General features: G+C 41.8%; 1 protein-coding gene across 3 annotated transcripts; it reads right to left on the bottom strand.

Moving 5' to 3' along the window:
- Positions 1-50,592: 50,592 nt before the first annotated feature.
- Positions 50,593-124,998, bottom strand: ATP6V1H (ATPase H+ transporting V1 subunit H). 3 transcript variants are annotated; one of them, XM_045006381.1, is made up of 15 exons: positions 124,506-124,998; positions 121,732-121,866; positions 120,939-121,061; positions 109,057-109,159; positions 107,790-107,879; positions 101,971-102,084; positions 100,708-100,812; positions 97,799-97,852; positions 88,045-88,142; positions 86,163-86,355; positions 80,996-81,174; positions 79,613-79,738; positions 74,931-75,032; positions 65,521-65,634; positions 50,593-51,159 (listed from the first exon to the last, which is right to left on the bottom strand). In XM_045006381.1, the coding sequence occupies exons 3-15, from the start codon at positions 121,040-121,042 to the stop codon at positions 51,099-51,101; spliced, it is 1,443 nt and encodes a 480-aa protein (XP_044862316.1). In that variant the 5' UTR covers positions 121,043-121,061; positions 121,732-121,866; positions 124,506-124,998; the 3' UTR covers positions 50,593-51,098. The 3 variants fall into 3 exon arrangements, with proteins under 3 accessions (XP_044862316.1, XP_044862315.1, XP_044862317.1); XM_045006380.1 differs by having other exon boundaries at positions 124,387-124,510; XM_045006382.1 differs by lacking the exon at positions 121,732-121,866 and having other exon boundaries at positions 124,387-124,519.
- Positions 124,999-144,179: the final 19,181 nt, after the last annotated feature.

The following is a 144,179-nucleotide window of genomic DNA, read 5'->3' as shown; positions in this document are numbered from 1 at the left end:
ACCATTTTATTTACAGACACAGAGCTCACCCAACCGGCCGAAACCGGCTGGGCTATCCCCTAATAATCTAACTCAGTTGCCATAGGAACAAAAACCATGACAACCAAATACACAACATATTCCTCCCCCCCCATAAGAACATCCCCTAAATAAAACACACACTAGACTAGAGAAGGAGGATAGACTGCCTCCATTCCCGGCTAAATCCTGGGGATTATTTTGCCCCATAACCATGGGTTCACCCTAGCTAAAGATCCAGCCGATGAGGAGGCCTTCTGTCTCTAGGTGGATTACGGCGAACTTCTGGTGGTGTTGCACCCGAAAGTACCATGGGCTCTGGGTCTGCAGCACGAACAGGTGAGGAGGTGGTATCAGCTCGTGCTGGGCAAAGGGGTATCTCAGCCGCCGGCAGTAATGGAGGAGAACAGTCAGAAACAGGTGATTTTTGATTCGGTGTCTCACCAGAAGTGGTGAAGTCAGACCCCTCAACTGCAGATGTGTCCTGAGGACTGGCATGACCTGGCAACAGCTGATCTACATGTCGCTGCCAGGTAAGATTCTCTGCAGTCCGGACTGTGTAGAAAACAGGTCCTGTTTGAGTGATGATTGTGGCAGGGACCCATTTAGCTCTGGAAGTATAATTCCGAACCAAAACTGGCTGTCCCGGACTAAAGGTTCGCTCTTTTGCTCTGGGTGCTCGTCTGATAACTTGATTTTGCTGCTGATGTTGCACAATTTGTCGGGGTTCAGAAGGTTTCAGCAGATCAAAGCAAGTGCGCAGCTGTCGTCCCATCATTAGAAAGGCCGGAGATGCGTGGGTCGTAGCATGAGGTGTGTTTCTGTAGGAAAGTAAGAAGGTATCCAGACACTTTTAAATGGAGTGTTGTCCCCTTGCTGATTTCAAAGCGTGTTTCATTGTCTGCACAAATCTTTCAGCTAATCCGTTGGTGGACGGATGATATGGTGCTGATGTGATGTGGTGTATCCCGTTTGCCTTCATAAAATTTTGAAACTCCTGAGAGATGAACTGCGGTCCGTTGTCGCTCACAAGTTGTTCTGGCAGACCAAAACGACTAAAGAGTCCTCGTAGTTTTTGGATAGTACTCTCTGCAGTAGTGGACTGCATTATAGAGACTTCTGGCCATTTAGAATGGGCATCTACTGCCACCAAGAACATCCTTCCTTCAAGGGGGCCAGCAAAGTCAACGTGAATACATTGCCATGGGTTTTCAGGCCAGTCCCATGGGTGTAGGGGTGCCCACTGGGGTGCATTCCTCACACCCTGACATGACATACAAGCTTTTGCCTTCTCTTCAATAGCACTGTCCAATCCAGGCCACCAAAAATAGCTTCGTGCAATTTCCTTCATGCGCACTATGCCACAGTGACCGGAATGTAGCTGTTCTAACATCTGCGATCTCAGTGGTGGTGGAATAATGACACGTCTCCCCCACAACAAACAACCAGATTGGACCGATAACTCCGTCCTCCTGGACATGTATGTAACAAGGTCGGGTGAGACCGGAGAGGTTTGTCGAGATTTTCCATGCATCACCAGGTCCATAACTTGGGACAATACTGGGTCAACGCAAGTTGCCTTCTTTATCTGAGTAGCAGTGATGGGTGTATTCTCTACCTGTTCAAAGTAGAAGATTTCCTTTTGGGCACAACCTTGATGTTTGACCGGCAAAGGCAACCTTGAGAGGCCATCTGCATTGCCGTGCAGAGTGGATTTCCGATATTTGATTTCATATGTGTGTGCTGAAAGTAACAATGCCCAACGTTGCATACGACTAGCAGCTAATGGGGGAATGCCTGTGTAGGGTCCAAAAATTGACGTCAGAGGTCGATGGTCTGTGAGAAGAGTAAACTTTCGCCCAAACAGGTACTGATGAAACTTCCGAATTCCAAAAACAATTCCTAATGCCTCACGTTCGATTTGGGCATAGTTGGTTTCTGCTTTGCTTAGAGTGCGTGAAGCAAAAGCAATAGGTCTCTTCTCCCGAAGGCATAATGTGTGACACGACTGCTCCCACTCCATAAGAGGAGACATCGCAGGCCAATTGTAGGGGTAAGGATGGATCAAAGTGCGTTAGAACTTCAGAATTTAGCAATGCATCCTTAGCTTTGTTAAATGCAACATCACAGGCTTCAGTCCACTTCCAGGCCTTGTTCTGCCCAAGGAGCTCATGAAGTGGTTTTAACAGTGTGGCTAACTGTGAGATGAACTTTCCATAATAGTTCAGTAGTCCTAGAAACGAGCACAGCTGGCTTACATTTCGAGGTGGGGGAGCCTCCACAATAGCTTTAACTTTTGCAGGGGCCTTCTGAAGACCTGCAGAATCAATGATGTGTCCCAAATATTCAACAGAGGGCTTGAAGAATTCACACTTGTCTTTGCGAACTCGTAGGCCATACTCTTCCAGTCTTTGTAGGGTAGCCTCTAAATTCTTTAAGTGATCCTCTTCATTTCTTCCAGTGACCAGGATATCATCCAGATAGCACTGAACTCCTGACAAGCCACACAAGATCTGGTCCATAGTCCTCTGGAACAGGGAGGGAGCAGACGTTATTCCGAAGGGTAGGCAACAGTATCGATAAAGCCCCTTATGAGTCACAATAGTCAACAGCTCTTGGGACTTTTCATCGACGTGCATCTGTAAATATGCTTGACTCAGATCAATCTTACTGAACTTTTGTCCCCCAGCCAGGCCTGCGAAGAGGTCATCAATGCGGGGAAGTGGGTATTGCTCTGCACACAACACTGGGTTGACAGTGACTTTAAAGTCACCGCAAATCCGGAGAGAGCCATCTTTCTTCACTATTGGAACGATAGGAGTGGCCCATGAGCTATGGGTAACTGGTATTAGGACTCCATTGGTGACCAGGCGCTCCAGGTCTGCTTCGACTTTCGGCTTGATGGCATATGGCACAGTTCGGGCTTTCAGATATTTTGGTGGACTGTCAGGTTTAATGTTCAATGTCACAGTGATTCCCTTCATACTTCCCAAATCATCTCCAAAAACAGCAGCATATTTCCTTAGTATAGGTGTTAGACTGGTTTCTTCTTTAGTCATCCGGTGCACTTCTGCCCAGTTCAGTTGAATCTTCCCAAGCCAAGACCTACTCATTAAGGCTGGGTAGTTACCTCTCACCACAAACAGTGGCAATTTAGCAGCCTGTCCATTGAGCTCCACCTTAACATCAATAGTGCCCAACATGGGCACAGCTTCTCCCGCATACGTCTTCAGAACAGTTTTTGTTGCCTTAAGCGGAAGATGCTGTAGCTTTTCTTTATACACAGTCTCGGAGACCAGCGAGATGGCTGCACCGGTGTCCAGTTCCATGCGTATAGGTTTGCCCTCCAACAACGGGGTTACCCAGTATTCATGTGAGCCCATTGCCAAAGACAAAACATGCAGTGGCACTTCCTCTTGCGATGAGGTGTCACTTTGATCATCCTGGGTCTGCTCTAGGGTATGCAGCGTTCCTCTTTTTGTCAGCCAGACCACAGGCCTCCTTTTCTTTTGTTTACAGGCACACTCAATGTGTCCCTTTTTGCCACAGTGTCGACACACCAGGTCCTTACACCAGCATTCTGATGCCTGGTGACCCGGCTTACCACAGCGGTAACATTCTTGACTCTGCACAGTTTTGTGGGTCGGTTCTTGTGACACTTTTTGCACCCTAGGGGATGCACTGATGTATTGCGCCTCCCTTGTAGCCACTTCCAAGGAGAGAGCAATATCAACAGCCTTCTGTAAGGTAAGCTGAGCCTCTGTCAGTAGGCGCTTCCGTATAGCTTCACTGTACAGGCCACACACTAACCTGTCACGCAGGGCATCATTTAACATTTCTTTAAATTCACAGTCTTCTGCTAGCTTTTTTAAAATGGCTACAAATTGTACAACTGTTTCATCTTCCTTTTGGTCTCTTTTGTGGAACCTATATCTTTCAGCAATTACCAGTGGTTTTGGGGGAAAATGGGACCCCAGGATTTCCACAATGTTACTGTAAGATTTAGTTGCTGGCTTAACAGGGTGTAGTAAGCTGCGTAGCAGGGAGTAGGTTTTAGCCCCTACAACACTTAAGAATATTGGCACCTTCTTCGCTTCTGTAATGTCATTTGCAATAAAAAAAAGCTCAAAACGCTCAGTATACACATGCCACTGCTCTATATTCTCATCAAAAGGTTCCAGTGGCCTGGTCAGAGTAGCCATGATTTTAGTTTCACTTTCACAGTCAGTGCAAACAAGCAGCTTTTTTGTTTGTTTGTTTTGTACCTTGACTTCTACTTCCTTCTGTTACTGGAGCAGCACCGGAATCTCACCCTCGTCGCCACTTGTTATATCCTTGTGGGGCAGCTGGTTTAGGAAGAAATCACTTGAGGCCAGTCAGCAGACAGCTAACAAAACTACCATTTTATTTACAGACACAGAGCTCACCCAACCGGCCGAAACCGGCTGGGCTATCCCCTAATAATCTAACTCAGTTGCCATAGGAACAAAAACCATGACAACCAAATACACAACACTGTAGCCTCCAGCCTGGACTGCTCACAATCAGCCTCCAGCATGTAAGTTACTCCCAGCTACGTCTGTGTGTATGTTGCAGCCAGCCAGCCACACCTTAACTCTTACCAGATTTCAAGGTTACCACGTGATGGCCCCAACACACTCCCAGTCCCAGATTTTCCTCCAAAAATGTATGTCCTGTACTGCCCAGCCCTCTTCTGGGCAGTACAAAAATATTAAGTCCATTATTCCTTTAAGGGAATAATATGTACACAACTTGTTACCCCCAATGGAGTCACCCAGACACTTCAACCTGAACACACTGGATTAGGTAAAACAATAAGACAATTTTATTAACTACAAAGAGAGAGATTTTAAGTGAGTACAAATACAGTAACTCCTCACTTAACGTTGTAGTTATGTTCCTGAAAAATGCTACTTTAAGTGAAACGATGTTAAGTGAATCCAATTTCCCCATAAGAATGGATGTAAATGGGGGGGTTACGTTCCAGGGAAAACGTTTTTGCCATATAGTACAGTACTATAGTTGGGAGGTGCCCCCGCCTCACCCCACACAGGCACAGCCCACTGGCACTGGAGACAATGAGGCAGGCAAGGAGACTGAAGGTGCTGTAGGCTAGGAGAAGCACCTTGCACAACAGCAGCAGCAGCAGCTTCACCTACTCTGCAAGCCTGCCCATGCCACCCCTTTTCCCAAGCCCCCACCCTTAACCCACCTCTTCTTTTCCACCCCTCTTCCCCCTTTACTCTGCGTGCCGCATCCTTGCTCCCTCCCCTGCCTCCTGCCCGCGGCAATCAGCTGGTTTGCAGTGTTCAGGAGGCAAGAGGGAGGGGGGAGGAGCGAGGACACGGCGTGCAGGCTCCCCCTCCCTCCCCTGCCCCCTGAACACAGCAAGCCAGCTGACTGCCGCAGACAGGAGGCAGAGGAGGGAGAGGGGAGGTGCGCCGCATCCTCGCTCCTCTCCCCTCCCTCCTGCCCGCGGCAATCAGCTGGCTTGTGACGTTCAGGGGACAGGGGAGGGAGGGGGGAGGGGCAAGGACTCAGCACACAGGCTCCCCACTCCCTCCCCTGCCTCCTGCCCATGGCAATCAGCTGGCTTGCGGCATTCGCGAGTCAGGGGAGGGAGGGGGAGCCTGGTGTGCCATGTCCTCGCTCCTCCCCGCTCCCTCCTGAACACTGCAAGCCAGCTGGTTGCCGCTGGCAGGAGGAAGAGGGGGAAGGCGCTGATCTGCGGGATCTGCCGGCAGGTGGGAGGTGCTGTGGTGAGGGGAGTGGGGGAGCTGATGGGGGGCTGCGAGCTGTGGACAAAGCAGGCAGCCAAATGACATTATAATGAAGCATTGCACAACTTTAAATGGAGCATTCTCTGTAATTGAGCAGGGACGTCAGATTGAAACAACATTAAGTGAGAGGATGTTAAGTGGGGAGTTACTGTAATGAGGCATGAAAGTCAGAAATGGTTATAAGAAAAATAAAGTTAAAATGCTTACTGGTGCTTAACTTACACTCTATTAGATTCAAAGCAAAGTTTTCTCATTACATGCATTCAGCAGTCTTGTTGACCAAACTCTTTAGGTCAGGACCTCTTCCCCAGAATCCAACAGCTTCTTCCTTTGTCTCCTCAGGGGCAGTGAATGTAATGGGCAGCGAGAGAGAGGGTGGGTGTCTTGTGGTGTCTTCGTTTTATAGTCCCTCCCCCCACTGAGAAGCATTTCCAGCTGGGAACAAGGCACTAGTCAGTCTGTGTGGAAAGAAACTTCACGCTGTTCCTTTGCTCACATGTAGTTTTTTGTCCCTGTTCCCTTTCCCACCAAAGAATGGCCATTTAGCAGGTAATGGTCCATCAGCCTTCTTTAAACCTGGCTGAGGCATCAGCTTGCCCTTTGTCTATGAGGAACTGGTTTGGGCACTTCCCAGACTTATCTGGGAACATACTTTTAGTCGTGCATTTTACCAGAATATTATTGGTCAGCAAATTATGAGATTTTTAAATGATACCTCACAAGGCAGACCTCGTACAAACATTATTACAACAGACAGTAGAGTGTGAACATAGAGGTATATTCTGTCATAGTTAGATACATACGTAAGTGCATTGCTGAAGAGGGACCTAAGAGGGACTTAAATTGGTGCATATACTTTGTGCCAGTCTCCTCTAAAGGGGTGAATTTCACCTATCTGAATTCCAAGCAGTTATTCTGAAGTCAATGGGACTATTCATTGATTATGGTGCTACTCACACTGAGTAAGAGTATCCAAATCTGGCCCTGAGCAGTCCTGAAGAAGTGTTCTTTTGCAAATGACCAGGTTTGGGGTTTTTTTTGGATAAGCAAATATTTTATTGTCCGCACAAAAGAACTTTCTTTGATTAGTAAATATACTGATAGGAAAAATGATGCAGCAGAGAGTTACAAGTAGCCTTAAAACACAAAATGAACATATCTGCCAGGTCGATAACCTGTGAATTTCACTAAGAAAACACCCTAAATGCTAAATGGTCCTGATGTTTTACATAAACTGGGTGGTGTGTGAAAAATAAATGGATTGGTTGGCAGAAGCTCATTACTGCTAGCTGGAACTATAATTCAAAACATGAGAGAGAAATGTTAGGGAAATAGAAGCCTCAAGAGATATTTAATCCAGCAAATTTATCAATTCGGTATTTCAATGGATTTTAATTCTTCAAACATAGGCTTTGTGTTCCCAGACTGAATAATTTCCTCTAGAAAAGCATAATTTAAAAAAATGCTTTGAAGGGCCAGTATTTGAAATGTCTCTTCAGAAAGGGGTATGCAATTACTGTCACTGAGGTTACAATTGGTAATGAAAATATCCTGTATTAAATACATGAGATTATTTAAAAGGAGTATGTTTAAGAGTGTGGAAAAGAGATCAACATAGAAATAAAGAGGGAAAGGAATGTATTTTGTTCCCATCCACCAGCTGAGAGACATCATTATAATTAATTATTATTACATTGCTATTTAATAAAGTATACTATCACCCGTTCAATGCTGCAATCATCCCCGAGTTGCAAATTTCCCACCACGAAATTTATTTGACTGCAGAAACTGAAAGATGCAATGGGACCCATTTGATTTTATGCCAAAAGGTTCATTAGTATTTTTAGAACCCGCATTTGTTATTTTACCTCGGAATAAATAGTGCTACAACTAAAACAGCCAGCAGCCACCGCTCTCCAGCTGCCCAGCTCTGAAGGCAGCACCGCTGCCAGCAGCAGCACAGAAGTAAGGGTAGCAGTACCACAGCCCCCCCTTACAATAACCTTGTGACTCCCTCAGAACTCCTTTTTGGGTCAGGATCCAAGCAAGGGATTTTTCAAGGGACAAAAATAGAAAAGTCAATTTATTTCAATGTATTTAGTGTAGGTGGAACTTCACCCTATAGAACACACCCCATTCCAGAGCTCTGGGAGCCCTTGACACACATTTTACAATATAATAACACAGCAGTTACAAAATATACGTCACCCAAAACAGCAGCTCTTCTCCTTCCTCCCAGACATCATTCATTCATCAGTCATGTGACCAATACAGCTTTTAACGCCCTACCACCACTCTTCTATCAGACAAAAATCCCATCCTCAGCTGCCTCAGCCAATGCCCAGTCACACAGGTGCATTTTGGAGTATGATTGGAAGGTCATCATATCTGGGCTATTTTAGCCCTTGGTAGTGGGGAGGCCTTCTAAAGGAACAAGGCCTTTCTTGAGAATGTTCTGCCTCAAAGCCCCTCCCTTTTTTAAAGGAGGTTTTATATTGTGCAGAGACTTTACATACTGGGGGACTGATCTTGTTAAATCATTTCAATGTCTGGTATTTACTTCCTGTACTGGAAGGAAATATTCTAATGTGTGTATGTTTTTGCCAAACTTGTGCCACAACAAAATAAGCAGATCCTTTGGATACCGATGAGCTGTCTTTGATTGAGAATCATTCAATGTTATGAAATCTCACTTTTTGCCAGTGCTCTGAAGGTCTATCCGCATAAAAAGAAGAGGCAGATATTATTAGCTTCTGTAATTGGGGTAATAATGAAGAAAAATATTATCAATATTATCACTGATTAGTACTGTGAAAGAGATTTGTTCTATGTTGCCTTGATTTGATACAAACATGTTGTGGTGGAAAGTCTGCCAGATCACAAGCCTACAAACTGTTTCCCTCTCACATGAAACAGACACGAGCTGTTTAGTCAGAAACTCTTGTTAATTTTTAGTTCTTCTGAGCTATAATGTTTAACTCTTGTAAATATGCCAGAAAGTAGCTGCTGCCTACAAACTGAGGCAAACTGTTAGATCAGTTTCAGGATGGATATCTGTATTTTTGTGGGAGTGGAACAGTGAGAGCGGAACAGTGAGAGCAGCCCTGGAGAATGTTTTTTTTTCCTTTGAAGGATTATTCAGATCAGTTAATCTGGAAAATCTTCTATTTCATGCTAGTGAACTATTGAGTTTCTGTCAGCCAACTGACAGAAGTTCAATATTACATAAGTCTTGAAAGTTACAGTAAAAATTGCTAGAAAGGTGTGATATAGAAAATGAGTGTTTTGTTGTGAACTGCTGAAAAATAAAAGGGAAACGCTTTTCCCAGCATGTGACAGATTAGCTGACTCTCATCCCCAAGCTCTTTCCTCTTCAAACTTGCGACCTAATCAGCTCCAGTCCCTAATAGGAGACACAGTGAGTTCACCCAATCCCTCTCTGTACTCACAATGATCTCCCACGCTACCTGTAGAGACCCTAATATTAGAAAAAAAATAACCCTTATGCTCTGATGCATTCCTAGACCTCCTCGGACAGCCCTATATACTATTACTTTGCCCTTAAAAGCACACCCTGTGTTTCCTCTCCCTCTGTAGGAATCCCCAATGTCTCTAGTAACTCTTAGTAGATATCACTGAATCATTCCTTCCACATTGCTTTAAGTCTAAGCGAAACCTTGCCACCTGCAGAGTATGCCTACAACACTTTTTAAAGAAACCCCATTTAGTCCTGTCCCCATTAGAAAGACCTCAACTTAGGCTCCCTTCACCTCAGTCTCAGACAGTACCTCACTATATTGAAGAGCAGGCCTGGAGTAGGTATCTGCCATCCATCCTCTTTGGTACAGACTGGTGCAGAGAAATCATATGGCTTTCCTGCCATCTGCTTATAACTCTCACTCCCTCATGGTCCCTATTCTCCAACAGATTTATATTGCATGCGATTCACTTAGAGAATGTCTGGTTATGTGAGTCTGTCTTTGCTACTTGCTCTTCAGAGTCCCTCTTTGCCCTCCAACTTTCCATCTTGCATTTCTAACTACTATTGTTCACGTTCCTTTCAACTGGTTTCAGTAGGTCTCGCTTTCCATTTTCAGGAGGGTACTGTTGGACTCAACCTTTTGATCTTTGTCATTTGACCATGATGAATTTTTTTCTTCCCTGCTGGTCGGGGGGGGGTGCTTTCTGGGACTCTTTTATGATGTGTGTTTATCTATCCTATATGCTGAGTCTAAGCATTTTGTACATCCTCAATTTTACTTTTAGGGTTTAGGGGGCTTGGCCTAGGTTTCTCTTTTTAAAATAAAAAAAAATCCCCTTTCTAAAATTTAGAGCTACAGTGCTAATTTTTGGTAGATCCCTCCCCTGAGGATACCGAACATAATTGCATTGTGGTCACTACCATTTAGAGGCTCTACCATAGTTAATTTTTGAATATACTCCTGTGTGTTGCACAGGACTTAACTGACTCCCTGCAGCATCTTGGCAATCAAAGGCCAGAAGCACTCAATTATCAAAATGACAATGATGAGCATGGATACAAGTATTCAAGGGTGCAGGAACAATTTGTATAGTGGGGGTGCTGAGAGCCATTGAACCAAACTGCAAGCCCTGCATATGATGGAAACCACTTCAAGCTAGGGAATGCGGCAGCACCCCTAGTTCCAGCACCTATGCAAGTATTTGAAATGTCACAGAACATCTTGCAAAAAATTCCAGCACTGTTTTGATTCTATTAAGTCTGTAACATCAAAAGTAAATTCTTGAGAAGTCTTTGCAACTGTAACTAGTGCCGTTTGTTATTGACTTAAAACGCATACATGCAATTTAAGAAGAGACCCTTTCTCTTACAATTCCCCAACTGTATATCATCTATAAATACAACAATCACTCAAAAATGCATGACAATGCGCTAAGCTGTCATGTGGTAAACCAGGAGCCAACCGTCCTGTCCAGGTGTCTCCAATCATATTTCAGTTATAAAGCTACCTCCTGACCCCTCCCACAAGTTAAAATAATTCTGAGTCTTGCTTAACAATTCTGTTAACAATTCTCACAAGATTAGTCAACACTGAAATGAAAAATGTCAGCAAGTGAGAATTCTAGAAAAGCAGACATATTACAACCACATCAAACAAAGTAGAACTGCCTGTTAAGAAAGGGGAAATGTCACCTGTAAGCACTTCCTGGGAGTCCCCATGAAGTCATACAGCCCCTCTGATGATTAGACCGATGGCTAAGTGCTTCCAGAACATTCAGACAAGATGTATCCTGTAATCTGGGAGCATCTCAGAATGCTGATTAAGGCCATCAACAAAGCCCATCAGCAACACGCTGCAGTGACAAAATTTCTCCCACGCAGAGGCCTCTCTATATGTAAACAAGAGCTAAACTACTCACAGATGGGAAAGTAACTTGCCTAATAGTAACTGGCAGTTCTTCCAGGTGTGTGGTCCCAATGTGTATTCCACTCTGGGTACGCATGTGGTCCATGCTCCTGGACCAGAGATTTTTGAAAGCAAGGTCCATTGGGCTGCACATGCACCCTTGCTCACCTGGTGCCTCCGACCAAGGAGATCAAGAGCAGGGCAGATCAACAGCCTCTGCTGTTCCTTCCCTACTATGAACCAAAAGATCATCCGAAGCAGAAGGGAAGGAGGGCCAGTAGTGGAATAGAAACTGGGACCACACATCTCGAAAAACCTTCTGTTACTGTAAGGTAAGTAACTTTCTCTTCAAGTGCTGGTCCCTATGTGTACGCCACTGTGGGTGATTGTGAAGCAATACTTCAATAGGAGGGGGGTGCGAGGACTCAGATGGCAGAGCTGAACAAAGGTCTGCCGTTCCAAAAGATGCATCAACCAAAGAGTCCTGTACCAAAGCCTAATGTCTCACAAATGTGTGGCTAGAACTCCAATAGCTGCTTTGCAGATATCAAGTAGAAGCACTTCTTGAAACGATGCCTTAGACGTCGCTTGCACTCTTCTGAAATGAGCCCTTACCCCCAAAGGAGGGGGGAAATTAGACAGCTGATAGAAAAGCAAAACACAGCTAGAGATCCATTTTGAGAATCATTGAGAGTTTATAGACTGACCCATGACCCTTTCTGCTATGGAGACAAATAGTCTGAGATACTTCCTGGTTGGCTTTGTTCTTTGCAGGTAAAAGGCTAAGGTTCACTGAACATCCAGGGAATGGAGCCTCCTTTCTTCTGAGGATGCATGTGGTTTTGGGAAGAACACAGTTAACTGGATAGACTGGTTCAGGTAGAGTGACCAGATGTCCTGATTTTATAGGGACAGTCCCAATTTTTGGGTCTTTTTTTTTTTATATGGGCTCCTATTAACCCCCATCCCCATCCCGATTTTTCACATTTGCTGTCTGGTCACCCTAGGTTCAGGAGAAAGTCTGAAAGTACTTTGGGGGTGAATTTAGGATGTAAATGTAATGAAACTTTGTCCTTATGGAATAAGGATTGGCCACCAATGCTCCAAGCTCACCAACACAGTTGGCTGAGGTGATGGCTACCAGGAATGCAACTTTCATGGATAGGATAGACATGGAGCAAGAAGCTAGTGGTTTGAAGAGAGGCTTAGTGAGTACAGAGAGAACAAAGTTCAATTCCCATTGAGGAGTCAGCTTTTTTAGGTGGAAAGATTCTGATTAGGCCTTTCCAGAATTTGCTAATCAGCGGGTGCGCAAAAGGTCAAGTAGCCCTAAGAAGGTGGATAGCATGCATTGATTGCTGCCAGGTGAACCCGAAAGGAGCTGATGGACAAACAGATTCACAAAATCTGGGGATATACATCTTTGAGTCACCCGGTTAGAAAAAAAGTTTCCACTTGGCTAGAAAATATTTTCTATTGGAATCCTTCCTACTATTAGAAAGGATGATCCCTACAGCTTCAGAACATGATCATTCTAAGGAGATGCCCATGCAAAAACCAAGCCCTGTGATAAAGCAGACAGGGCATGGATGCTTGATCTTGCCATTTCCTGGGGTGAGGAGATCAGAAAATGTTGGAATAATGGTGCCCAAGATGACATGCATAGGAGGCTCAGAAACTAAAACTCTCTGGGCCAGTGGGGGGAAATGCAGATGACTAGTGCCCTGTCCCACTGAATCTTTCGTAAGACCCTAAGCAGGAGTGGTAGTGGAAAGAAGGCATAGTTCAGGTGATCTGACAGTGGAAAAAGTAGACCATTGCCCTGCAAATAGCAAAACAGTGCACCTTTGAGCAGTATATGCCACACTTCCTGTTCATTTGGGAGGTGAACAGGTCTCTGGTGGGGGATCTATCATACACCAGAAATACTGTTCACCACAGAGTCGTGTAGCTCTCACTCAGGGTTGACAGCAAAATGTCTGTTGAGAGTGTCCGCTAGCACATTCTGGTTCCATTGGCACTTGGTTTTGATTTGGCAGCAGTAGTGCTTCCAATACCTCCCAAACCCAAACTCTGGAATCTGCAAGCACCGAAAGTCCAATTACCAAAAGCATCGGTTACCTGTGGTATGCATTGTGTCTTCCAGAGCTGGGGCATAGACTCTCTCTACTGCAGCTCTGGTGGAGGACATCTTCTGGTAGAAGACATCTTCGCTTTCCCAGATCAAGTGTCTCCCGTTCCATTGGGTCCCTTCCTCAAGAGTGGTCCTCACCAGAAGAGTTGACTTTTGGAAGGAGTCTGTTTCCTATTCCATCTTCAGGTTATGACTTCCCTCCATTTGCGTTGTCAGTACCACCGTTGGATCCGGAATTGGCTCTATCTTCCTTGGGAGATTCTGTGCCACCCAATGAACCATTATTTCCTCCTTTAAGATATGCCTTCATGGACTGGAGGCCTGGACCAACCTCCATCTTGTCACTTGCTTCAGACCCACTGGTACCCCATGCTATAGGAACCTCAGCAAACCCCATTTGATCTATCCTATTGGCCATACTGGGGACCATGGGATCTGTATCTTCCCTCAGATCTAGTCCAGTCTGCTAGGGAATCATCCCATCCCTCCTCTCCAAGAAGGCAACTGGAGCTGCCTTTTGATCCAGTTGAGGAGGAGGAGTATGAGTAGGATCTGGTGGTTCCTCTGTAACCAACAAGATTGTCTTAATCCCAGCTGAGGTGGTGGCTCCAGTGTTTCCAACAACTTTGAATACAGATCTTTTCCCTCCCACGTGAGAGCCCTAACCATAAGGCTACAGGTGAGGTTCTCTCAATCTCTCCTGTTGAAGTTGTTCCACTTTGTATAAAATACTTAAATAGTCATTGTGTCAGACAAAAAGCAAGACTGATGCTATGGCTCAGTGGTTAGGCCATTAACTTTAGACAGAATACAACCCTGGTTCCAGAACCCCTGCTCCAATATAGATTTAAGTAGTTATACAAAATGGAACAGCTTCAACAGGAGGGATCTAGAAAGACCCTATGCCAGAATGCTTATTGGTTGGTGGTTACCATCATCTTCTCCTCCTCCGGACATTTTGTGAATCTAGCCCTTTAAAATGCTTAAAAACAACTCCAGCTCTAACTGGGAGTCACGAGTCCTGAGTTCCAGACCTGGCTTTGTCACTGACTTGATGTGTGATCCATGCCTCTGTTACCTGTTGTCTGTCTTGTCTACTTAGCTCTTTGACACAGGGGCTGTCTCTTACTCTGTGCTTGTAGTGTGTTTGAATGGGGCCTTGATCTCAGTTGTGACTTTGAGGCACCACAAATGAAAGTCACACTATAAGAAGACAACAATAAATGTTTAGACCTCATAGAACATTTTACATTTGCAGAGCCTTGTAAAATATGAATTAACCTAATTTTCAATTAAAAATGGTCAGAGTGTGCATACACTTATATAAATATCTGTAGATAATCAAGAATACTGTTTATAAACTCAGACTCCTGGCTCTCTGCCCTTGGGCATATTATAAACTGATCCATCAGTCCTTATTTAGGCAAAACTGTTTCGCAGGGTTCTTGCAACCCAAAGCTCTAGGTAACTTTTACTCTGTGTGAGGAGGTGTCAGGAAATAAATCAGGGGAAACACGGCCGTCCGACCAATAGATGACTGGCACAAACAGGATAACACGAGAGTGCTTTCACTTAAAGCTAAACCTTTACTTAGTCTCAAGCACTTACACACGTCCACAACAAGATTAGTAAAACACCCCCAACCCTTGATAATTACCAAAGCTGAGTGTGGCTCTCGAGTGGCACAGTGACAGCCCATCTGCCGGTGAGGAACATCCAGAGGGAGAGACCAGTCTGGAAGAGTCCCCAAACGAGTCCCTCATCTCAAGCTTTTTCCCCTTATTTATACATTAGTAATAGAATGACATGTCCCTTAAAGAAACCTTGTTAAGTAAACATTTCAATGATCAAACAAGAAGTTCCTTCTGATTACTGATAAACCGGGTGTGGGTTTTTCCAGAGTCTGCAGCCTTGAGACCCCAATAGACATTCCTGGGGCATATCAGCAACTTCAACACAATTCTTATCAAGAAGGATGCAGGGTCAAGCTGCCCTTTCTGTGGCACCCCAAAACTCCCTCCCCTCCTGCCTTGGTCAAGCTGAGAGTGCTGAATGGCCAATTTACAGCTTGCTGACTAGGCCACCTTAAACAATAAGCCATAGTGGTTTCAAGCACTTTACTAGTTTGCCAATGTCTCCCCATACAAAACTCTCACTGGACTTCAGAACTAAAGGATCAGGTCTTATAATGATAAACCATCAAGGCTTTGGGTAAAATTTCAAAAGGACTTAAGTCTCATTGACTTTCAAGGTGACTTGGGCTCCTAAATTATTTCTGATACTGGTATTTAGGATCCCAAATCACTTTGATTCTTTTGAAATGCTTACTCTTTATGTCTGTCATTGGATCTTCCATTATAAACTGGACTGCGCTCTGCCCTTTGGTTGTCACGTAGTGGTTTTCAAGGTCACCACAAAGTGGAAAAAATTTAACAGCATGCAAGCATCATTGCTTTTTCAGTTAGCTCACAAAAAAAGTATTTATTGTGACAGGAAATGCGGGGAATCTGGTGAATACCCCAATCTTTCTTCCTACTCATTTCTCCCTTTAAAATTCTGACAAAATAATCACACCTGAGTTTGATGAGATGATTTTAATGCTCAGCAAAATCCATTCACTCTGTTTATCCTGTTATACATTTATTCACCAAATCATCATCTCTTCTTTATTGGGCTTGTAAAGCCACAAGACAATGCATACATCTGCTCAGACTCAGGTTTGTTTAAACAAGAGGAGGAGTCCAACTTTTAGGTGGGATTCCCATTTTAGATAACTCCACATTTCTCTCTGCCATTGCCATGGTATCTTTGGGAATGATGCTACAGTGCAGCAAGACAGTGCCCTCAGAATAGGGTGACAGTAGATTGCAGTAATGACAGCCAGTTGTGTGATGGAAATAAATGAGATAAGCAGCTACCTAAATGAAAATGAAGGTATGTAAAGAACAAAATAGAGACTGCCCATATCAACTGCTTGAAAGTAAAGGTAAGCCTCATGAAAGACATGGGACAGGGAGCACTGGAAATTGAAGTTTTCTGTTTAATTACAGAACAGACACAGTAGGTGCTATAAGAGCATAAGCCTTAATAATAATATATGCCTATCTCAAAGAACTGGAAGGGACCTGGAAAGGTCATTGTGTCCAGCCCCCTGCCTTCACTAAGTGGCTCCCTTAAGGACTGAACCCACAACCCTGAGTTTAGCAGGCAAATGCTCAAACCACTGCGCTATCCCTCCCCCTTCTCACTTGTCTTATTCCTAGGGCATGAGGGAGGCCCAAAAATTCCTTGGTCTCTCAACTCACAACAAAGCTGCAAAGTAATTTTCATTATGCTAGGTTGTGCAGTATGGATATATTTCTATTTGGAATTGAATCTAGACCATGAGCTTATCTCAGCGGCCTCCAAACAGTCATTCAACAGGAATATCTTCACATTAAAAGTACTTCCTACTCTCCTTTTTCTTTCATAAGCCAGTTACATTACTGAATGAGACATTCTGGAAAGACCTAGAAGCCCTAGTTTTCTAAGGCCATGGCTACACTTGAGAGCTTGCAGTGGCACAGCTGTACCGATGCAGCAGCATTGCTGTAAGATCTCTAGAATAGCTGCTCTAAGCCAACGGGAGAGAGCTCTCCCTTCGACTTAATTAACTCACCCCCAACGAGTGGCAGCAGCAGCTATGTCTGTGAGAGAAGCTCCCTCCCACTGACATAGCACTGTCTGCACTGGCACTGAGGTCGGTGTAACTTACGTCGCTCGGGGGGGGGTGGCTTATTCACACCCTGAGTGACATATGTTGGTATAAATTTAAGTGGTAGTGTAGACATAGCCTAAGACATTCTGTGGTTTCTGCTTCAGTCTAAGCCACTCGGCCTTCACAATATTCAACTTTTAAAGATAGCTCAGCTCAGACGAAGCCACTACGAAGAGAGAGATCCACCCTCATCATGTTCAGCCTTACATTAATGGTTCCATTAAACTGAAGTTGCATTACTGCTGTGTGAAAGACAAGTTACAAGCTGCTGATAGCCAACAAATAGCAAATATGAATTTTAAGTCAGCGCTTTATTTGCTCCAAAGGCAGGATAGTTCCTTCTTTCTATCTTCTACTTTTCCCCACCTTTTTCTTTTTTGTCTTTGTGCTTCATTGATGTAAAGTCCTTGCTTGCTCTGCCGGGGGTGTGCCACATCCCTCCGGTTCCTTTGCAGTGGAGGGTCTGCTGCCTAGCAGTGGTGTTTCCAGTCTTTTATGAACACCCAGGAGGAAAACTGGTTACCAAATGTCAAAACACCTGATTCACTGTTGCCCTGGGCAGTGTATAGTCATTTACACTAGTGCCAAGTTGGTGTAAAATGCTACCGATCTGATTGAGCAGCATTTTGCACCCACTTTGCCCACTTATTGTTCTTTTATCAATCACTATCCAAGGTGCAGGACAACAGAGAATCAGGCTTTTTGCATCTGTCCACCAAGGTTACTCTCTGAAGTGGATTGTTCAGAATACAAATGTTGACTCTGTGAATCGAGTGCTGTCATAACCACACTCTGGCTTTGGTTTTTGTGACTTCATGGGAGCAGAGTTCTAACCTTCCAGTAAAGCTGGTGAAAAATGGGGATTAATGTCCACACCAAAAAAACCTGAAAATAATTTTTGTTTCCTTCTAAATATATTGTGGATTTTTCTGATGTTCAATTAAATTATTTGAAATGAAGAGTTTCAAATTATTTTACTGAAAAATAAATCAAAATTAAACATTTTCAAATAGTTCATAAAACCATTTTTCATTTTAAAAGGATTCAGTTAAAAATTTGTGACCAGCTCTACCTTTCAGCCTTCTATAACTCACTCCATCCCTAAAACATGCACATCCCCAATTGTCTATCCCCTATCTAACCTACTACCTATACAGCTACAAATCTTAGACATTATTTTAGGATTCAAGGAGGCATTTGCATTTGTATAAATTAACATATCATTTCACTATTTCCAGGTAATGTAAACATGTCAATGAATTAACTTCATAGCTGTAGAAACATTTTTTCCTCCAATGCCTTTATGGTCCCCTGTTATCCTAGGGAAAACATAATTATCTTGTTCTTTGAATTATTGAAACATTCTGCATGTGCAAATGTATACATATTGATGTTCTGTTGTTACTGGGTGCTTACGTCAAAGAACTTCTAATTAAAATGTTGGACATTTCCCAGATGATGATAATCTGTCCAGTTCATGAGTTCTAACACAATTATTTCTAGTATACCACAAAGCCCAATTTGATTATTTATTAATTATTGAATTTTGATTTAAAGCAGAGGAAAGTTTATAACTTCCTGAAAGAAGCAAAGTTAATATCACTCTGGAAGTGGACTTAACTGAATGTATATTTACAATACTCATCCAGGGACCAGTAAGAAAAGGATACCTCTTGTAGTTGGGTTTAAGTCCTAAAAGTTGCAGCCTATGTGCCACTAGTTTTCAGAAACTTGTTACACTGACACCTAATACTTCCCCACTCACCCGGGAGAATTAACATCAAAATAGCATTCAACTTTGGTGGTTAACCTGCTAAATGCATGGGGAGGGATTCTCCCACCAACAGTGGTCCCTATATGCTTCTTGAGTGGTGTAGAGAGACCATAGGATTCCCCTGGTGCAGGCACTGCTTAGAGTTGCTGCAGAAAGGCTTATATCTGCCCTCTTGCAAGCTTCAGTGTAGGGGCTGTGCTAGGAATGGGGTTGGGCATGGGAGGGGAGTCCCTGTAGTGCATACTGCTGTGGGCATTTGGAGTATCTGTGGGTTGTGAAGCTGCATCTAGGTTGCCCAAGCTGGGCCATTGGAGTTCAGAGCAGCTGCTGCGGCTGCTCTCAATTACACTAGGAGTCATACCAGCCCCTAAACAGTTCAGAATCCAGAATCCTGAAGGTGCAAAGGTGGATTAAACCCCTCCACCTGGCCTGTCCCTGGGTGCGTTGTGCTTCCTGAAGACATAGCATAGTCTCACCCATAGGTTTAGGACATTTCCTTTACCACTTTAGATTCACCCTCCCCTCCATTTCCACCCCTCCACTCCCACAGCTCTAACAACCAATACTGTTATATACTTAACAGCAAGTATCAACCAAGGCCCTACTCCTGAAAATGCAAAAATGCTTAATATTAAGCACATCTCATTGGAGGCAACTGGACTACTAATACGGTTCACATTAAGCACATGTGTTTGCAGGTTTGGAGCCACATGACTGCATTAACTGTTTCAGCAGAGAATCCATAATAATTTAATCACAGTCTTCAGAGTACATAGCCAACAACTAACACCACCACTGGTCTGTTAGCCCAATGATCGCTACTAATTACGAAAGCCCTCAGCATTGAATGAAATCCCATTTTTAAACAAAAACTTGCACTTGTTGTCACTGTGGGGCAGGTGGAGTTTGTGAGGGTGAGTGAATGGCTGACCACTAGCATTTGTTATGACAGGGAGAGCAAAGCATTTCTCTGTATGGTGGCAGCTGCCAACCAGACACAAACCAAGGTTCAAGGGGGTTCAAAGTCTGGTGAAGTCCCTTGTTCCACACATTTTGGTGGCTTGTCCTCCCACATGGCCTAATTACAACTGATTACTTTGAGCCAGAAACATATCTAGATATTCTGAGCAGTTCAGAGCTCAGAAAAGGAAGGACCTTGCAGGAGAACGAGCAATGTGAAAGAAGTGATAGGGAGAAGGAAGTCCTCCTTTAATTCTGAAGGCAGACAACATAAAATCCAGTGCAGTCAAGGACTGCAAGCCAACTCCCAGTGGGAGTTTGGCTAATAAATTCAATGGAGCATGGTATTTGCCCCATCTAGACCCACTTCCAGAAAAGGAGCAGACAATGAACAGGAAGCAGATAATCCTTGTTGGAGCAAGGAAATACAAACAACAAAAGTCTCCAGTTCAGACCTGGAAAGGCTTCAATTTCCTGAACCTTTCCTGAGCAGTACATTTACTTTAAAACAGCTGGTGCTGTTACATATTCTATTGCATATTATGCTCATTGTACAGCCTTGTTGTGCAAGGTGCTATTGCCCTCAACTCCTGTTCATTTTAATAGGAATTAAAGGTGGTCCTCACCTTTCAGCATCAGGGGCTCTGTCATTAAGATCCTTGATGCTGATGAAAGCAGCACACAGGAAGAATCAAAAATAGCTGGAAGCTCAAGCAGGAATGACTGGGTAGTGGGAGGTGTCACAGAGAGGCTGTTTTTTCTAGCCTCGCTACCTCCGTGCCCAGGATTAGTGGAAAAGGAAGCCACAGATCCAGCATTTACCCTTTCTGCGTCCCTTCTGCCAAATCTGAATTTCCTGCTCTCAAATTAAGAGAGGGAGACAGTCAGTCCCTAAACCTTCATCTTTTTGATGATCTAATCCTGCAAGGCAGCGGGCACCACTTGCAGTGGGAGTGGAGGAGGAAGCGGAACATGCTGGAGGAGATACTCAGCATTTTGCAGGATCAAACCTGACACACATTTTCCTTTAATCTAGGAGTAGCGATTGATATAAACTTTGCTGAACATCAGTTGAGCATGTGTTACTGCTTGTTGATTATTAGGGCCCTACCAAATTCACGGCCATGCAAAACATGAACCAGACTGTGAAATTTGGTCTTCCCCAGTGAAATCTGGTCTTTTGTGTGCTTTTACCCTACACTATACAGATTTCATGGTGGAGACCAGCATTTCTCAAATAGGAGGCGCTGACCCAAAAGGGATTTGCATGGGGTTGCTAGATTATTTTAAGCGGGGCCCCGGTATTGCCACCCTTACTTCTGTGCTGCCTTCAGAGGCATGCAGCAGGAAAGTGGCAGCTGTTGACTTAGGGCCCAGCTCTGCAGGCATCAGTGCAGAAGTAAAACTGGCAATACCATACCATACCGTGCCATCCTTACTTCTGCACTGCTGCTGCTGGTGGCTCTGCCTTCAAAGCTGGGCTCCCAGCCAGCAGCCACCGCTCTCCAACTGCCCAGCTCTGAAGGCAGCACCGTCACCAACAGCAGCGCAGAAGTACGGGTAACAGTACCGGAAACCCCACTACGGTAACCTTGTGACTCCCCCACAACTCCTTTTTGGGTCAGGATCCCTACAATTACAACACCGTGAAATTTCAGATTTAAATAGCTGAAATCATTACGTTTATGATTGTTAAAATCCTGTGACCGTGAAATTGACCAAAATGGACCCTGAATTTGGTAAAGCCCTATTGATGATGATGTTTTTATGAACATAAAGAAAGTAGATGCTTTTCAGATCCTCAGACTATCTGGGGTTCTGCTATTTTTGCATTGTCATGTAGAGCCATGTAAACAACCACACTCCTTTTCCTGAGTCTGTGTGTATAAACTCTACTGGCTTTTAACTGTATTGAGAACAGGAAAAATGTAATAAATGCCCTGTATTAAATGCAAGTATAAATCAATCACCATGAAGGAAACAATTTCAGCTTTCTCTTCGTCTGATTTATATTGGCAAATGGGAATGGAAGAGAAAAAAAGCAAAGCAATATAATAGACACAGGATGGATGGACTGGTTTTAAAATTAACGAGCTGAGAGCAAACAATCATTAACTGTAACCACAAATAATCCTCCTCCACTTCTGCTATGAAACCTTGTGTATCAGTCAATTGAAACGTCAAAAGTGTATGCATGAGTTTTCACTCCTAGCAGGGCTAAAAGCCCCTGCGGTGCTCCTAAGTGAAAGTAACAGGTGACTTAAAATCTGTAATCCCTTTCTGGCTTTTGTATTTTACAGTTTGAGATGACAGTAATGTCAGGAGAATTAAATTTTTATTTGACAAATTAATACTAGGTGAATTTTTGGTTTTGGAGTTTAATAGTTCATCCTGTATTTACAAGAGCATATTTCACAAGGAATGTGGACAAGATTCTTTGATAATCCACTGACTAAATATTTTATAAATCTCTCTCTCTCCAGTTACTGTGACATTCTAGAAAACAACTATTTTCAAAAGCAAGAAGTGGGGTTCAACTCTCAGACCTAGGGGAATATATTACAAAGATTTATATGTATGTATTAACTCCGGATGACATGACTATAATTGAAGGCAGAAATGGATCCACTATGTTTAATGCAGTACACATTGCATAGTTCAAAAATCTACGTGCCTGCCTATCATTTTTATCTTGGTATGTCTGCCAGGCGTATTGCAATAGTATCTGAAGCATTGTTTCAGGGCCCCCTGGACTCCTTGACTCCACAGTCACTGAATTTACTGCAAAATTCACTCCTTGCCACAAAATTGTGCTCTAAAACCTCAGCTCTCTCTCTTTTAAATCCACATTTCTAGCTCTCATAGCTGTGAAGAAATTTGGACCATTTCTGACGTGCATGCACATGTCTGTGTGTGTGTGTGAAATCAGGTTGATTTTTAAGGGTTTTTTTAATTTCAATTTGAGGGGTTTTTTATAAGAAAAAAAATTCCTCTACTAAAAATATAGATTTAAATTTTTACATTTCAGCCACAAGATTGTTCGTGGATTCATGCTGAAGAACACCACAATGCCAAACACATGTGCTGTGTGTTTTATTTCAGTGACTATGACCTTTGAAAAAGACACAGGCTGGTTTTCAATTTAATAACATTTCAACAGCAAATATATTTTAATGCACAAAGGACCATTCTCAAAGTTCACAAAATTGTGTTTGGGTAGGTGGAGGAAGGGGCTAACGGTTTATAAAAAAAATAGTTGCATTTTCTTCTCAGAGGCTTCAAATCTTTACTTGGGCTCTCAAGTGTACTCAAAGACCTGACCCTGAAAAATGCTGAGCATCCTCGGCTCCCATTCGGAACCTCTTAACTACAGCTTGATCCACATCCCATTGAAGTCAATGGGAGTCTCTTCACTAAATTAAACAGGATTTGGATCAGAGCCTTAATGTTCACATATTCAGATAGTTTCCTCTGATGGTATAACTGATTTGAAGTACATCTTTAAAAAGTTGTCTCTCCCAGAGTTTTTAGTGTATAAACATATCACCTGTATTACCATCTTGGAATTCTGGAACTATTAATACATGCTAGATTACATCATCGCCAGAGCACAGCAATTTCAATGATGCCACGCCATGCCGGAGTCAAGGGGTATGTTTCAGTGACTCAATGCCAAAATAACACACAAGAAATGCAAGTTGGACCTATCCCATCAATAGCATAGAAGAATATCAGCAGTGACTTGTAACTAAAGTTGATCAACACTTTTGGTGTAAATATTTTCTTGTGAACACAAGAAAAACTTTCACAAAACTATCCTGATTGCTGTGAATTTATTTGTTGTTCTAAACATTCGCTGAATAGTCTGAGTTCATTTTCAGCCTATGGGTTGTTCACAAACTACTTTGTTTATGACCTATTAGTCACTTATGTTGCATGGTATTATTGCTTCTGCCTCACTGGTAACAAAACTTTTAAATAAAATAATGATCAATAAACACTGTAGAATAGACAATGGACAACACACAACCAGTGCACATTTTCAGACAAGCCTTTGGCATTCGTGAAGCTTTCCACTAACATCTGAAGATTATGTAAATATTCATGTATAACATGAAGCCCAATTAAACTTTCTGCTATTCTTTTCCTGTGTCAGTGATTTTCTGGTTTTCCTTAGCATCTATATACGGGTTTAAAATTCATTACTCAATGTATCATCTAGTATTCCAAAATTCCTACCTACCCTTTTAAACAGATGTGTGCATCTTTCCTTACTCTCACATGAGACTTCTTTGAAGGTAAAGCTCCCAATGGATGCCATTAGGGCTCAGCTTCAGAGTAAGGGTCCCTGCTTGCAGTTCTGTTAGTGGGTTTGATTCTAAGCCATGAATTCACTTTTCTGGATCCAGCTGCCAGTGGGAATACTCAAGGTCTGTTTTCAGCAATAAACACATCTCCCTGGCAACTCAAGCTAATGTTGAGTGCAGCAGCTACTTGCTAAGCAATGCACTGTGCAAGAGCACACAACACTGGTGCTTTGGGTTCAGTGTTGGCGGCTGATTGGTGTCCAGGTGATGTTTCAAGCATTGGTTGTAATCTGTGAAAAACCTAAATAACTCAGGACCTTCCCACCCAAGGAACCACATCTCATCTGGCTGCAGTCAGTCTTTGGAGGCAGATGACCCTCCAAATAAGAGTGGGATCTCTTGGGAGGATAGTCTCTATTCCTCAGCTTTGGAATTCACACTTCCCATCATCCCCATTGTCTGAAATGAGCCCAATATATTATTGGGTTCCCAGGTACATAAGATCCAACTTTTTATTCAGCCTTTTGGGGAGGAAGAGCACACTGGGGACTTATATTTACAGATCTGGTGAAGTAGTCTTGATTTGATGTCTCAGGCTGGGCAGGTGCGGTTTCTGTGGAAGTTAATCTTTTTCTGATCGCCTAGTATTTTGCATTATGTCAAAGGCACTCAGGACAGATACTTCTCTCTCTCATATAGATCGAGAGAGAGAGAGAGAGAGAGAGAGAGAGAGAGAGAGATTAGGAAAAACTTTCTAACTCTACAGGTAGTTAAGCATCACAACATGCTTACAAGGGAGGCTGTGGAATCCCAGTCATTAAAGATCCTCCCTCTCTACCACGTCCTTGTGGAAAGCAACTGCAGGGAGGACCCTGCTGGTACAAGTTCACTTCCCTGGGCTATTTATATATATTAAAAGAACAGTAACAAATTCTTTCAAATACCACTTGAAAAGAAAAAAAGTTGTATTGTGATTTCTCCCCATTCACTTCCTTATAAGTGGTTGGCCTTGTCAGTATTCCATACATACAGTCAGTTGTGGCTCCTTCATTAGTTCTTTTCCCTAAAATTCAGTTGCCAATGTTAGCTGAGATCTTTCCTCAAGTTAACCTCAGAGAACTTTAAAATGCACTACTCTGTTCCTTTTTCACTTCTCCAAAGCCTCAGCAACACAAAGCATTTTCCAAGTCACAATCCAACCTGGTTACCTATCTCATAGAACTGGAAGGGACCCTGAAAGGTCACTGAGTCCAGCCCCCTGCCTTCACTAGCAGGACCAAGTACTGATTTTACTGCAGATCCCTAAGTGCTCCCCTCAAGGACTGAACTCACAATGCTGGGTTTAGCAGGCCAATGCTCAAACCACTGTGCTAATCCTCCCCACAAAAATGGTTGACAAAATGGGTCTGATTCTTATTTATCATAAGACTCCTTTATTATTTTCTGGCAGTGTAAAAGGGCCTTAAAGTGAATGTAAGTGTAATATAAGTCCCTTTTACACAGCCAGAGTGATGTAAAGGGCTTTAATGTAAATAAGAACCAGGCCTACAGTCTCCTTATGAAACCCTGGCTTCATCAATCACAGTTTTGCCACTGACCCTCTTTCTCATCTCTTTTGGTTCTCTCATGAGTTACGAGTCAAGGATTTGCCCTTCTGTATTTTCCAGGGCCCAGTACAAGCAGCTGATGTTCCTGCTTTGGGGAATGATATGTTCAAAGCTTTGCACAAGAGCTGCCTCTCAATCAGCAACAAATACAGCTAGGGCTTTCATTTATTCCTAGAATAGGTGTTTCTTTAATAGAAAAATGTATGCATCTTTGTATTCTCATGAATTAGGGCAGCAATAGCCAGAGCACAGATGCTTTCCAACCAGTAACACTGACAGATCAAAGATAAAACAGAAAAGTCATGCATTTGAAAAGCTGGATCGTAAGACCATTGCATGATGCAAAAGTGTGGAGTGTAACGTTTTGTCTCCAGGTCATGTATTTATTTATATTGTAGATATCTGCAGGCAGCAGCTCTGCACCTAAAAAATGCATCAATCCTACAGAGACTAAACAAACTTCACTGGCAAAATGCTATACTTCCAAGAAGAAAGGTATCACAGCAGACAATAGGCATTTCACCAAGATCTAATACAGATGCATTCAGATTAAAAAAACCATCTATACTAGCACCATCTACCTTTTGTCCGCTGCATCTCCAGCCAGTGGGAGCAGCCACACGCCTTTAGGGTCTTTACAACATATACTCTTTATAATAATGGATCCCCTTCCTCTGTCCACCAGACATGCTCAGGCTGCCACCTTCCACAATAGCATATATAGGACTAGCACACGGGCACCCTCCTCAGTGCACAGGGTATGTGAGGGACATTTGCCCCAGGCTTTCCATCACTACCTCCCCCCAGTGTCAAGGGTGTAGAGACCCACACATTGGCACTCTGCACCAGGATCAGTTTCACCAAATGTTCTGTCACACACCAGCGTGTAATTTGTTTGACAGCCATCTTTTTGATGATGTCACTTCCCTACGGATATGTTGGGAGCTGAGCAACCCTTCTCCTTTCTTGCTCTGCTTCTAACTAAATACATATAACTTGAATATTCTTCCTGTGCATTAGACACTTTACATATTTGTATGGGAGAAACTGACAGCGATAATGACAAGTGCAACCTCTTGATGGCAGTCTGAGTGCTTCAAATAATTATTAGTTATAATTATTCATCTCAGCCGTTTAGCAGAGGAATTGCAGTCACTTGGGAGAGCATAAATAGAAGTGAGAGAGGTCTCCAGTACAAGCCTCACGAACACTAAATTATTATCTATACATATAGGGATAATTACCAGATTGATCCTTGTGGAAAAGATCTTGCCATCCACAATTTTTTGTCTGCTTAAACACACATGGCTGAAAATATGTTTTCACCCTGTTCAATAAGAAGTTTGTGTTTTCTCTTAAATGATTAAATAGCCACTTATTCTTGTTGTATGGAATGAAAACTAAGTCAAATGTGTATAAACACACTCTTGCTCACTCTCACACACACACTCACTCTCTCTCTCCATGTAGTATATTTGGGGTAGTTCCCCAGCTGATTTAAAATGTCATCACTCACTTGATGTCAATGAAGCTATCACAATTTACACCAGCCAAGGATCAGTCTCAATATTTGCAACACACAACTTTGTTACAGTTGCTCAAATACTTCAAATTCTGCTTTACGTTTTAAATCATCCATAATAGTAGTTTATAGTACAAATGCTTCCATATCATGGATCCTTGATGATTTGTGGTGACCTGTAGCTGTTCCCACTTAAATTTAGACATCATACTAATTTTGGATCATCGCAATATTGGTTGTATAGAAAGAATTTTAAGGTAACTTCCTTACTTGTAAATCTCTCATTATTTGTATTATCACATTGCCTTGGAAGCCCAATCATGGACCAAGACTTCATTGCGCTAGACACTATCTTTTTTAACTAACGGATAACTAGCCCAGTTGTTTATTCTGTGATAAAATGGGCTGGAAAGTAAAATCCCAACCATAACTATCTGTCCTACTAGTCTGTTACTGAACATAAATTAAGCTGAAATATCTTTGTTATCGTAATTTATCTATTGTTTTAATTCTCACTTTTTATTTATACGCCTTGCTAAACAAATGACTATTCAATTCATGATCATACCTAGGAAAAATAAAGTCTTGTTGCATTGAACTTCCCCTCTAACGTACTTGTGATAAACAGGCAGGGAGTTGCTCATAGAATATCCTTTTTGAAGTGTCATTGTTCTGCTGTGATAAAAACATGTATTGAATTGACCTTGTTGAATAGATGCTGTAGTTTTCACTTAGTCTGCAATTTGCATTTAATTTAATATCCAAGAAAACAAGGAAACTGAAAATGTTAAAAATTGCAATACATACAATGCTTACATAGACACACAATCGTTCAGGCAGTTTTCAGTAGGGCAGACCAGAAAACAACAATTCCATTTCACTGAAGTTTCAAAAAATTCCTGTCCAGCTCTAGCTTTCAATCCACGTGATGGTATTCCCTTTCAGACCAATTTCAACTAATTTTGATATTAAGATCAAGAGTCACTGTTACTAAATTCTCTCCAAAATCTAAGTGCCATATTTTCCACTTCAGATACTCATTTAATCTCTCTCTCTCTCTCTCTCTCTCTCTCAAAAAAAAAGGCCACATCACACACAGAGCAGGCAAAATCTGTTCTTTAAAAACTCCACATTGCATATTCACCATGGTTCCTTTATCCTCCAGATCTCTCAGCATATTTCCTCTTAGCATTCTTCTACTACTTTACTCCACCACTTTAGGTCACAAAGTTGACTTTACAAGGAGGTAATTGCCACCATCACTCTTCTTTCTTTCATTTGAAGATCAATTCTACAATTAGTTTTCACCAAACTTCTGGTGCCTAGCCAGACTTTTCAAAGACAAATAAATTATAGTGAAGTTTTCTGATTTCCTCAGTATCCTAAATGCACATAATCCAGACTGGCTCTATTTAAACTACTGTGCCTATTAGTTCTTACAAAGATTAAACCATGGGAAACCCAGATTGATTCAAGAAATATACAAATTGAAGAGTCTATGTGAACCAGTTCTTACTGTAAAATTCATTATCCTTTTTGAATGCCAGTTAAATAACTGATCCACTTTCTGCTCTTATTTCAACCGATCTCCATAACCATATATGTATTTTAATCTTCACAGAACTCACTTTTCTTTTGACAAAGGATATGAGGAAAGCAGATTTGCTGTGGGTTTTGTTTGGTTTTTTTTTTTCCAACACAGACATTGCTGGAACAGTAGGAAGCTGCAGTGCAGAATCACCTCCATGGCAAACAAAAGGCTACGTGTTCTTAGACCTCTGATGATGCAGCCCGGTGGAAGGAGTATTTTTGGAAAGAGCATTTTCCCCTATCCACATGAAAGTGTGTCATGAAATGCCATCTGCAAAGTTGGTATTAAAAATGCAATAGGTAGCAATTAAATATTAAGACAACATAGAAGGTTGAGGGGTGAGTTATTTTTTTAGCAGCTTAAACTGAGTTTCTATAAGACTCTGCACTTGTGGATTCTTTAAGGTGAAGAAGTGTTTAGTGATTGTGGTTTTAGTCTCAGTCCATCCTCCCTCAGTTTGCATTGTCTTGTCTTTTTCAAGATTCCCTGAAAAGTTACACAGTCTGGCATAGTAGTTCTCCTATTAGAAACTAAATAAAAATCACATTCAGAATAAGGCCATGATACAGGGATGTCATTCCCTATGTTATTTTGTAGTTCAGCAGCTACAGACTCCTACATGCTGGAGAATTTGCATCTCCAGTCCTTTCACTGAAGTAATGTTTGAACTATTTTTGAACAACTTCTTCATGAAATTACTGTCAGCCATTCACAAAGAAAAGGGTGTACCTGCCAGGTAAATGGCAGAAAACTTTCAAACTTGCACTTGGTTGTTAGGCTATACACTTCTGATGAAGAGTTCAGTATGTTTATCAATTTTGCTTTTCAGATCAGCCTCTCTCTATCTGGTTTTATTTTCAGTTGGATCTTACAACCCTTCACACAGTGATTGCTTGCTCTTTTCAGTTTTATTGAGTGAGTAACGTTTGCCCATCAGGATAAAGTCAGTGCCGATAATATACAGTCTGCCAGTCAGAAAAAAAAATTAATTACATACTTGATTCCCCAGGTAAGCTTCTCCATGGTGATCTTTGTTCATTATTTTTTGTTATGATCACTATTTAAAGGAGGCCTGGCAACCGTCTTTAAATATGGACACACAATGCGCTTGGCATTGTGCAAAACATAACAAGGATAATCTATGCTCAAAAAAGGATGAATTCTATTATTTATTTGTATTACTGTCGCATCTAGGAGCCCTAATCACAGATCACACCTTACTGAGCTAGGCGTTGCACAAACACTATGATCTTTTAGTGTAATGAATTAAATCAAAGTAGTGTGTTTTTGTGGATAGGTGAATGAATTTCAATCTCATGCGTTAGAAATTAAGGTCTAAATTCAACAAGGTACTTAACCATGTGCCTGAATTGGGGCCTAATTTTTCTGGACTGCCATTTCACTTTGCATTCTGCAGTGGTATGCAAGGTATATCCTGACTGCCAAGGCATGTATTACTTCCATTCATTATATTATGGCTTGCGTTTAGATACAAAATATTTGCAAAGAAGCTTACTCCGTCTTAAGCATTTGAAGGACAAACAAGTTTTTCACCTTTAAAAGGGAAACAGGTGTTAGAAGTAACCAATATCTTCTGTAAAACATTTTCCCAAACATACATAGAATCATAGAACTGGAAGGGACCTCGAGAGGTCATCTGGTCCAGTCCCCTGCACTCAAGGCAGGACTAAGTATTGTGTTCATGTACATGTTCTCCTTAATGTTTGTTTATAAAAGAAATCCGTTTCAATAAGGATATTTCTAGAATCCTTTATAGGAGTTTAAAACTAAACATCTTTGCAAAGAAGAGGGTGATATAGCTCTGATAGCACATCCTCAGCATCATGCCTTTTTAGAATATCCTGAATAAACAACATCTTCACCTTTTTGTACACAACTCGGTCTCTTTCTTAAACAAGTAACCTAGAAGTTTGTTTCCTTGAGATAAAAACCCACGTCTATACCAAGCTGATGAATTGTACAAGCAGGATGCATCCTGTTCTTTGAGAAGACGCTGCTGCTGTTCATTTGTGTTGTGTTTACAGCATAAAACAGAGAAGTTAGATAAAAACCAAATACTCTTTCTGGAAGTTTTCAACAATAAAGGTTTCTCCTTCATTTCCTTTAATCCAGTATCTTAACACAAGAATCAAAAACACACAGAGAGAAAGCAGGGTGTTCCTTGAGGCAGAGGGGCTCAACTCAGTCCGCCCGTCTCATTGCAGACAGACCGCACCAGACCCAACTTGTATGCTTCCCTACAGAGAACCTAGGGTATGTCTACACAGCCCACAGCAGCGAGCCTCCTAGGCTGGTTGACAGATTTAGGAATAGTGGGGCTCACGCTAGCACTCTAAAAACAGCAGTTTAGACAGTGCTTTGAAGTTGCAACTCAGGGTGGAGCTCAAGCTCTGAAGCCTAGGAAGCGGGGCAGGCTTCAGAGCCTGAACTTCAACTGACCTGCAACTAGGGTGACCAGATGTCCTGATTTTATAGGGACAGTCCCAATATTTGGGACTTTGTCTTATGTAGGTGCCTATTGCCTCCCTGCCCCCTGTCCTGATATTTCACACTTGCTGTCTGGTCACCCTACCTGCAACTTCAAAGCAGGATCTCCCACTAGCTGAGTCTCTCAAACACCATAACCCAAACTGGCAATATCAGCCACTCATCTTCAACTGGTTGTGATGAAGCAGTAAATAATAATACAAGAGGTAGTGGAAAAAATTAAAACAAATATGTTTGACAAAAATCACAATTTGCAGGCTTTTCATGAGCCAAACTGGGCTAACCTGATCCAGTAAATTATTCTCTGCAAATTACTCACTCAACTCCACGTATGTCCAAGCTAACTTGAATTGAAGTTGTAAGTAATATTTCAAGAGAAATTATATAAAATGCTTCACTAAAATCAAGATGCATTATATCTTTTGTTCCTTCTATGTATGTTTGCATCTGCATCCTATTTCTCCCGGGGGAATTCTGTGCCACTGTGTAATGCAGAATTTTGCAGAAACAGATTCCAAAGAGAGACTGCTGAACTCGAATTAATATGCAAATTAGATACAATTAACTTAGGTTTAAACAGAGACTGGGAATGGTTGGGTCATTACACTAATTGATTCTATTTCCCTATGTTAAGTTCTCCTCACACCTTCTGTGGGTCATCTCAATTATCACTTCAAAGGCTTTTTTTCTCCTGCTGACGATAGCTCATCTCAATTGATTGGACTCTTCCAGTTGGTATGCATACTTCCACCTTTTCATGTTCTCTGTATGTATAAATATCTCCTGTCTGTGTGTTCCATTCTATGCATCTGAAGAAGTGAGCTGTAGCCCACGAAAGCTTATGCTGAAATAAATTTGTTAGTCTCTAAGGTGCCACAAGTATGCCTGTTCTTTTTGCGGATACAGACTAACACGGCTGCTACTCTGAAACTTTGCAGAAATTAATGTTCTGCATGCAGAATTTCCTTTCCCCCACAGAAATAGGTTGCAGTGCTGCTAGCCACCACTAGGGGTCACTGGACCTGGCAGAGCCCAGTTAGGACACTGCCACCGGGAGAGGGAGGAGGAGCTGGAGGGTTCCCGGCAGCTGCAGTTCCCCACAAGCCCTGAGGGAAGGAGAGGGTGGCACGCAGGAAACTCCCTGCAAGCCTGGGACCAAGCATCAGGCTGTTTCTCCCTCTGGATCCCTGGACTCTGAGGGGTGGGGGGTGGATGTCTGGGCTCTGGGGGGGAGAAGGAGTTCATAGAATCATAGAATCTCAGGGTTGGGAGGGACCTCAGGAGGTCATCTAGTCCAACCCCCTGCTCAAAGCAGGACCAAGGAGAGCCCCTTGTCTGGGCTCTGGGCTGGGGGGAGGACCCACACAGCTAGGCTTGAGGGGGGAGGAGTGTGGGTATCTGGGATGGAGGGACATGGCTGGGCTCTGGGGGAGAGGGCTTGTGGGTGTCTGGGCCCCCAGCAGGGCTCTGCAGGAAAGAGGGGGAAGAGAAACAGGAACTGGGTTGTCATAGGGGTTTTAACTCTCTACTTCTGGGGGGGGAAATTGTTTGTGTGTCTGTATTGTTACAGATGTACTTGCTGACAGGTATTTTGAAATAAATTACCAAAATAATAGAAACTGGCATGATTATGTAGTGTTATTCTGACAAAAATTACAGAATTTTGCCATATTTTTAAATACTGTACACAGAATTTTTAATTTTTTTAGCGTAGAATTCCCCCAGGAGTATTGTATGTAGTCTGTAAAGTGTACAGAAATTTGCCTGTCTGGATTTAGTTTTCAGCCTGCTTATCATTCATGGGTCCATTAGCATTTACAAGTACAATTTTCAAAGGCAAAGTGATTTAGGAGCCTAAATCACATTGAAAGTCAATAGGACTTTAGCTCTGAAGTCACTTAGGATCAGATTTTTGAAGGTATTTAGGTATCTAGCTCCTGGAACCTAAATATATTCTAAAACCTGGCCTCTAGCCTCTAAGCATGTAGGTAACATTTTTTAAAGTATCTATCAGTATTTGCAGCAAAGAGTCCTGTGGCACCTTATAGACTAACAGACGTATTGGAGCATGAGCTTTCGTGGGTGAATACCCACCCAGGCTTTTTCAAGTCATTGGGAGTGAACTCAAAAGCTGAGTGGCCCTGAGGAAAATGTCCTTTCACAGCTGCCTTTCTAATACATTAAAGGGGCTCCTCAGACACCTCTACTATTGCAACTGTAGCAGAACCACATAGAGACCACCTCTCTCCCTGATTTAGGCAGGTCCCAAACCACAGAGCCTTAAGGGTCTTTTATGTTGGATAAGAACTTGGACTTTGTAGATGGCAATTGTCACTGAAAGATCAACCCATTTCCAGTCCTCTGATTCATTCCCCATGAATCTTCAAAAATAATCATCAGTTGAGTGGATTATCAGACCATTAAGAAATATCTTATCCACTACCTGTGTTTACAGAGTACATAGATAGGAATTCTGAAATAACTTCCTTTCAATATCCATGGGTATGCATCATTAGGCCCTGATGACTTGTATACTGTATGTTGCCGCAAATACTGTGTAGTCACTGTTACCACTTACTTGGTTGACATGAGAGTTCTACAAACATGGTCTGAGTGTTTTATGGGACAGTTGTACATGCTACCCAAGTGGACAGCAGTCATTTCACTTTATTCACAGCCAGCTGCCCTAAACCTTACAAATATTTAAAAATCACAAAAAAACCTCTTTGGCTGAAGACAGACCTTCAGTCTGGAGTTTACCAAATAGTTGTGTGAGCGCAAATTAAGTCTGCATTGCAAGAAGTTATTTCAGTATCTACATATTCTGCAAACACAAGCAGTGGGTAAGATATTTCTTATTGGCTCAATAACTACGGAATGCATAGAAGCTGGCAAAGCCCATCCTTTCTGCTGGTGAAATTGGCAAAACAAACTATCAATCACTAGATCCAACCTTAAATTCAATATTCAGTAATTTTCCCAGAGGCCTTACGGCTTTTCCAGATAAACATTCCAGTCATCTTCATCAATAACACAGCTGATGTTCACTTGCAGCAGTCTGAAATTAAATTAAGCTGGTTTGTGTTTGGATGTAATGGCCATTACAAATCAAATGCAGTTCGCACAAGGCACAGAATGGTCTGTTAACAGTTGATCAATTGAAAACAGAGTATCTGGATCTCAAAAACTGTGGCTTGTAATGAAATTCATGGCTTTAATCCTTGAATCGACATTTCCATCCAAAATGAGAAAATGAAAGGAAAAATGGGACTGACTTCATGGACTGTATAATTAACCAAAAAATGTGGCATGGCAATGTCAAACTCTTTCTGAATCAAGGCCACATTATTGCCACAGGGGAGGAATGAGACTTTGATCAACGCATTGAGTTCCAAGTATCCCCTAATATCCTTCTGTTGATACAAGTCAAAATAAATCACTATAGCACTGTAGGGGGATCATTGGAACTCAGGGTATTGTGCACAATTGGATGTGGCAGGAAACTATAGCAGTTATTGTGACTCTGGGAAACCAAGTGCCAGCTCTTGCCAAGGTTGCAGGCATTCGCTAAGAACTGAAACTCAGAGCTGGAGACCAGACCAGTTCACTTATATGTTAGTGTTGCTCAAAATAGGTTCTTGTCTTATTAAAAAGGCATTTGGTGTTTAGACTCTACAGAATGTTTATAAGTTGCTGAATTTGTTAATCCTTATTTGTTACATCTGCAGTCTATGCTATAAAGGAAATATACACATTTTGCTTAATAACTTAAAAAAATGTTTGCTCTAAACTTGTGAACTCAGACGGGAAGAACTATCAAAGACAGATGAGCTATCAAGCAACATCGCAATACAAAGGACTGGTGAATGGTCCTATTGTATCTTGGAAATGCTACATGCAGGCAAGCTCATCTATGGACTTGGAGGCTGAATGAAGGAAATAAAACAGACACGAGAAAATTTTCCGTCTCTTGGTTGTTTGAACTCTTGCAGGGCCAGAGTCACTAAAATGAAGCCAGAAGTACCCCTGGGTCACCCTGAAAGACATTTTGAATTGACAGAGCTCTACAAACATCATTCATAGGATTTAGATTGTACTGCATTTGTGTGTATATGTTGCTTGCTTTAACCTGTCAATAACTCTCATTTATTCTTCTTTCTGGTTAATAAACCTTTAGTTAGTTTATTACAGGATTGGCTACAGGATCAGAAAGGTCTGGATCATATTCTGGTTCTGAAAGAACTCAAATGTGAAATTGCAAAACTATTAACAATGGTTTGTAACTTGTCCTTTAAATCAGTTTCTGTACCCAATGACTGGAAGATAGCTAACGTAACACCAATATTTAAAAAGGTCTCTAGAAGTGATCCCGGCAATTACAGACCAGTAAATCTAATGTCAGTACCGAGCAAATTAGTTGAAACAATAGTAAAGAATAAAATTGTCAGACAGAGAAAAACATAAATTGCTGGGCAAAAGTCAACATGGTTTCTCTAAGGGGAAATCATGTCTTACTAATCTATAAGTTCTTTGAGGGGGTCAATAAACATATGGACAAGGGGGATCCAGTGGACATAGTGTACTTAGATTTCCAGAACGTCTTTGACAAGGTCCCTCACCAAAGGCTCTTACGTAAATTAAGTTGTCATGGGATAAGAGGGAAGGTCCTTTCATGGATTGAGAACTGGTTAAAAGACAGGGAACAAGGGGTAGGAATAAATGGTAAATTTTCAGAATGGAGAGGAGTAACTTGTGGTGATCCCCAAGGGTCAGTCCTAGGACCAATCCTATTCAACTTATTCATAAATCATCTGGAGAAAGGGGTAAACAGTGAGGTGGCAAAGTTTGCAGATGATACTAAACTGCTCAAGATAGTTTAAGACCAAAGCGGACTGTGAAGAACTTCAAAAAGATCTCACAAAATGAAGTGATTGGGCAACAAAATGGCAAATGAAATTTAATGTGGATAAATGTAAAGTAATGCACATTGGAAAAAATAACCCCAACTATATATAAAATATGATGGGGGCTAATGTAGCTACAACTAATCAGGAAAGAGATCTTGGAGTCATCATGGATAGTTCTCTGAAGACGTCCACCCAGTGTGCAGCAGCAGTCAAAAAAGCAAACAGGATGTTCGGAATCATTAAAAATGTGATAGAGAATAAGATGGAGAATATCTTATTGCACTTATATAAATCCATGGTACACCCACATCTTGAATACTGCATACAGATGTGGTCTCATGTCAAAAAAAATATACTGGCATTGGAAAAGGTTCAGAGAAGGGCAACTAAAATGATTAGGGGTTTCAGGTCCCATATGAGGAGAGATTAGAGGCTATGACTTTTCAGCTTGGAAAAGAGGAGACTAAGGGGGGGGACATGATAGAGTATATAAAATCATGAGAGGTGTGGAGAAAGTGAATAAAGAAAAGTTATTTACTTGTTCTCATAATATAAGAACTAGGGGCCACCAAATGAAATTAATGGGCAGCAGGTTTAAAACAAAAGGAAGTTCTTCACAGAGCGCATAGTCAACCTGTGGAACTCCTTGCCTAAGGAGTTTGTGAAGGCTAGGACTATAAAAGGGTTTAAAAGAGCACTAGATAAATTCATGGAAGTTAAGTCCATTAATGGCTATTAGCCAGGATGGGTAAGGAATGGTGTCCCTAGCCTCTGTTTGTCAGAGGGTGGAGATGGATCGCAGGAGAGAGATCACTCCCTCTGGGGCACCTGGCATTGGCCACTGTCGGTAGACAGGATACTGGGCTGGATGGATCTTTGGTCTGACCCAGTATGGCCATTCTTATGTTCTTATGGTAAGTGATTAAACCCTATGCTCTCTGTCCCCTAAGTCTTTGACTGCCAGATGCTGGGACTGAATGGCAGGGGATGGATCACTTGATAATTGCCCTGATCTGTTCATTCCCTTTGAAGCACCTGGCACTGGGCTAGATGGACCATTGGTCTGACACAATATGGCCATTCTTGTGTTCAATAAAGAGAGATTCTATCCGCACTTAAAATGCTATAGTGGCACAGCTGTAGCACTTCAGTGTTGACACTTGCCACAGCAACAGAAAGGGGTTCCTCGGTCACTGCAGTTAATCCACCTCCCCGAGAGGCAGATGCTAGATTGATAGAAGAATTCCTCCATCGATCTAGCACTGTCTACACCAGTCATTAGGTCGGTTTAACTGTTTGTATTCCAGGGGTGGAATACATAAAACATTCCTTTACTTCTAGCAACACTTCTGAACTTCTATGCATTTCTGTTAATTTAGTTTTTTTGCTCATATTGTACACTGTAACGAGACTGCTCAATTTCATATTCTGGTTCTCCTTTACTAGTCCTATACCACTCAAGCTGGTATTCCTGCAACTCTGCTGGAAAATGCTTAAATTTCGTTTTTAAAACTTTCATTGAAAATATGCATGAGGCTGTCAGTGATGTTGTTCCGTACCTTCACATCCTAAGGGGAATTCATCGGAACCTTATCGTATGTCCATTACTAATACAGTATCAATCTATAGCTTCCTCTGGAGATAGTCATCAATATATCAAATTTTTCCATACTTGACTTATTTAATATTTCATTGCAAATGATAGAGAACAATATTGCTTAATACAAACAAGGTTTAAATCCCTCCTGCCCCCACCTTGATTCATCTTGGCAAATACAAATTAGTCAGCAAAAATTATGTTGAAATTCGTATTTACACATATTAGGGCACAAACTGCATAACTATGTCCAGTCACATTTCTGAGAGCCAAGAGAACATAAATATTTTAGTGATTGATCAAGCAAAAATATTTTTAGAATCCAGATTGGTTCCAACAAATGCAACAGTTGGATAAGAATCTGCTTCTAGGAAAAGGAGACTGCAGAATCCATTTAACCAGATCTTTTTCTTAATAGTTTGGTTTTGATAAGGTTTTACATGTATTCCATCTGTGAAACTAAATGTCATAGGTTGATTGTTTTCAGGAAAGAGATTCTTTTTCTTTGAGTAATTTTTCTGTCATCTCTCCATGAACAGAAATATGTATGTAAAGAATTAATCTGTATACATACTGTATTTATATTCCTAGACACACAATTATGCAAAACTAAAGTTCATAATATTCTGCCAGTGGTTTTTATTTCTAATTGTCTGAAAAACAAGCATCATAAACATTGGAATTAAGGTTAGCAATCCAAACCTTTTAGGGTATGTCTACACTCAAATGAAAAACCTGCGGCTGGCCGGTGCCAACTGACTTGGGCTTGGGCTGGAGGTGGGAGGTCCCAGAGCTCAGGCTGCAGCCTGAGCCAAGAAGTCTCCACTGCAGTGAAACAGCTCTGCAGCCCGAGTCTCATGAGCATGAGTCAGCTGGCATGGACCAGTTGCGGGTATCTAACTGCAGTGTAGACACCCTATCATACGTTCAAACTTGGAAATAATGGATTCTTGTTTGTGCAAAGTTACTGAAGAAGTTATTGCCAATATTCATAAATAAAGTAAAACCAGTATAGCAATGCAAAATAGTGTGTTCACTTTTGCACAGGAAAGTAGGCAAAATATTAAAAGTTTACTTGGCTCTAGTTCAAATACCTGCCCTAAAACACAAACACACAAAAAACCTGAAGAAGTGACTGGAAATACAGTGCTCTGACTATTGTGTTTTGAGCAGATGGAAAATACTTCCTCATTCAGTTCTTTCTGCAATGGGAGTTGGGTACACATTATTCATGATGGTGGCAAGGCTATAACCTAAAGTTAGTGCACTGGTTTAGTGCACTTACAATACTGAGCGTTGTACGCAGACTTGATAAATCGTGACTTGATATCAGCTAAATAGGACAGTCTATAGTAAGGATATTCCTAAATCATAAGGCACAGGAAATAAAACATTTAAAAATCAAGCCATATCTATTGCTGTGTTGTGCAGTGTATATAGAATACTACATAAACTCTAGCTCCTGCAATATCAGCAGAGTAATATCTGAAATGTAATCAGTTAACTTGGATTTCTCTCTTTTTGAAGGGGACTTGAGGCAGTATTTGTAATATCTCAAATTAAAATCCATTTAAAATGGAGACGTCTTGTATGTAGGTAATTTATTCAAGTCAGTTCTCATTTATTCAACAGAGTCAAATATAGCTAAGTGTTTGCTGCATAAATTAATGTTAAAGCCATTTTTTTTGTAAGATAGCTAAGCAGGTACCCTGTTTGTGATTTGATTAATATCTGTGCTTGTTTATCTTAATTAAAAACAACCCTTCAAATTGTACACTTAGCTAATACATGCAGCCTTGTGTTGCATCCAACTGTTGACCCCGTCCCAGTTCTACACTTTCTTGTTGCATCTCCATATAGAGATTGAGAGAGCCTGGAGATAGGGACTGTAATTTATGTTGTGTCTACAGTGTCTGTCATTACAACGCCCTGATCCTGAATCGGGCATTTGGGTGCTACAAATCATATCTTGCTTAGGGTGACTTCCAATAAGTGGATTCTAGAAACATGCCCCAGAGGCATTTAACAAAGAAAGGATGAATTAAGAATGCCTCAGTTTTAGAGTCACCCGTCAGTGAGGCCTTGTGTATGTTGTAAAGAAACCGTGCCTGTGGCTTCTGTTCTTTATGTAAACAGAAGATAGAGGGCCTCTCCAGCTACCTTTTTGAAAACCTCAGGGGCCCTAGTTGATCTTAGTTTAAATGGAGTTTTACTGAAATGTTTTTGTGGCAGCTGCCTTGCTAGTCTACTGAATGCTACGGTACCACCCTACTTTTTAAATACAAATACTGTTGCCTGCGGTGGTGGAGGGATGACAGTTTGTTCCACTTTGTCCTGCCAAGTCCTAGTTTTTAGGCGAGGGTCGAGGAATTGGATGCCCTGCTTCCCTACTTTGTAATGACACCACTTTCTTAATTTGGTTCCTGCTGGAGTGGTTACTGCCGCTTCATTCACTTCTCCTTTCCCATTGTTGTGGTTGCAGAAAAAATGTTCTAAGGCATAAATAGCAGCTAAGCCCCAGAGAGCATGGGTGAGTCTGAATGGAGCTGTGGGGCAGGGCCCGGCTCAGGTAATATTGTATCCTGCTGCCAAGACATGGACAACCCCTCTCCACCCACCTACTCTGAGAGCTGGAAGTCATTTATTCCCCCACACAAGAATTTCTCTTCTCCAAGCCTGTTTCTTCACCTTGATTTTTTTTCTCCCATATTTCATGAAATGGTTAGAAATGGCAGGTAAAATCTCCCTCCTGGGTCTGCAAAGGACAATAGAGGAAACAAGAGGTGGGCAATACCTCATCCTCCAGGACCTGGGGAGAGGATTAAACAAAATCAGACCCAAAACAAAACAGCACTTGCGGGGATTGGATGGCTCAGGGGGATGATGACAGATTCCGGGCCTTCTGTCTCTAGGCTCAAGGGTAAGCTAGGTCTGCACGGAAACTGGCGTTATCACGAGTAGAGCCTTTGTGGATATGTCTACACTGCAATTAAAAAACCACGGATGGCCTGTGCCAGCTGACTCAGGCTTGTGGGGCTTGGACTAAGAGGCTGTTTAATTGCAGTGTAGATGTTCAGGCTGGGGCTGGAGCCTGGGATCTAGGGCCCTGTAAGGTGGGAGGGTCTCAGAGCTCAGATTGTAGCCAGGGCTCAAATGTCTACAAAGCAATTAAACAGACTGAGCCCCATAAGCCTGAGGCAGCTGGCATGGGTCAGCCATGGGTGTCTAATTGCAGGGTAGACATACCCTGTGAAATGAGTCAGTTGTGTTTGAAAGTGGACAGGGGTCCCCATAACTAATACACACCCTTGCTGGCATTCTCAGCGGAGAGGTCCATGGCTGAATGGGAATGGGGCGTAAACTGCTTCCTCAGCTCCTGGGCTTGAGGTTGAGTCTCAGTGGCATGGCAGGGAAGTTTATATAGCCACTGCAGCTGCCTGTGCTTTCTGCCTGGATTTCTGTCTTCTGATCTCAGTCCATCACGTTTCATAAGCACAAAATTCACGTAACATGTAGTACAAAATGGAGTCCTGGTATCATAGCAGCATGTTCAACCCTAATTAAACTGGCCTTCTGATTTTGTGTGCCTCAAACAATAGACCTGTCTTAATAACCTGCTTTGTTCCTGGAGGAGGAGCTGTTCAAAGCACTCATCAATGGCCGAAAGTCAAAGGTAAGATTCCCCGTGCACTTTGTAATAGCAGAGTTAAGCCAATGCTGAGTGCTTTTGAAAATGCCATTCTAAAATCTTTTATCCACACAGCCAGCTGCACCAGCTAATATTCCCTAGATGTGTTCTAGTGCACAGTTTTGGCGATAGCATTCTGAACACAGACAGAGGCTCTTGTCCTTTTATAAGCTTTACCTTTGTCTGTTGACATGAGGAGTTGTGTGTGCATTTAATATGTCTACATAAATGTTAGAGACTTGTTTAACATGGTGCATTAACTTAAATGGCTAAACATTTCTGAAAAAAAAAAAAGCCAAGCCAAACCAAGTATTCATTCTTTTTCCCAATGCTTTTCAAAGTGGCAGCATGGAAAATAGTACCTCTGATTATGTTACTGACCAAAACACAAGAACATAAGAATGGCCATACCGAGTTAGACCAAAGGTCCATCTAGCCCAGTATCCTGTCTTCCGCCAGTGACCAATGCCAGATGCCCCAGAGGGAATGAACAGAACAGGTAATCATCAAGTGATTCATCCCGTCACCCACTTTGTTGTTGTTTTTTTTTACTATAGTTTCAACCAGTTTGCCCGGTACTGAAGTCAGGGTTACCAGTCTGTAATTGCCGGGATCACCTCTGGAATCCTTTTTTAAAATTAGCGTCACATTAGCTATCCTCCAGTCATTTGGTACAGAAGCTGATTTAAATGATAGGTTACAGACTACAGTTAGTAATTTCACATCTGAGTTCCTTCAGAACTCCTGGGTGAATACCATCTGGTCCTGGTGACTTATTACTGTTGAGTTTATCAGTTTGTTCCAAAACCATCTCTAATGACACCTCAATCTGGGACAGTCCCTTAGATTTGTCACCTAAAAAGAATGGCTCAGGTTTGAGAAATTCGCTCACATCCTCAGCCATGAAGACCGATGCAAAGAATTCATTTAGTTTCTCCGCAATGGCCTTATCGTCCTTGAGTGCTTCTGTAGCATCTTGATCATCCAATGGCCCCACTGGTGGTTTAGCAGACTTTCTGCTTCTGATGTACTAAAAAAATTGTAAGCAGTTTTTGAGTCTTTGAATATCGGTTCTTCAAATTCTTTTTTGGCCTTCCTAATTATATTTTTTACACTTAATTCAGTTTATGCTCCTTTCTATTTTCTTCACTAGGATTTAACGTCCACTTTTTAAAGGATGCCCTTTTGCCTCTCACTGCTTCTTTTACTTGGTTGTTTAGCCACGGTGCCACTTTTTTTGGTTCTTTTACTATGTTTTTTTAATTTGGGGTATACATTTAAGTTGAGCCTCCATTATGGTGTCTTTAAAAGTTTTCCATGCAAAGCGGAAGATGGATAGTATTTTTTCCTACACCATTAGCAGTAAAGGAGGAAAAAGTAATGGCTGCAACATTACTAGGAACTGCTACACTTATCCAACTGTAATAACTGTCTCTCTGGCACTGTGTTTAACTAGATCAGTGGCTGAAAAATAATACTCAATCATCACTGTTACAGCACAGAATGCATAAGTAGTGAGGGACACTAAACATAACATGTTGTGAAGGCCAAGACTATAACAGAATTCAAAAAAGAATTCATGGAGGATAGGTTCATCAATGTCTATTAGCCAGGGTAGGCAGGGATGGTGCCCTTGGCCTCTGTTTGCCAAAAGCTGGGAATGGACGTCAGGGGATGGATCACTTGATGATTACCTGTTCTGTTCATTCCCTGTGGAGCACCTGGCATTGGCCTCTGTCAGAAGGCAGGATACTGGCTTAGATGGAACTTTGGTCTCACCCAGTTTGGCCATTCTTATATTCTTATGTTTTACGTTATAAGCCGTTGCATCATGGAAACAGATTTTCATCTTTTTAAACAACAAACAGAAATACTCCATCCAGAAAAGAGCAAATTCTATAGAGCCTGCCAGAGGTACTATGTCCCCTTTTCAGAGGTGCAGGATGAAGAAATGATACTTTTCACTATATAAAAAGGTTTTTCATGAGTTGGGTTCAGTCTTCTAACAGAGTCAATGAGTAGTGCATCAGGTTGCTTGGTAACGCCATATCTGCTAGACCGCTATGTCAGTGTAAGCGGATTGCAGAGAGAAACCATAGTTTAGATTCACTGCAGTAATGGGCTATACGGAACACCCACTACATAAGAGAGATGAAATGAAGAACTCATACACAACGATCCAGCAACCTTACCTCCATAGGCAGGCTCTTGTGGAGCCCACTGACTTAATGGGGGCTTTGTGAGGGGTAAATGCTTCTGCCTACACATCGATCAGATTGCTGGCGCAGGGCCTTACTTAGGAATTATTACAGTTAATGGAGAAAAATTGCATACAGGTAGGGATATGCTTGAGGAAGGGATCTAAAGCAGAAACAGAATAGGAAATTAGGGCCTGATCCTCCTGGGTCGCTCCTGTGAAGGAAAGACTGAACTCCAGTGGACTTTGGGAATCTAGAGCTCTCAGATCTTTGAAGAAATGTTCAGCATGTTGTAGGGGCATAAATGAAAAGTGGAGCTGAGGTGTTGTGAATATTTCCAAGTTCTGGGATAGAGTAATGCTAATGGAGCCCTGGGTCCTTTAAATCGCCGCCCAAGCCCCGCTGCCAGAGTCCCGGGGTTGTGGTGGCAGCCGGGACCCCCGGGGTTCCGCTGCGGTACTGGTGGCTGAGAGCTCCTGGTCCTTTAAATCGCCGCCGGAGCCCCTGGCTGCCGCTGCTACCCCGGGGCTCCAGCAGCAGGGCTCAGGCAGCGATTTAAAGGGCCTGGGGCTCCGCTGTGGTAGTGGCGGCTGGAGCACCGGGACCTTTAAATGGCTCCCGAGCCCTGGGGCTCCAAGCTGCCTCTGCAGCTGGTAGCTCTGGCAGTGATTTAAAGGGTCCTGGGCTCCTAGCCACCACTACTGCAGCTGGAGCCCAGGGCCCTAAGGCCACATCCCTTCCGGTTGAGGCCCCGCCCTCTGCTCAGGACTCCAGAGTACCGGTAAGTCCTTTATGTTACTTTCACCCCGACTGTAACAGTCTTACCATGGAGTCACAGACAGTCCCCATTTATCTTGCTGTGGAGTCACAGACAGTCTACCATTTATCTTGCCACCTAGGCAAGGTGGACTTAGTGATAAATGGTCACTTACACAAAGAATCACAACATATTCTGGTTGCTTCCAGTCCCAAGAGACCAGTCATTTTCCCAACTCCTTTCTGGTCCAAACCTACGGTATATCACATTCTGTCTTTCATTCCTTTCCTCCACAGTCTGATCCAAAACCACATGCTGACTGGGTGGCTAATGGCTGTGCCAACCTCAGTCATCACAATTTTTGATTCATTAGAGCCCAGCTGCCGGGGCTTGTTTTGTGGGTAAATTTATCTAACACTTCCTGTGCTATTGCACTCACCATATCAACCTCTGTCATAAGCTCTGCAGTTTGTGCCAATGTAGGCAGCGAATAATATTACGCTGAACACACCAATTGTCAAAACTGCCCAAACAAATCCATGCAATAGTTGTATTGCATTATTCCCCCTCCGTATTATAATTTAACTAATACCCCTCCCCTTCAGACCATCTTCCCTAAACTTGTAATCGCTAATTCAAACACTCCTTTGGGCTCCTTCTGTAGAGTGATAAGGAAAATCTAGACTCCATGTGCTGGCTATGTTATTTATGTAACTACAGGTCAACAGGTGTCTGGTGCGGCTTTGCCGCGGTTCGTCTCTCAGCGGGGCCGTGGGGCATCCCACTGCCTCGCTCTAGTCCAGCGGCTGTCGGCTCTGCGGTCGGGGGGAATAACGCACGCTCGGTTAGGGGCTCAGGCCCTTGGAGCGGGGGGGGCTGAGTAAAATAGTCAAATGGCAGCCCAGGCCCTAGGTCAGGGCGGGGCAGCAGTCACACAGTCAGGGACCCAGGCCCTTAAGCAGGGGCTGAGTCAGCAGTTCAGTAGCAACGTGCAGCCCAGGCCCTAGGTCAGGGCGGGGCAGCAAACGAACAGTCAGGGACTCAGGCCCTCAGGCAGGGGCTGAGTCAGCAGTTACATAACAGGAGGTCCTAGCCTCTCCAGGCCAGGGAAAAGGGGAGTCTGCCACCCAAGGAATGGGTGGCAGGGGGGACACAGGCCCTCCCACTCCACTGCGTCCCAGCCCGGGGCCCTAGAAGCGGCAGAAACTTGCTGCTGTCAGTGGGGATCCTGGCCGCAACACACTGACATAGGCTCTGGCGTCGGCTGCCCCCGGGCTACTTCCGCACTCCCCCTCGTAAGGTACCTGAGTCGTCGTAGCGTCGCCACCAGTCTCAAACACCATCGGTTCCTCTGGGTAAGTAGCGGATGGTAGGCTCGGCTCCTCCTCGGGGTAGCTGGCGAGGAGGCAGGCTCAGCCAGTCCTCAGGGTAGCTGGCAAGCGGCAGGCTCAGCCAGTCCTCAGGGTAGCTGGAGCAGGGTAGGCTTGGCCAGTCCTCCTCTGGGTAACGAGCGAGGGGTAGGCTCGGCCAGCCCAGGGCAACCTCAGGCCGGCCGCAGCCGTCTGCTGTCTCCCCCGAGGGAGCTCGGCCGCAGACGTCTGGTCTCTGCGGCGGCTGGGTCTCAACTGAGCTCTGCAGGTGAGCTTTTATACTTCCGGGTCTGCGCCGTGACCTCTGAGGGGGGGGGCGCAGGACCCAGTGGCTCCGCCCATGTTGGTGTCAGGGGAGGTTCGTCTCTCAGCGGGGCTGTGGGGTATCCCACCGCCTCGCTACAAGGTGGAAGTTTGCATGGGTCCCAATCCTCCCATTTAAGTCAACTGCAAGACTGTCAATTTCCATAAGCCATTTTACAGCCCTCCGTTTGCACCTACTTTAATTCTTGTCTAGCCCAGCTTTCAGCAGGCGGACAGAATGAATGTAGTGAATATCATCAGCGCAGGAATATCCATGGTTATGTGTCTTTATATTAACATCAGTTTAACGCTACCCCCAAATTTTCAACATGCCACACAGTTCTAAATAGACAACACATAACTGCTCTGTAGAAACTGCCAATAGGCAAGCTAGAGGTTTTGCAAGCTGGGTAGAGGTCAGGTACTAGTGTCCCGTCATGTAGTCTTTTTCTGATTTCCAATTGAACTGATATACCATCACATTTCTCATAGAGAACGTTGGCCTATCAGTCCTGAACCGCAACAGGCCTGATCCTTCCAAGTCACTGACAGTCACCATTTGTTCAACCAGGCATGCAAATTACACTTTTGCAATTTTCATGAGCTGTTAAGAAAGATCAACATTGCCAGACTCCAACATTGCTAAAATCTTGGCAGTAGTGACATTTCACATATTGTAACAGGGACACATTCAAATTGAAAAAGTTTAACTTCTCATTCCGCTAGATAAACCTCTTTCTTTTTTGCATTTGGAACTTAAACACTCAGGTAAAAGAGCTCACTACCTACAGGTCAGCAAGGTATTTTATTCTGAGATTTATGTTGGTTGCATTCATTCCATAATTAAAGGTAGACTTTTAAGGTGCACTGATCACTCTATGAAAAGCCACACAATACACAAATGTTCAAAATAATATGATTCAGCCTCACTTGAGCTAGTGCTTTTCTGGGTTAGGCCTCAACTTAATTGTTTGAATTAAGGTATCACTTTGAGTGTCCAGTCATGAATCAGGGCCTCTTTGTGCTAGGCAGCAAACAAAGACATTCCTACCCCTGAAGATCTTGTAATCCAAGTAGACTTCAATGAGCTAGATGGACCTTTGGTCTGAACCAGGATGGCCGTTCTTATGCACTTTGCTGGATCAGAGCTTCAGTTGCTAACATTGCACAGTTTTCTTCCTACATTCAAATGTGTCTGTTTTCAGTGTCTTCACTTCCCTTTCTACTCCCTTTAATTCTAGTTTAAACTCTCTACATACATTCATTGTGAATTCAAAATCTGCTCAGAGGTGTTTCCATTTAATTTTCAGAGACTGGTTATTTAAGAAGTAGTATTATAAAAGCAGAAGTTATCCTCAAATGATGGGACTGTGCAGTGTGCTGATAAAGATTTTAAAAATTCATTATAGGGTAATTAAACCGCATTTATCTTGACACAAGTTTAATGAAAAACAAAATTGTGATAAACTACAAAATTTTGCCAACAGGAAATTTCTGGTGTTAATATGGATTGAGACAATTATAATTCCTTCCGTCAAACCATGTTTCAGAAGCCAGTTAGACACCCCCAGTGTCAGTTTTCAGTAATCTTTAAACCCTTACTTATCAGCATGCAAGAAGGAAGCTGCTAGCATACGCTTTCACTTATAGAAATTTCAACTTTTCCCACGTCCCTCTGTCACAGTATACTGAAGTGTTCAATCTGCTTGACATTTCATCTGTCTGTTTTCTATTTACTTGATGTAATGAGAATGCAATGTGACTACCTTAGATGAGCTTCAAATACAGCTGGGTATATACTGAAAAAGCAGTAACTCAGGATCATTGTATTCAAGACCTTTTATTCGTTATAGTAATCAGATAGCTTTTGTTGGCAAGACAACTCAAGCAACTACGTATTTGCAAGATTATTGGCACCAGAAGGTGCAAATTGATGCAGACATCTGAACGCCACCTGTGACTTGAAGCTCTTTCTTCTGTTTCTGAAAGTTCCACTCATCAAATGGGGGAAGCAAAATCAATACCATGCAACTTCAGAGAACAGAGCAGACTGAATTAAGAATAGCAGGTCCACAAGAAACAGTGGCTTGAGCACCTGAGACTAGAATTTGTTGGCATAACACATTTGAACAAAAATAAATTCATAAAAAAGTGAAGACCGCTCCAAATGCAGAAGGGGGCTAAATTCAAAAAAGTACTGTGCTGCCGACAGGTAAGTCAGTTCTAGTTTAAAATAGACTGCAGTTGTTCCTCCTATAGACAGTCACTGCCCCCCTCACCCGTTGGCTTTCACAACTAAGTCCCAATTCTGCCTCCTTCCTAACCCATCTCCAGCATATTCATTAGACAGGGAAGTATGAGGAGCAGTCACTAGCCATCTGTTTATCCCCTCAAGGTTCCATCTACAGTTCCCTCCTCTTTGGAGTGAACCTGCCAAATAGTTTCTCCCCCTACTGTGCACAGATGTGATCACAGGACCTACCTGTAGATTTTGTGGTATGTCTTAGAAGGATTCTTGGCATCCCACCAAATCTTCAGACCAGCCTCCACTGCTTCAGGAGAAGTAGAGCCCACAATGAGTCCATCTGGCTGACTTCTGCTCCTGCTCCAACTCTGCACAGGCCCAAGCATCTGCCCACATGGAGCCCGTTCAAGTGTTGGGACCTTAGTCTACATGCTAAGTGGAGCAATGCAAGATATTTACAGTAAACTCAAGCTTGGGTAACATGTCAGACTTTTTAGAGACTTTGAGAAAATTTAGAATGATTTCATCTCTCCAAGACGGAATTTTAGCCCCAAATTAAAAGGAAAGAATTGAGGAAAGAAAGTTTCTCCATATCCATTTCCATTGATGGTAAATTATTCTGGGTTAAAATAGCATCTGCAGGACTTTTCAAAGTATGAGCTGATCATTGGCTGGGGCTAGGAATAATTCTGCCACTATATCTCCCAGGTTTTAGTATGACATGGTGGGGCGGGGGAGAACAGGGGAAGAAAACAAGTTGCACCTAGCTCATTAGCATATCATACTGGCAACTCTTAGGAATCTTGATTCCCAGCCCCTTGTGTAGGGACTATGAATATTCTTGTGTGTCAATCTTGACATTCATTGCTATCCATACTGGGCTTAAATTTTTAATAGTAATAATTATTAACATTTTAAAATGGAAATAAGGTTTTTATAGCAAGTAATTTAGTTAAACTTTGCAAGCCAAATGCAGTAGGTTACAGAATGGCATCAGAACTCTATTAATGAGAGTCAACACTCATGTCTGTAATACCAGAGAGCACATATTTTAGTTTTTAGTAACCAGGAAAAAGACACTGCAATGAAATTCACTTCATGGCACTTCTTGTACTTGGTAGGTCAAAATTACTTGGATGCTTTAACACAAAGCCTACGATACGCTCTTAATGCCTGGCCTTCCTATAATCAGTTAATATTGTAGCGACAGGAGGCGCTTACTGCTTTATATCTTGCCAGACCAGCCTCTTTTTTTTTTTTTTTTTTAAAAGACTAATTTCTGAATGTTTCATCTTAGGAGAGCAAAGCCCTTTACTGAAAAAAACAAAATCATGTTTGTAAATAAAAAGTAAACATGTGTTGTCAGATGCTACCAGTGTGGTGCTCTGCTCTTGTTCAATAATGATAACAGTCGGCTGCATGTGTGCGTGTTCCCTCTGTGCGCTGCCCCAGCTCTGCAGATCGCTGGCACAGCAGAACCCCGAGAGAACCCCCAGTGACCACAGACTCTAATAAGGTATGAAGGAACCCGGGCCAGGTTTATTGTCAAACGAAGCACAGTAATAGTTTCCTATAAACTCTACAGGACTTACTACGAATTTGTGCCCTGACAATGGACACAGCTCAGTCAGTGGCGGGACTTTCCACTGCCCCCTAGGCCGGATGAAGACGTCCACTCAGGGATCCATTCTTATACACTTTTGCTAACAGATTACTCATCACTCCTGACGCATTGAGGTACAGCCCCTCTATTAGGGAGTTGCCTTCTCCTGGCACAGGCTGGTTCGAACAAAACTATCCATCATACTATCCATCGTATTGTCTTTTCATATCATATTGTCTCCACCGTATTGTCCTTTCATATTGTCTATCCATCATATTGTTCTTTTATACTGTCTTTAGGCTAGGTCTACCTGTTCCTTGTTATCTGTGTGGGATATGTTCATACCCAGCTGTTCTGGTGCCGTCTTGGCACATGTTCATTTTATTAGTGACTTCTAGCAGCCCTCTTCTTGCCAACTTCTGTGAGTGGGACCTGCCTCTGGCTCACAGCCCAGCTTTGCTTAACAATGTCTTGACTATTACTCTAGTTCAGGCCTCATACCAGGCCCTGATACCAAGGGTTTGTGTCTCATGGACTCGTCTTATTACAAAATGGTAATATTGTTTTAAATAAGACTTTATTGAAACTGATCAGCAATGTTTTCCAGATTACTGAATTTCATACAGCACAATGCCTTAGAAGACAATTTTATGAATTACTCTGTACATAGAAACAGGAATTTATTCCTGTTTTCAGAAATGGACAATAACACTGAAAGAAAATATCAAGGGAGTCAAGGTAGTGCCCTGGAATGAATATCCTTTAATAAGGTTCTTGTTATGAGACAACAATAAATACATAAAATAAAGGCAGTATACATCAGCCATGTTTCTTCAGATACGTTGGTAATATAGCAGGATGTCAACTGGCAGATTCGTCAGAAGTAGTTGAACAAACACTAACTTTTACTAGGCGACAGCACCAGAGGAAAACAGGAAAGAAATCGACACATTAGCAGGAAGCAAATATTGCAACCAAGAATGTTTGCTTATTATCAATTTAAGATATATATATACTCCAGCTATACCCAGGAAGGAAGAGTTGTAACATACAGTTTGAAATGTTTAGCTTCGTGCCGTGACTGTTGGAGGTTGTTCTGACTGTAACTGCTTCCCAAGATATTCCCTGAAAGACATAACATAAGAAAGGTTGTGAAAAATTCCCCTGCAGAATGTCTCAAGCAGAGTAAAAAGAGAGGGGAACAATGCTCTTATATTTAAACCTTTTTATAGAAGAACAGTGACTAGCAATGTTGGGTGCCCAACTTAAGATACCTTGAAGGGCCAGAGCTTCATTTTCAGAGGATGGTTGCTCAGCAATTCTTGAAGCTCCAGAGAGAGGTTTCAATTGGAGCATCTCTTCCCCCCACCCCCCATCCCAAAAAAGTAATCCAAAGTCACTAGTCACTTTTGAAAATCTTGACCAGTGTTCTAGCTCATCCATAACTACTGTAACTTTGCCGACTGACAACTGTCACATGTGCTGCTGGTAAAATATTTAAAGGATTATTCATCCTATAGTGTACATGTATAACTCCTGATAATGTTAGCATACATACAGACTTCTCAGTTAGCAAAACCTCATACAAAATTACAGATGGAAAAGACCTATAAGATCCAATGAGGTTCATTCCCTACCTCTTTTATATTAAGAATGCTTTCTCCAGGCCAGTGTAAAAATGTATTCACTTTTTTTTCCTTTTTAAAAACACACCAGTCCTATCTAAACCTCAAACTAAATTAATACCCAGAATCTTCAGTGTTCCCAAGATTTTTGAATCTTTGGTAGATTCGATCCTTCACACAACTAATGAAGTATTTATCTGTTACAAAATTCCTCTAGCAAATTAATCAAAATTTCTAAGACGTTTTCAGGTCATCGCTGCAATGCAATGCCATGCCAATAAAAGATGAGTGTAAACTGTACAAAAATGACAACAAGGGCCTAATCCTACAAGGCGCTGCTAAGTGCTCTCATGTCCCATTGGTTTTCATGGGAAGTTGAGGGAGCTCAGTACCTCACAGGATCAGGTCAGAAAGAGTGTGGGAAGAAAGACTTTTAAAAGCAGCCTGTTGCATGCTATTGAAAATATGCCAGCACAATTCTTTCAATTCATCAGTTGGAGCAGGAAGTATCAAAAGTTGTGAAGTAGAGGAGCACCATTTCCCCCACTTATGGCACAGTTACGACGACACTGTCATCTTTGCATTTGCATTTTGACTACAGAAGCACAATAGTCTACATTAGTTGGACAAAGGCATCTAGCCACAGCAAGCCACCTTGGGAAAAGACACAAAACCAAGTTAATGTGACACATTTCAGATTACAAGTTTACCTGCAGTATTTGAGATCACCATTGACAGCTCATTTTATTACCTACCTCTCTGGCCTAACTTCACAAGTGCTGAAGAAAAATGATTTTCAAAATCTTCAAAAACGAAGTTAAAAAGGGAAGTGAGAAACTTGCATTTTTTCAATATTACAAGACATCCTGTTAAATGTGAGTATGAAAACATTACGTAACTGTCTTATAGTATGGATCTCCTGTTTAACTGGCACAAAATCTCCAAAAGGAAGACCAGTGACCAATCTCCTATACCCCATGTTATGAATAAAATTCCGTTTAATTCTAGCATCTTAGAGAGAACGATATTCAGCTTCACATGCCCTCATTTTCTATAGCATAGATAAGCTCAGCACCAATGCTGCATTCCACTCATAACTGAGTACTTTCCCACACCTAAAGTGTTACAAAATGTAATTTTAAGCCTTGCACTCCGCTAGCAGTAAAAACTTAATCTTTAATATAATTTGAATGCTTTAAAAATGTAACACCCTATATTCCTGCATATTAACTTTCCTGTGTAGTTAAATGGTTACCTGTATGTGTTTAAAAAAAAAAAAAAAAAACACCTAGAGGAACCTAGAACCTGAAGAAACAATTGTAAAATGTTGCCATAGGATCGTAGTACCTTAGTGCATACTCTAAACAGATACCAGCCCTGAGACCTGCTAACATTAGGTAGCTCCTCTCTTCAAGATACTAACTGCACTGGTCCTGGGAATGAAATTAAACAGAGCCTCTGATGGTACAGGGGTGTGTGCCACAAAGTCATGTAGGCTCTACACTGCCATGCTGTTGAACTAGGAGAAATCCCTTCTTCTGCAGGGACTTGGAATAAGACAAGCAACTTGCTGGAGTGCAGCAGGAGCATTAATTCTCCTCTAACCTACTCCTTAGGTCTGGTTGGGATGACACTTACAGGCTCTGGAAGGAGCTATACCAGGCTACAGGACAGTGGGCTAATGATGCTGGTAGGTTAAACTGCATAAAAGTTTATGTGGTTAAGCAAATCTTCTCTCAACATGCAAGTTTCATGTGAAAACTGTTCACTGCTGCTAAGAGGAGAGAGACCGGATTATCGGGTTATTCTGAGAGGCTTTATATATTTAATCAGTTCTTCTCACCTCCTCCCCACAAGATTATGAAAGCAGCTCTTTTAATAGACAGAGTACAGTCGGGTACTAATTCTTAATGTACACGTTAAAGGATGATGAGATGAGTAAGTTTTTATATGATGGCACTTCAGCATGTTGGAGATAAATAGCAACTGTGAACAGTTATGACGGTCTTCACAAGCACAGGAAGATATTATTGCTATGCCTTACTAACTTCTGCAAATGAAAGGTTCTTGGGTTAGGCAGCAGACTTTAGTGTGACTCTTTCAAGTCAACATTTTAGACATGCTGCTTGCCCTACGTAATTAATGCTGTGTTGAAAAAGAAAGCAAGCACTCAACACACAGTATTGCTGGAGTTTTGGATGGAGGGAGGGGGCAGGAAGTAAGGCTAGTAAAGTGGAGAACCACCAAGCTTTTTTTGGGAGAGTGCGGGGGGGGGAGGGACACCACACAGCTCTCTCAGCAAAGTACATTTATTTATTTTAAGGACAAAAAAAGCAGAGAAAACATGTGAAAACCAATAAAAAGTTCCTATAAGCATGCGAGAACCTTGCCAGAGGAGGTCACCTAGCAGTATTATGGGGCCCTAGTAAGCCAAAATCTTTCCAACCCTTCCACAAGAGTTGGGACACCCCTTAGATGTTACTGTTCATTTGCTGGATCAAAACAAAGGCCCTGTGTCAGTTCAAGCTCAGGTTCTTATACCAAAAGCCTCTTCTCTGTTGAGGTCTCTGGAAAACCCAGTTTGGACCCAGTATATGCAAACATCCTAAGGGATGATGCATCTCCGGAGTTGTTTATGGTCCCCCAGGGTAATACACACACACACACACACGTGTACACGTACGTACGTATACATACACACACATACACTTTTTAGTTCCTGGAGGAGCTGTGGTAACCCTCCACCATGGAAAACACAATCATACATAAACCATTCATAAATTTTAGACAATGATCTCCAAAGATACTGCATGGGATTACAATATCTGTCACACTATTTATGACCATATACAATAAAACCAAGTAAATCATGTCAGAGGACTATCGTGATGGAAATATTTTTTCACATAGGAAAAATACAAATAGGTAGCAAGCCAAAGTGTTTAGTGATATCACCTTCAAAAAGGATCCTGCAATGTTTCCTTTCACTATTTAAATGGGGGTGGGGAGGATGAATTCCTGCAAGCCAGAGCTCTGATATCACGGAATGTGTCTGCATGAAGTGCTTCATTGAATAACAGAAAATGTAAGGCAGCAAGTTGTGCTAGAAGCACACATGGTAGACTGAACTCCTGAGAGGCCTACAAGCTTCCAAATATCTGCTTTAACATCGTTTTCTTAGGGTACGTCTTCACTACCCGCCGGATCGGCGGGTAGCAATCGATTTCTCGGAGTTTGATATATCGCGTCTCATCTAGACGCGATATATCGAACCCCGAACGCGCTCCCGTTGACTCCGGAACTCCACTGGAGCGAGTGGCAGTAGCGGAGTCGACGGGGGAGCCGCGGACATCGATCCCGCGCCATGAGGACGGGTAAGTAATTCGAGCTAAGGTACTTCGACTTCAGCTATGCTATTCACGTAGCTGAAGTTGCGTACCTTAGATCGACCCCCCCAACTAGTGTAGACCAGGCCTTAATGTTGCAATTTCAATGCCTAGCCTATATTGGACTTGTAAAGCTAAGCACTTTATATGGTTAGTAGTCTAACTAGCTCTAAAACATCACTGGTGATAACTCTAGACGTTGACATGAGATTTACAGTACAAAGGCCCAGCTAGGGTCAAAGCGTAATTTTAGTTCTTTTGAGATTGGGAGACTGATTTAACGGTGGCAAAATCCATCTACCTTTGAACTCTGAATTAGGAGTTGGATTCCAGAGGCTGAGGAGAAAAGATGGTAGAGAGTTTAATAGGGTAGGCTTAGGCTTTTACCCTAAAAACCCAAACCCACTTTAGTCAGTTTTGTCTCTCCACAAGGAATCAGAAAGATAATTTCAGTCCGGATGCTGTTTAAGCTTTTGGTTGGTTGGTTGGTTGGGTTCCCCCCCCCCGTATATACTGTGTGTCTAAATGTCAATGTGTTGACTTTAAAGATTATCTATGTAGAGCTTTTTCAAATAGTATCCAAAAAACACTCAAGTATGAAAATTTTTGACACAGACATAATGGGTAATTCCTAACATTTTAGAAGACTGGGGTTTTGTTAGAGTAAAAGGCAGAGCTGTTTCCTTTGACAGAAAGCACTATGAAATGAAGATAGATTGATGTTTTTGTACTTGACTGTGTGTCTAATGAGTAAATCCAATCCAAAGTTTGATCTTGCTAGAGAAGTAAGAGTATGAATTTGAAAAGTTGGTTCAAACGCAACTCTTCATGTTCTGAACAAATAAAGTCTGATCCCAGGAATACACAACACAAGTAACTACAAAAGATAAGTAACCACTAGGTGACCTTTAAAAAGATAAGAAATCAGAAAGGTTAGCAGGAAGCACATTTTGAAGGTTATTACTGGATATACATCAGTTCATTTGACTCATCCTACTAATTTAAAAAGTTGTTGCTAGTTACAATGCAAAATTAATTTTATTAAATGTACTCAAAAATATAACACATAGCTGTGGTTGTATCAGCAGTTTAACTACATCGAACAATCTCTAGACAGCCGATAAGGGCTGAATTGCAGAAGAATAATTGTATGGCCGTAAATGAATCTCTAGAATGTTCTGAACAACAGTCATCAACTTCAGCAAAGTAAAAGTTAGAAAAACAGTTCAGTAAAGTAGGAAAGAAAAAACATGCTCAGATCAATTACAGCTACACTAGATGTCTCAGATGCTTTTCTTGGCCATGGGAACATAATGTTTATGCTACAATATGTGCTTAGAAGCTATCCCATTGAATACACACCATATTGCATACATTGCAATTTACAAAATCAGGCAATATAACACTGCTGTTGTTAAATGGGAATAAACAAAAAAAGGAAGAGACATCTTTGCTTGAGCGCCAGGACTGAAAGGAAGAATGGTCCCGCGGTTAGGACACAAGACTGCCAGTTGAGAGAGCCAGGTTCCATTCCATGCTCTGCCACAGGCCTCCTGTATGACCCTGGGCACGTCACTCAGCATACATCTATACTGCATATATCCACACTGCAATCAGGAGGTGTGATTGCAGCATGAGTAGACATACTCAAGATAGCTTTGATCCAATAGCAATGAAGTTGCAGCAGCACAGGAAGCTGCATGAGCTAGTCCTGCCCACCCAAGACCCTGGGTACATACTCAAGTTACTGCCACCCATGCTGCCACAGCTTCACTGATATTATTACTCAAGCTAGCATCTGCAATCACACCTCCTGACTGCAGTGTAGACTTATCCTTAGTCTGTGCCTCAATTCCCCATGTCACCTCAGAGTTATTTGCAAGGAAAAACACACTGAGGCATTCATATATTACAATAAGGGGGGCCATTTGAGTACCTAAGATAGATACGACTGACAAACAAAAGTGGCAGTGAATCTTTGCAAGAGAAACAAAACTGGAATGCACTTACAATTAGATGATGTATCCTAAAAGATACAAAGCTGCAGATGAACCTGGACTGAGTTATAAAAAATAAACACCAAACAAGACTGAATTGTTAATCGTAACACTACTTATACCATTTTGCACCTTTGAAGTAAGTGACAATCAAGAAACAGGACATATCTCACCATACTTTATGTACATAAGAAGAAACATAGTAGTGGATGGCTGATTAAATGGGATGCATGCCAGAGCAAAGAGGACAAAACTCTAGGTCAAAAGTTACTTGTTCAAATGCACTTTAAGTATTAAATTAATATTTGTCTTTGGCTGCACCCAATAGCATTAAGCAGGCAATCTACAGATTTATAGAATCATAGAATATCAGGGTTGGAAGGGACCTCAGGAGGTCATCTAGTCCAACCCCCTGCTCAAAGCAGGACCAATCCCCAGACAGATTTTTGCCCCAGACCCCTAAATGGTCCCCTCAAGGATTGAACTCACAACCCTGGGTTTAGCAGCTCAATGATCAAACCACTGCTGAGTGATTAAAAAAAATCATTGGTGGTATGGACTGTGTTCTTTATCACTTTGTAACATGCAAGCTGCATGCTGAATCCAATAATTTGCTTTTTAGAACACTATAATACAAGCTATTAAGTACATGGTGGGAAACCTCACTTTTCACTAATAATTTTCCATTAAGGACACATTGTCTAAGGTAGCCTTTTCTTCAACAGATACATTTTATGACACTTTTAAAATTAGATTTTCCACAAAAACCTCCACAAATTAGGTTTTGATCTAACCACATGACTGTTTAGTAAGAACAGAGCAATATCAGCACAAGTCATTTTTCACTTGTTTCTATAATGTATTGTGACTGCTGAAGTTTATAAATACATTAAGGATAAAGTCTCAGAGTTAGTATTCATCTAAACTGATTCATGTCTTCCCAGTAATTTAAAAATTCAACTTTAAACTTCATTAAAATCAGGCAATTTAGTTTACATTTGTGCTTTACAGATCAAGAAGCCTTTATTTACGATGCTGAATAGAACGGAAAATACTTCCAACATTTAAAAGCTTTAAGTTTATACAGATGACAGAATAATTCAGGAAGGTTGAAATAAATTAGGTCTGACTGACAATTTTAATCAGACCTCTTAACATCAAGGAAAGCTTTAATTTAAAGTGCCACTTATCAGAAGTGAAATTTCATCAGAAAAACGCTACTTTGCTGTCAGCCAGCAAATGGCTTTTTGCAATTACTGTGCATGGAGCTTTAAAATGAGACATTATTTTGAAAAATAAAAATGTAAAATTAAACATGATATGGAACACACGCTGCAAATGAGGAATGCAAACTAGACCGCCAGAAACATAAAAATGTGTTGTACAAGAAGTCTAGCTTTCAAGAAAGAAAATATGATCATGCACTGTGAAATCCTGGGGAACACATGCAGAATACAAATTCCAGTCACCCAAATATACAAAATGCAGCCTTGTAAAATACACATTTATGTCCAAACAACAAAATGGAGACCTTAAGCATTAGTTAGTGCGCAGCAAGTATCCTGGTAATCAATTATTTCTTTGCTTAATTTGTCACCTATCTAGATGTATGCTCTTTAAACAAATTTTATTAATTTTATCAAAGATAGCTATTGATCATCTTGAACTTTTCAATTAGAAACACACTGTTAACTACATATTTTATGTTTTCTATTACTGAGAAATAGGACAGCATTCAAAATGAAAATTGTGTGAATCTGGCTAAATTAATATAGTTAAATTTTTCTTAATATGTAAGGTTGCATTATTATTCACTGAAGCAGCATTTACTAGAATTAAGCCTATAGTTTCTGGCAGCTTTAAATGATTAAGCTGTTCACTATCACAAACAGATGCAAGCCAGCATAAGGGATAATTTCTATATGGCTGGCTAACAATATAAGATCCTGCAGTTCATATTACAAAAAGCAAGCAAGATACAGAATATCTTAGGTGGGTGGGATTTGAAGGACAAAATTCATAATGGGGTAGTGACTAAAATACTGTATAATGCCATTAACTCTACAAAACAGCAGTTTATTATGTAGCATATTGCAAATTCTAAGAACAGAGTTTCAGGTCTATCAATATTTCGATGAATAGACTGATATTTTAAAAGGTGGCAGGCAAGAAATTTTTACCTGAGTGTTCATGAAGAAAACTAAGGGAGCCATTTCCACTTTCAACAGAAGTGAGGGGGATTTTCCACCCTCCACTTATCTCTTTGGGACATATGAAGAAAAAAAGTAAGCGGAGCCAGGAGGCTAACTGAGCTTGCATGATTCAACCACCCTCAGAACTACAGATTAGCTTCCAGGAAAATTCAGAGTTAATGCTACCTCAAGAAACACCAGCTGTTGGGTGCTCTGTGACTCCTTTCTGCAGAACCAAAGACCACAGCTGGGAACACTGATGCTGGCTGCATAGATGGGAAGTGTTGGAAAGTTCCTTTACAGAGCAACTTGACATCTGCGGGATTGGGTGCTGTGATTCCTGAGAATCCCTGGTCTCTGCTGCTTTTTTTGAAGCTTAGGCCATTAGCACTTCTGATGACACATTCTCTACCATCACTCAGAGTCAACTCCACAGTGACAATGAAGTCTCTGATCTGGGTGTGAGTTGCATTCCTTCTGCACACCTGAGAAGGCGGCAAGCATTTGAGCTGTACTTTGGCTAAGACATTTCATTGTGGGTGACTGATGGGAATATGGAGCATGTATTCCAAGCATAACATTTAGAACAGAGTCTTCATTCCATGCAAGGAACAGAATGATAGTGATAGCTCAGTAAGTTAGTTAATGGGAAGCTACTTTCACAGATTCCAAGACCAGAAGGGACCAGGGTGACCTCCCGTACAACACAGGCCCAAAATAATTCCTACAGCACATTTTATAAAAACTCCCAATCTTTATTTAAAAATTGCAAGTAATGGAGAATCCATCACAAATCTTGGTAAATTGTTCCAATGGTTAATTACCCTCTCAGTTAAAAATTTACACCTTATTTGAAGTCTGAATTTGTCTAGCTTCAACTTCCAGCCATTGGATCACGTTATATCTTCCTCTGCTAGATTGAAGAGCCCAAATCAAATATTTGTTCCCCATGTAGCTACTTATATACTAATCAAGTCATCCCTTAACCTTCTCTTTCTTAAGCTAAATAGATTGAGCTCCTTGAGTCTAACACTATATGGCATGTTTTCTAAAACTTTACTTATTCTCATGGCTCTTCTCTGAACCCTCTCCAATTTAGCAACATCTTCCTTGAATTATGGACACCAGAACTGGATACAATATTCCAGCACATAGTGAGTGTTCTATTCCTGCTCAAGAGATTCCCTTTTTATGCGTCCAAGAATTGCATTAGTCTTTTTAGCCACAGCATTGCAATGTTTTCAACTCTTCTGAATATTGATTCCCTAATAAGGATCATCTGTCTTCCTTGGACAGTTGGAGAACTCTTTGTGGGCAAGCTTGATTTTCTTACATGTTGGGTCAAGCTGCCATCCACAGGTGCGTCCCATACATGTGTCTATTCCTTTCGATCTTGACACACATTTCCACAGTTTCCACATCAAGTACCTGGCATCGATTGGAAACTTCTAGCAATTCTTCCTGATCCTCTTCTCTGTCATGGCCACAGCCTGCCTATCCTCATCTGTCTCCAGCCACATAGAATGCGGCTGTAACCTTTTGCCTCTGATGGTTACAAACTACCAAGCCTCTTTTCTTACCTCCTCTCTGTCTATCAAACTCCTTGGACTTGCTTGTCTGTAGTCTCCTTATACTTCATAGATCTTAATGTATGGTATTATGCCTTGAGGTACAGGAAAGGCATGCTGTTGCATCAAGCAAACGAACATGCTTACTGGTTCTTTTTGAGCTAGTATCTGAAAATTGCTGTAATTTAGGAAGTTAATACTCTGAATTTTTTTAAAATACAAGTCTACATCATAAAAACACTGTTGCAACTGACAGATTCCTGGTGCTAGTCCTTGGCCTCAATAAATGGACAGAGTATCCTGCCAGAACACAGGCACAGAAATAGGCAAAAAGAGATGGGTCCCTCTCTAGAGCATAGTTAAGGCATAGAGTGAAAGGGCAATATGGAAAAATATGCACTGTCACTTCCCGTGCTACACTTTTTTTTCCCTGAGGACGGCAGACTTCCATCTCCAGTACTGTGAGCCTGGCACCTTTCACGAACACTAATTCATTTTTAAAAAAAAAACAAAACTCAGCTCATCCTTGCTTTCATCTGTCATTTTACACATATTAAATGATGCTAAGATTAGAATTCTAAAGAGATAAGTTGGCTATCTGCTACATCACTGCACGATTCTTTTAAAATGCAAATTCAACTCAAAACTATTTCACTAACATGAATCGTCTGAAAAATGACAGCAAGTAGCCACTTCTGACCAAGACTAACTTTTGTTTTTCTTTAACTAGAACACCTGTGAGTTCCCGTGCTTCCCTTAAAATCCTTTAGTAACCAAAAAATAACCAAGTTGTAAATAAGCTATTCAATTGTTTAGAAATTAACTGAATTTGAAGAGTGATTATTTAGAAGTTTTATACAGGAAATACAACTTTATTTTAAGCAGGAAGTCAACTCCTACTATACCTCTTCCTCATTAAAATTCCTTCTTCAGTGATAGTAACCTGTCCTACCAGATCACCTAAAATACAGTCAGAACCTTGTAACACTCAGGTAGGTAACTCACTTGAGTAATTCCAAAAAGCATTTCACCTACTACTCTGATTTACTAGTCTTCTGCATATTGGACATTTTGTAAGCATTAGCACCAAGCTTCAGCCCAGGGCTGCAAACCTCTTTCCTGTTGTAACATCCCAAGATTTGGAAGGGGACCAGATTGGTGCTGCCATGCAGAGATCACAAACAGATTAAATAAATTTAACAGGAGACTGTAGTCTAAATGAGGAAAGTGCATTTCCCAAGAGAAATTACTGGAATTCCATTACATAAGGGAGGGAGGGGAGGCTAAAAGCATGACTGGACTGTTTTCTCAGTCAGAGCAGAACAAGAGACTAGAGGAATGAGGCCTGAAGACGATTGCTCATGTTTACTGAGTTATTTATGTGTTGGCAAAATTGAGCTTGAACCTCCAAAACAAACCAACCAACCACCAGTTATCAAACTGTACTCAACATTTGTTTTTTAAATTAAAGCTTCCAGGGGAGCACTCAGTCCTTCCTCTCATGTTCCCCTTACAAGATAAGTTAGAAGCAATAGGGATAGAATTGACACTTAATGGTCCAATCTGTGAGAGTCTCTTCTTCATGATTTGACGTCAAGAAGCTAACTGTAAATCCTACTGTTAATTGAATTGTCTCGTTAGACTGACCTCACACTAGTAAGGCAACTCCCATCTTTTCATGTGCTGTGTATTTATACCTGCTACTGTATTTTTCACTCCGTGCATCTGATGAAGTGGGTGCTAGCCCACGAAAGCTTATGCCCAAATAAATTTGTAAGTCTCTAAGGTGCCACAAGGACTCCTCGTTGTTTTTGTAAATCCTGTGCACAAACTATGGGGCAGATCCTCAGCCCTAGCTAAGTCCCCTATGTGCTTCTCCACTTCTATACCATCTCTCTCCTTCCCCGTTTATGGGGCAATATTGGTCTAGCAATCCTGGGTTTCTAGGGGCCTATTCCAGCTAGTATAAACTAGAACAGCTTCCTTATTGCAGAAAGCAGAAAGGTAGTTTAGAGACACATTTAGCACCCCACTGTGCCCAGCATGAGCATGCTAATCCCATTCATTTAAGTGGGAGTTCTGCACACATTTAAAGGTAAAAGTAGGCCTTAAGAGTGCAATTTGGCTAAGTGGTAATATGCAATACATTCAATTTGGTTAAGTGGTAACAATTTATACAAAACACTGAGGGGGGTAAACACCAACAACAGAGGGGAAATAGCTAAAGGGATGTTGCTGACAGAAGTGAGCTGAACTTAAAATGGGAAAAGTTAGGCTATATATCTGGGAAAACTTTTCCTGACAATGAGAGCTATTTGTCTGTGGAACAGTCTACAAAGAACAGTGATGGAAACCCCATTGTTTCGAATATTTGTAATCAGATTTGACAAGGCACCAGCAAATGTACAAAATGAAACTGTCTCCTTTTATGAGAGATGGACTGGATGACCTAATGAGTCTTTCCATCTCTAACTTGTACACAGTGATAGCCTAGTTATGAACCCCAAATAAATTTGCCATGAACCAGAATGGCACATCCCCAATCAGTATGTGAGAAGTACAGATTGACATTTACTACCATTAAACTGTGAAGTGCATAGACAACATAAAAATATACTCATGACCCGAAAACCGTGAGACCACTTTTTAGTCTCCACCTACATGTGCTCAGAAATCAATGTTCCTTTACTCAAGTCCTCCTTATACGGTGAATATTCCTTCTGATTTGTACAGTATGTTGCTTACATTTATAATCTCTCTGTAGAGATAAAGAATTAGTGTGAGATGAAGGGAAGAGGAAGGAGGATTATAATAAAACAATGCTTGAGGGCTAAAAAGAATGAACTAGGGGAAAATTGCTTTGTATGGTTAATTACGCATTATTGATTTTTTAATACACGTGTTATTACCCTGTCACTACAGCAATGCACAGTTAACTTGAAAATCTCTTCCTAGTATCTCTGTATGTTGTTACTAACACCCTCCCTCCACCTCCAAACTACTATAATCATCAGTGCTTAACTTTTTAAATTGCATTACATCTGTCTCAAAACCCCATGCACAATCATAAGCAATTCCAAAGCATGGAGTGCTCAAAATAGACTGAATTTAAATATTCAGTTTAAAGTCATAATAAAATAGGTGTGTGTTTCACAATACTTCTTTTCTATTATACTGCTGAGCCATAGCATCCCAGATTCTACTTTTATTGCACTTTATCCAAACCACTTGTGAGTAATCTAGTCTAGTAGTCAACATTTCAGCATGCTGACATGTACTAGCCAGTCTGGAATACATTTATTCAGACACTGCTCTCTATCTGTTCTACAATACCATTTTAGATTTGAATTTTCAGAACTGCTAAGACAAAGTGAAAAAATGACGTCTTATGAAAGATCTAATTTCTTCGTCATGAAAACTAGTAGTTATTTCAAATGGGAAGAATTCCATAAGAAAAATGCAGTTATATAGGAATTTAAAGTTTTCCATCCAGTTTAACAAGTTACAGATTGATTATTGTCTCTGGCAAGCATAAACTGCATAAGAAAGTGAAAAATCACATTTTTCTATAAGAACATTTGATTAGAGTTTATAGTGTACGTAGCTGATTTGAATTAACATGAAAAGGTAGCAAATGTTTTTAAAATCTTGCCACTTCTAGAGGTTGTCTGAAACAGATTAAATCCTTCATCCATAGGACATACATTGCTTCTCCCGCTATAAAGAGGAAGGAAACTTCTCCCATACTTTTTCTACAGCAGCAGCAGGTTCCCAGTACTTGGGAAGGATTGTCAGGCCTTGTTCACAATCATCAGCCAGACAGAGCACAGCACTGAATGGTATTCTCTTCAAATGCCATTTCTTAAATATTTCAGGAAAAAAGGCATTAGTGAGTGACTCTGAACATTAACACCACAGAACTTTCAGCTCGTAATAGTCAGGCCTTGGAACTAAAGCCAAGTCTCTCAAATGGCAGTGCGGAGTAATACTGATTTATGGTTAAAGTTTTAGAACTTAACCGCCTATGTCCTCTCATCCCCTTGTTTACAACTCCACCTTGGAATCTTGAATCAAAAACTTACTTTAAAAAAAAAATTTCGTCCATCATTCAGACACACTTGTCAATGTAGGTTTGTTTATGAACATTACACTGCAAACCTTGACTTAGAATGAGAGAGCAATGAAGGAACATCATTCCAGAAGAAAAAACATAGTGCTTTCACTTTGTAAGACATCTAAACATTAAACAAGTGTTGGGACTATCAATTTCCAGACGATAGCTAAGTGAAATTGTAAACACCACAATATGAAACTCAATAGAGAGCCAGTGAAATCCATTCTGATTTACACAGAAGACATTTTGCAAACTGTGATTACACTGCATCAATTATAGAATATGACCATCATGAAACATTTAAATTCTAGTGTTTAAGCATAATTGAGTGATGTGTGTTCCACTGAACTCTTGAAAGTCTGATTACTTAATTCAATTAGCAGAAACGCAGGAAGGAAATAGAAGCCAAAGTGTTCATTTTTCATGTCAGCACAATTTCTTGTAGAATTTTAAACACTGGGTTCATCAGCATTATTATTTCGTCATCACATTACAGAGAAATATTTCAGCTAAAGGTGCTCAGTTATTTAAAAAAAAAAATCTGTAATCTGGATTCTATATAATTTCTCACCGATAATATTAACTAAAGTAAGTTTTCACATACCAGTTGTGAACCATCAGCTTCTGTACAGCCAGTAGGGCATTATAGCGAACTTGCTGGTCTTCGTGATGCATGTGGTTCATTACTAGCTGTTTACCACCAAGCTGCTCAATCACTCTGAAAAAGACACACATTTTAGAATATCTTGCAATTACTTCAACCTCTGCCTGCTAATGATCAGATAATCCTAACTGCTTAGTACAAGGGATTCCAATAGCAGGTTTATGAGTCACAAAGTGAATGGTAAATGCCATCAGTTTTCTAGGGGATCCATCTTATTTCATATTCACTGCATATGTGATGATTCCCTGTATTTCTAAGCATGCATGTATACCCAGTCATTGCTGCTGCTTCTTAAATAAGAAAGTACTACTACTACTACAAAAATCCCAAACACCAGGGGAAAAAAGCAAAACTAATCCTAAACTGACCTCGAAAGGGATACCGCTGAGTACTAGAACAAAGCTACAAGCTCTCACCACAACCCGAGTCTATAACCAATTTTATCCCAACCCCCAGCAATTACCAACCAAAAAGGAGGCTCCCAACACAAAAAAGAGTGTACAAACTCCCAGGAGCCTCTCACACACGTAAGCTCTAATTCCTTAGCATTCCCTGTTCAGACTTAATATCCTGTCCATGATACCCCATCATCAAAATGGAGATGGACATAATTCCCCCAGCCCACATGAGGAGAATCCTGACTCCCTTCAGTTTTATGGGATTCATTCTCATACATCTCACATGCCAACCAAACCTGAAAAACCCCTCCTGCATGAGGGATCCATCTAACTCCCCAAAGAAGGAATGCCATCCATCCTTTCCCTCCCCACCGACTGCTGCTCAGTCCCAGAGACTCAAGCAGCGTGGCCAAGAGAATGAAATGAGGCAAACTCCTTGCTGATCTTGTGGGGCCTCACTGAAAGTCAATATCGCAATGAAATGCCATGCCAAAAATTCTCCATAAATGAATCTCAAACCCACAACCCCCGCCCCGCCCCCAGTTTCCACAAATCCAAAACCATTCCCCTCTAATCCCCACAGCAACATGCTTGTCACAAGAGTGGCCCTCTCCCTATTAACCTTCCATCTGAAAGCATGCCACTACTTCTAATCACAAGTGGGCAGGGAAGTCCCATCATAAAAAAGAAGGAGGGGAAGTCACAGCCTCTCAGACAAAGTCCCTGGCTGGTGGTTCAGTTTTTCCCCCGATGCCTCCTCAAGAGGCCATTTTACATACTGCAGCAACAGCTTTAAAGATCAAAAATAAAATACACCAGTTTCAGAGGAGTACAGTTTTTTATTTGATCTTCTATTGCTTTAAAACACAAAGGTCTGAGCTACACTAGCGGGGGGGTTCGAACTAAGATACGCAATTTCAGCTACGCTATTCGCGTAGCTGAAGTTGCGTATCTTAGTTCGACTTACCTGGCCGTCCTCAGGGCAGCGAGTCAACTGCCATGGCTCCCCCGTCGACTCCGCTTACTCCTCCTGCCGAGGTGGAGTACGTGTGTCGATTAGTGGATCGATTTATCGCGTCCAGACAAGACGCGATAAATCGATCACCGATACGGCAGGTAGTACAGACGTACCCAAACATACCTATTATGGTGTCAAAATTATGATTACTTTGGTACAATAGCCTATGCTGTTAGGACAGCCAGCATCTGGGAACTATGCAATAAATACCAATCTAGGTGGCCTCTTACATTGTATGAAGTATTTCTGAACTTACAGTAAATAACTGCAGCATTCCTAGCACTTTCACTGAAGTTAATACTGCTAAAGTCTTTGGCGGTTCTTGAATATAAGAAAAGCTAGGAGGGTTTGCCAAGGGGCTGACAGAGCCTTCTACTGCAGATTCTCTGAATGATGCTAAAGACATTATGGTTTCTCATCTTGCCCTTCTTTGCTCTAGATGATGTACATGTAAAGTGATAATGCACAAGGTGGGTGAGGAAATCTCTTTTATTGAACCAACTTCTTTCTGTTGGTGAGTGACAAGCTTTCAAGCTTACACAGAGCTCTTCTTTAGGTCTTGGTTTGAAGAAGAGCTCCGTGTAAGCTAAAAAATTTGTCTCTCCACCAACAGAAGTTGGTCCAATAAAAGATATTACCTCACCCAACCTTGTCTCTAATATTCTGGGACCAACCCACCTACAACAACACTGCATACAAAAGAGTCCCAGGTATTCGAGAGATCATTAGTGGACTTTGCTAGAAATCATGGCAGTGCTTTGTGCAGATAAAATATAAGAAAAAATTATATATCAAATCTGAGAGTTCAGCAATACCAATTTCTGCTGGAATGTATCAACTGTATTGCTTATTTCCATGGATTCACAGATTCAAGGCGCTTAAGCCTCCAGACCATTTATTTTTGACAAGTCTTATGGGACAAATTTTGAAAATCTGTTTATCATGAAATCTCATTACTTTTCCTATATCTCTGAGAGACTAAGGGTGTGTGTATTTAAATAACAGACAAAATGGAGCAGACCCTTTAGGGTATTTTCCATTTGAAAAATGTAAACAGTGTTCTATTTCTTAATGCTGCCAGTTTTCATTTACCATGATATTTTGCTATAGCATTTTAACTCTGCACTAATCTTTGGAAACAGCAACAAAAACTTGTTCAAAAATCAGTGATCCTAAATCAACAAAATTTGTCATGTGCCATCATTTTATATGTGGATAATTAAGCTGGTATTGGTCACTGCACAAGACTTCTAGTTGAAAATGATCTCGAAAATGTTACAGCTGCATATTGTAGTTTAATATTTCTTTAATGTACTTTAAAACTGTGTAATGAACAACAAGTAATTGTATTAGCCACAGATGGTGTACTGTAATTATCTAATGTTTTAAAGTAGTCTGCATTGCTTTAGACCTCTGGCAAGAGGGATCTGGCAGGGCATCGTCTTGTCCAATATTCACGGGAGCGAACTGTTTGAAGAAACAAGGTCTCTCACATGTTGATGATACCCAACTCACTGTCTCCCTTTCATCATTATTTGTATGACAACAGTAGCACTCTGTATGTCCACACTGTAATCAAACATCCACAGGTGACCTGAGTCAGCTGACTTGGGCACAGGGGCCATAAAACTGCTGTTTGGAAACTCAGGCTCGGGCTGGAGCCTGAGCTCTTGGCCTATCCGTCCTCGTGGGGTTTGAGAGCCTGGGCTCTAGCCCAAGCCCAAACATCTACACTGCAATTTTACTGGCCCATAGCACAACCTCCATGAGCCAAGTCAGCTGACACAAGTCAGCTGCAGGTTTCTGACTGCAGTGTAGACATATCAGGCCCCAATCAGAGCCCCATTGAATCACATGGTGTACAAACACATAGCAAGAGAGTCTCTTCTCCCCAGCAAATTTAAAAACCATTCAGATTTAGTAACTCTGAATGTGTGACACAGAATGTCATATAGAAAGAAAAACTGGACATGACATTTAACTCAAATAAGATAAAAATATTTCCTGAACTTTAACATCTACTAAAGGCATGCACCTCACTTGCTCCAAAATGGTTTGTTGCACCTTCCAAGTCCTATTGGATCCATAAACTATGTGCTTGTACACAACAGAAGTAGCGAGTAGCACCCATCATCTGCAGCGCGCGGAGACTAATGTCATTCCTCTCTATTACACACTTCACAAATGTCATCCACCCCTCTGTCACTTCTATACTAATTTCTGTGCAAACATTCTAGTTTTATGCCAGTACAGCCTGGTACTTGCCAGTCCTCATGCTATTATATGCAAACACATACAGCTATGTACACTTTTTCCAAGCCACATTCCAAAGCCTTGATACTATAAGCTTCTCTGTGCAGGTAATAATCACTGAAGTCAATGGGACTCCTCACAGGTGTAAGAATTGCCTATGTGGAGCAGCTAGTAGTATTGGGGCTTCAGAAAGCAAATTTCTACAGCTGCTGTATATTCACAGATGTGGACTTAAGGGTGTAAATATATAAAGTCACTTAAGTATGCATATTTCATGCTCATATCTCATTCTGTCTCTCAACCAATCAGCATTTTCTTCACCAAATCCAGGAATTCAGTCTAGCTTTCCCCGACCCAATTTCCTCTCCCAATCCTCTTGTATAATCCCAATATCTCTACCCTCCACTGAACTCCTGTGCCCCATTTCCCTTCCACACCAGCCCACAAAACCATTCCCCTAACAATCAGATTCACTGGCTTGCAAAATGATAGTAGCTACTCTCAACTAACCCACACTCCTAACAAGTGTTCCAATCAAACCAACAGGAACCTCTCTTCCTGGACATTCCAATATCTCAAAATTAAATCATGTATTCCCCCTTCTCTCCCCATGCCTCATTCTCTCTGCCAAGCCTCACAAAAACAATGAAGGAACGGAAATATCTATTCATACTATACACTGGAGAGGTAGAGTCTAGATAGTTATTTAAAATTCACCACTGTTGTCTATCAATTGTTCCTCCTGAAATCTCCTCAGTAGATTAGCATAGAATGTGAATGGCCAGTTTATTAATGAGGTACATTTATATTTTTATTGCACATTGCTCTCACATGCCTTAGAAAAGCAATTAAGAGCAATATCCTGTGAAAAGATTAGTGATGCACTCATATCTTTTGCATATTAACTTGTAGCACGCTACTGTACCTCTCACAAGTACTCTGTACTACTGTGACTACCCTATTTATACTTGAATAACAATAACTGTTTACAGGTTTCAGAGTAGCAGCCGCGTTAGTCTGTATCCACAAAAAGAACAGGAGTACTTGTGGCACCTTAGAGACTAACAAATTTATTTGAGCATAAACTGTAGCCCACAAAAGCTTATGCTCACATAAATTTGTTAGTCTCTAAGGTGCCACAAGTATGCCTGTTCTTTTAATAACTGTTGAATAATTTGTAATTGATGAGCAGCACATTATTTTTAAGTTAAGCAACAACAAAATATGGCATTACTGTGGGACTTCATCACCTTCACCCACATTACACTTTCTAACTTGGCCATAACAGTACATGAAACTCCAAGGAACATTATGCAAAATGTTACACAATTTTAAGATACTTTGTACAATGTAAATGCTTTCCAAGACATACCACTGTTATATGTCAAAGTCCTCAACATGAATACTAAAAATTCTCAATAGCACAGGAGGTTCCTAAAAGCTTTATTCCTGCTTAAGGCCTCCTCCTACCTTCCCAAGAGAAAAAACAATACATAAAACAATGTTGTGAAATACAACCAATAGCTTGTTCACATTCTAGGGCTTTGACTTTTATAATATATTGAATAGCGAAAAAGTGGTGAAAAAAGGATGGTAAGCTCAAATGCAAACCCTCTCCCAGGTCAAAAAGAAAAATTAAAATTCTCTCATCGCAAGTAATGCTGAGTATTCCAGGTGACAAACATTGCAGTGGAGCAACATTAGAGCTGAGAATTTGAAGTCCAGAAATCCAGTATTATCGTTCCTAAATCAAGTATTACTTGGCCTACTTGTACATATGCAATATTTTTATTACTATGCCTGGTGTATGCCTTAATACAGAAGTTCAAGCTCTAAAAGCAACAGCTACAGTAGGCAACCCAACTTCAAATAGTTTCCTTCTCAAATCTATGACCACCTCACGTGCTTGTTTTAATCTCCCCTCTTCTTCTTCTTCTTTCTCCCTCAAAGCCGGATAAAGGAAACCAACTAGCTGACAAGTCACAAGCACCCTGTACTGGTCGTGAATGACTTTCACTGTGAAATAAGGAGCTGAGTAGTAGCGTGAGCAAAGAGAAAGAAGCCTGAATTCATGCAATCCATTGTTAGTTGAAAAGCAAGGAGTTGGCATAAGTTAAGTGGAATTCAGCAGTGGAGCAAGAAGATTATACCAGCAGAAGGCATTAACATGTACCACACTGCATGTACAAGACCAGGCTAAGGTCAGAGAGCTGTTCCTCAAGACGTTCCCTAATCTTAGGAGTTAAAGAAGAGGGTGCTCCATGTGTTGTTCGTTCTATAATAACCACGTTGACAGATCTCAGCTGAGTCACAAGTGTATACCTTATAAAGAAATCACTGTGAGTGTTATCGTAAACACCCAAAGGGTTGGGGACCTCTTCCCAGCTGAGACCTGCCTCTTCCTTCTCTTGCCAGAGGAAGGTGTGCAGGAGAATATGTGGTTCCCTCTGATCCCCCCTGACAGATAAACACTGAGCATGCCTTTGTATTAGACTGACTATAGAAATGCTAATAAGTTGGGTTACACGCAAATACTTATAAATATATGGTCATATCCTTTGGTGGTATAAATCAGCATAGTTCCATTGATTTTAAGGGAGCTACACCACTTATACCAACTGAGGAGCTGGTCCATAATTTCTAAATGGTAAATATCTTGAACTTTCCTTAAACTGACAGTGTTATGAAATAGCCTAACCAAAAGAATAAAAACAGATGTTTGGTCTAATGAACATTGCTCTTAGAGAAACAAGAGAAGGGATTATCAATAGCTAGGATGGTAATTCTAGCACTCTGCTGAATGCAACTAATATCTGAAGAACTTTTAGCTTTTACATATTTAAGCTCTATCCTCTTTACAGGCTTCAAGTTCTAAGGACAAAAGTTTTAAACAACTAAAATTTTTGCAAACAATGGAATTCTTCTATTTTTCTGAACCAGTGAACAGCCTTCAATGTCACAGGATTCACTGAAAATGAAAATTGCCAATATGATTCCCACATCTAGATGCAAATTTGATAACGTCATACTGAAATCCAAGTGTAACATGGAAGGAAATGGACTATTAAGTGTAACTGAAACATTGCTTTAAAGATTGTGAGACTTGGAGATAATGTACTGAAGTCATATTGAATAAGGATTTCATTGGTGATCGCATATGTGCCTTACAAGGAACAAGCTGTTATTCCCGTTTTAAAATCTGAGCAAGGCATGACTTTGTAGTTCGTATTTTGTAAGAGAGTTGGTCTGTTTAGATTTTTGTACTTAGAAGACATGACTGTACTTGTAGTATTCATAAGTTAACATGTAAGAAAAAATATTCTATTATTAATGTGATTTTTTTTTTGAACTAGCTGGAATGACAGAATTATTTTCCTGCACCCTCTCACTTTAAAGTTTGAAGCTCTGCTGCAAAAGTCAAAGGACACAGCTATGGTAAGCAAGGTGTGGTGGCAACAACGTGGAGTGCTCCTGTAATATTTCAGCAGTGGATTTGTGCACACAATTTGGTTTTGGATTATGGAAAAAGTTTAGTAATGTATTTCTGTTTTAAACCTCAGCCTAGGACTATAACATATTGACCACACCCTCTTGTCTATTTTCAGGCAACATTATGGAATGTCATCTCTTCCTGAACTATCTACAGAAAGTCTAAATTTCTTTCAGCTCACAAGTAAGCTAATCAACAAACTTCAGTATTGCTCAATATATATGATCTGCTGGCCACATCTGAACAACATACTTGATTTGTTCTTATACTTTAAGAACATCTGCAGTTCCAGTAGGTAAGGTAAGATTACAGAGGCTGTCAATCTTCCATACTTCATAAATTTCCTTCCCACAAGTACACAGTGAAATCAGTTACTAAAGTTTTAATGAGGCTTTCTACACTGTCAGTCAGGGACAGTGCACCAATCTAACTGCGCCAGTAGTCTGTGCCAAGAATCATCTCTTACAAGACTAGAAAAAATTCCATTTTTCTCATTTAAGCCTCATCAGGAAACCAGTAACAGCTCATCATTTCTTCACAGGGGAAATTTTTTTTTTAAAAATGACTTGTATAGCTAAGTATGACTGGAAGAGATGAGAGCTGCAAAAACCCATCAAGGTCTCTGAGACAGAGGCCACAAGTGCCTCAGATCAGGATAAGCAGAAGTGACTAAATGGTGACTAAACCAATATTACATGAACAGAGCTATAATATGGTGTGACAGGATGGACAAGGCCCTGCCACACCCCATCCAAGAGAGCAGCAGAAGAGAAGTCCGCCAAGGAGCCTAGAGAGGCTGTGAGGAAGCAGCCAAATGAGAGAGGCTGCAGGGAGCAGCCAATCAGGGTCACATAAAAGGAGCCGCAGAACACAGCAGTAGTCAGTTGCTGCCTAGAGCTAGAAGAGAGAGGACAGTTACTGGCTGGCTGAAAGAACAGCAGGACCAAGGAGAGCTCAGTGTGGGCAGGGACTGGGAGAGCAAAGAAGGAGCTCCTGGTTGGCTGCTGAGACTGATCCTAAGACAGTTGCTGGCAGGGACTGGGGGAAACAAAGAAGGAGCTCCTGGCTGGTGTCTGGGACTGAGTAAGAACTGAGCCCAAGGAGGACCACAAGACGACAATGTCTCCAGAGAAGAAGCCCTCGGGATATGGCCCACACCAGGGCCGGACCAAGTTAAAATCTGCATACCCAGGAAGGGGTTTGTTCTCTTTCACATATAGACACTGTGTGAGACTTAGCCAGAAGGCTGAGTTACTGAAAAACTGCCTGAGAAGCCACTGAAAGGGGTCACCATAAACTGAAAGATTGCAGACACACCTGACCAGAAAGCAGACCAGAAGGGTGTGCTCGCAAAAGGTGGGTGCCACGACCCCTTACATATGATCTTTTTAAAAAAGCTTCTCTGACAGTACATACTTTGTAACCCTTGGGATATCTAAATCTCACCTACCAAGAGATTGCAATATTCTGAACCCGACCCTGCAGAAATGTCTCACTTTTCAAGTGACAGGGTTGTAGCTTTCATAGAATTCGTTGCTGACAGACCATTGTAACATTTTTATTTGTTTGCCTAATATACAGAACAACAGTTTGTCTGCCTTCATACTATGTCAAGGATATTATGTGTTTCAGGTAAGTTATCTAGTATTTCTGCATATTTAAATTTCTATGTATTTTCTATTGGTACTTTTTACACGAAGTATGGTATCAGAACACAGTAGTTTCATTTATCACAGAAAACCACCAGCAATATTTTATGAGAAACAAATCTTAGCTCAAAAGGAACAAAATGGTTTTATCACAAGAAGCTGCAGGATTTTTTACTAAAGATTCTCCATGACTACTGCAAGACCAATACTCTGGTGTTTATAACGAAATTCTGATAAACACTTTAAATATACAGCAAGTCTATGACTGAAGTGATTATAATAGCTACTACATGCCTGAACAATTTTCAAGAGTCCTTCAGATATATTTTCTTCACTAATTAAAAGCCCCAGAAAGTGAATTAGTTTATTGCTGACAGGATCAAACAGCTATTTAATATTCCCAATAACCTATTTCATAATTATGTTGGGGCAAGTCACAGCACTTGTTGTACAATTATAGTGTTTATCAGGTTAAGTGGATACTCCACCATCTTGCCACTAAACATTATGAGAGACAAAGGCAAAGAAAGCTTTTTGCTTACCGCTTCCCTCGAGGATAGTGTCGTACATATTCTCCCACATCATGAGCAGCTACAGCTAAGACTTGCGGGTCGTCAGAAACCTCCAGAAGCTTCGTCAGGATTCTACAATAGTATTTAAAACAAACAATCAGATGCTAATTACTCTACAAAGTGCTAATTTAAAGTAACTCAATTGCAGAGACCATAAATACATCATGCATCACCTGTACTGTAAAACTGGGATTATAACGCAAACAAAAAAATACCTCCCAAGCAACAAATTGGAATTAAATAGCAAAGACCCTATCTACTCTAGGCAAAAGGACATTGCAACCAGTGCCTTGAGCTTGCAGCATCTGTACACAACAGCTGTCTCAAGCATTTTATACAAAATGTTGCTTGCATCACTAGACTGCAGCACCTGCAGTGAGAACTTGAGCTCAAGTCCAGCTGTACCAGTCATGCTTATGAAATTCAACAGTGTGGAGAAGAAACCACAGAAGTTGCAGGTTCATAAGCGCTGCTGCTGCTGCTGCTAACTCCATTCCATGATGAAGTGTCTTCTGTAGGCAAGCTACCCCGAGAAACAGTTTTTGGTATTACAGGACACATGATTCAGAAGTCCCAGAATACATCATGGCTATTCCGCTTGCTGTCTGTAACATGCCAAAACGGTTCTATCAGAACTGTTGTGTGGCTGCACTTAACTGCTGTCAACCAACTTTCATGCTCTATCCCCCACAATGGTTTCCTTGTTTACTAGAGGATACCCCAGTGAAAAAAACAGGCAGAATTTTAAAACAGAACAGGATGACAATCATTACCCATTATTGCAAAGAGTTGAAGTGCATTCCAAGAGTGGAGAATTAGACATGTTAATGAAGATGGAGAGTTATAGCATTTTTAAAACTTTCCGGTTCTGATTTTCTAGTTTCAAAGACACCATTAATAGCAAAGAAATGTGCATCCTTTCCCGTACTTATCTACTGTACTTCAGCAAGTAACTCTGGTTCTCTTCAAAAACCAAGATTATGAATAAGATACCACATCAGAATCTATTAGGATGCGTGTTACGTATTTCCTTAACATGACAAGAGAGACAATTCTGTACATTTCATAAAGAAGAAGAAGGAGTTACTCAAACTTCAACTCAGTATGCAAAATAAAGATAATTTATTTGAAGGCAATTCAACAAGAAAATTGTTTACAAACCAATAATAAAAATAGAATTTGACACACACAATGATATGGAGGTCAGAGATACGGAGGTCTATGCTTCAAAGGTACATATAGAAAATTTCAGATTGACCCAATATCAACTGTTTTAATCCCTAACCCTTCAGTTTCAATCTATCCTCCTTTCCTTCCCCTCCTCCACCCCCCAAAAAAATAAAAATAAAGAAGTCTGGGAAACAGACAGACTTCGCAGTATACATTCAACGTCAGCAGACTTGAGCTCTGTTGAACCAAAGGGTGTGGCAAAAATCCAGAACCAAGGATCCATACTGAGAATTCCCTGCCCTCATGTCCCAGCACATATAAATAAGGTCAGTAAACTCACATAAGACAGACAAAATGGATGTGTCAAGAATAAATCATGCCAAACCAATCTAATTTCCTTCTTTGAAAGAATTACTGATAAACTAGTGGATGGGTGGGAAGCATATATCTCGATTTTAGTAAAGCTTTTGATAGTATCCCCACATGACATTCTCATAAGCAACCAATAGAAATGCTGTTTAGATGAAATTACTGTAAGGTGTGTGCATCCCTGATTGAAAAACAATAATCAAAGGAGTAGTTATCAATAGTTCGATGTCAAACTGGGAGGGCATCTAATGGGATCCTGCAAGGGTTTGTCCTGGGTCTCGTGCTATTCAATGTTTTCAATAATGACTCGGATAATGGAATGGAGAGTATGCTTATAAAATCTGTAGTGATACCAAGCTAAGAGGGGTTGCAAGCACTTTGGAGGATAGAAGTAGAATACAAAGTGACCCTGATAAATTGGAGAACTGGTCTGAAGTTAACAAGCTGAAATTCAATGAAGATAAGTAAGTAGGAAGGAAAAATCAAGTGCACAAATACAAAATGGGGACCCAACTGGCTAGGCAGCAGTACTACAGAAAAGAATGTGGGGGTTAGAGTGGTCATAAATTGACTGTGCGCCAACAGCATGATACACTTGCAAAAAAGGTAAACAAACATTCTGGGGTGTATTAACAAGAGTGACATAAGTTCAGCAGCAACTAGCTGTTCCACTCTACTCTGTCCTGGTGAGCCCTCGCTGCAGTATTGTGTCCAGTTTTGGATAGCACACTTTAAGAAAGATGTGGAAAAACTGGAGAGTCCAGAAAAAAGCAATAAAAAATGATGAAAGGTTAAAAACACAGGCATGTTAATATCCTGAGAAAAGAAGACTACTAATGGTCTTCAAATATGTTAAGTGTTGTGTTAAAGGAGGGTGGGATCAATTGTTCTCCATGTCCGCTGGAGGTAGGACCAGAAGTACTTGGCTTAACCTGCAGCAAGGGAGATTTAAGTTAGATATTAGGAAAAACTTTAAATTATAAAGGATAGTTAAATACTGGAATAGGTTACAAAGGGAGGTTGTGGAATCCCAGCATTGGAGTTTTAAAGAACATGTTAGACAAATACCTGTCAGGGAGGGTCTGTCTTCTCTTGCATCAGTGCAGGGAGATTGACTAGATTACTTTAAAGTCCCTTCCAGCCCTACATTTCTATGATCACATGAAACCCTACATCTTTAATTACACCCAGAAATGAACTGAAAACCAGTCCACCCTGTGAAGGATAGGGGCAGTGTACCCTGTATGAAGCACCACTAAAAGCAGGCTTTTGTACATCATAATGTGCCACCAACATTTCAAAGTGGTCTTCAGGTGTAGCCTACATCCAAAAGAAATAGCCACAGCTTTTTAGCCTATAGCATACTGAGTAAAATAGCCACTGCTGCTATTGGACATCCAGAAATAACACTTTAGTATCATAGTAATGAGCGTGGCATGAAAAAGCCAAATAGAGCCATGAGGACAAATTAGCGTAATTCTGGTTTGCAATCCTGAGCAACAGAAAGGTAGGCAAAAATCTCCCATCTCCTCAGTGTCCTTCTCCCATACTTCTATCATATATAGGTTCCATGTTGGCTTACTAGCTCCTATCCAGACCACAATCTCAAGTAGTGACCAAGACAGCAGATCAACTGGACTGTGCAGTGAATGGAAGATGTAAAGTTGGAAGTCTTCTACACAATAAAGGCACCACAGGCCACACCATCTGGCTAGCACCCCCACAACAGACTGACATGGAGATTGAACAGGGTTTTTTTGTTTGTTTGTTGAGATACTGGGGTCTTTCCTCTGGAAAAGATATGCCCTGAAAAAGCCTCCAAAAAAAGAGGAACTCAAGGTTTTGCTGGCCATCATTTGAAAGAAACATTGGTTTAAATTATTGAGCATAGCCCAAGGCACTCCCTGAGCACCACCAGAACCTCAGGGAGAGATTTTTTGCAACTCCAGCAGATGACTCCTAGTTACTATTCTGCTTCCTCGAAGATTGCTCAGAATCAGACTAGAGTGTCAATCTTACCCAAAGCAGAGTGAAAATTTGCCCTGGCATGAAACACTGGTTTCTGTAAGTGAGTCAAGACACTCCAGACACCAATCTACCTACCACTGGAAACAGTTCTGCTGATTAAGACTTTGCCTCCAGCACAGGATCTACGAAGAAATGACTGCTTGCACAGCCATTGTTAGATCTCAACTTGGCCAGGCTCACACCATGCCTTCTATTTTAGCATCATGTACTCCAGTCATCTCCCTGCTTTAAATGTTGCAATCCAGATTTATACAACATTGACAGAGGAACAAATTAGAAGAAGGGGCACTTTGACACCACTCTGTCAATGGTAAAGGACACACAATCAAAATGACTAACTAGGCAACTAACAGAGCATTCACAGCCATCTAAAAATCCAACTTTCTTGATTGGCTTCTGAAAGCCAGCCAATAAAATGATAGGCCCTTAGCTCCATCAGTAAAGGTGGGCTCCAACATCAAAATAGTGCAAGTCCTTGTCACATACAGACAAGGACAAGTAGCTGCACTATTCAATCCCACCTCAGAAACTAGATCAAGAGTGTGGAGTGTAACATATTGAGCCAGAGGTCACACAGAATAATCCCACAGCTGTAATGATATCCTCAACCTCATCACCAAAAAAAGGCATTTAGAAGAGAGTGATGGAATGCCTGACAAAATTTTAACTAAGGTAAGGTGAAGTCAGACTTTTGGACTGTATTAGCTGGGATTTCTTTAAGTGTATTTAACTGAAATAGTTTAAAAGCCACCATTTGTGACACTGCAACTGAGTTAAGATGGGTTTTGAATACTTTCTCTATTACATAATCAACATAAGTACCTGGCTCAGTTAATGAAATACAAGCAATTCAACTTCTGAGCAGATGATTCCCACTGCCAAAAAGCCACACCACTTTAAACAGTAATATGCTCTGACCTTCTCTTCTCCCTAGGTAACGTTTCTACAAAATTAAATTACAGTACTTAATGCTCATGTTGAAATAAATACCATAGTACACTTGGTTTAAATTTGAACACTGAAAATATACTTTAAAGAACAGTATGAAGAGAGAATCAGAAGTTTATGAAAATTGAAGAACTTACTTCAATAGCTCGTAATTCTTTTCATTTAATCTCACAGCATTCTCTCGCCAAAATTTCTCAGATTTGTGTACAGGACTCCATTCTAATCTTCCTGACTTGAGCTCAGAACTGTACTCATCAAATGAACTAGAGTGCAAAAAACACAGGGTGAAATACTAGTTTCCCATGAATGGGCCTTTAACAGTACATCAGAAGCTCTACTCCTTGAGAGAGAGTAGGATTTGTAAAGAATCACAGTTCTTTACAAATCTGTATCAAAATTCTGATTTGGATAAATTGTTTAAAAATACTGGTGGAACATCCTTAAGAAACATGAAAGTGAGCACAGGTTGAGGGGAGGGGAAGAATATCTTTGTTTGAAGTCCTCTCACTCGGCCCACTTCAGAAACTTAAGGTTTAGGCCTGATCTACACTAGAAAATTAGGCAGGCACAACTACATTGCTCTGAAGTGTGAAAAAAATCCATACCCAAGTGGCATAGTTAAACTGACTTAAGTCCTTGTGTAGGCAGCACTAGTCAACAAAAGAATTCCTCCATTGACCTAGCTACTGCCTCTTGGGGAGGTGGATTACCTATGCGGATGGAAGAACCCCTCCCATCAATGTAGGTAGTGTTCACACTGAAGCGCCGCAGCAGTGCACTGTGCCATTGTAATGTTTTAAGTGTTCACAAGCACTTAGTTGCAGGGTTAAAAAACAAAAAGGCACTCTGCCCATACCTCTACTTTACTTTTACACAGAACATAATCTTAAATTTACTGATCTGAAATATAAAATGTTTTTACAAACTCTCTAGCAATCCCATTTTGTTCGTAAGTCAACTATTCTCCGAAATATGGGATTCCAGATCCCAAGAAAAAAATCTGTTAACAGTACACGTTTAGAGAAAGCTAAACTGCTTTGTGCATTTGTTAGTGGTTACTAAAGTCTAAAAAGGAATTCCTCTGACCAGGGATCATGGACCCAATTTAAGAGATACAAGTTATAGTCTAAATTATACATCCAGCATAAATTGGGATAAATGACTCACTAGTGTATTCGTGTTCATTTGGCATTCTATGGGTCTACACTAAGTTTCATATTTTGAAAGTACCAAATTCGACTCCAGTGCAAGCAGATGCAACTCTTGTTGAAAATCCTGCCTATTAAAAACTGTCAGTTAAGAAGCACATGTGCATAAGCATAGTAGATTTTTCTAGTCAAATATATGACAGACATCCAATTAGAAATTGGATCTTTCATATACTGTTGGGAAGATATGGTATACCAGAACACCACCACCAGCGTATCTACTATTTTCTGTTTTTAAAACATAATTAAAATCAATAAGTTTGCTAGTATTTCAAGTGACACAGGTTTAAAATCTCATACTATAAAATATACCTAAGATCCTGGACACTCTCACCAAGTTTTTCCAGTAGAAACTTAATATCCTCACTTATGTCTTCATCATCATATTTCTGCTGATCCAAGTTCTCTAGTTGCTTCAGAATTTTGCACTGGATCATAGCGAGAGCATACTCTTGGCGAGTTTCTCTTTCAATAGATTTTTCTAAAAGATTCTGGCAAAAAAAAAAAAGGTAAAAGTTGAATATAAATTTTACAGTTTAATAAATATTTACTACAGATTTATCTTTCTGCAAATATCCTCTAAGACTAATCTGAATTATGCAAGAAGGTCTGTAGTTTCATCAACAGTTATTAATAATTTATTAAAAGGCTTGCTTGAGAGGGCAATATTATGAGCTGACAAGGATTCCAACATATTTTGGCCCTAATTTTCAGTTAGGTTAGTACAATTACATGCTCAAGAGTGCCTTTCCAACAGCATGAAAGTGACCAGTTTATATTAGTTCCTATATCACTTTCTATATAAAGAGTAATGTAACTGGGAAACACAGTACGGGGAGGAGGTGACCAGACCTCTGTGGAGAAAGAAGTGGTTCAGGACTATTTAGAAAAGCTGGACGAGCACAAGGGGCCAAAAGCACTGCATCTGAGGGTGCTAAAGAAGTTGGTGGATGTGATTGCAGAGCCATTGGCCACTATCTCTGAAAACTCACGGTGATCGGGGGAAGTCCTGGATGACTGGAAAAAGGCTAATGTAGTGCCCATCTTTTAAAAAGGGAAGGAGGAGGATCCAGGGAACTACAGACCAGTCAGCCTCACCTCTGTCCCTGGAAAAATCATGGAACAGGCCCTCAAGGAATCAATTCTGAAGCACTTCGAGGAGAGGAAACTGTTCAGGAACAGTCAGCATGAATTCATGATGAGCAAGTCAGGCCTAACCTAACTGCCTTCTATGACAAGATAACTGGCTCTGTGGATGAGGGGAAAGCAGTGGATGTGTTATTCCTTGACTTTAGCAAAGCTTTTGATATGGTCTCCCACAGTATTCTTGCCAGTAAGTTAAAGAAGTATGGTCTGGATGAATGGACTATAAGGTGAATAGAAAGCTAGCTAGATCATCGGGCTCTACGGGGTAGTTATCAATGGCTCCATGTCTAGTTGGCAGCCCCCAGAAAGCAGAGTGCCCCAAAGGTAGTTCCTGGGGCCGGTTTTGTTCAATATCTTCATTAATGATCTGGAGGATGGCCTGGACTGCACCCTCAGCAAGTTTGCAGATGACACTAAACTGGGAGGAGTGGTAGATACGCTGGAGGATAGAGATAGGATACAGAGGGACCTAGACAAATTGGAGGATTGGGCCAAAATAAATATGATGAGGTTCAACAAGGACAAGTGCAGAGTCCTGCACTTAGGACGGAAGAATCCCATGCACTGCTACAGACTAGGGACCGAGTGGCTAGGCAGCAGTTCTGCAGAAAAGGACCTAGGGGTTATAGTGGACAAGAAGCTGGATATGAATCGACAGTGTGCCCTTGTTGCCAAGAAGGCTAACGGCATTTTGGGCTGTATAAGTAGGAGCATTGCCAGCAGATCGAGGGACGTGATCATTCCCCTCTATTCAGCATTGGTGAGGCCTCATCTGGAGTACTGTGTCCAGTTTTGGGCCCTCCACTACAAGAAGGATGTGGTAAAATTGGAAAGAGTCCAGCAGAGGGCAACAAAAATTATTAGGGGGCTGGAGCACATGATTTATGAGGAGAGGCTGAGGGAACTGGGATTGTTTAGTATGCAGAAGAGAAGAATGAGGGGGGATTTGATAGCTGCTTTCAACTGCCTGAAAGGGGGTTCCAAAGAGGATGGATCTAGACTGTTCTCTCTGGTACCAGATGACAGAACAAGGAGTAATGGTCTCAAGTTGCAGTGGGGGAGGTTTAGGTTGGATATTAGGAAAAACTTTCACTATAAGGGTGGAGAAGCACTGGAATGGGTTACCTAGGGAGGTGGTGGAATCTCCTTCCTTAGAAGGTTTTTAAGTTCAGGCTTGACAAAGCCCTGGCTGGGATGATTTAGTTGGGAATTGGTCCTGCTTTGAGAAGGGGGTTGGACTGGATGACCTCCTGAGGTCTCTTCCAACTCTGATATTCTATGATTCTATGATAACATTTTAGAAAACTAAAGACAGCCCTTGCAATGCATAATTCACATCTTCAACTTCCTCAAACTCTGGGCATATTCAGATCAGGGATTTTAGTTCAAGCCCATCTCTATTAGTAAGAAGAGTGCTGGCATAAGCACACAGTGCAGAAAGCAGTAATTTCACTGACTCCAACTATCAGTTCATTAACTTTCACTCAATTTAATCAGGTTCAAATTATGCTATTCAATCAAAGCAAGTCCCTTTTTTACTATGATAATGCACATTATCAATATAAAAAAAGCCTCAGTGAGCAAAAGCCATGTTCATATGAATAGGCCATAATATCTTTCAGGAGCAAGGGAAGTAAGTACCTGGGGGGGAGGGGGAAGAGGGAGAGAAAACTAACTGGACCACTAATTTAATGTATGCAGTGTTTTAGGTGTGCAGATCCCAGGGCATTAGAGAGACAAAGTGGATGAGGTAATATCTTTTATTGGACCTGAAGAAAAGCTCTGTGTAAACTCAAAAACTTCTCTCTCACCAACAGATGTCAGTCCAGTAATTTAGTGACATTTCTACTATAATGTTTCTCAATACCCTGCTTAAAGATAACCATGTCAGATTTATATTTAGGGTTCTTCAAACTTCCTAGACACGTAGTACAGTAAAACATGATCAATGAGTAATATTCCCTTTAAATACAAACATCGATTTTTTTTTTTAATTACTCTCAGGTTCTATTGCTGCCTTCAACAGCCAAGCACAACTGAACTGGCTGAAATGGGGGAGAAGGTACTCCCACACCCTCCAATTTCACAATCTGTCATCCTTTACATACAGACAGCTGAAGGAATGTCTAGGCACAGGTGGACAATGCAATTCAATATGAATTTATTTCTGATACTTTCTTCCCCAACTTCTACAAACCCCAGGCTTCAGGTTATATGTGATACTTTACTGCTCTCCAAGTTGGAAAAGCTCAATTTTGCAATCAGAAATACCTAAACTGCTAAAGACATGCAATGAATTATGGTCAAGAGGTAATATTTAATTTATGCAGCCCTAGAATTGTCAGCAGGGTCCAGGTTTGCAAGAAGACACGGTCTGTATCTCCTGATAAGACAGCGTTTGATATATGAGGACTGGGTGACTGTATATTTCAATTATTAAAAGAGAAGATTTAGATTTAAACATGTTTAAAAAAAGTAAAATTTTGTACCTTTTTGCTTGAGCCTGAGAAAGGATTATAGCAGCTAAAGAAGAGTTTATTTCTGCAGGTCAATAGCATGGATTAGTCTAAGAAAGTCAGAAACAAGAGCTCCTTTTCTGGTATATTAACCGTTCAAGGATAAAGAAACTCAGTGGGTCAGTGGACTGCACTGCTTCTGGAGTACCCCCTCCCCAGCCAGTACATTATTCTAAGAAAGGGGGGAGTAAATCCCACCAAAAAGGTGGGGAAAACATTTTATAGTAGCAAAAATCTAGCAAATAACCACAACAAAAGCAGGTTGCTGTGGAACTGGTGACGCAGAAGTTTTCATGTGCATAGTGGTCAACTAACATTGCCACAGGAATCTTAATGTACTTTTTTGTACTTTATTTCCTAGAGCTCTTTAAGGAAGATTCACAAAAACTCCAAAAAATGCACTTCCTGGAGACAAAGGTATGTTATTGGACAATCCTAAAAACAAAAAGTTGTGTTACCAGACAGCTAGCATAGACTGAACATCCTTCTCCCATCCAGACCTAGAGACTGAGGTGGAGAGAATCTGAGGTGAACCCTCTCTGCAACAACAACAACAAAAATGGAGGATTCTGGAAATACCTAGCTGCCACAAAGCAAACTATGACCAGAAAGCAGATTCCCATATTTTGAGTTTCTCTGCCCAGTGGCCCCAGGGCATTCTGGGGTTCAAGGTCCAACAAGTTTCAATTTGGGTGTGCAACCTAGAGACCAGACATTCACACACAATTGCGGTAGGGAGAAAATAATTTGGTGGGTGGGTGGGTTTTCTGGGATGGTTACGAAGACCAGAAGGTTGCCTTTTAAGTTCCATACTCCACAAGTTTTAAATTCTTATAGCTTTGTTGAACCAAAAATAAATTTTAAAAAAAACAAAACAAAACACCACACACATTAGGAAGGCTGAAACTCATAATGAAGATTACAACCTTGTCAGGTTTCAAGTTTCCAAATACAGTAATTACGTTGGAGCCCAGCCAAAAATATGTACAACTGTAGTTCTTTCCATAAAAAGGAAGTTTCCCGTGTCCCCACCATCCTCCCTCAACTAGCCATTTTAATTCCCTATACTATACAATACACATGATCACATTTGAAAGGTGTGCACATAAAACATCCAATGCGTGGGTGCAAGAAGGGATGACACATACAAACCAGAGTATGTTTGTGCATGTGTGCGTGCACACACAAAGATTCAGGAGGCTACAATGCTTTGGTATTATAAAACATCTTGATAGGATCAGCCATTTTCAGATTTACTGATATAATATTGCAGCAGAAGTCAACTACTCAGTGCTCTTACGTGGATATCTCATCCCAACATACATTACACTATCTATGCTTATGCCAGTCTTGCAAAGTTTCTCCTCAAAAAGCTTTGTTTTGGACGCAAACATAAAATCATTTTCTGTCAATCACACTAAAAGGTTGGTGAGTAGATTTTCTGCCTGAGCTGGTACATTTTTATGAAATATCTGCAAGGCCAGTTTACCTATTTACTAAGTGTTAAAAGAGTGTCATTCTTGTGTTCTAACACCAATTTCTGTATCAGCTTTTTTTTAATACATTCTGTAAATAGGATTTTTTAAACAGAATATAGAGCAACAACAATATGGGATCTGCCAGTTCAAGAAGGCACAGAAAGCTGCATCCCTTTTACCCTACAAAGAATCCACATATTAACTCTGACTCTGAAAGGAAAGTCAGAGTTAATGTAGACTACGCATCCAACCCAGCATGCCAGGAAATAATCTATGGAAACACTTGGGTAAGAGACAAAACCATGTAAATCCACTACAATTACAGTCAACTTCACTTACCCGAAATGCTGCAAGGATAATTCTAGTTACTTTCTCTTTGACAGATTCTTGGAGAATGTCAGACAGAACTGGAACAATATTATATCGACGCAGATATTCACACATTTGAGGACTGAATGCCAAGAGCCATATGGAGAAAATCATCTGATACTGGAGCTGGAAGCCACATTTGTTACTCAGGACTCCCATGATACTGAAAGACATAATTAACATAGGCAGTAGTGTAAATGTTTCACAATGGGCAAGTGGACTGTGTATATGACCCTGAACATGTAAGATTTTCTTTAAATTAATGTTAGCCAGAGAGCTCACTGGCAAAAGCTAAGAGTTTTAGGTACAAAACTAAGGATTGGATGAAATCAGTAGTTCATGATCCCCAGCGCTTGCACTTATGTGAGCAGCCTAATCACTTTATTCAGTGAAGTGTTCATGTTTAACAGGTTACATTTCCAAGCCTTATGGTTGCAAAAAATGTTTTCCAAATATGACCTAATGCAGTACTGTCTGTTTTCAGATTAACAGCCAATATATGATTAGAGTAATCTAGTGAATGTTAATGTAATTAACATACTTCATTGTTATTTTAGGAGAAACCTGCATCTACTCTGGGATTGCATTATGGAGCTGGAGAGTGGGCAGAGAGCACAAGCAAAGACAGACCATTTTCTTCCGATGTCCCCAGTCTCCTCTTGGGCTGTAATAATTTAAATACAATGTATGCAAAACGCAAACTAATGAACACACTATTCATGATGAGTCTTCTAACCGCAGCCTGTACTCAGAGTCATGCCAGGTCATGAAAGTCACAAATACATATCACCAAGCATTAGACGGGACTATGACAACAGTAATATAGCTGCTGAACAGAGCTTTCGTGTGTGTGTAAAACAACAGATAGAGCTGGTCAAAAGTTTTTAAATAGAGTTTTTTGATGGAAAACGCTAATTTGATTAAAACAATGTGTTTTGTTGGAATATTTTGATTTTGTCAAAATTTTACAAAAAAATTATCAAAGTGCTTCATTTCAGCAAAGTCAAAGCACTTTGTTTCAACTTTATTATTTTGGCTTTGAAATTTTATTATAGTTTATTACTATATACTATTTGAAAGACACATGTCCTTTTAATAAGGTAATTGTGCAGCATGTTGATATTTCCAAAACAAAGTTTTTCAGAATTTTCATTTCACTGGAAATTGACTTTTTGATCCCCTTCAAGGCAAAAGGAAATTTTGAAGTGTCAGAATTTCCAACAGAATGAAAATTTTGAATTTCAATCAGCTCTAATAACAAGTCACTTACAATACAGAGGTTTACATAGTGATCTTTTCCAAGTAAGGCCAGTGATAAGTTTCTGAACTCATGCACCATTTATTCCTCTTTGAAAGAAATTGACAGGGTTTGGGTAGAAAGTGATCTACTAAAAACATTACATAATAAAATGGAGCTATAATTCCAGAAAGTATAACTCTTCACCAATACTTGCAGTAATCTTTAATGTAAGTTTCTACTGGACCTTTAATTTTTATTTAATCTGTTTTCAATAACCTGCAGTATCTCAGTCTCATATATAACAAACCCCCAGCATGGTGCTCTAACCTTTAAGACAAATAGCTATGATCACCTTTAAGTTATTAATAGAACACTTTATGAAGACCTAAAAATAGTTATGTGGCCTCAATGAGTACCCACATTTTTCAGCTCATTTGTTTGCATGCAAGCGTTACTATATGAGCACAAATAAGAATTTCATGGCTACAAGTAAGAAAGTTTTTTGAAAATTAAGCCTAAAGAGTTCAATTGCAAAGAAGGTCATTTGGGGAATAGCCTATTGTGCATGTTTGAAATGTAGCTATTCCTGCATAGAGTAAGAAAGATACTCACCAGTTCACCCCATCTGCTTCTACCCATGCAAAACGATATTCATTGACCCTGAGCATCAGCTGCAGGCATCCAGCAACACACTGTACATATTGGGAACTCTAAAGAGGAAACAAGACCACCGCCTTTATTTTTATGATTAAGGAACTAAATAGTCTTGAAATTTTGTAAAAATTTCAGTAGGCCAGAGATGTTCCTGTTCTGGACACTAGCTTTCATAATAGCTATAAAGGCTCTGGTTTAGTCTCCAAACACCAGTGTTTCCTGAACCGTTCAACACAATCTTTATAAGGGAGTACAGAAAAAAAATTACTACAAATGTGAATTTTTGGAAGAAAGCATCAAATTGAAAGCCATTTTTCTAAAAAATTGATATAACATATGTCCTGCAATGGTGTGTCCATAATTCAGTCTAAACTAGTCCAGGAGATGAATCTATGCAACTGGCTGCTAGTAGAAGCTCTAGCAAAATATTATTAAATCTGTACTTATAACTGTGACCAGATTTGCTTTATGGAAGTGTTCAAGTACCATTAAAAAAGGGAGGCAAGTACTCAGGCACGCAGGAACATGCTTCACTGTTTCATACACCTCCAAATTTTTCTGCTAAGAAAATGCTTGGAAACCTGTGCAAGTCCTTTGAAAGGTTATTGAATTTCTGACTTTATTAATTGCAGCTTGAGAATGTTACCTTCACCACCAGCTTTTCTCACAATGAAGTGGGATGGCTCTCAGGAGGTGAAGTGCTACCTAGCCTCTTCATATTAAGAAATTAAGATTTTTGTGACCAATCATTAATACCTCTTGGGTAATACATTAATACTATACCTCTACTCGATATAATGCGGTCCTTGGGAGACAAAAAAAAAAAATCTCACTGTGCTATAGGTGAGACCGTGTTATATCAAACTTGCTTTGGCTCTTCCGTTCCTTGTTCCCTGACCACCCTCTCCAGAGACCCCTGTCCCTAATCACCCCCAGGAACCCATCCCTTACCCAACCACCCTGCTCCCTGTCCCCTGACTGCTACAACTCCTATCCACCACCCCCTTCCTACACCCTGACAGGCCCTCACTGGCAGCGGCGGGATGCGGAGCACCAGCCTGCTCCACTCCACCACCTCCCAGGCGCAGCGCTCCACTTCCAACCACTGGTGAATGCGGGGAGGTTGGGGGAAAGGAAGCTCTGTGGCCCCAGCTATGTCACTGGGGGAGGGGGTTGGGGAAAGGTCCGGCAATCACCTGTGGCAGGAAGTGGAGTGCAGTGGCGAGCTGGCAGAGTGGAGCGGGCTGGGGACAGGAGGGATCCCTTCCCCCAAGCCCCCCCCCCAAGCGACACAGCTGGGGCAGGGGTGAGGGAAGCAGAGCGGGCTGCTCCTGGCCCCCCGCTATTCCCTCGAACCACTCTGGGACTACAGGGCCCCCAAAATTGCCCTGCCCCCCCAGCTCCTGCCTCCCCCCAAGACCCTCTGCCTCTTATCCAACCCCTCGGCCCCGGCCCAGCCCAGGACCCTTAACACGCTGCTCAGAACAGCGTGTCAGAGCTTTACCGCGCTGTATGTGAACCCGTGTTATATCAGGTTGCGTTATATCGGGGTAGAGGTGTACTTTGCTGGTATTTAGAAAAGGTTGACACTTGATTCCATGGTGGAAAATGAATATTCTGTCAATGCAAACAAGGTAGAAACATTCATTGGAAAGCTTGAAAATTGGTCTTCCAGAGTACAGAGAGGAAATATGGAGTTCCCTTTTTCTCCCCAGCATGATGGGAACTGCGGTGTCAGTCAGGAACAATTCAGCGTTTGAGCAACTTCAGATTTAGCTGCAGAACTATTATTCAAAGCTTGCATTTAAAAAAAAAAAAAAAAAAGGAGGTGGCTCACTAACCACCTTCCATTCAACAGACCACTGAGTCTGCAGCACCAGCAAGTCATTGAGAGACAAAAGTCTAGAAGTTGCTCTCTAGCAAGGATCTGAGAAAACGGTCTAAAGGAATATCACCTTGCCTTTATTGAAGTTCTCATCTTCTTACCTTTGTGATTTACAAGTGTTATTAGAAGTTCCTTCATTTGATGAAGACCTAGAACATAAATCCCTATACTTCAGAAAATCTAAGCAGTAATCAAACCAAGATGGTGGAATACGGAATATTGCCACAGATTTGGCAACTAACAGGATTTCTTACAAGAGGCAGATTTCCTGGAAAAATCAAGAACTCTAACTGTAATCTTAGCTCTGTCACAGAACCCCTCTATGGCATTGGATATAAATTCAGAATCCCCAGGGCAGAGATTAGAGTGAGAAAAGAACACAAGGTGATGGTCAGTCATGCATCTTGAGCAGATAGAAGGATTAGGGGAGAGCAAGAGTCACACCGTACAGGGCTATGAAGCCAGCAACAATATTTGCCCACTGGAGGCAATTGTTGCAAAAATTAGATAAATGCATGTTAAATAAGTATTAGTGTCTACAGGCTCCAAAAAAAGAATAGGATATACAAAAAGAACACCGCATATGGTAAGAGACAGTCCCAGTCCCCAAAACCCAACAATTTAAATAGAGAAGGGAAGAGCTGTGGAAAGAATTTACGCATGCATCATGTTTCACTGCGGCTGCTGTGGCCATTTTATAACACACATCTGGTTTCTGTGCACATGAAACCAAAGTCCTTTGTTTGCTTATATAAGTATAGAGCAGTTCCTCGCACTACATTATGGTAATTCTTTGCCTTGTTTAGCAGTTCGTAAATGGCCTCGCTGTCTAAAGCATCTCAGCTAGATTTATGCATAAAAATACCACCAGAAAAATAATATGTATTGTTCCCCAAAATTCACCTCCACATTTTAAAAGGTGTATTTTTAAAATTTCTAAACATTTTATTTTATTGTGTTAACAAAAGAGCATGTAAGCTATATACCAAGAAGAGTTCCCCAGAAGTGAAGTCTGCTATAGTGTGGAATAATCTCCTAAAAAGAGGTGGAAAGCCCAATCATTTGCTATGATATGTTCATTAAAACATACACCAATACTCTTTTATGAACAGTCAATGAGTTTAATGGATTAAAAGGTTTTCCCTCCCATATCTCAATCTCAACAGCTCCATGATTGCAAGATACATACATAGTGTTGACTGAAATTTAAAGTGTGATTTGGTCTGCATATTGTACTTCTCATAGCAGCAGCAGCAAAGTTCTCAAAATGTGATGAGAATGGTACTTTACTCTGATTTCTCTCAGATTCTCAAACATCTTGACTAATTTATCGGAACATACTTAGACATGTTTTCCTACAAGCCTGTATTTTCTCCAAGTGCCTCTAAAACAGGGGTCGGCAACCTCTGGCACGCGGCCTGTCATGGTAAAGCCTCTGGCATGCAGCCTGTCAGGGTAAAGCCACTGGTAGGCCAGGCTAGTTTGTCTAGCTGGTGCATCCGCAGACACTGAGCCCCGCAGCTCCCACTGGCCACGGTTCACCATTCCCAGCCAATAGGAGCTGCAGGAAGAGGTGGCTAGCACTTCCCTAGGCCCGCGCCGCTTCCCACAGCTCCCACTGGCCAGTAACGGCGAACCGCAGCCAGTGGGAGCTGCGGGGTTCCGTGCCTGCGGATGCACCAGATAAACAAACCAGCCTGGCCCGTTAGTGACTTTACCCAGATGGGCCGTTGCCAAAGGTTGCCGACCCCTTCTCTAAAACATCATGGTAGATCAGCAACACTGTAGAAGGTCAAGAATTTCAAAACACTTAAAGGAGGAAAGAAATTTCAAGCAAGTCCTGGATGAAATGAAAAGGTAAGAGACAATAAGAGATGCTTATGCTGTTCCACAAGAACTGCAAATGAATTCGTTCCCCCCTCCGGCCCCCAATTCTACCTTTATATAACCAGAAGCTGAAGAAGACCACACACTGATAATTAACAAGGACATTTATTTCAATCAATAGTATTGGCTTTCATAAATCTTGCAAGTAGAAGGTAACAGATTCATAGAAATCACAGAATATCAGGGTTGGGAGGGACCTCAGGTCGTCATCTACCCCCTGCTCAAAGTAGGACTAATCCCCAACTAAATCATCCCAGCCAGGGCTTTGTCAAGCCTGACCTTAACATGGATGGAAGCATCTGCTGTACAAACCAAAACTACTAGCTCTTGAAACAAATTAACTGTATAAATCTAAAAAAATTTAGTCATTTATCTGCAACATAGAAAGTATCTCTATTACTGAAACTAAGAATTGCCAGATCTTTAAGACACAATCATAAAAGTTATCTCCCAATACTGCTTTCAATGAAAATAAAAAAAACCCTCATTTTTCATTAGGATGAGCCATAATTTCCTCATGTCTGCATAAGAGGCTGTCATTGCATCCTAAACTCAACCTCAGTTTACATACTGAAGGATATGTGGAAGTAAGCTTACTCACTGTTCTAAGGCCCTATGACAAGGGCCATCTGCATAATGGAGACTTGAAACAGCAGTATTGCAAAGGAGTGTCTGAGAATGTTTCAATCTCCACTTTTAGGCCTTGTCTTCTCTAGGAAAAAATTAAGGGGGTATTTTTAACCCACTTTAATCTAACCTGCATTAAAACTTTAGTGAAGAAAAGGTAAATTGCAGTTTTAACCCACATTAGCAGGTAACAGTGACCAGTTAACATGGGTTAAAACGACAACATACTTTGTTTTCACGAACCCAAATTAACACCCTAGTGAATGCAAGTTAAAAATACATCTTTTTCCTTAGTGAAGATACTGTTTTACATTTAAAGGAGATGCAGCAACTCCAGGTGTATACTTATAAATCTCCTAAAAAGCCATTCATGCCTTTAATTTTAACACATTCTTTGGACCCTAAAAATCATCAAGTGTCAAACTGTTTATCCTGCCACCGCTTTTGCAAGAGTAGTGGAGTGAAATTTCTTCACTATGCCACAACAATATAGAAAATTGAAGTTATGAGGTTCACTTTCACCTACTACGTTGCCAAATTGCATTCTGAACTGCACTGCCTATATTACACAGAGGAACTGAGTCTAACCTTCCATTATAAGCCAGTACACACTGCTGTTTCCCAGTGTCCAAGGCCGAGGAGACAAAGTGTGGAATTCCGCTCTCCTCCTCAGAACTCAGTTTACTCAAGTAAAAAGGCTTGATAATGCCTAAGAAAGCACTAAACTTTCAAGGTACGTTTTTGTAGCTGCATATTGTAGAGGTTTATCTGGGGGGATTTTATATGTAATATTTTCTGCAGTATTTACAATAGGATACCTTAAGGAGACAGAAGCAACTTACCCTCTGAATTTCCTTTGCTGCCAGTCAGAGTTTGATACTGAACAGCTAGTGTTCAGTTTTTAGTATTTAATTGCCCCTTCCTTTCCCCATCTCATAACTGGAATGATGCTACCACTGCCAGCTCAATGCAGATGTAATTGTAATATCCTGACTCAATGTGAATTGATAAGCAGAAGCACTAGTGTCCCACACATTTCATTATCAAATACCATTATGCAGCACATGTTTTAGATCAGGGGTCGGCAACCTTTCAGGAGTGATGTGCCGACTCTTCATTTATTCACTCTAATTTAAGGTTTTGCGTGCCAATAATACATTTTAACATTTTTAGAAGGTCTCTTTCTGTAAGTCTATAATATATAACTAAACTATTGTTGTATGTAAAGTAAATAAGGTTTTAAAAATGTTTAGGAAGCTTCATTTAAAATAAATTAAAATGCAGAGCCCCCCGGACCAGTGGCCAGGACCCGGGCAGTGAGTGCCACTGAAAATCACCTCGCGTGCTGCCTTCGGCACCCGTGCCATAGGTTGCCCTCCCCTGTTTTAGATAAATACTTTTGTTTCTTGGTGCCATCAAGTGGCAAAATTGTGTAGTACAGCTTGAAATCAAACTGCTTTCTATACTTGCCATCACAAAGACTCTGCAGTCAGAACATCTTAACTGTTCATCCATATGAAATTAAACAGTTAAACTATCTACTGCCCAAGTAGGTTTCATTTTGTTAAAAAAAAAGTAATATGGATTTTAAAGTATTTAATATATCCTTAAGTTCACACAAGCGCATTTGTTTTCTGCAGAAGTATATTTTTATAGTTCAAGAATTTTGATTCAACAGGTACAACATTTTGAACACAGAACAACAAACAAAAAGCTAAACTATTTCACTGTATTCTAGAAGGTCTACAAGACATGACATGTTTCAAGCCAATACAATTTCGAAGAGTGGCTAATAAGCCCTTGGAAAAAGTCAAAGTTCAGAATTGAAATGTTGACTGTTCTTAATCAGATCACCAAAAAAGAGACACTAACAAAGCAAAACTGGATTATTTTGCATTCAGATGTCCCTATTTGTTTTATCTAGACTTATGCTTCACTCATTAAGATTTCTGTTTTCATAGAATATCAGGGTTGGAAGGGACCTCAGGTGGTCATGTAGTCCAACCCCCTGCTCAAAGCAGGATCAATACCCAACTAAATCATCCCAGCCAGGGCTTTGTCAGGCCGGACCCTAAAAACCTCTAAGGAAGGAGATTCCACCACCTCCCAAGCAACCCATTCCAGTTCTTCACCACCCTACTAGTGAAAAAGTTTTTCCTAATATCCAACCTAAACCTCTCCAACTGCAACTTGAGACCATTACTCCTCCTTCTGTCATTTGGTACCACTGAGAACAGTCTAGATTCATCCTCTTTGGAACCCCCTTTCAGGTAGTTGAAAGCAGCTATCAAATCCCCTCTCGTTCTTCTCTTCTGTAGACTAAATAAATCCCAGTTCCCTCAGCCTCTTCTCATAAATCATGTGTTCCAACCCCTTAATCATTTGTGTTGCCCTCTGCTGGACTCTTTCCAATTTTTCCACATCCTTCTTGTAGCATGGGGCCCAAAACTGGACACAGTACTCCAGATGAGGCCTCACCAATGTTGAATAGAGCGGAACGATCACGTCCCTCGATCTGCTGGCAATGCCCCTACTTATACAGCCCAAAATGCCGTTAGCCTTCTTGGCAACAAGGGCACACTGTCGACTCATATCCAGCTTCTCGTCCACTGTAACCCCTAGGTCCTTTTCTGCAGAACGGCTGCCTAGCCACTTGATCCCTACTCTGTAGCAGTGCATGGGATTCTTCTGTCTTAACTGCAGGACTCTGCACTTGTCCTTGTCGAATCTCAACAGATTTCTTTTGGCCTAATCCTCTAATTTGTCTAGGTCCCTCTGTATTGTATCCCTACACTCCAGCGTATCTACCACTCCGCCCAATTTAGTGTCATCTGCACGTTTGCTGAGGGTGCCGTCCACGCCATCCTCCAGATCATTAATGAAGATATTGAACAAAATGAGCCCCAGGACCGACCCTTGGGGCACTTCACTTGATACCAGCTGCCAACTAGACATGGAGCCATTGGTCACTACCCTGTTGAGCCTGACCATCTAGCCAGCTTTCTGACCACCTTTTAGTCCATTCATCCAGCCCATATTTCTTTAACTTACCAGCAAGAATACTGTTGGAGACCGTATCAAAAGCTTTGCTAAAGTCAAGGAATAACACGTCCACTGCTTTCCCCTCATACACAGAGCCAGTTATCTTGTCAAAGAGGGCAATTAGGTAAGTCAGGCATGACTTGTCCTTGGTGAATCCATGCTGACTGTTCCTGATCACTTTCCTCTCCTCTAAGTGCTTCAAAATTGACTCCTTGAGGACCTGCTCCATGATTTTTCCTGGGACTGAGGTGAGGCTGACTGGCCTGTAGTTCCCCAAATCCTCCTTCCCTTTTTAAAAGATAGGCACTACATTAGCGTTCTTCCAGTCACCTCCCCCAATCGACATGAGTTTTCAAAGATAATGGTCAATGGCTCTGCAATCATATCTGCCAACTCCTTTAGCACCCTCAGATGCAGCGCATCCAGCCCGATGGACTTGTGCTCGTCCAGCTTTTCTAAATAGTTCTGAACCACTTCTTTCTCCCCAGAGGGCTGGTCACCTCCTCCCCATGCTGTGCTGCCCAGTGCATCTGACCTTGTTCGTGAAGACAGAGGCAAAAAAAGCATTGAGTACATTAGCTTTTTCCACATCCTGTGTCACTAGGTTGCCTCCCTCATTCAGTAAGAGGTCCACACTTTCCTAGATTTTCTTGTTGTTGCTAACATACCTTAAGAAACCTTGCTAGTTACAACTCCAAGTGTGATTTGGCCTTCCTGACTTCACTCCTGCATGCCTGAGCAATATTTTTATATACCTCCCTGGTCATTTGTCCAATCTTCCACTACTTGTAAGCTTCTTTTTTGTGTTTAAGATCAGCAGGCATTTCACTGTTAAGCCAAGCTGGTTGCCTGCCATATTTACTATTTTTACTACACATCAGGATGGTTTGTCCCTGCAACCTCAAAAGGATTCTTTAAAATACAGCCAGCTCTCCTGGACTCCTTTCCCCCTCATGTTATTCTCCCAGGGGATCCTGCCCATCAGTTCCTTGAAGGGGTCAAAGTCTGCTTTTCAGAAGTCCAGGGTCCATATTCTGCTGCTCTCCTTTCTTTCTTGTGTCAGGATCCTGAACTAGACCATCTCATGGTCACTGCCTCCCAGGTTCTCATCCACTTTTGCTTCCCCTACTAATTCTTCCTGGTTTGTAAGCAGCAGGCCAAGAAGAGCTCTGCTCCTAGTTGGTTCCTCCAGCACTTGCACCAGGAAATTGTCCCCTACACTTTCCAAAAACTTCCTGGATTGTCTGTGTACCACTGTATTGCTCTCCCAGCAGATATCAGGGTGATTGAAGTCTCCCATGAGAACCAGGGCCTGTGATCTAGTAACTTCTGCCAGTTGCTGGAATAAAGCCTCGTCCATTTGCAGTTTCATACCGGAGCTCTGAGCAGTCACACTGCTCTCTTACATACAGTGCAACTCCCCCACCTTTTCTGCCCTGCCTGGCCTTCCTGAACAGTTTATATCCATCCATGACAGTACTCCAGTCATGTGAGTTATCCCACCAAGTCTCCGTTATTCCAATCACATCATAGTTCCTTGACTGTGCCAGGACTTCCAGTTCTCCCTGCTTGTTTCCCAGGCTTCTTGCATTTGTGTATAGGCACTTAAGATAACTCGCTGATCGTCCCGCTTTCTCAGTATGAGATAGGATCAGAAGATCTAATAATCCAGTTTCCTCATCAATTAGAGAAATAAATTATGTTTACACCTATATTTAACAGGTATATACACATTTTTAAAAGCCATCACCACTAAGACTATCAATAATGGGGAAGCTGGTTGTAATTCTGCTCTCATAAGTCAGTAGTATTCCAACAGAGTCCTTGGTCTTAGCTTCCTAGCACAAGACTGGTGGAGGTTCCACAGCTCTTAGATTTGACTCCCAGGAGTCATTAGAACCTGGCAGATTCCAAGTCAGGCCACTCATCACAGAGTCTGAATATCCCACTCTGCATGTTCCCACTCATTCCCTTGAGTGCACATGAGGCAGAGGTCTCGAAGTAAACCCATACAAGAAGAAAACAGTATAAAAATAAGCCCCAAGGGGGGAGAAAAATAAATTTAAAGGTGTAAACATAGGAACACCTTTAAAATGAATTCTCCCTTGTCCCAACTTCTCCCTTTCCCCCACCCCATGTAGCTTTTAGGATTGGTTATAGTCTGAGCCTCTTTTTAAATTGATACAGTCAGGGTTAAAGTTTGGTGAATAATAGAGACTGTTTAATGTTTTAGGAGGCCACTACATTAACAAGTTACAAAGAGATACTCACATCACTGGTTGAGACTGTTCCTGTTTCAATAACACCCATGGTACCACGAAGTTTCTAGTGCAAAAACAAAAATTGTTAGCTTTTCTTGTTAAGTCAACTATATTGCTATTACAATAAATTTATGAAAATCAGGATTGTCCCTTAGCCCTACAGAACAATTTCCACTATTTTATCCAGGCCAGTTGAGTGTCCCAAATGTCACTGTCCTCCACTACTTTCATTCAGAGACTATTCTACAGCCAGGGCCGGCTCTAGACCCCAGCGCGCCAAGCAGGCGCGTGGGGCGGCCCTTTCCCTGGGGGGCGGCATTTGGCTCCGGTGGACCTGCCGCAGGCATGCCTGCGGGAGGTCCACCGGAGCCCGGGACGAGCGGACCTGCCGCAGGCATGACTGCGGCGGGTCCCCTCTTCCCGTGGCTCCAGTTGAGCTCCCGCAGGCATGCCTGCGGGAGCTCAGCCGGAGCCGCGCGAAGAGGGGACCGGCCGCGGGACCGGGGAAGGGGCGGCGCTGCGCACGGCTGCTTGGGGCAGCCTATTTTCTACAGCTGACCAGATCTGTTGGAAAGTCCTTTCACATATGACAAAACTGTATCTAGCTAAGTCAATTTCTAATGAGGAAAAAAAAAATCACACTGATTCTACTCTCACAAATCAAGGCTACAATAACTGGCAAATAGCGAAGCATCCTCTCACAATCCAATGTTTTGGATTATCCCTGTTTACACAAAGGTGGCAACAACAACAACAGAACAATAATACCCAAGTGGTCCAGGACAGTGTAATGAGATACACTGAAGCACATTTTCTCCTTTAAGTTCTTGTACATAACACCTATTAGAGTTAGCCTCAGAATGGTGTAAGCAGAAAAAGACTATAATCCTGCCTTGGATAATATCAATAAATGACAGTGAAACTGGTTGAAACTTCAGGAAGCAAACGCAAAACTAAGTGTAACTCACACACCTTCTGGGTGTGGTGTCCTGTCCCAGCTAGTGGCACCAAAACCACTTAGAGACAGTTAAATGCGTCTGCTCTACAGCCTTAGCTAAGAGCCAGTTGGCTTTTAGCTCATGCAATAGAAGCTTATGCACTAAGCTCCAGAGGTCCCAAGCTCAATCCCGCCTCAACTGGGAAGTTTCTGAAACTCAGGATGCGCTTCCTCAGCTAGAGGAAGTATGTAACCCACGCATCTCCTGGGTGTGATGTTCTGTCCCATCGGGGGGGAGGGGGAGAGAGAGATTAATAAGTTTGCTCTACAGCCTTAGCTAACAGCCAGTTAGCTTTTGGCTCACACACTAAGCTCCAGAGGTCCCAGGTTCGATCCCACCTGCCAACAACCGGGGTCTGTTGGCATTACATAAGCAGTCCAAAAGAATCCAATGTGAAGCTATATATTGGCCAATGGCACTGAAGTATAATTTTGACATCATTCAAAGTAATTTCCCTGCCTAGAAGAGAGTCAGAATTACTTCCAGACATCACAAAATACATTTCAAAATTTTAAAAGGTGTATTTATAACAATGTTCTTTATATTTCAAACTCAACTGCAAGTGATCTAAAAACACTTGAATCAATTTGAAGATATCAAGGCACAGCTCTGAGTTTTTAAAAATAAAGTCACGCTTTTAAGATTCTTGCTTTTATAGAAACCATATGGTCGTCTTCTTCTAAAGGTCTTTAATTTCCAAAAATATTTCTGAGTAAAGTTCGGTCAGAAAGCCTACTGAACTGTATGACACAATTTATTAGAATTCAGTTTCACTCCAACACACCCTTATTAGAGAATGACAAACTGTTTGTTTTTGTAAACAACCTTACACAAAAGTAACACCACCCATATGAAACAGCAAAGAAACATGGTTTTGCTTCTGAAGAACAAGTCATTCTTACTATACTGGAGCTATTGTCACATGCCAATATTGCTCAAACATTTATGCATTTTTAGGTGGCTTCACAGTTTCAGATGTTTCAACAGTTCAAAGAGGAACAACTTTTTTTTTTTAAATGGACTCTTCAATCTAGCAGAGAAAGGTATAGCACACTCCAGTGGCTGGAACCTGAAGTCAGATTAAGTCCAACTGGAAATAAGGCATACATTTTCAACGGAGAAGGTAATTAACCACTGGAACAATTTACCAACAGTTGTGGTGGGTTTTCTATCACTGGCAATTTTTAAATCAAGATGGGCTATTTTTCTAAAAGATCTGCTCTAGGAATTATTTTTGGGAAGTTCCATGGCCTGTGTTTTACAGGAGATCAGATTAAATATTCACAATGATCCCTTCTGGCCTTGGAATCTGCCTAAGAGTGCAGTTACACTCCAGAAAGCAACAAGAAAAGGAGTTCTGTATTCATTTGCTATAGATGATTTCCAAAACTGTTCAGCATACAAGTCAAGACATGATTTTTTCGCCAAGTGCAAGCCCTCCAAAACAAAAAATATGGGATCTGAAATAAAAGGATTATGTTCTCTCTCACTCAGTCACCAGGAATCAGCATCTTTGTTATTAAACATAAAAAGCAAAATGGAGTGCAGTTTGCTCTCTCATAGCTGTGCAGACTCTGTGGAGATGGCACTTTTCAATCAATCACGAAAATAGATATGCTGAATGAGAATGTGCTTGTTTCCCCTCCCTCCCCAAAAATCCTCCTTTTCTTACTCTAGCTGGAATTGAATATACTTTCGAATACTGTATATGTGAAGTTATAATATTTCTTACTTTAGAAAGCAAGTCTAAGGATTTGAGATTTAATTGTAACTGGTAATTACTGAAGTCTAAAGCTCTTTTTAAACAAATAACACATTTTGTTAATATAGTTGCACATTTACACTTTGCAGGGAGGTTTAAAAATGTAAGCCTTTTGAGAATGCATTCTAATTTTTTGTTTAACTTTAGTTTTTTTTTTACCTGTGAACTAAGTTGAGTTTTAATCCAGTTGAAATAATAATTCAGATCACTGCCTTCCATCAGCTCTTTTCCCCAGGCAGCCAATTTGGCAATAATTCTTGCTGCCTGAAAAAGAATTTGGTAAATAGTGATCAAAGATTGAATGGAGAAAAAAATACTGCTGTATGCTTTGGAAACCAATTTTGGGAAAAATATTGCTACTTACACAAATGCTGCTGCTTTATTCATTTTTCAAAGCAAAGCCTTATGGTCTGATTTATTTATACCTAATATTTGTCCTTCAGCTTTTTCTGTTGGCTCGGCCCCATTAGTATGCAGAAGCAGTGTACACAGATCAGAGGTTATAAAATAAAAGAAAAATCTAAGACAGCATTGTTGCAGTCTAGGGCTTGGTCCTGCAACTGGCTCCTTTCGGAGGCAGGTGTCCGCCAACACAAAGCCAGTTGCAGGATCTGGTCCTAATTGGGTATTTAACATTCATTAATGTAAATTTGCTTAATTTTAAATATTTAATGCTCATAAATATCAATACACAAAGAAACTTTAAATAAGTACATGAATCTTCTGAGGAGGAAATGGTACAACATAGAAAACAGGTTTTCATAAGTAGTTCTTCACAATGCCTATGACATGTGAGAAACATACAAACTGGATCAGTTTTCTATGCCTACAGTCTTCCCAAGACAATTTATATGCATTCAAAGAATTTTTTGAGGAAAACTGTCAAATTATGCAGCAGGACTTGTACATCCTGCAGTACTCCAATGCAGCAGACAAGAGAACCTATAATAACCTCAACTTTTACAAATAATATATGAAAGTGAATAAAAAAATTACTGCGCTTAAGGTTTGAAAAGGTGCTACAAAATTTTATACTAAAACACAATTACAGAGGGATCATTGGGTGGCGGCTATTTTCTAGTAACTAAACAGATTTCTTTAAAGAAAACTGTTTTTAACACAGATATTCCCTGATCAATGAGATGGGAATGATAATTCAGAACAAAGAACCATAGTTCCACATAACACTATTTTGATTCCCAGGAAAAACAGCATGTATTTTGTAACAAATGGGCATGCAAAATTTGTTGTGTGATAAAACTGGTTTGCCTGACTTGTAAAAGAAAAGCCTTTTACTACAAAAGGAACTTAAGTTTTTTTTTTGTTTTTTTTTTAAGTTTTATGAATCTGTGAAGTCCAAAAAGAAAATAGGTTTATATTTTCACCACAGCATCTTTGGAGACAGACGCATTTAAAGCTTACCATGTGCACAGTGAAGAGATCTTGGCGGTTCAACATAGGCAGAAAGTAGGACCATGCAGTGCTCTTACCACGTTTTGCATAGTCAAAGAAAATACTAACACGCTGATGATTTTCCTGCAAAGAGAGGGGGAAGAGAAGGAGAAGCTCGTCAGTATTTCAGTCACAATTTTATGTTATTTTTTCATTACATTGTCTTATATTCTCACGAAGTACATTATGAGAGATACATTTCCTGTGTCAATCCCTCTCATTTTAACTACTACCACATACCATTGTTGGATAGCCAAAGTGTTGAAACCCAGACTTTAACTGCTATTCCATGCTGGTTCCCCATCAACCCCTAAGAAATCGATTCCTCTCTCAGGCCTGGTCTACAATACGAGTTTATATCGAATTTAGCACCATTAAATCGCATTAACCCTGCACCCGTTCACACAACTAAGCCGTTTATATCAATATAAAGGGCTCGTAATATCGATATCCGTACTCCTCCCCAACGAGGGGAGTAGCGCTGAAATCGATATTGCCATTTCGGATTAGGGTTAGTGTGGCCGCAATTCGACGGTATTGGCCTCTGGGCACTATCCCACAGTGCACCATTATGGCCGCTCTGGACAGCAATCTCAACTCGGATGCACTGGCCAGGTAGACAGGAAAAGCCCCGCAAACTTTTGAATTTCATTTCCTGTTTGCCCAGCGTGGAGCACCAATCAACACAGGTGACTATGCAGTCCCAGAATCAAAAAAGAACTCCAGCATGGACCATACAGAAGATACTGAAGCTGATCTCTGTATGGGGAGATGAATCTGTTCTATCAGAACTCCATTCCAAAAGACGAAATGCGAAAGCATTTGAAAAAATCTCCAAGGCTATGATAGACAGAGGCCACAAAAGGGACTCAACACAGTGCTGCGTGAAACTTAAGGAGCTGAGACAAGCGTAACGGAAAGCCAAAGAATCAAATGGACGCTCACGGAGGGAGGGAGGGGGGACTGAGGACTCTAGCTATCCCACAGTTCCCGCACTCTCTGAAAACCATTTGCATTCTTGGATGAGCTCCCAATGCCTGAAGAGTCAAAAACATTGTCGCAGGTGATTCAGGTTATATGTCGTTAGCTTCCCCCCCCCCCCAAAGAAAAGGGAAAAAATCATTTCTCAACTTTTTTCAATGTCACCATGTCTACTGGATGCTGCTGGCAGACGCGGTGCTGCAGCGCTACACAGCAGCATCCCATTGCCTTCCCTTCCTGATGGCAGACGGTACAATATGACTGGTATCTGTCATCATCATCCCATGAGTGCTCCTAGCTGGCCTCGGTGAGGTCGGCCGGGGGCGCCTGGGAAAAAATGGGAATGACTCCCGGTCATTCCCTTCTTTAAGCTTTGTGTCCTGGAGATTCAGTCTTGCCTGGAATATCATAGCAGCTGGAGACTGCCTCCCCCCCGTTTTCATCTCTGATTGCAGACGCAATAAAGTTAGTGTTGTTTCTTATTCATGCATTCTTTAGTACTTCATCACACAGATGGGGGGATAACTGCCACGGTAGCCCAGGAGGGGTGGGGGAGGAGGGAAGCAACAAGTGGCGTTGTTGCAGGGGCACCCCCTAGAATGGCATGCAGCTCATCATTTCTGCAGGATGTCTGGGGCTCTGACCTGGAGCGGCTGTTTGCCTCTCTGGTTCTTTAGTAGACTTGCCTGATATTCTAGGCAGGACTGACTCTACCTTTAGACAAAACTTAAAGAAGGGAATGACCTGGGGAGTCATTTCCATTTTTGTTTATGTGCTCCCAGCCAACCTCACCAAAGCCAGCCAGGAGCACCCATGACAGCAGCAGATGGTACAATATGACTGGTAACCGTCTCTGTTAACTTGCAAAGGCAAGAGGATACTGCTGTGTAGCACTGCAGTACCGCGTCTGTCAGCAGCATCCAGTAGACATACGGTGACAGTGAAAAAATGCTGAACGGGCTCCATGGTTGCCGTGCTATGGTGTCTGCCAGGGCAATCCAGGGAAAAGGGCGCGAAATGATTGTCTGCCGTTGCTTTCACGGAGGGAGGACTGACTGACGACATTTACCCAGAATCACCCGCGACACTGTTTTTGCCCCATCATGCATTGTGATCTCAACCCAGAATTCCAATGGGCGGGGGAGACTGCGGGAACTATGGGATAGCTACCCACAGTGCAATGCTCCGGAAATCGACGCTAGCCTCGGTACATGGACGCACCCTGCCGAATTAATGTGCTTAGTGTGGCCGCGTGGACTCGACTTTATACAATCTGTTTCCAAATACCAGTTTCTGTAAAATCGGAATAAACCCATAGGGTAGATATACCCTCATACTCCCAGTTATACTGCAGTTTATGCAGTGTCTGCTTAATGGAAAAACATGCTTCTTTCTGGCTCAGACATTCAGACTGAAAGATTACATAGCTACTGTGAAGGGCCACATTTTCAGAAGGTTGCAACTCTACCTCCATTTCAGCTTAATAAACTCTGGGCATTAACTTTTTTCCACATTATTTCTTTCACACACAAATGACAATTTGTGTGCGCATATTTGCACACTGTTTTGCACTTTCAAGTGTCTGTGCATGCACAGGAATGTTCCACATGGCCTTGAAAATCTATCCTGAAGACTACAGTTGGTGCTTATCTCCAAATGCAAGCTCCCATAAGAGGAATTGGAGTCGTACAACAACACTAGCCACAGTTTTGTTTTTTTCTGATTTGTTTTTAATGCTAGTTTCAAAAGGAGGATACCAGCATGATTTATATGGAACTAAAGTTTGAGAACCGTACACCATAGTCCCCAAATAATCTCAACATTTTCATCTAACTTTCTTAAATCAAATCATTCAGATTGGGATACATTATGTACAGTATAAATACAAAATAGTATATAATGTCATGGAATTTCTACTTTCACTTCCTACCAATGTGTAGCTTAGGAACATGAAATACACAAGGTACACAAAAACATTAGCTGTTACTGCTTCTCAAGATAGCTTTCTATGAAAGAAGCTCCCCAGTTTAAAGAGATCATGAGAAGTTGTGCATTTTGTTTTCCTCCACTCCAATGAGTTAGCATCCAAAGAAATATCCTTGACAGATGCAAAGATTTCAACACCATTGTGTAAACGCTGTGCTGCCATCTTTAACAGCTAACATGAGCCTGCATTGCTCACTAATGTTTGCCTTATTCCCCTTCTCCCTCCCCCTAGACCCACTCCAGATAGTTGTTAACCAAGTCTTTTTGCATTTCTTTTCAAGTCTTCAGACTGATAGAGGCAGCACAGCTGAATCGGGTGATCAGCATTTCTTCCCTTGGCATCAATATCATGTTCTACTTCAAGAACTAGATTTCAAAGAATGTGTTTAACAACAGTTATTGACAGCAGAGGTGTAAAACAGTGATAGCAAATTGTTCCCCGCTCTCTACAATAGAGCACCAATAAGGATGCAACAATGCTCCTTCAGGATGTGGGTAGCAAAAGAACAAAGAAAAAAAGAATCCAAAGAACATCTTACAGTCAAGGAATTAAAGGAATAAAATTGGAGCTGCTGATGAGCTGAAGAGACAAGATGAGGTATACGAAAGCTAAAATATCAGAAGAGCAGTGGAAAACCTCTCTATTTTAAAATTACAAGCCCACCAGGAAAGAGAATCACTCTTAGCACCTACAAAATGAATACTGTAAGTTATAGAATCAGACTATCATACTCCCAGAGACTATACCAAAGTTAAAAATCCAGCTCTGATAGCTTTGCACTCCCTCCAGAAACCTCTGGCCCTCCAAGTGTTCTTGCACTCTAGACCAGAAGAAGTTAACAGACAGAACTGTTTGGGCTTAAAAAAAAAAAAATTACCTATACTGAGTAAAGAACTTGTCAGAAGCCAGATAGAGAAACAGGAAAAAGGGAATATAATTTGTTACAAGTTTCTTAACAGACCTTAATCCTACCGCTTCAGGAAAGAGTAGAAATTTTAGTAAGCTACAGCAGTACACTTAAGCTGGAGATGGAAGCCTCAGTTTGATATCCATCAAAACGAAGAATATCATGTTGTGATCAAACATTTGGAGATTAAAAATAAAGACAGGCATTTACAAGCTTCAAAAATATTAAAAAGGAGAAAAACAGGACTAAACACATTTGAAATTCCATTGCACTTTTCATAAATTGTCATACTTGGGTATTTAATTTGATTTAACACAAAAACCCGTAGCCAAGATATTTTAACACCACTTTATTTCTTAACATCAACATGATGGCTCAATAATAGAACCAATTAGAAAACTGGTTTCCCTCCCATTCCAGAAAATGTTGCCCCTCCCTTCAAAAAAAATCATTTTCAAAGTTTTCAATGGAAATTTTTTATTTTTATCAAAAAGCAAATTTTTAGATGAAAAAATTGAGTTTTTGATCAAAAGCCAAAATGTTCTGCGAAAAGCATAAACTTCACAACATTCTTTATTTCATCACAAACCCAATTTTACATCAAAAAGTAATTCCAACAGAAACTTTTTGACCCACCCCACTCAACTATACAGCTTCTTAATTCTCTTAAACAATTCAAATGAACACACAGTAAAAGGGATGATTCCCAGACTGTTACACATATTTAGGCTACAGAACAGGTTTTAATGCAGAGTTACTCTACCGTATAGCTCAGAGGCCATTTAATATGTTGGAATAGTAAGTGTATTGTTTCGCTTTCCTACAATGCATTTGCTAAAAAATGCTTTGCTTTAAAAAAGAATGGATACTTTCATTCATAATGACTATGTGGAAAGCACTCGGATACTATAGCAATAGGGTTTCAGATTGGCATCTGAAATAAATACTATGATTAATATATTAGAGGTAGACTGGTACAATATGCTTATAAATAAGTTAGGTGCTTGAAAAGCAATACCATATGACTCCCCAAGTCAGCAATACTGTACATTATTTTCTGTGGTTCTCACCCAAACCCTATCTACTGATGGACAGGCAATATCTTAGTGTTCATATGCTTGGAATATTTCTACTGCTCTGGTTAACATTCATGCTGTTATGAGGGCATTGTGGATTGAGTCTGAATTTACTTCCAGCTTGTTCATACATTTTGATCCTGGCTAGCTGTATAGGCTGAGTGCTACTGACGTTTAACTCAGAATTAACAAAAAAAATTTGAAGCTACTATACCACATTGCCAAGACAACAAACTGTATTTTAATGACACAGTTTCATTATGCATATTGTCCTTTATGTCACTTGATATGAATTTTACTGTTCCAAAGTGAAAAGTGAATAAAATTCCAAAGACCACGACATACAGTGTTTCAATGTTTATATTGTCAGCCCGACTAAGATGGATCATGCACCTGCTTGCAAACTGTGGCCAAACTTAGGCCTTGTCTAAAAAGAAAACTGCACAAATGTAAACTAAATTCATTACAGGTTTGCAGGGATGGTGTACGGTAAATAAGGTTGGAGCCACTAATTGAATGAGGAGGATAAAGATCTTCAACAGCTGCCTCATTCCCGGAGCAGCATCCATTCTGTGTACTAAGTGTAGCCGGGTCTAATGTGATCATGTACTTAAAGACTCAAAGTATCATAATGCATCAACACGAAGGGGCCAAGCTAAGATTGCCTGTGAAATCTTAATTCTGGCATTTCCCAACTTTTGAGTGCTTGACTTTGCAATCTAAATATACATTCTTTGAATACAGCATTACATACATACACAAAGAGATCAAAATTAGATCAAGAGACATCCAAGCATCAAAGAGGAAGACTTAAATATGAAATAGGTTATTGACCTACTTGCAGCATATCATCAATCATAGTTAGGATGTACTGAACTGTCTGCTCCTTGGAGATATGAGTCATCAAGTTTATGAATGTTTTAGCACACTACAAAATAAAATACATTAAAATTAATATTAGCAATTGTTTTATAATATGCAGTAGAATCTCAATAATTCACATTCTGGCTTTATGTAAATTTTAAGCCTCCTAATGGCTTATTCATCTACAATATAATATGAATACATTTGACATTACAATGAAATATTTTTTCCATGCTGTTCATTACCTTTTACAAATTGTTCTATGGCATTCAACGGAAACAGTGAAAAGTAACTAGCAGGAGTTAGCACGGTTCCTCAAGGTCATTTGTCAAAAGATTAATGAATCAGAATTAGAATCTCACCTTCAATGTTTCTTTTAAGAAAAAAAAAATTTACAAGACATGGGCAAATTTAGTGACAGATGCTGAAGGGTTTGCAAGTTTCTCTCGATCAGTGGTGCAGGACCAGCACTTGGAAAGCTTATCTGGCCTGCCCATATGTTTCTGACTGGAAGATAGATACAAGTTGGACCTTAAGAGTTATTCCAGCTGCTTTCCTCCCCCTGGCACAATTTAATCATGATATGTTTTCAGCAGCAGATTTCATGAACTGCTAGAGTTAGAGATTCATGCTTTATCTTACTTGAAAAGAAAATGAGAGCAAGCATCTGGAGGGTATGGGGAAAGGTGTTGAGGAGAAGCTAGAAAGAGTCACAAAAACTTACCACTATTCTTTACATTCTATGTAACTTTTAGGCTACTTTATTTCAGACTATGCTATGTCATCAGTTTAATGTACCATCTTGGATAGCTATACTATCACTATACAAACAATGCATGTTATATGTAGCTATTTAAACAGTGTATGCATTAGTTACATCTTAAAAGGCAAATTCCATTTGAGTTTAAGAAGTTGTACCAAAATGCACCCAACCATATCAGAAAAAAAAAATACCTAAAAAGTGTTATCCAAGAGCACAATAAATGTGTGTGAAGCTTCCCAGCTTCTTTTGATCTCATCCCAGCTGAACACATTTAAAAATTAAGAGGTCTGTTAAAATAATGGCCAAGTTCCACCTCACAAAAATTCATTTACAATGTAACTGTCTGAAGCCCTGCTAAAACTTGCTAAATAGCATCACAGCAAAACACATACTTCCAACATTTAATTAGAGTTAGTATCACAAGAGCAACCCCTCCCCCCCCCCCCCCCAATAAAAATAAAAAAGGAAGCTGGGTTACCTGACTGCCTTCTGCTTGCAGCAATTCTTGTTTTCCTTCTGGGCTCCTCTTCTGCTCAAATCTTTGAATAAATTCACAGTCTTCACCTGAAATCATCTGTCCTCTGAAAAACAAAATACAAAGCCATAGGAACTTTTTGTATGTGTGTTATTTCAGTCCTTATTTCTTTCAAATATGCTATTTGACATGAGAGGCACTCTTCCTTTAATAAAGTTATAATAAACTTAGTCCTATCATGAGTGCGTGAGGCACTCCTATTCTGCTGAGAGCCTCATGTGCAAAGGAATGAATAATTTAATAGGGAATAATTTAAACATGCAATTCTGTCTCTTGACTACTCAACAACATCACCTCAATCATCCTTGGACTGCCTCCAACTCTTGGAAGCACATTAGGAATCATTAAAAGAGATGCAGTACTGACTATATATACATATCTCGACTACATGCTGAAAACAAGATCTGCAACACAACTATAATCCAGTTGAAAAAACATGTGCAAATACAAAACTTGTTAGTCTTATTTTATGAAATAAGACGTTTTAGTGCCAAAAATGAAGTGTGAGGGAATAGGAAATTTTTTGGAAATAAAGTTCTGGTTTCTGGGTTAGATTTTTACTTTTTCAAAACTGTTAACACACTTGTGGTTTTAATCAGTTGATCTGTGGTATTTAGAAGATGGTGACTGTACCAATCTGACTCGACTTCTAACTAGGTTTGTGGGGTTGAGAAGGAATTTCCCCTCAGATCAGATTGGCAGTTTTTCACCTTCCTCTACAGCCTGTGGATGCAGGTCACTTGCCAGGATTAGCTAAGTAGATTTTACTCATCATGTCCCTGCCATTTCAGGGGCCTTGGGCACTGGTGCATCTTGTTTCCTTGTAATCTCTGCCAATGGCACATAGTAGTTAGTGTCCTCTGAGCTATAATACTTTGTCTCCTATCAGTTGGTTAACATGTGGGTGCTGGGCCACCACAGAAGGTCAGAACAGATGACGTAGTGGTCCCTTCTAGCCTTAAACTATGACCCAACAGACAGGTAAAGGATGGAAGTTGGGGAAGGACCTGAGCTAGTGTGTTCCACAGCTACTTCCTTTATCCATCCAAATCTGTAGTTGAAAGTCTGTTGTAGCTAAACATTAGCAACTGTAAAGAACATTAAGATAATTAAAGAGCCACCATTAATGACATTTCCATTTATCAAACTGAGCTACAGGACTGGCAGAATCGTCTACTTATTACAATGCAAAAGTTATTCCCACACCTGATAATGGGCAGGACAAGGCAGCAGAAACAACACTTACTGTCTAGGTATAGTAAGGAAAATGATGTAATCAAAGGAAGATGAAAATTCACAGGATTAATACTTGTCAAATATTACAGGTTAACACACAAAGGGACCAAGTTACAGAGGCTGAAGCTCTTCAGAGAAGTGGAGAATTGAGCATAAAGCCATGCAAAGTCAAAATTACACAGGCTGGAAGTATAACATATTACTATTCCATGTTTCAGTTTTTCCAGCATTTTTAACTCTTCTTACATTTCCACTGAGTCAAAGGCCTTTTCCACCTACCAAAGCCACACCGAACAAGTTCTTCTAGTCAGCCTTTTCCACAATCTGAGTCACTGCCTGCAGGTGGTCCATGATTAAAAATTGAGTAAAAACTCTGCCAGTTCTCAGGGCAGATTAAAGTTCAGTAATCCCTGTAGCATGTTCATCAGGATTAGTGAAGTTTAGAAAATGGAAGGAGATCTGTAATACAACATATTTATGTTTTTCCCTCTTCTGAATTAAATACCACTGTTACTTGGCCCATTCCAAGGTGTATCTGTCACAGGTATCTCTGTCAAAGGGGTGACTGGCCCCTTTAAGGAGAGATGGGGCCAGCCACACTTGTGCCATAATTGGATAGCTGCTTCCTGGTGGGAGAGGGTGGGACTAAGGAGGGCCAAGCTTAATGGACACCTGGGGCCTTATAAAATGATAGAGTGAGATCAGTCTGCAGTAGCACCACAGGGAATGGAGCAGGCTGTAGTGGAAGGCCCTGGCGCAAGGGTCTGTAGGACATTGGGCATTTCTGGCTAATCAGTCCAAGGGTCCAGTGCTTTATACCACAGCAGGGAAGGAGTCAAGAAGCAAAGCTCAGAAGGGGCTGAGAACGATACAGGAGGGAAACTAGCCTGGGAGATGAGTGTTCTATCCCAGAGCCAGAAAGACTCACACAGATAGTGAGGGAGGGGCTGGGAACAGGGACAGAGGATGGGGCTGAAGTTAATTCACCAAAAGGCAGAAAAACCTTTTTATCTGCTGGGACTGTGGTTGGACTTTTGCTACCCCGGAAGAGGTTGTGTTTGTGACTTGGGCGGTGGGCTAAGCCACATCATGACAGACTGGCATGGGGAGAGCTGAGGAGACCCACCTCAGGACAGGAAACTCAGGAAGGGACACTATATGCAGGGCACTACCAAATTCAGTCATAGGATTTTAAAAATCCTAAATTTCATGATTTCAGCTATTTAAATCTGAAATTTCATGGTGTTGTAACTGTAGGGGTTCTGACCCAAAAGTGGGTAGTGAGGGTGTCACAAGATTATTGAAGGAGTGTCATGGTACTGCCACCCCTACTTCTGAGCTGCTGTTGGCAGCAGTGCTGCCTTCAGAGCTGGGCAGCTGGAGAGTGGCAGCTGTTGGCCAGGAACCCAGCTCTGAAGGCAGCACCACCGCCAGCAGCAGCGCAGAAGTAAGGTTGGCATGATATGGTATTGCCACCCTTACTTCTGTGCTGTTGCCTTCAGAACTGGGCCGTCAGCTAGCAGCCACCACTCACGGTCACCCAGCTCTGAAGGCAGTGCACAAGGGTGGCAATACCACAACTACAATAACTTTGCAACCTCCTTTTGGGTCAGGACCCCCAGGTCTCTCCTGTGAAATCTGTAGGGTAAAAGTACACAAAAGGCCAGATTTCACAGTCTGTGATGCGTTTTTCACGGCTGTGAATTTGGTAGGGCCCTAGCTATATGATAGTACTTAACTGTCAAAACATTACCTCAAGGACTGTATCAAATCATATTTTTGACAATCTAGCCAGGCTTCCCTAATTTTAGAAAAATTTTCTAAGAACTCACTAGTCGAGGAGTCTTAAGGTTTATATTCAAATTAGGTTGCTAGAGATCTGCAATGAAATACAGCTTCTGTATTCTTAAAAAGATCACTGATCAACCAGTCATGGCTTAAAAAATAATGTTCTAAAAATATGGAGCTGCATTCCAAAGGGTCCAATGCAGCTTAGTGGTGTATGATTTTTGTCCTTCCTTCCCTCCCTCTCTAACTAATAAAGTTGGATCCAGAAGACCCAAACAGTGTTTGTATTTAGTACTAAGCATCAATGTAAACCTGTGTATATGCATGCCAAGATGGACTATGGGGGAAAATGAAGGAGACTAAATTACCACTTCTCCCCCACAGTAGGAGGAACATCACAATGATGTTCTCCTGATCTCTTCTCTTTCCTAATCTGTGGGTGGGGAGCATTCCCCTACACATAAGTGTACTGCTGACATCAACAATGGAAAAAACGCCAAGATTTCATTTTTATTTCAAGAGATAATTTTGGATTTTTAATATAACCAGATTTTCCAGGAACAGGAATACAGAATGAAGCCCTTTTTGTATTTTGTATTCTATTTTTGTATGCTTTGACATGTGAAGATTGTTGTTCAACATTTTGTTCCTAACGCTGCCTCATAACAAGCCATTTCTCAGCATGCGTAGGGGCCAATTCACCGCTACCAAAAAGATTTATAAAGCCAAGTCTCATTGGTCCCTTAAGACAGTGGCTTCTAGCAAGATGGAGGTAATTTTTATAACACAGCCCATGGAGACTGTGAAGCCCCCAGGGATTAACAAACCTGTACAGTTTTAGTCAGCCAAGAAATTGGCATGAGAGAACAATAATCAATCAGCATTGGTCAAACTAGAAAATTCCATACAACGTAAAAAGTAATCAGAAAATATCCACTTCATTGTTTTTAAAACACTTCACACTAACATAGCACTTGTCATCTTCAAAGAACATTACAAATGTTAAATAAGATTTAAGAAAAGCCCTTGATTACAACTTGAGAGTTTGAGAAAGCAGTGCAAAAATAAGGCATGTGAGTTTATTTAAAAAAAAATCGGTAGAAGTTTATCAACTGTCAAAGAAAAAGCTTTCAAACAAATAAAGCTCTCTACTTTGATCTAACATTAAAGCTCAAGGAAATCAAAGGTGGAGGAAGACATTGCCTGGAACAAAGGAAGAATTGAGATTTAATATTTGTTTATTTATAAGTGCCAGTCTGAGCAGACATTTGCAGCACAGGGTTGTATAAAAAAAGTTTGACAGTTTTGTAAACAATTCATTAATATTTCATCAGGGACTTTGGGAATCTGAATAATGCCTTACCAATGTCAAAAATGCCACTTCGGAATCACTTCATTTTAAAATTAAAGTGACTAGTTATCTAATAACCCCGAGGAGTCTCATGAATACCAATGTAAAAGCCATACAATCATGGCAGAAAAACCCAATCCTCCCCTTTGGTGCCAGCAGTCATGATTTTTCCCCATTACTAATATGCTGAGGTTTACCAATTCTTTACAATTAAAGGTTTAAGGTAACCACAGTCTCCCCACTTCATTTTAAAACACTCCTTTTTCCTCACCACAGAACTATTCAATTGTACTGTTACTAAGACACAGTCAATAAAGCATTGACCTGCAACCAAGAATGCAGGACAATGAGCTAGAGTGAATTTTGTTCAAGAAGTGCCAGATCTCACATATGCCAAGTCACCATGTACCTTTTCCAGCGATAGTCAGCAAGTCAAATTCTTCACATTCAAAAAAGGAAATAGTTTCACCAAATAGATTCAGATAATTCATAGATTCTCAATTCTAAGGCCAAAAGACCATTGTGATTATCTGATACACTTGTAAAGTTTACGTTGGTAAATCATCTGATTGTTAAATAGTTTTCCCCATGTGATGTTACAGACTAATGTTATGTTCCCTTTAAGTATGAGCCACTCACTCTGCCACTTATCCCATGGAACAAATTTATTTTTAAAAGTCTCAAAACAAAGTCAATGCTTCATTTGCACCCTGGATACGAGGTAGGCATTAGTAACTGCTATTATAGGACTGAAGAAGGCAGATGATGTTGGTTAAGAATTATATGGAACAATAACCAACAAGTGCTTGTAAAAGATCATTTCTAAAAAGCTCTTGGTCAGTGTAGTTGATACAGACACTTGTGATTAGTTTGGTTTTTTCATCATGCATTCCTCATGATAACTGTAGTTCCTGTTTTGTTCACATGACACAGCAAAGTGAAACCTAACTTTCTGTTTTAAAGACATCTGCCAGGTTTCACAGCTAAATATTAGACACTTCTATTAATTACTATTGGTTCCACTCCATTCTCACCTTATCAGCATGTCAAGATGCAAAGTTTTTACCCAAGTGCCCTTGGCACGTGATGCTTTATGACAGTATTAGAGGATACTCATATGATCTGATTATTAAACTAGTCAAGCAATCATATTCAAGTTTATATAGAGGGAATGGCTTCTGTGCAATTGTACCAGCACAAACTGCACCAAGCAGAAAAAAATCTCTCTAAAAATTATTTAAAGGCAAGAAATTATAAAAACATTGTGACATACTATTTGATTTTAGTCTATTTCACAAAATGGAAGCTTACAGTATCTCTTTACAAATAAAATCCACAACCACCAAGAACGTAAATCCTCTTTTTAACACACTTGGCGATCCTCAGAAGGCAAAGTGTGAACTATTATGCTTCACACAACTCACTCAAACATCAAGTGTTCTTATATGTTTGCATCCTACAGTACAGTACTGTAGTTTTCTAAATGCAAGAACATGGATTCTGAGAAGGGTATCTACTGTTACAGTAGAGCAGCAGTTCTCAAACTATGGGTTGAGAACCCAAATTGGGTAATGACACCATTTTAGTGGGGTCGCCAGGGCTGGCTTAAACTTGCTGGGGCCCGGGGCTGAAGCCCGAGCCCCACTGCCTGGAGCTGAAGACGAAGCCGGAGGGCTTCAGCCCTGGGCAGCGGGGCTCAGGTTACAGATCCCCTGCCTTGGGCTGAAGCCCTTGGGCTATAGCTTCCCCACCCCCACCCACAGTGGTAGAGCACAGGCTTTGGCCCTCCCACCCAGGGCAGTGAGGCTCAGGCGGGCTCAAGCTTCAGTCTCCCCTTCTGGGGTCATATTGTAATTTTTGCTGTCAGAAGGGGGTAATGGTGCAATGAAGTCTGAGAACCCCTGCAGTAGAAGACTATTTCACTGTTTTTGAAAGTCCCCTTCAGGAAAGGGAAACCTGGCTTCCCTCAAGTGAAATATTCTGATTTTACAGTGCAGCAGCAGCACAAAGACAATATTTTCTACAGTCTATACACAAAATTAAGTGTAAACTACTACACAAAGGCAGTTAAGTTTTTTGTTTTGTTAAGACTACTGACCCTAGTTAGAATTACACCCAAAACTAGGTAAACAGAATTTTCGGTATTAAAATAATGAATTCTCAATTAAATTAGTTTGCAAAACTGACAATATAGCCAATGACAAATGCAGAAAATATTTTCAGTTATTATGATACTACCTAAATATTTTAAGTTCTTGCAGACATGCTACACACTCTGAAATCAAACACTGCCAGTAAACACTGCTACATGTTTTGTGTAACCTGACTTTCTGTTTACATGCATAACATTCAGAGGCAGGATAAACAATACACTAGTTAGACTTAGACTAAACTGACCCTGTACTAGAGAACTCAGGACCTAGATGCTGGCATATACTAGAATTTGAGCAACTATGAGCAAGCAACTTTATTCCAGTCCTGCAGTGCAGAATGGGCAGAGGTGAATTTGGGAAGACACCTCTCCTGTGTGCTTTAAAACCAGTGTTTTAATGTAATTTTAAAACAGCTCATAAAATATAACTAACAGCATATACACCACTTATAAAAATCACAAAAAAATAAAATGGCACCTTGAGAAAACTGAATATAAAGTCTTATCCCAATCTAGGGCAAAAAACCAGAAGACCTGATTTGAGACAGGCCTCCATTTTTGAGGGCACATTAAATGTGTTAACAGTTTTCTGTGGACTGTCAGCACAGCATCTCAGATAATCTTAACTCTCAGAGTGGAGCATGAAAGAGGCTCTCTAAAATAATCAGGACCAACCCATATAGGTCAATCACCACTTTGAACTGCATCAAGAAATAAATCAAATGCAAATGTTACTGTATTATCATAGCAGACAGGAGCCCCAGTCATGAACCAGGACTTCACTGTGCAAAGCGCAGTACAATCCCCAACACGTGTTGTCGACCCAGCACTAGTGCACTATGCTTCATTCTAGAAACATCACTAAGTAAATGGGAAGTTGCATTCTGTGCTAGCGAACATTCCCAAATGGTCCAAAAGTATAGCTCCATCTTGACTGAACATGATGCAGTAATCTAATATGGAAATAGCGGAGGCATGGCAAGGGCCATCCACATCAGGAAAAGTCACAAATTTTCATTCCTCCAGGAGCTGCCAAGGATAACAAGGCTCGGCATCTTGAGAACAAAAGGCAGGCATATTCTCTCAATAAAGGGACCATACCACCATTCTGCCAGCTTCTCATAATGGTCTCCCATCGTTCTAGCATCACAGAAACTTAGAAATGGAAGGGACCTCGTGGTCATAGTCCCATCCCCCCAATGCTGACACAGTACCAACCATACCTAGACCTTTGCTGGAAGGTGTTCGTCTAACCTGTTCTTAAAAACCTCCAATGACAGGGATTCCACCACCTCCCTTGGAAGCCTATTCCAGAGCTTAATAGCCTTATAGTTAGAAAGGTTTTCCTAACATCTAGCCTAAATCTCTCTTGTACAGATTAAGTTGATTACTTCTTGTCCTAGCTTCAATGGACATGGGGAATAATTCATCACTGTCCTCACTATACCAGCCCTTTTGAAGACTATTATTAGGTCCACCCTCAGTCTTCTTTTCTCAAGACTAAGCATGCCTAGTTTGTTCAACTTTTCCTCATATAAAAGGTTTAGAAAACCTGACCTCTTTTTTGCTGCTCTACTCTGGGTTCTCCTCAGTTTGCCCACATCTTTCTCACCACTGGACCAAGTAGAGTGGAACAATTACCTCTTGTATCTAACAAACAACACTCAAGTTAATACACCCCAGACCCTTTTCTGCTGTACTACCGCCTAGCCAATTAGTCCCCATTTTGTAATTGTGCATTTGACCTTTTCCTTCCTAACTGCAATACTTTGCACTTGTCTTTACTGAATTTCAGATCAATTCTCCAACTTGTAAGGTCCTTCTGATTTCTAATCATGTCCTCCAAAGTGCTTGCAAGCATTCCCAGCTAAGTGTCACCTGCAAATTTTATAAGCATACTCTCCTCTCCATTATCAAAGTCTTTAAGGAAAATATTTAATTGTATTGGACACAAAACAGACCCTATATACACCCTCCCAATTTGACAGTGAACCATTGAAAAGTACTTTTTATGTTGGGTTTTTCAACCAATTATGCACCCACCTTATAGTAATTTCATCTAGACCACATTCCCCTAGTTTATTTATGAGACTATCATGTGGAAGACTGTCAAAAGCTTTACTAAAAATCAAGATAAATCACAGACTGCTTCCCTCCATCCACTGGGGCAGTAACCCTGTCAAAGAACGAAATTAGGTTGGTTTGGCATGGATTTGGCTATTGATTATCACCCTCTTATCCTCTAGTTGTTTTCAAATTGATTGTTTAATAATTTGTTCCAGTATCTTCCCAGGTATAAAAGTTTGTCTGACTGGTCTATAATTCCTTGGGTCCTCTTTTTAAAGATAGATACGTTTGCCCTTCTTCACTCCTCTGGAACATCACCCATTGTCCAGAAATTCTCAAAGATAATTGCTAATGGTTCCAACATCACGTCAGCTAAATCCCTACGTACTCAAGGGTGAATTTTGTCAGGCCCTGCCAACTTAAATACATCTATATTATCTAAATATTCTTTAACCTGTTCTGGCTTGTGTTCCTTCCTTCTTGTTAATATTAATTGCGTTAAGCATCTGGGTGTGTGTGTGTGTGTGTGTGTGTAGAAGTCTAGTATAGTTAAGCCTGATTGGACACTTCTTATGAAATAAGAGTGCCTTTGTTCAGTTTAGCTTACACCCCTTCCAAAGCAACATAAGCTAAACCTAACAAAGCCATTCTTATTCCATAGTAAAAGTGTCCAGACAAGCAGTTATACCAGTATAACTATACAAGTTTAAATTCACTACTTTCCCAGGTAGACAAACCCTCAGGCATAGAGAGATGAAGTGTCCACACTCTCACTTCAATTAGATTAATTAGACATTAAGGCCTAATGGGCTGGGAGCTGCCAGGGTTCCCGCAACCTCCGTGACTTCAGCCCATGGCAACCAGGAGCTGCAGGGATTCCCCACCAGAGGCAGCAGGGGTACCCTGCAGCTCCCTGCCCTTGCAGGAAGCAGGAGACCCTGCAGCTCCTGACCACTGCAGGCTGAAGTCACGGAGGTCGTTGGAAGTTACAGATTCCATGACTTCACAACCTCCGTGACTAAATCATAGCCTTAACTACAAGCTAAAACTGATTCTGGAAAGGACTCTTTACTACTCTAAAGCTCACCATCTCTGCTATGAAACTGACCTAAGAACTCTATTCAAGTCTGTATGTATAATGATATTTTAACCAATACTCTCTCTTTTCTTTTTTTAAATAAATTTTAGCTTAGTTAATAAGAATTGGCTGTAAGCGTGTTTTTTAATAAGATCTAAGATATTCATTAACTTGGTGGGTAATGCGTCTGATCCTTTGGGACTGGTAGAACTTTTTATATGATGAACAAGATTTTCAGTAATCTTTATCATATTTGATTTGGCTGTCTGGGTGTGTGCTCAAGGCTGGGTTCCTTTAAAGGAACGGTGTTTTGGCTTCTGGGTAACCAGTAAGGTATTGTAGAAGCTGTTTTGTTGCTGGCTTGATGAATCTAAGTATTAGAATAACTAGCAGTTTTGGGGACTGTCTGCCCCTTTCTTTACAGTTTGCCCTAATTAAGCAACTTCAGCATACCCCCGCTCCCGGGGCCCCACACACACTGGCAAAACGCTTCAATGTCAACGCTGTTATACAGTAATTCCTCACTTAACGTTGTAGTTATGTTCCTGAAAAATGCTACTTTAAGCTAAATGATGTTAAGCGAATACAATTTCCCTATAAGAATTAATGTAAATGGGGGGAGGGAGGGGAGTTAGGTTCCAGGGAAATTTTTTTCACCAAAGACATAAGTTTTAAACAAACAATTTAATATTTAATACTGTACACAGCAATGATGATTGTGAAGCTTGGATGAGGTGGTGGAGTCACAGGGTGGAAGAGGGTGGGCCATTTCCCAGGGAATGTTGTGCTGCTAAATGATGAACTAACACTCAGCTGAGCCCTCAAGGGTGAGCACATTGTTGTTAGTGTAACTTCAGATTCTACAAGGCAGCACCAATGGGAGGAGACATAATATACACATGGCAGTGGCTGCAAACATTCTCTGCGGAAACTGAACATGATGATGAACCCACTCTATCCCACTGGAGCACACCACTCCCTCCACTTTCCAAAGTGGGGGCGGGGGCAAAGGAGAGAGAGAGAGAGAGAGAGAGACGCACCCCATGCGTGTGAGTGAGTGACACACACACATCCCATGTGTGAGTGAGAGATGCACGTTGCCCCTTTAAGTACGCTGACCCCACTGTAAGTACACTGCCTTTTTAAGTAGATCAGCAAATTGAGACAGCAGTTGCTGCCAGCAAGCTCCCTCTGTCCTGAGCTCTGTTGTGTGCACCCCCCAGCTCTGTACAGATGGGGTACAGGAGCAGGGGAAAGGGGACACCCTGACATCAGCATCCCTCTTCCCTCCCTCCCCCTGCGCAGCAAGCAGAAGGCTCCAGGGAGCAGCTCCAAAGCAGATTGCAGGAGCAGCATATGACAGTGGAGGGAGGGACACCTGAACTGCCCGACAATTGATAGCCTGCTGGGCAGCTGCCACACAGGGAACTTAGGGGAGCTGATGGGGGCTGCCAGTCCACCCTGGTTGCAAGCCCCCACCAGCTAGCTCCAACGGGCTGCTCTTCCTGCAAGCAGTGGAAAAAGCAGGCGACTGCCAAACAACGTTATAAGAGAGCATTGTGCAACTTTAAGCGAGTATGTTCTCTAATAGATCAGGGATGTAACAATGAAACAAGGCTAACCGGGACATTAAGTGAGGAGCTACTGTACAGGCAAAACTCTGCTATTGCTAGTATACCTACTTTGTTCAGGGGGTTCAGGGTTGGAATAAGCCATGCCAACAAAATTGCAGTTTTGTCAGTATAAGCTACATACACAATCGGAGTGATTTGCAAGTACAGTACACCTATACTGGCAAAGCACTCCTCATGTAAACCTGGCCTCAGTCCTGTGCTTTTCCTATTCGGCCATGCTTTCTGGGAGGAAACACTGTAATAATGGTAGGTGGAATGTAATCAATTTTAGTAAACTTGTCTTCAAAACAATGTTTCTGAGGACCACTGTATTGAATTCAAAAAACAAAGTTCCTTTTCTTGAAATAAGTCCATAGGAAATTATCCCAGCTATTTCCATTCACTGTAAGTTTTTTCCACTTTCATAGTGTCATGATAGAATGACATTTCTCATGTTACACATCATAATAGATATTCACAAGAATCCACAAGCTAGTAGAAAATGCAGCTGTCAATGACTCACAGTCAGTTTATACTTACTGGAGATATGACTGCCAGTTTACTTTGTTTGCCCGAACTTCAGCAGCTTTGGCAGCAATTATGTTTGTTGGGACAGCAGCATCCACAGCACCTCTGATATCCATTTTAATCTCGATTTAATATCTGTTTAGAAATACATTGTAAGTCAGATCTGAGACAAGTACAATAAATTAGGAACACAAACATACTATGTGCCCAAGATTTCCAGCAGTTTTTTAAATGATTTTAGGTGTCTAATTTGGGACACCTTAAAGGAGCTAGTTTTCACAGTGTGGGCACCAAGTATTTAAGTATCTAAAAATAAGACCTCTTTATGACATCTCAAGTCTGGCATCCCTGCCCCCCCCCCCCAAAAAAAACCAGGAAATCACAGGTTGCTTTTGAAAACTTTGGCCTGTACTTTTAAATCAAACATCTTCCTCTTCCATTAATTTTAAGTCATAATGAAAAAACATTGTGCTCATGCAATGATGTGAAAATATTTCATGGGATAAGGTATATACTAAAACTAATTTAAATATTAATTGATTATGTTGCATAGAAATTTCTCCAAAACCCATTCACAATGGAGGATAATTATGTGAGAGGCTAAAGCATTTGTTGCTACCTCTTAAGTAGTTCTCTAGCTAAATAAAAATATGAACTCTTATAAACCATAACTTACACTCTGGGTCTAAGTTATGGTTGTTGATAAAGGGATGACATTCAGAGATGTGACTCTCAGAATTGAGGTCTACGCATCAAAGACAGCACTTGAAAGACTTACAAAAGCGTGAACAATGGGAAAACAAACCTATATATGAGACACTTTCAACCAAACTGTACTGACAAGTCTTCAACTCTTCCTTTAAAAAGCTGAAAGTTTCTTCACACCAAGACTCAGCTTTTTTCCTTTGAGGTCTGCAGGGCTTGAAAAATATCCACTTGCCTGTGGCAAAAAGGACATTTATGAACAATTTAAGATTTCCTTTTCTACATTTAAAAAAAAAGTTTCTGGTCTTATGGTTAGGATGACCTTCCCTATGTGAACATACTGTTCACTCATGCAGTGAGTGTATACAGGCATCTTCAGTGCTAGCTGCTCCATTTTCCCAATCTGTAGCAGAGTGAAAACTACTGATGATGAAAAGTGTACATACGCAGAAGTTAAACTGACAAGAATCAAAGAGTCAGGTCAATCTTATTTTGCTGTTAGTCACGGTCAATACTTGAGTTATTCACTGGGGGATGAGGATGTCAGAGTGTAGCAGACACTTCCCTCTGCCTCCACAGCAGCCAGAAAACTGAGGAAAATTAGAGCAGTAGAGATTTCGATCAGCCTTCACAGCAGTTTAGAGCTTGTGGTGGGGATGTAAATACAGAGACTATCTAAGGAAGAAAGTTTAAAAAAGCCACAATGCAAGGAGATAAAAGGAACAGAAGTGCATGGAGAAAGGAAGATGGAGAGGAAACAGACATTAATGGCAACACAAGTAAAACAGAAACATGACGGTCTATTTTAAGGCAAAAACAAAAACGGAGTGAAGCCAGAAAACGAAAGAAGGCAAAACGGAGTATGTTAATTAAAAAGATCGTAACAGAATTTAAATGCAGTACAAAACTGTTGTAATCCTTTATATTGCAGGAAGAGTAGCCTTAGAGGCAAGGCAGCACAGGTATTTTTCACTTATGTGAGTACACAAAGTCATTGGGTTAGGAAATGTTCAGTATGCTTTTCAAGGTGGGTAACACCAACAGGTCAGAAAGGTCAGTCAGGAACAGTAAACAATTAACCATCGGGTATGCAATATTAAGACGAGCACAGGCATGGAAAAATCATAGCAAAATAAACTAAGCAGCATTTGCAATAAGAAAGAGACCAGAAGAGCCAAGCTCCTGCATTTACTCTACAACAGAAAATGGGAAGAGTTTGTGAAGTGATACAAAATTTCTCACTGTTTCATTTAGACACAATGAAAGCGATGCATGAAAAATTTCTCTAAGAGGAAAGAAAAGGAAAATAAAAATGGGTCAGACTGAACTTATCCCATCCTACTATTATGTATTCCTTTGTGTTCTGCTCCCCATATCAGAGTCTGGCTACATCAACAATGAAGTTGCTCCAGCTTTAAATAAATGTTTCCCAAACAGATCTGAGATGTTTTAAAACAAGCTTCACTTAGACACTCAAGGAAGTTATTTGACTAAAGACTGCTTCAAAGAATTGCAATTTTGCAACTCCAGAAGTAGCCCTAAAAGTAACTTGAAAGCAGTGTGACTTGCACCCAGGAGTTCTCAATTAGAAAAGGCATGGATGTCCTATTCAGCATGTATCACATAATTTAGGCCTAATTTAATTTAATCATTTTTACAGCTAGTCATTCCCCTAGTGACATCAATTCTTGCTTCACTGGCATATCATGCTATATAAACATTTACCCTTTGACAACAACAGTAACACTAGGTCACAATATCACAGACAGCGACCTTCAGCACTTCTGCTTTCTCTTTCCTTTATAGCCTAATCTCCATCTGACTCTGATTCCAAAACAAGGAGTGTGTTAGCAACAGGTTGAAACCTGGCAGGAGCAGGAACTCCGCACACCCTAAACTAGAACTACCTCACCCAACCAGCCTGGGGCTCTTTGACCACCAAAAAGAAGCAGAATCTCTCTTCTCTACTCCCCAATATAACCCCTCGCTTCTATTATTGAATTAAAAAAAGCAACTTTACTTCCCATTATTTCATGGGGGAAGAGAAAATAAATACACCCTTCAACACTGCACTTTTGGGAGTTTTACTGTGAACACACAAGCATGTTAGTTGTGTCCCTTAAAAGGCTCTATAACCTAGTTCTTAAGAGGAAGTAGCAGGGTCCATTTTAAATGTTCATCCGATTAGTGGGACTGGAAGAGAGGGTTTAGGGCGCTCAAGGATGGGGAAGTTAGAGGCAAGTAGGAGCAGGCCAAGAGAGAACTGACTGGCGATGCAGCACTTTGCTGTACACAAGCAGCCTGCTGAAGCCCTGCAGAGCCCAGCAGACTGCGCTGGGGCTACAGACGGGTGCAGCAGTCACACTGCAGGATCCCAGCACTGATGTGCCCAGGCTGCTCACAAACCCTCAGGAGGGGCGCTGCCGCTGCCCGCACTGCTAAGGGGTGTCTGAGTAAAGCAGCTTCCGAGGAGACCCGGGGCCCATTACACTCCTCCCGCGAGCCCACCGAGCAGCTGCGCAGCACAGGGCCCTTCCAGCAAGGCAGCGACCTCGACCCGGGGCAGGGGCAGGGAGGTGCTTGCGGGGGGCGCCAGCGCCAGCCCCAGCCTGCTCCGGGCTCCCGGGGGCGCTGAGGCAGCGGCCGAGCCCGCCCCGTTGTTCCCCCCGCTCGCACCCGGGGAGGGGGAGCAAAGCCCCGGGGGTGGGGGGCTTCCCCGCCCGCCCGCCACCTCCAGGCGGGGAGCCGCTCTTACCCCCTCAGTCTGGGGCCGGGCCCGCTGAGCGTCTCCGGCAGCGGCGCTGGGCTCCTCGGCTCCAGGGCAGCTGGGGGAGGCGGCTGAGACAGCGGGGGCGGTCATGTGACAGCACCCACCTGACTGCACAGCCCGACGGCGACCGGGAAGGCCCAGTTCGCGCAGTCACAGCGCGGGCGCTGAGGACGAGGGCGGGGCTGCCCCCGGTTGCTGGGGTTACTGCTGGAGCTGGCCGGGTCCTTCTTCGAAGCACGTTCCAAGCCGCCCTGGCAGTGGCTGTGGCTGGCAGAGCCAAGTGTGCTCGGGACAGAGCCAGAAGCCGCTAGGCTAACCAGTGCCTGCTCAAGGGAGCTTCCCTGGGACTTGGCCTCCAGCCAGCACCTGGCCTCCTGTGTCCCTCTTCCTCAAGACTGGGGGTTACAGCCCCCTTGCAATTCACTATGATCATCGCAGTCGCTCTGCCCTTAGTGCAGCACCTGCTGCTGACTCTGCGTCAGGAATAGTGACGCAGCCCAGTACAGTTAGTTTAGGGGGGAAACATTACAGATAAAACATCTACATGCAAACTGAGCTTGCCAGCTGCCACCCATCTTCCACATGGAGACCCCAGCAGGTTCCAGTCGTTCAAACCCTTCCAGCAGGATTTTGACTTCTCTCAGTTACAGTTTCATGTTAGTTAGTTTAGGGTCAAAATGAGGACCTCTGAGTCATTCAGCCTGAGACTTTGTACCAAAAGCCTTTTCTTTGTCGGCTGGGCATCCTGAACCCCATCTGAAGCAGTATATATAGTTCTTACCATTCCCAGGATTTGCAGTAATTACCCCTCGCTGATTTAAATTCCTGGATGAAGTTCAGCAACCCTCCACTAGGGTGACCAGACAGCAAATGTGAAAAATCGGGACGGGGCGGGGGGGGGCGGGGGATAATAGGAGCTTATATAAGAAAAAGACTCAACAATTGGGACATCTGGTCACCCTACCCTCCACCATGGAGCCAGAATACAATCCCTGGCTCATACAGCCAGGGCCGGCTCCAGACCCCAGTGCGGCAAGCACGCACGTGGGGCGGCCCTTTCCCGGGGGGGGCGGCAGGCTGGGCCGGCGGACCTGCCGCAGTCATGCCTGCGGGAGGTCCACCGAAGCCCCGGGACGACTGGACCTGCCGCAGGCATGACTGCAGAGGGGGCGCTCCTCCCGCGGCTCGGCTGGACCTCCTGCAGGCATGACTGCGGCAGCTCAAGCGGAGCCGCCGGACCTGCGAACCGTCCGCAGCTGCGGGAGGTCCAGCCGAGCCGCGCGACCAGCGGACCCTCCGCAGTCATGCCCGCGGGAGGTCCGCTGCTCCCGCGGCTCCGGGGCGCCTCCCGCACATGACTGCTTGGGGCGGCCAAAAAGGTAGAGCCGCCCCTGCATACAGCTATGTATAATGTTTAAATATACACAAGTTTTTGAATAATCTCTGTGTCCATAGCATCTGGCGCACCTCAGTATAACAGTCTTTTGAAGATTCAACACTTCCAAGATCTCACATCTTTCACCACAGCCATATGGGTTTCAAGTGATTTAACTGAAAGCTAACTTCCTTTTTTTAGAAAAAAAATTGTTTTTAATGAGAAATGGAATATTTCAAACTAAGGAAATTCCAAAAGTTAAGGTTTCATCTGAAAAATTAATTACCGGTAAGTTGTATTTTCTCTGTTTTCCTTGTGTCACTGAAACCGGAGAACTGGATCCTGGGTTGCTCACCTCCCAGCTGAGTGTTCTAACCACCAGGCAATAGAGTCGGCCACCTTGTGCTTTCTCTCTCCTTCTGTCTCCAGCTGAATGACTACCTCAGTGTTTATACTAGAGCTCTCAATTAATAGCAGTTAACTGAAGCAACTAATGCAAAACAAATTAACTAGATTTAAAAAAATAGTCACGATTAATCACAGTTTTAATCACTCTGTTAAACAATAATAGAATACCAATTTAAAGCTTTTATAAATATTTTTAAATATTGTCTCTGTTTTCAAACATTTATTTCAATTACAACACAGATTACAATGTGTACTGTGCTCACTTTATATTATTATTTTTATTACAAATGTGTGCACTGTAAAAAAGATAAAATAAATAGTATTTTTCAATTCACCTTATACAAGTACTGCAGTGCAATCTCTTTATGGAGAAAGTGCAACTTACAAATGTAGAATTAATTATTATTTATTTTACATAACTGCACTCAAAAACAAAACAATGTAAAACTTTACAGCCTACAAGTCCACTCAGTCCTACTTCTTCTTGTTCAGCCAATCATTAAGACAAACAATTTGTTTACATTTACAGGAGATAATGCTGCCCACTTCTTATTCACAATGTCACCTGAAAGTGAAAAAAGGCATTCACATGGCACTGTTGCAGCTGGCGTTGCAAGGTATTTAAGTGCCAGATATGCTAAACATTTCTATGCCTCTTCATGCTTTGACCACCATTCTAAAGGACATGCTTCCATGCTGATGACTGGTTCTGCTCGATAACAATCCAAAGCAGTGCAGATTGATGCACATTCATTTTCATCATCTGAGTCAGATGCCACCAAGAGAAGGTTGATTTTCTTTTTTGGTGGTTCAGGTTCTGTAGTCTCTGCATCAGAGTGTTGCTCTTTTAAGACTTCTGAAAGCATGCTTCACATCTCATCCCTCTCAGATTTTGGAAGACACTTCAGATTCTTAAACCTTCGGTTGAGTGCTGTAACTATCTTTAGAAATCTCATATTGGTACCATCTTTGTGTTTTGTCAAATCTGCAGTGGAAGTGTTCTTAAATTGAACAACATGTGCTGGGTCATCATCCGAGACTGCCATAACACGAAATATATGGCAGAATGCAGGTAAACCACAGAGCAGGAGACATACAATTTTCCCCTAAGGAATTCAGTCACAAATTTAATTAACACTTTTTTTTAATGAGGGTCATCAGCTTGGAAGCATGGCTCTCCCTTCTTGTCTCATCTCAGTTCATTCTCCCTCTCTCTCACACATACCTTTTGTTTTAAGTGGGGGATTATGCTTACACTTATGCTAATGGAAAGGTGAGTTCATACCTATCAATCTGAACTGGGTTTTAATTCAACCTGTAATGAGGTTTCACCTAGCTCATAACAATACCTTTGTGGATATGTCTACATTGTGATTAAAGACCCACAGCACAGCCACAGCTGGTCTGGGTCAGCTGACTCAGGCTCTCAGGCATGCTCACAAGGCTATAAAATTGCAGTATTCAGGCTCAGGCTGGAACCCGGACTCTGAGACCCTGTCCCCTTGCACAGTCTCAGGCCTGGTCTACACTAAGGGTGGGGGTCGAACTAGGGTACGCAAGTTCAGCTACGCGAATAGCGTAGCTGAACTCAAAGTACCCTAGTTCGACTGACTTACCCGTCCAGACGCGGTGGGGTCGAACTCCGCGGCTCCAAGGTTGACTCCGCCACCGCTGTTCGCGGTGGTGGAGTTCCGGAGTCAACCGCAGCGCTTCCGGAGTTCGAACTATCGCGTCTATATCAGACGCGATAGTTCGAACTCCGAGAAGTCGAACTCACTGCGTCGACCCGCGCGGTGAGTATGGACCTGCCCTCAGATCCCAGGCTCCAGTCCAGACCAAGCCTGAACATCTACACTGCAATTTTTAGCCCTGCAGATTGAGCCCCGGGAGCCCGAATCAGGTGAGCCCTCTCTGAGACTTGGTGCCATGGGATTTTCATCACACTGTGGGCAGCATGCTTATTTCTATGTGAACAAAGATATCATTAACAGATTCATCTGATGCTGTGGATTAATCAACACATTTCAAGATTTAACTAACACATCTGTGTGCCCTTGCAAATTGCTACATATATTAATGTTTCCGCCATATAAAAGTTTCAAGGCCCTTTTCACAGTGTTTGTGTTGGGCAACCATGTCTAGTTAGTTTACACAGTTGCTGTTCTGGTTGCTAGTGGAAAAGACTCCGCTCATTCTGAATAGAAATCTGTTGCTAGGAAAACATACTTGCAGGTAGGTTTTGGTTTCTGGCACTGAGTGGTCCACTTAGATCTAGTCTCGTGCTTTTGTAAGTGTTTGTATCCTACTTTCTCATTAAATTTATGGTAATCCCTGCTTCAGCTCAGGTCTTTAGCACAGTACTTCAGTGCTTCTGCGAGGGCTCCTGGCTACAGTCATCTGTAATAAAAGATACTTGCTTTGTCTCCTCTAAGTCTCAAGTCACTTTAGAAAGGATTATAAGTATCACTAGCCCCATTTTACAAATGGGAAAACTGAGGCATAAAGGAGTTATGTGATTTTCCCAAGGCACACAGCAAGCAAGTGGCAGAGCCAGAAGTAGGATCCATTTCCTCATGCCAAGGCTTCTGCCCTAGCTTCTGGAGCACTCACTCACTAGGAGCTGAAAACCATCTTTGTTTTGGTTTGGATTTAAGGCACAGCACTTAGGTGCTGTAAAATATACCTGCTGTCAGAACCACAGCTTTTAGGAATTCTGCCAGCATTTACTCAAATAAAATTGTTACCCACTGGCTTGCATGTGTTGTGTCCCCATCTGTGTCCAGTCCACAGACAAGGTAAGTTTGTAGCCGCTGCAGAGCCTGTCTGTTTAATTCAAGCTGCAGAGACAAGTGTCTAGTTTTTGATGACCCTGGCTTCTAGCCCCAGAGGTGGCTGTCATGTAATATTAAGAAAAATGAATAGAAAGACACAAAACACAAGTCATTTCTGGTGAAAAAAATATTCAATCTTTACAACCCAAAAGGTTAAAATGGATTATTTTCACAAACTGATCTGCCCCAACTGTCTGGTGTCACTCCCTCCACACCAGCCTGTGGAGCCAATCAGCATGAGAGTAGTGTGCATCCCACAAAAGATGTTGTGTATGAGATATACTCCTCTTGTTCCAGGGAATTCAGTCAAGGAGACTCCAAACTGCCCCTTAATCTGGGATGTGTCATGATCTAGCCTGTGATGGTTTCTGTCCATGTTTCTAATCTTTCTAGGATGCTTAGTGTCATCTGTCACCAATTCCCTGTTCTATTATATGTCTAAGAACAACACCTAGCAAAATGGGGCACCCATCTCCATCGCGTCTCTAGCTGCCTCTTGAGTATACGTTATAACTGTGCTGTGGTAAAGTAATCTAAAAATCTAAAAATCATCCCACCAGGTTTCAGTTATATGCTATTGTTCACCATCATTTATTAATAGTTGTGATTTTTGATTGTCTCTCATCTGCCTTACACGTATGCATGCTCTATTCTTTCCCAACCCAATGGCTGATGTTGCTGACAAACCCATATAGTGCAAGAGAAAAATGAACAAAGACACAGCCAGACACTGTCATAGGATGCTACTTCAGCTACTTTATGAGCAATGCAGCCTCGCCTGTTTTTATAGTTTCTTATTCACAAACACACCCAGTCTGTTTCTTCTCACCAGATGTACCTTTAATCCTCACTTTCCAAACATGGCAGGACATAGGACAGGGAACACAGCAGCTGGAGCCTTTCACACAGCTTTCTTTCCTCCATCCTATTCACCCTCCGAGCTGACGCCTCAGTGTCTTTCATTCCGGGCCTTGCCCACAGCTAGCTCCTCCTGGGAGCAGACTGTGCATCTGCCCTCCCTCTCTGCTAGGTGATTCTGATCTATCACTCCTGGATCCACACTCCCTTTTTGAGTACTTCTCTCCTTCTTCCTGCCCCCCCCCCCCCCGAAGCCCTCCAGTGTATCAGTTCTCTGAGCTTGTTATGATATCGTTAAACAGTGCATCTGGAGGGTTACCTGGAGGGTCTACCATCAATATTTCTTTGCACAGACCCCAGAGTTGAGGTCTCCCTCTCTGTCCTCAGTTCTTTGTGCATAAGGGAAACTGAGTCCAGTCAGTTCCTATCATCACTGCACAGGGCAACAACTTTACCACACCCAGGCTCTGACACACATTTTCCTTACTTCCAATGGAATGACTGCTATGGGGTGGGGTAAGTATGCTTTTCCTCCATGTATACAGTGGACTAGCACCCTCTCCCCCTTCTATCATCACTGCAGTCTAACCAAGGTGCTTCATACAAGAGAACACACAACTGCCAAAACCACCACACCCCTTCTGGTTCTCCAGTCTACTTTGATGGGAATCGTCTTTACTCTAGATCTGCCTTTTACGCTCGCCCACCCACAGAACTCTGCCATCCCACAGTCTTCACAGTATTGGAGCCACTTTAGTACCCTGGTCACTACAGATGCACCCTGTCACAGACACTAGCCACAGGAAAGAGTCACAGTCAAGGTGTATGCTTCCTAAAGAGATCACTATTACTCTTAGTACCAAGCGTATAATGTTCCTTTAATAAAAAATGAGCGAAGGGGGAATAATACCCTCTGTTAAAGACTCTACCAGCTCAAACCCCGTGAATATGCAAATCTGGGAGCCATATCCTTAAAAATATAAATGGAAGAGTTGGAGCTGCTATCAGTTCCTGAATCTCATTACATTGTATACTTTCTGGAGAATCATAATAGAATGCTTATGACAGAATCAAGACCTTAATCTTTGTGTTTTTGTTACGTGGCAAAAACTATATTGATTCACGCTGTTGATATAATTAGATTAGAACAAGTGGAAAGAAAGAAAGAAAGAAAGAAAGAAAGAAAGAAAGAAAGAAAGAAAGAAAGAAAGAAAGAAAGAAAGAAAGAAAGAAAGTCACTGGTTTTGTATGAGTTTCAAAACTCAGAAGGTCAACAACTTTTTCCCTTACTAGACTAAACATAAGCCAAAATTCAGCAAATATGCATCAAAATTCAATTACAACAATGGATGTCAATACTAAATATCTATTTGCAGGGTAAGGCACCACATTTCATGATCTGGGTACAGTAAAGTGCTACCAGTTGTATTTACATAGATGAGAGACAGTCACGTTGTAGCCTAAGAACACTAAAAAGTTCCCTTTTGTGTCAAAAAACTAGTTGAAGGCATCACAAAAAGCTTAGCTCCTGATCCTGTAAAAGCACTTACACACATGCATAACTATCTTCCCACATTTGGCTGATGAGACTTGCCTCTTGTTTTCTTGTACTTTGACCACTATTATAACTACAGTTATCCACGTGATAGGTTCCTGTAATTTCTCAATAATGTGTTGCTGTCTTAGACCCCAGTCCTGCAAAGCAGTTAAACACATTCATAAATGTGTCTGCCATAAGACTCCTGCAAAGCACTCACTCAACTCAAAGTTATGCATGTGCTTTAACACTTTGCAAGGTTGGAGATTAAGAGCTTGTCTACACTACCAAATTAAGTCGACCTAAGTTAGGTCGACATACCCTCACCACAGTAATTACTACTGTGGTTCATGTCCACACTATGCCCTCTCTGTCAGCCATGTACATCCTCACTAGGAGCATTTCCAACAACTTAACTGCGTGGGGCATTGTGGGGCACTGGCAACCAGAGCTTCCCCCTTCCCCTAGCTCTATGACTCACAGCTGGAGCCCGGGGGCCCCAGGGCTGACAGCCCAAGGCAAGGTGATGTAAGTAACACAGCGTCTACACAGACACTGCGTCACCCTAACTACATCAACCTAAGTGCTATGCCTCTCGGGGAGGTGGAGTTATTAGGTCAGTGTAGTAGACGACTTACATCAGCAGGAGCAATGTTGTAGTTTAGACACTTAGGGTACGTCTACACTACGGGATTATTCCGATTTTACATAAACTGGTTTAGCAAAACAGATTGTATAAAATCGAGTGCGCGCGGCCACACTAAACACATTAAATCGGTGGTGTGCATCCACGGTCCGAGGCTAGCGTCGACTTCTGGAGCGTTGCATTGTGGGTAGCTATTCCGTAGCTATCCCATAGTTCCCGCAGCCTCCCCCACCCCTTGGAATTTCCAGGTTGAGATCCCAGTGCCTGATGGGGCAAAAATCATTGTCGCGGGTGGTTCTGGGTAAATGTCGTCAGTCACTCCTTCCTCTGGGAAAGCAACGGCAGACAAGCATTTCGCGCCTTTTTTCCCTGGATTGCCCTGGCAGATGCCATAGCATGGCAATCATGGAGCCTGTTTTGCCTTTTGTGACTGTCACCGTATGTGTACTAGATGCCGCTGACAGAGGCGATTCAGCAGCGCTACACAGCAGCATGCTTTTGCTTTTGCATGACAGCAGAGATGGTTACCAGCCATACTGTACCATCTACCATACCATAAATTGATAATAAGATGATCATGGTTACCAGTCCTTTTGCACTGCACCATTTGCTGCTGTTATAAGTGCCCCTGGCTGAGATCAGCCAGGGGCGCAAAAGCCAAAATTGGGAATGACTCCCTGAGTCAATCCCTCCTTTTTGGTATCTAAAAATAGAATCAGTCCTGCCTATAATATGGGCAAGTGTACTAGAGAACCACTGTATCATAGAACCAAAGAGCACAGCTGCTCTGTGTCAGATCCAGCAGAAATTATGAGCTGTATGCTATTCACAGGGGGTGCTCCTGCAACAATCCCACCTGTTGATTCCGTTCTTCCCCCAGCCTTCCTGGGCTACCGTAGCAGTGTCCCCTCACTTGTGTGATGAAGTAATAAAGAATGCAGAAATAAGACACAGTGACTTGTTAGTGAGAAATGAGTGGAAGGCAGCCTCCAGCTGCTATGATAGTCCAGACAGGACATTAAGCAGTGTGGAGGAGAGGAGCCCAGCATCCCGCTGCTAGTCCAGGGACAATTGAATCTTTTCTTTACACATGAAGGGCGGGAGCTGATGGAGCTCAGCCCCCTGTTGCTATGATGAAGACGGTTACCAGCCATACTGCACCATCTACCAGGAAAAATCAGGAGCTTTTTATACAGGCGCCCATGATTGACCTCACTGAATGCTAGTCGGCATGGTTACCAGTCCTTTTGCACTGCCCCATGTGCCAATAGGCTGATGATGACGATGGATATCAGCCATATTGTACCATCAGCCACCCATGGCGGGGGGGGGGGGTAGTGAGGATGTTGGTGTTGACTGCTGCAGCATCGCATCTATCTGCAGCATTCAGTAAAGATAGGGTGACATGTAAAAGAGTCAAGAGAGGATTGTTTTCCCTTTCACTTCTGGGGGTGGGTGGGGGGGTGCATAAATTGCCGAGCTATGCCCTGAACCACTGCGGACACTGTGTTTGACCCTAGAAGCATTTGGAGCTCAGCCAAGAATGCAAATGCTTTTCGGAGACTACAGGCACTGTGGGATTGCTTGAGTCCTCCAGTCCCCCCTCCATGAGCGTCCATTTGATTCTTTGGCTTTCCGTTACGCTTGTCACGCAGCAGTGCGCTGAGTCCCTGCTATGGCGTCTATGTGGAGATTTTTTTAAAATGATTTTGAATTTCGTCTTCTGTAATGGAGCGCTGATAGAACAGATTTGCCTGCCCTTACTGCGATCACATCCGCATGGTCCATGCTGGAGCTCTTTTTTTATTTTGATTTTGGACTGCATCGCCACCCGTGCTGATCGGAGCTCCACGCTGGGCAAACAGGAAATATTCAAAAGTTCGCGGGGCTTTTCCTGTCTACCTGGCCATTGCATCCGAGTTCAGATTGCTGTCCAGAGCAGTCAGTGATGCACCCGGAGGCCAATACCGTCGATCTGTGGCCACACTAACCCTAATCCGATATGGTAATTCCGATACTAGCGCTACTCCTCTCGTTAGGGAGGAGTTCAGAAACCGGTTTATCAATATAAAGGGCCTCTTAGTGTGGACGGGTGTGGCGTTAAATCGTTTTTTACGCTCCTTAAACCGGTTTAAACACGTAGTGTAGACCAGGCCTTACAGAGATAGGTCAATGTAAGCTGCCTTATGTCAACCTAACTCTATAGTATAGACCAAGCCTGAGGCCTGGTCTACACTGGGAGTGGGGGAGAATCGATCTAAGTTACGCAACTTCAGCTCCTTGAATAATGTAGCTGAAGTTGACATACTTAGACTTACTCACCACAGTGTTTTCAAAGCGGTGAATTGACTGCTGCCGCTCCCCCGTTGACTCTGCCTGCGCCTCTCACGGCAGTGGAGTACAGGCATCGACAGGAGAGTGCTCAGGGATCGATTTATCGTATCTAGACTAGACATGATAAATCGACCCCTGCTGGATCGATCGCTGCCCACCGATCTGACGGGTAGTGTAGACATACCCTGAGAAAACAAGACTGTATTGAGCAGTTACAGGAATTTATCCCGTGTGTAACTACAGCCATAGTAGCCCTCAAAGCACAAGATGGCAAAAGGCAATTCTCCTCAGCCAAAATATGGAAAATAAACAAAGCTATCATATTTCATCATCTCTGGAGGCTGTGACACAGTGCTTTCATTGTGCTACATAACTCTCAAAAGAGTACCTTGACAAAGGTTGCCATCAGAAGGATTAGATCCTGACTTCAGATATATCACTCCATTTTCCACTCAGGTTACCATTCAAATAATCAAGGTTAGGTCATTGTTTGCCTAGTAACCACTGACAGCACAACCTGTGTGGAGTCACAATGTATAGATGACTTTGCTGCCATGAGGAAAAACTAAGAAAAAGATGAAGCACTATCAGAGAGCAAGAATAAAAGTTGCAAACTACTTGATCGTAAAGAGTAAAAATGTAAGCTAGTTTAAGCATAAGCCTAGACTAAATGAAGGTGGATGATTCATCATCTGTAATAAGAGTCTTGGCAGTCAGATCACAAGGCTTTTTTCTGTTCTCCCTTTCTTATAATAAAAACGATGTATCCCTGTTCTCTATATATATTTGGTGAATTGCAAAAGCATACTGTACTTGTGCCATTTGACCTTTTCAGAATTTTATAACTTGCCTAGCTTTCCATTACCTGTCTGCAGTGGTTTTTAGCCTGTGTAGAAGAAATAATTTGGAAGGCCTATCAAAATAAAGTAGACTTAAAAGGTCAGGATAATAGGGCACACCTCTACAGTTCACAAAGCATACTTGACATTAAAATAAGAAACCAAAAATGGCAAAGCTCTAATCCATTTGTCCACTAGGAGGAATTGAGGAGCAGCGCAAAACAAACCTGCTTCCCTCCTAATGAAATCTTATCCTAACCCATCTGGGAGGTTGGATAGAACATTTTTCTTATTTCCTAGAGGAAACCATTTCCCAATATTAAAAAGGATTACACTTTCAAAGTGGTGCCTGTGCACTGGAAAAGCACACAGAGCACAATTTCCTTCAGGCTCTGCTGCATCTAAAACCTGTATCAAAACATCACTGCTGACCTAGGGTGACTCATTAAGGGCCTGATAATTCCCATTGACTTAAACAGCCTTTGGATCAGGCACTAAAAGAGGAGTGCTTTATTAGCATTAATGAACATACCATCAAAATATGATTTCCCCACTGCGGGGAGGGAAATAAGGCACAGAGATATGAAGTCACTCATGGCCACGCAGGAAGCCTGTGGCGAATTGAAATTAAAATATACATCTTGGAGTTCTGTGCATCACATACAAGATCATTCTTTTCCAGAAGCACCTTCTGAAAGAGAAAAAAACCCTGTAAGAATCTGTCTCTAATGTATGCTGAAAGAAAACTCATGGGAATGTGCCTATCACAGATGTTTAAAGGCCTGAACCTGAAAAGTTTCCACTCATAAGTGCACTCAGCATGTTAGGATTGTCCCTCTAAAGACAAAATGAATGGAATTAGCTTTAAGAAAACACACACACATTTCAACTACAGATGAGCAAATGACCGGTTTATTTGCTTTAAGTATTTTTAGAGATTTTTGCTAAATAATCTAACATCTGAGAGTCCTTTCTGGGCTGTGTGTGTGTGTTATGCAATAATTTATGCAATGAGGGAGCAAGAAGACTTTTGAAAATCCCCAGGTGCCTATCTGCATCTTTAGGTGCCTAAATGCCTTTAAAGTCAGATCCAAGGTGACTACCCAAGGATTCAAGGAAACTCCACCAAAACTCCTCCACACACTAGATTTGACCCACTGAACCATGACCAAAATTTCTCATCTAGAGGTGGAGCTGCGGTGCCACATTGAGTAGTTGGGGATGCTTGAGCACCGAGCTCATCCCACTGTTCTCAATTAGTCCCTATGTTCTGCCTCTGATTTTTCCCATTTAGTCTAAATGTTCATCTTGATTTCATATTTGCCCCATTGCAGGATCTTAACATCCTAGGCAGCAAGAGCTATTCTCGTTTTCCCAGGAGTGGCGGGCTGTTCATGTGGCAAGACAAGGGATGAGGTGCAGCAGTTGGCAGCTTTGTAATCCCCCATTCCTCCCACCTAGGGCTCAGCAAAGGGATCTCTTCTCAGAGGCACACAATAACTTTCATTGTGACCATATGTGGGAGGCTTCAGGGGATGCTGTCATTGCTCAGACAAAACAAGAACTGGTTCATAGTGAGCAGGTTTCTTACTGCTTGAACCACCACAGTCTATTGCGCTACATATTTTGCTTTCACCTCAGTGTTTATGTAGCTTTGGGAGGTCATCATTCTGTGATCATTTTTTAACCAACAGAATAAACCCTGCCCTACTCTGCATCGTGCAGAAGGCCCTGGCTACAGTGAAACCACTCCAGTTCCTGTGTGCAAAGGGAAAAGATACAAGGGCTTTGTGGTGGGAACCTATAACCCCTCTGCATAATGGAACTGGGCTCCACGGTGGCTCGCTGCATCCCACTGTGTAGAGTGGTTTAGGTTTTGTGGGTGAAGAGGACCAATGGGCCAGGGAAGGTAAATCTATGACCATTCCCTCTATACCAGGGGTTCTCAAAGTGGAGGTCAGGACCCCTTAAGGGGTCATGAGGTTATTATGCGGGGGGGTCGCGAGCTGTCAGCCTCCACCCCAAAACCCTGCTTTGCCTCCAGCATTTATAATGGTGTTAAATATATAAAAAAGTGTTTTTAATTTATAAGGGGGGTCTCCCTGAGAACATTGCTGTGTGAAAGGGGTCACCAGTACAAAAGTTTGAGAATCACTGCTCTATACCGTTCACTGGGGTATTAAAGTGTATGGCAAACTAATGGCTACAGTAGCAACCACAGAGTGTCTCCACTATTGCTCTGCTGCCTGAGAGAGAGGATTCCTTGCCCACCACCCACACAGACTCCTCAGATACTAGGACTTACCATTTGCCTCATTAACTCCTAAATAAATCAGTTCCTGGCCTGAAAATATCTGATAAAGCCAATTTAATATATTTTGTGAATTTCATGCAAGAAAAATCTACTCATTACTCTAACTTCTTTGTAACTGAATTCTGGATTATCATTTAATGAGACCAACATAAATTACTCTGGATAAAAGAATGATGTATTGATTACAGAAAAATAAATTTGCTTTTGATTAGAATAAATCAGTCTCCCATTTTCTCCCCAGATATTCAGCAGGATCAAATCATCTTGTCCTGTAAAGTACTATACAGAAAGAACAGGGCTGTATAGAAATGAGAGCTGGAGAGAGAGATTGTGAAGTTGCAGAAGCAGAACAAAATTAATAATTCTTAAAACCTTGAGAAATAAGTGGAGTTGGGGGCTGAAATAACGGGGAGTAGTGGTCTCTCTCCTCCACTGAAAGCAGGGGGAGAGGGGAGGGGTCGTGCTCTCCACCCGCTCTTCCTGTCTTAGAAAAGCCCTGTTCCCCTTCCTTCTGCTTCTTCACTGGCTTGTGAAGTAAGATTTCACCAGACAGGGAAATCTGAAGTGGAAGCAGTAGGAGGAGCTGGTTCTTAACTGGGGATCACTGCTTTGCTGCCAGTAGGTGGAGCAGCTGCAGCACCTGGTGGGAGAAAAAGAGACCTCCCATCTGGAAGTCCTCTATCCTCATCCTCTCTTCTATATGAAGGAGGTGTCCAGAGCACTAGCTTCCCCTGCTGGGGGGAAAGGGAAAAACTGCACCATCTAGCAGCCTCACAGAGAATATGCCGGGCCCAGAGGATGCAATACAAACCTATTGGTTAAGCCTCACCGGCAGCTCACCATCTTAGTAAATAGTTTAATATACTGGACTATAGCATGTGGTAATGATTTCCAGTGTAACCGATCTCACCCAGGCAAACTCAAAAGACTGAGAAAGGCTTTTCTCTCAGCAGTCCCTGGGTGTCTCCTAACAAAGGTGAGAAGGCAAACCAAAGAGCAGTTATTTCTCACTGATAACAATATAAGAGTATTACTAACAGACTGAAGTTTAAGTCACATTTACACAATTTGAATGGAATGTTAGCAACAATGTAATATCCTTTCCTCCCTTCTCCACTCTGCTCCCACCTTTATTTCAGAAACTTTGTTTTGGAACAAATAAATAAATCATACACTCTGAATGCCAGTTCCTTCACAGCTAATAAATGAATGTGTTCTGCTCATCCGCATACACCCTGGTCGCACTGTATAAAGACAAGATCTGGGTCTATTAATAATCTGCCTGAAGTTTCAGTCTTTAAATTTAGTTTAAGTCTCTATCTGCAAACAGCTTCTGCTAATATGGTATTTTCATTGAGACTGGAAGGATTAACACTAGACCATCTGTTCAGTAAATTGGGCGCCATGTGATTGATAAATATCATTGACCTAAATTGAACTCTCCCATTTAATAGGGCATGCAAAGCAGAACTGTGTCACTCCATATCTAATTCCTTCTTTCTTCACGAAATCAAACCCATTACTTGTATAATGCAGTTGTATTCCAGGTTTATGAAGAAGGCCTGCATCTCCTGAAAGGTACTCTGTATGCACGTCTTCCTTTTGAATCCTGCCTCAACATACCAAGACATACATAATAAGTCTAATCTCTAAGATGGAAGGAACCATGAGTTAATACTCTATGGATAAGGCACTGGATCTTAGAGAGCAGATTAGCATGTCTGTCTGCACAACTGTCAATACTGCAGAAAGGACCCAGCAAACTGCAAGAGGTGCAGACATTTGCCCATGTCTGTAAGGGAAGAAGTTAACTCTTCTGATGCTGTTGCCATTCAGCCAATGTTTGGGATTTAGTTTTGTTTCCTAGTTAAAGGATAGTGCTTTTCCAAGAGCACTCGTTGTGGAATCAGATCCAGGGACAGCCCCTTATACAGTCAATGTGGAGGCAATATTTGCTCCCCTTTCAGGCACACAGCAATAATGCAGACAGTTACAAGGCAAAGGAAACCCTACAGAATGAAAATGAAGAAGACTCCAAGGAAGCTCGGCAGCTTTTTAAGGTAAGAACAAGCCCAAAGTTATCCAAATGTCTTGGTGGAGTAGGAAAAGGGGGTGTCTGAAAAGAATAAGAAAGCACTGATATATTCACACCAGTAATTGGACTTGTCACTTAGAATTCTCTAATGGTCTATTCATTTAGCGTTCCCTTATTACTGAGTCTAGTCAGCTGCAATCTCATCTCCAGCATATGTTGTAATTGCAATGAAAATGGAATTGATGAGTTTTCCCCAAAACTTTCTGGGGTTGCTTTCAAACAAATTAAACAAAACGGTTTAATTCAGAAAAAGGGATTACGCTTTCAGGAGCTAATTTATAGTAATCAATTGAAGGGAATAAGATGGTTGCATGGGGGTCTAGGAGAATATATAGTAAGATGAAGAGATCCAGATTTTTACTGACATTATCCCCCAGATGTGTTCTGTTCATACGTGTCAAGAATATACTCTGGAGAGAATGTACGAAGACAACCCGGTATGTGGGATGTGTTCAGAGGTAGGGCAATACAGAAATCACTCGGGTGCAACATTAACCACCCTTTTGTAAAACTGCAGAGCTAAAGTATATTTCTTTAGTTAAAAACCAATTCCCAGAGGTGATAACTGTCTGCCAGAGGTTTGAAAACTGACTGAGGGTGTGAAACAACATTATCCATGCGGAGTGTGGGTGTGAGTGCAGTTGCAAAGGAAAGAGGTCAAATCCTTCTAGAGCGCTGGATTTTTTAGAATTGGTGCAGCTCCACTGTGTTGTGGGGCAGACAGCTTGATCCCTGGAACATGCAGGGGCTCTATACCTTCTCTGCACTGCAAAGCCCAGCTCCATTGGACTCAGTAAGCACCAGTGAGGCAGGAGGGAGTGAGTTTGGAGACAAGCTGTAAGGGGGTGGAGCCAATAGAGCATGGATGAACTAGCTGGTTCCGGAACCAATACATGTCATAGAATCATAGAAGTTAGAGATGGAAATGGCTATTAGATTATCCATTCCATCTCCCTGGGGCCAGGGCAGGATTGTTCCCTAGAGTACATTTTCCTGTTATCCAGACCATGACCCAAGACCTACACAGCCCCAGTTCTGCTGCTGTATTTTCTTGTAAAATTGAGGCCCTTGCCATTACTGGTTATGTAAACAGATGACTTGTGCTGTCAGCAATTTCATTTACCTACAATACAAACATATAGTAACTAAACATCCCAAATGGCAGCGCTTCCACCACTTTCCTGAGGAGGCTATTCCACAGCCTATGGGAGGAAACTTTTCCTGTTACTCAGAACAAAACTTTCCTTTCATAATTTCATGTCATTATTCCCAGTCAGATGCCCAAATACCACAATCTACTGATTTTTATTGTAGTGCCCAGGAGCCCCAGTCATGGACCAAGACTCCCTTGGGCATTCTGGTACCATGTCACATAAGGAAAATAAAGTATGCTTGGAAGTTACTGAAGCTTGGAGGCCACCCTAGCAATCAGTGCCATTCCAAGGCATTTTATGCCCTGGAGAGAGGACAATTCCTTCTCTGTAAGCCTACAGAGAACCCCTGTACTAAGCCAGTGTACTCTAGCAGGGCACATACGTGATAACAGAAGTATTACCGTTAGTTAAAATAGGTTTTTCATGTTAGGCATCATTAGCCTGCAGCTAACACTGATGTCAAAAGGAGTTCTCTCTCTGTTCAGGAACTGCAAGATTGGATTTCTTCAGTGATATAACTTAGGAATCCAATCTATAACTATATATGACCTCCATCACCACAGATGGGAAACTGAGGCAAAGAGACATTAAATGACTTGCCAAAGGTCACGCAGCCTGTGGCTGGGCTGGGGTGCAAACCTAGATTTTATAAGATTCAAGACCAACCCTCCCGCCCTAAGGATGGGCAAAGTCAGGTTTCTTTGTTTGTTTTTTTACAGTGACACTGAAGTCTATAAGAAACACAGAGGTTTTCTCTCTGGTAAAAAGTTGCTATATATGACACTGATCACTAACTACAAATATTTTCTTTAGTTCTATGGATCTGGTTCGCTAGTGTTTGAAAAGGATGATAGGAATTTGGAGCTTTATCAGTGCAGTGCTAACTCCTGCTCTTCTTCCTCCCTATGCCGAGACACGTATTTCAGCCTTCAATGAGTTCTCAAACTTTATTCTTCCTAATGTTAGTACTGCTTCTCAGGGGCGGCTCTATGCATTTTGCTGCCCCAAGCACGGCAGGCAGGCTGCCTTCGGCGGCTTGCCTGCGGAGGGTCCGCTGGTCCCTTGCCTGCGGGAGGTCCACCAAAGGCGCGGGACCAGCGGACCCTCCGCAGGCAAGCCGCCAAAGGCAGCCTGCCTGCCGCCCTCGCGGCGCCGGCAGAGCGCCCCCTGCGGCTTGCTGCCCCAAGCACACGCTTGGCGTGCTGGGGCCTGGAGCCGCCCCTGCTGCTTCTAATGCTAAACTGCCATATGATACGCCAAGCCTAAGAGCACCAAGTTAAAGCATTTAAAAAATGGGACTTAACAAATCATTCTAAGGGTACGTCTACACTACAAGACTATTTCGAAGCTACTTAATTCGAATTTGTGGATTCGACCTTATGAAGTCGAATTTGTGTATCCACACTAAATACACTAATTCGACTGTCTGAGTCCACAGTAACGGGGCCAGCGTCGACTTTGGAAGCGGTGCACTGTGGGAAGCTATCCCACAGTTCCCGCAGTCCCCGCTGCCCATTGGAATGCTGGGTAGAGCCCCCAATGCCTGCTGGGGGAAAAAATGTGTCGAGGGTGGTTTTGGGTAACTGTCATCATTCAACCGTCACTCCCGCCCTCTCTCCTTGAAAGCGCCGGCGGGAAATGTGTTCGCACCCTTCTCTGGTCGGTTACAGCTCGGACGCCACAGCACTGCAAGCATGGAGCCCGCTGCGATCATCGCTGCACTTATGGCCGTTGTCAACTCCTCGCACCTTATCGTCCACCTCTTCCACAGTCAGCTGCTGAGAAATCGGGCGAGGAGGCTCCGTCAGCGCGGTGAGGACAGGAAGTCACAGAGTGGTGCAGACCTCTCACAAAGCAGGGTACGCCGCGCAGTGGAGATCATGGTGGCAATGGGTCAAGTTCATGGTGTGGAACGGCGATTCTGGGCCCGGGAAACAAGCACGGACTGGTGGGACCGCATAGTGCTGCAGGTCTGGGATGAATCACAGTGGCTGCGAAACTTCAGGATGCGTAAGGGCACTTTCCTTGAACTCTGTGACTTGCTGTCCCCTGCCCTGAAGCGCCAGGACACCCGGATGCGAGCAGCCCTGACTGTGCAGAAGCGAGTGGCCATAGCCCTCTGGAAACTTGCAACGCCAGACAGCTACCGGTCAGTAGCGAACCACTTTGGCGTGGGCAAATCTACCGTAGGGCTTGCTGTGATTCAAGTAGCCCACGCAATCGTTGAGCAACTGCTCTCAAAGGTAGTGACCCTGGGAAACGTCCAGGTCGTCATAGATGGCTTCGGCGCGATGGGATTCCCAAACTGCGGTGGGGCTATAGATGGGACTCACATCCCTATCCTGGGACCGGCCCACCAGGCCAGCGAGTACATTAACCAAAAGGGCTACTTTTCTATGGTGCTGCAAGCACTGGTGGACCATAGGGGACGTTTTACCAACATCTACGTCGGGTGGGCGGGCAAGGTTCATGATGCGCGTGTGTTCAGGAACTCTGGTCTGTTTAAACGCCTCCAGGCAGGTAGTTTCTTCCCGGACCACAAAATAACGGTTGGGGATGTGCAGATGCCTACAGTGATCCTCGGGGACCCAGCCTACCCGCTAATGCCCTGGCTCATGAAGCCCTATACAGGCACCTTGGACAGTGAGAAGGAGCTCTTCAACTACCGGCTGAGCAAGTGCAGAATGGTGGTGGAGTGTGCTTTCGGACGTCTCAAGGGGAGATGGCAGAGCTTACTGACTCGCTCGGACCTCAGCGAAAAAAATATCCCCGTTGTTATTGCTGCTTGCTGTGTGCTCCACAATCTTGTGAGAGCAAGGGGGAGACCTTTATGGCGGGATGGGAGGTTGAGGCAAATCGCCTGGCTGCTGATTACGCTCAGCCAGACAGCCGTGCCGATAGAAGATCCCAGCGGGAAGCGCTGTGCATCCGGGAGGCTTTGAAAGCTAGGTTCCTCGGAGAGCAGGGTAACCTATGAGTGTCCACTTGATTTACAGAGAAGCTGAACCTGAGCCTGTTTCAGTGACTGTTGACTTCGATCTGCGGTTACATACCCCGTTCTCCAGGTTTCCCCCCTTCCAACACACGTTTTAAAATAAATTTAATGGAATACTGATTATTAACAAAGTTTTCTTTTATTATGAATTCCTGTTCAAGGGTTGAAACATGGACGCGGACTGTGGTGGGTACGGTGTGCACTGATGTACAGACCGCTTCTACACTAGAGGAATGACAGGCTCCTGCTCCTACAGCGGTCTCTGGGGGGAGGACGGTTGCAGGTGGGTGTGCAGGAAGGGGTGGGTTTGCAGGAAGGGGTGAGCGGTGCCGTCTTTGGGACGGAGTTTGGATGCAGGCTCTGGGCTGGGGGTTGGGGCATAGGAAGGGGTG

The sequence above is a fragment of the Mauremys mutica genome, chromosome 2, assembly GCF_020497125.1.
Source record: "Mauremys mutica isolate MM-2020 ecotype Southern chromosome 2, ASM2049712v1, whole genome shotgun sequence".
Lineage (NCBI taxonomy): Eukaryota > Metazoa > Chordata > Testudines > Geoemydidae > Mauremys > Mauremys mutica.
Note: the sequence above shows the minus strand (reverse complement) of the source record. Positions and strands in the feature narration are given on the sequence as shown.

Excerpts from the sequence above, each read along its gene's own strand:
- ATP6V1H (XM_045006381.1), bottom strand. The coding sequence starts at position 121,042 with ATGGATATCAGAGGTGCTGTGGATGCTGCTGTCCCAACAAACATAATT. Across the intron at positions 88,143-97,798 it reads GAACAGTCTCAACCAGTGAT|AGTTCCCAATATGTACAGTG; the intron begins GTGAGTATCTCT and ends TTTCCTCTTTAG. Across the intron at positions 81,175-86,162 it reads TTATCCTTGCAGCATTTCGG|AATCTTTTAGAAAAATCTAT; the intron begins GTAAGTGAAGTT and ends TTTTTTTGCCAG.